This window comes from Papio anubis, chromosome 12 (assembly GCF_008728515.1).
Source record: "Papio anubis isolate 15944 chromosome 12, Panubis1.0, whole genome shotgun sequence".
Classification (NCBI taxonomy): domain Eukaryota; kingdom Metazoa; phylum Chordata; class Mammalia; order Primates; family Cercopithecidae; genus Papio; species Papio anubis.
In genome coordinates this window covers 14,807,086-14,948,733 of record NC_044987.1, presented here as the reverse complement: position 1 = coordinate 14,948,733, position 141,648 = coordinate 14,807,086, and the positions used below count along the sequence as shown (strand labels likewise).

The 141,648-nt window shown below is 53.0% G+C and overlaps 1 protein-coding gene and 1 non-coding gene across 2 annotated transcripts; one reads left to right on the top strand and one right to left on the bottom strand.

Moving 5' to 3' along the window:
• The first annotated feature begins 57,067 nt into the window (after positions 1 to 57,067).
• On the top strand, positions 57,068 to 57,169 carry LOC116269852. Its single transcript, XR_004177670.1, has one exon. It is a non-coding gene; the product is annotated as a U6 spliceosomal RNA (small nuclear RNA).
• Positions 57,170 to 61,761: 4,592 nt separating this feature from the next.
• On the bottom strand, positions 61,762 to 130,217 carry NECTIN1 (nectin cell adhesion molecule 1). The gene is made up of 6 exons (XM_003910837.5): positions 129,256 to 130,217; positions 79,234 to 79,593; positions 78,382 to 78,684; positions 77,929 to 78,046; positions 75,943 to 76,094; positions 61,762 to 66,110 (listed from the first exon to the last, which is right to left on the bottom strand). The coding sequence occupies exons 1-6, from the start codon at positions 129,332 to 129,334 to the stop codon at positions 65,563 to 65,565; spliced, it is 1,560 nt and encodes a 519-aa protein (XP_003910886.1). The 5' UTR covers positions 129,335 to 130,217; the 3' UTR covers positions 61,762 to 65,562.
• Positions 130,218 to 141,648: the final 11,431 nt, after the last annotated feature.

Below are 141,648 nucleotides of genomic sequence, written 5' to 3'. Positions count from 1 at the left end.
ATAGTGAATAAACTGGGTAATACAGAAGTAAATTATATGGCACATTACAAGTGGACACATTGTAGTTGTATGACTTTATACAAGTTACTTAACCCAGCACTGCTGAACCTTTTTCACATAGTGACCCATGCCATCATCATCGCAGTGACAACGCAACCTACTAACAATCCATGTGATTATCATAGTGTTAATAGTAAGAACAATCGCTTATATGGCATCGACTGTGTGCCAGACACTGTTCTAAGGACCTGCCATATAAGTGATTGATGATGATGGCATGGGCAAGGCTATCTTTCTTGAACCTTCATGCTGTGCCATTAACCCTCACAAGGAATCTATGAGGCAAGGACGTGATCATATACTGTAGGGCTGGTGGGGTAGACCCATGGAGCTGCCTTTCTACAGCTGAGAAGAATGAATTTCCATATCAGAGAAATGGGAACAATAACAGTGCTCAACTCCCAAGGGTTGAGAAAATGCCTGGGAAGTGCCCAGCACAGTGCATGGCACGGCATGAAAGTTCAAGAAAGACAAGCTTGTTTTTGTTACTAACCAGTAAGCCCTGAGACAGGGGAGAGTCGGGAAGCTGGTTAGGGGCATAGAGGGGAGTTCATTAACCCAGCAGTGAACCTGGTTACCTGCAGAGCTGATACGTCACCTAAGGGACTTGTTCTTGAAGTCCTCCACCAGCCCCTGCATGTTGCCAAGCTCCGCCTCCAGCTTCAGCTTCTCCTGGCCCAGAGTCTCCAGCAGCGGCCTAAGGTTGTCGATGTAGCTCTCCAACATGTTGTTAGTGTTGCTCCGAGCCATCTTCTGCTGCTGCTGGAGGCTTCACTTGGTCTCTAGCATCTTGTTCTGCTGCTCCAGGAACTGTACCTTGTCTATGAAGGAGGCAAACTTGTTGTTGAGGGTCTTGATCTGCTCCTTCTCCTGGGTGCGCACGGCCTGGATGTTGGGGTCCACCTCCAGGTTAAGGGGGCTCAGCAGGCTCTGGTTGACCGTGACAGTGGTGATGCCTCCCGTGCCACTGGCCCCACCACAGGCTCCGCCCAGGCCACCCCGGAAGCTGCTGCTGCCCACGCGGGAGAAGCTTGAGGAGCTGAGGCAGGCACTGGGCCCACTCGTGTAGGAGCGGCTGCTGAAGGCCTGGGGGCCAGAGGTGGGTACCTTGTAGGACTTCTGAGTCACCCTGATGGACATGGTGGAGGCAGGTGGGCTGAACCACGCAGAGATTCCAGAAGGAGCAGAGAAGCTGCTTCTTGGTCTATTATTTTTAATAAATAAGGCTAAAAGGAGCCAGGTGTGGGGAGGGGGGCCAGCAGGTGGCCTGGCTGGCAGCTGATGCAGGCGTGTTTGCCCCTGCATCCTGGGAGGGGGCGTTGAGAAGGGCGTCCTGAGTTCCCGTGCTGGCTCAGGCTGAGGGTGGGGTAAAGTTCAGGGCAGAGACGCCTGACTCAAGTGTAGTCGGGTCAAGCTGGCGGCATTTTGTCTGGATTGGCTGCTGGTTTGGCTAATCAGTTATGAGACAAAGGATGGGACTTAGGAGTGTCTGTGCCTGGCCTTCTCACACCTAAGCAAGGAATCTTGGGGAAGGGGACTTCTTGGCAGTGGGCCTTTTCCTAGAACACAAAAGGATGGGGAGTTTCTTGACCATCGGGCACAGGGCTCAGGAGCACTTAGCATTGCCACTGGCCACTGCAGGCTGGGGTGGAATGGAACAGCAATTCAGTCCCACCTTGGACATGGGAGGGCAGGGATGGCGGGTGCTTTAGAAGCTGGTCCTGGCTAGCAAGAGGTGGCATGTGGTAAGAGGAGGCACTCCCCACCTGTGGCCCAGGGAGACAGTGGGGGCTGGGCCACCACCTGGTCTACGCCCTGGACCAGGAGAGGCAGAGTCCCATCCCTCTGGGTGGGAGCAGAGGCTGGAGGTGGGAGCCCAGGAGACTGGGCCCTGCTCTCTCCCACCAAGTTTACAAGCTGCCCCATGTCTGACCTCTGCCCAGCAGAGACAAGGATTTTCTTTAGCCTCTTCCCTCCCAAGCCTTCTTTCCAACCATCCTGTGGTTAGAAGTGCAGGAGCTGGCCGTGTTACAGAGTGCCCTGAAGCTGGCGGGGGCCTGGAGGCTGGACCGAGAGGCATCCACTTTGTCTGGATCCTCTCACTCTCACCCTCCCACTGTTCTTGCTGTGCCAGCCATGGGCTGTGTGGAGCGACGGATGCCTCCCCACAGGGAGAGGGCAAGAGAGGAGCTCCGCTGCTGCGCTTTCTCCAGGCTCTGCTCTCCAGCCCGAGCCAGTCCTGCGGCACTCCCAGCCACCTCCAGCCTCCCGGGCTGCCGATGTACCACTCGCTTGTCTCCCCGTCGCTCAGGGTGACTCCCTAATGACTATAATCAGAGTGTGCACGGAGAGGTGAGGGAGGGACGGCGAGTGCTTCCCTAGACAGCCCGTCCATTAGTGGGGCAGTGGCTGTCACAGCTGTCCAGAGGTAGATGAGCCCGGACCAGGCCAGAGAGGCCTGGGGAGGGAGACCAAGAACCCCTGTCTTCTCCATCCCTTCTTCTCCTCCCCTCTTCCTTGGCCTTTTGCTTAGGAACTCTGCTCTAATTATAAACGGTTTGACAAATTTAGGCCAGGCTTTGTAATTAAAAATAAAGACGACAGGCAGCATTGTCTCCTAACGATGCCTTTAATTGGTGGAGTTAATTTTAACGGGGCCTAGTTCAGTGCCTTGGAGGAGGGAATTCCAGAATTGGGACTCTTACTGGCATCCCCTGAAAGGCTCCCCCAGCCCATTTACCTCATCAGCCAGGGGCTCCTCAGGCAGGGCGGGGGGCAGGCTATTTATATATTTATTTTTGTCTCCAGTGCCTTGCACACAGTAAGCAGAAGAAGGGGCCTGTGGTGAGGAAGACCCAAAGCATCTGGAGCTTCTGACCAGTCAGGAGGATTGCCTGAGGCCAGAAGTTCAAGACCAGCCTGTGCAACATAGTGAGCTCCCCGTCTCTAAAAAATAAGTACAAAATTTAGCCAGGGGTGGTGGTGCACACTTGTAGTCTCAGCCACTCAGGAGGCTGGAGAGGGAGGATCGCTTGAGCTCAGGAGCTCCAGGCTGGAGTGAGCTGTGATGGTGCCACTGCACTCCAGCCTGGGCAAGAGAGCAAGACCCTGCCCTCCACTCCAAAATAAATTAATTTAGAAAATAAAAAGAAACACATTGGGATGGTGACTTGCAAGGAATAGAAAGAAAGCCTCCCAGACTGACTCAAGGGACAAGGGAGACATTGCAAGGGCAAGGGGGGGCTCTTGTGGATACCCCAAGGAAGGAAGGGAACAACAGCTGATCCACGCAGTAGCCAGTGTCGGGGAGGGAAGCCCCTCCCTCTGCCTCTGAGACTTCCATAATTGAGTCTATGAAATAAACTGACAGCAGGCGGATTAACAGAAGAAAAGGTAGACACATTTTTTGTGTGCATAGGAGCGTCACGTGAAGGAAAAGTGCATACCCCAAAGCCAGTGAGATCTAGAAGCTGAGTTGCATTCTTCATGGAGGAGAGAGAAGGGGGGATGCAGGCAAGTGAGGGGCGAGTATATGAGGTTTGGAAAGATGAATGGGCCTTTGGGAGAATAAGTGACAGTCTGACGAAGTCTGCCTGGGTGGGTGCCCCCTAGACCTCAGTTTCCTCTCTCTCCTGTGATAGGAGCCAGTCTTCACTGGTTGATGGATTCCTGGGGAGGGATTCATGACAGTTGGCTTATTTTTGGAGGACCTGTCTTTAGGCAGATGCAGGGAGTTCAGAGAGAGAACCCCTGACCGCATTTACTGTACCCCAAGTGCTCTCAGTTTGAGGTAATCAGCATACCAGAGCTGAATATTTTGGGGTGACATTTCCTGAACTTTTTTTTTTTTTTAGAAACCAGGAAAGCCAGAAACCCAACCTACTTTCTCCATCTCTCAAGGCCTCCCCAGTAGCCAAGACTTCTCTCTCTCAGGGGTCTCACATCCCTTTGGGGACCAGCATCTCCAGAGGTAAGCGACGGTTTTTCCCGTTTAACTTCAGCTCATGCTGAAATTAAATCCTTTCTTTAGTTCTTTTAGCACTGCCAAAGACAGGCTGGTATTTTCAAATATAACTGTATCTGTTAAAAGCTAGAAAATAGAAATAGAAAATACAAATAGCAGAATCAGTTTTCCAAAGGGCAGATTCTGAGTGCTAGGAATCCTGGAAGAAGTAGAAACTCAGTTTTCTAAAATTCCGAGCTACGCAATAACCTTTCTCTAATCTTCCAGGAGCTGGGACAATCCTACCCCTGACCCCATGAGATAGATGCCTCAGGTGGAATCTAGAGAAGTAGAATCATCCCAGTCTTTTCGAGGAACCCCTTTGAGAAGAGAGCCTGGCACATAGTAGGTGCTCAGTAAATATACGGCATCCTATTTCCATCAAGTGGAACAGTTTAGCAGGATATTTTATTCCCGCTTGGGAGGAACAAGAAAGACCCCCGCAAAGACAAACTCTTCTGTAAATTAAACCTCTTGGATCTAAGCCTTCCCTCATCCCCATTACTTAAGCTTCATCCCTAAATCTTGCCAGTTTCATAAGAGGCTGGATAATGTTTTTGAAATAGTGAACCTACGTGTTCCTATCGCCTGGTAGCCCCGCACCCACTGAGTCAATGACATCGATGCCTCTGGGGAGGGCGGCTACAGCCTAGAACGAAGAAGTCAATTGAGTTGCTGAATGGATTTTTTTTTTTTTTTTAACTTGAGGCAGATGCAGATACAATAGTTTATGGGCAAAGCGATTTTGATTTGCAAGAGCTAGAGCTTAAGAGAGAAACAGTTTAGCTTTAAATTCCAAGAAGGCTTAGTTTAAACTCAGGACTGATCATTGAATTTCTGAAAGTTAACTATAGAAGGTCTGGGGATGTCGTAGATGTTTGTTGATGGAATCAACCTTTCCCTATGTGCAAAAATCCATCTATGTGACTAAACTTTTATTCACATGCAATGCTTTAATGAGTAGTAGTAGTCAACATTGTGATTACCTTGTGCTAGGTACTGTGCTAAGGGTTAGATAACTGATTTAATATTCTCAACAACCTCATAGAAATGGTAGCACAATTACCCCTATGCTCAGATAAGCTCATGTCAATTGCCTACTACCCAGCTATGACAATGCCTCTCTGTCTTTCAATTAGTTCTCTCACTTCTGTTTCCATTGCTCCTTCTCCATCCAGATTCTTGTGTGTGCTCTTCTCTCTGCTGGGAAGATCCATTGACACCTTGTCTCTTTGGAGAAATCGGGCCCCCCTTGTTCTGAGGCTCCCAGAGACAAGTAATCATACCCTTTTCCATGCTCCAGCTAAACCTGTGCATGCACAGGTTTTCTTTTTGCACTTTATACACAGAACATTACTGTAATTATTTGTGTATGTTGGTCTCTCTTACTGTGTGCTCTGAGAGTAGTGGGGCTTTCTCTGTATCTTTAGAATCTAGCAAATGCTTGGCACATAGTAGGGACCAATGATTGTTAAATAAGTGACTAAATGATGGATGAATGGGGGAAAAAAGTTAAGCACAGAGCAGAGACCTGAGGGTAGTTGCCCTTCCACGCAGGAAAGGCTTCCTGGGAAATTGGGAAGCCCAAGGAGAGAGGCAGAACCACCGTTTGGAAGGAGCTGTTGGGTCTGGTCTCCACCTCTGCCTCCTCTACTTTTTACTTAGAGGTCAGAACCCCAGGGGGTGACAGAAACCACAGGTGGTTCTGCTCAGCCCCAGGCAGTTTATGCCCTGCTTCCCTCTGGAACTCTCAGAATATCCTGCACTAGCAGGGAACAGACAAGCCGAGCAGAAGGTGCCTTCAGGCAGTGCGAGGGCCTGAGATTCTTGCAGCTGATTCTTCCCCGTAACCCCCTTCAGGCTCCTGGCCTGTGGCTGGTACCAAGGAAATCCAGAGTGGCCTCCAATCTGAGAGATGAGGACTAGGGGGACAAGTCAGGGCTAGCAGGAGCGGGGCAGCCCAGCAATCAAGATAAATAATATTTGAATGCAATACTTAAAAAAAAATTGGCAAAGTATGGTTCATGGGATTTCTGCCTAGTTTTATTTTTAATTCCTTTGTCTGTCTATCTATCTATCTATCTATCTATCTATCTATCTATCTATCTATCTATCTATTTTTTGGGACAAGGTCTCAGTGTTGCCTAGGCTGGTCTTGAATTCCAGGACTTTGGCAATCCTCCGGCCTCAGCCTTCTGAGTAGTTGAGACTACAGGCGTGTGCCACCGCCCAGCTGTTGCCTGTTTTGTTTTTGTTTTGTTTTGTTTTTGTTTTTGTTTTTGAGATGGAGTCTCGCTTGGTTGCCCAAGCTGGAGTGTAGTGGTGCGATCTCAGCTCACTGCATACAACCTCTGCCTCCCAGATTCAAATGATTCTCCTGCCTCAGCCTCTCCAGTAGCTGGGACTACAGGCACCTGCCATCACACCCGGCTAATTTTTGTATTTTCAGTAGAGACAGGGTTTCACCATATTGGCCAGGCTGGTCTTGAACTCCTGACTGTGTGTTGTGATCCACCCAGCTTGGCCTCCCAAAGTGCTGGGATTACAGGCATAAGCCACTATGCCCGGCCTGCCTGGTTTTATGAATAAAATTTTATTGGAACTAGGGCCAAGATTAGAGTGAGGTGAGTGAGACAGGATCATCCATGTGCAGGGTTGGAACCTGCCTCTAAAATTTGCTATATTGTTCTGATTTAAAAAAATTTTTTAAATTAATTAATTTATTTAGAGACAGGGTTTTGCTCTGTTGCTGGGGCTGGAGTGCAGTGGTGTGATTATGGCTTACTGCAGCCTTGAACTCCTGGGCTCAAGGGATCTTCTTGCCTCAGCCTCCCAAGTAGCCGGAACTATAGGCACGTGCCACCATGTGTGGCTAATTTTTAAAAATTTTTGTAGAGATGGAGTCTTGCTATGTTGCCCAAGCTGGTCTTGAACTTCTGGGCTCAAGCAGTCTCACTGCCTCAACCTCCCAAAGTGCTGGGATTACAGGTGTAAGCCACCACACCCAGCCCAATTGCTGAGTTCTGGGGCTATACCTCACATTCTGTGCCTGCGGTGGGTGCCTTGGTTTCCTTGCTCCAGTCTTGGCCTAGGAAGTGGGACCTGTGTCAGAGGGGCTAGGGGAGTGGTAAGGGCTGCTGCCTCTACAAGATGCCTTTGCTTTTTGATGAGAGCACAGGCGGATTTCAGTTCCTTTCACCACCTCAGCAGCCCCATCTGTACAGAGTACAATCTGCACAACTGTACGGGGTGGCCGTGTCTGGAGAACAGACTACAGATTAGTCCACCCACAGGTAGTCTACTGCAGAGGCAGATGCACCACGAACAGAAACCAACACCCAGGACCACTGAGGACAAGCTACCCTTCAGCCTCCCTTCTGGGAAGGTAGGGGAAGCCCCTTGGCTGGGTATGGTGCAATCTCAGCTCACTGCAACCTCCACCTTCCAGGTTCAAGTGATTCTCCTGCCTCAGCCTCCCAAGTAGCTGGGATTACAGGTGTGCACCATGCCTGGCTGATTTTTGTACTTTTAGTAGAGACAGGGTTACATCATGTTTGGCCAGGCTAGTTTCGAACTCCTGGCCTCAAGCAATCCAGCCGTGTAGGCCTCCTAAAGTGCTGGGATTACAGGTGTGAGCCACTGTGCCTGGCCGGTGATTGGTCTTTTATTTGCTGAGTTATTAGAGTTCTTTATATATTTTGTATATGAGAATGTTATCAATGGCTTCCTTTTGTGTAGAGGATGAGTTTCAGTCCCTTCAGCTGGCCTGCAAGGTTCTTCCAGATCTAGCCTGATTTCCTTTATGGCTGCCTCTATCTCCTGCTACTCCCTTCCTTTTACTGATAACGCTTTTTCACTCCCTGTCCAGAAAATGCTTTCTCTCACAACTGGCCTTTTGTAGATGCCATTCCAAAAACATTATTGTCCCTTCTTGCCTGGCTAAAATCCACTCACTCTCCACTTAAGGTTCTTCTCTGTGGGCTAAAAAGATGGTGCAGGCCGGGCATGGTGGCTCATGCCTAGAATCTCAGCACTTTGGGAGGCTGAGGCGGGAGGATGGCTTGATCCCATGAGTTTGAGACCAGCCTGGGCAACATAGTGAGATACTCTCCCAAAAAAGTAAAATAAATAAATAAATAAATAAATAAATATTAAATTAAAAAATAAAAAGATGATGCAGCAGGCAAGCTCCATGTCTGAGAGCTGGTCTACGTTCAGGGCCAGCTGCTGAGGGCACGTGTGGATTCTGGCCCTGTGATGCTGACAGGGAGGTGTTGGAAAGTGATTGCAGCATCGTCCCTGTGATCCAAGGTGACCAGTGAATCCCTCGGACTTACAGGAGATTTTAAAGGTTATTTAGCCCACCCTCCTTCCCAGAAGTTGGAGCATTTCTGGATCACCTTCATCTAGCCTGTCCTGACTCTGGATTCCACCACGGACAGCTGGGGATACTCAACATGGCCTTTGGGGAACGGGGGTGGTGTGTTTACCTGCAGGCAGGCAGCCCTGGGCTTGGATCCTGGCTCCACCCTCAGCCATGGAATCTAGGGCAGGTCTCTTTAGTTTTCCCATCTGCGGATTGGGCCTAGGGAGTAACACCTGCCTCGCGGGGCTGTTATTTGGCATTGGGCAGGCACTCAACAGTGTTGGTTTCCTTTCCCTCCTATTAGAAAACTCATCCTCAGATTGAGCCTAAATCTGTTTTCCTGGGAATTCTAAACATTGGCCTTGGAACCACAGGGGACACGTCTCTCTCATTCCACTGTCTGTTCCATGTTTGGAGTTTGTCCCTTTAAAAGCCTCTCTTCTGCAAACTCAAATCTTCCCCTCCGTCAGCAGCTCTGCCCCATCACCCATGCTGAGGTGAGCCTCGCCCAGGCCTCCGTGAGAGGCAATGCATTCCACAGACAATGGCTGCATTATTGATATGGTTAGGCTTTGTACCCCCACCCGGATATCATCTTGAATTACAATCCCTATAATCCCTGTAATCTCTTACACGTCAAGGGAGAGACAAGGTGGAGGTGATTGGATCATGAGGGTGGTTCCCCCCATGCTGTTTTCACAATGGTGAGTTCTCATAAGATCTGATGATTTTATAAGTGTTTGGTAGTTCCTCCTGTGTTCATTCTCCTTCCTGCTGCCTTGTGAAGAAGGTGCCTTGCTTCCCTTTCTCCTTCCGCCATGATTGCAAGTTTCCTGAGGCCTCTCCAGCCACTCTGAACTGTGAGTCAATTAAGCCTCTTTTCTCTATAAATTACCCAGTCTCAGGTAGTTCTATAGCGTGTGAAAACGGACTAATACTATTATCCATGGCGTTAGGTCATTTTTGTTAGGATGAGAGTCGTTTCTGATTCACTGCATGGGTATAGCTGTTTGCACTTGCTAAGTATGCAATAAATATGTGTTGACTGAGCCTGTCTCCCTTGGTCAGAGGGAGTCCTCTGGTCCCGAGTCTTCTCTCCCTTCCTCAGCTACAACTTGAGGCCAGGGAGTGAGGCAGGCAGTGTATTGTAAGACCTTCCATTAATTCACCCTTTCAACATTTACCAAGCACCGGGCTAGGGGCTCTGATAAGAACTCTATGAATTTCCTAGGGCTGCAGTAACGAATTACCACAAACAGCATGGCTTAAAGCAACAGACATTTCTTCTCTCGCAGCTCTGAAGGCTGGAAGCCCAGAATCAAGGTGATGGCAGAGTCATGCTCCCTCTGAGGTTCGAGAAAATAATCTGTCCCACACCTCTCTCTTAGCTTCTGATGGCTTCTGGCAGTCCCTGGCATGCCTTGGCTTGTAGAGCCTCACTCCAATCTGTCTCTGTCTTCACAAGGCATTCTCCCCTGTGTGCCGCTGGGTCCACATTTCCCTCTTCTTAAAGGGATGCCAATTGTATTGGAGTGAGGGTCCACTCTAATCCAGTGTGAACTCATGTTAACCCTGATCGTATCTGCAAAGACCCTATTTCCAAATTAAAGTCACATTCCCAGGTTCTAGATGGACATGCATTTTGCGAGGACAGCAGTCAATGGTACGGGAAATGATGCTTGCTCTCAAGGAGCCCGTCCTCTGGTGGAAGGGAAGCAGACCTGTCAACAGAGAGGAGTGATGTGGTGATTGATAGAGGTATGCTGGAGCAGAGAGAGAGCACTGGGAGGACACCTGAACCAATCTCTGAGGGGATAGGAGGTGGTCAGAAGAAGGGTGTGAGTAAAGGTGGGAGAAATGGTCTGGGGCATGCAGAGAACTCCCAGAAACTGGTGAGGGTGGAGCCCAAAGAAGGGATCAGGGAGTGATGAGACAAGGCTGGGAGGTGAGCAGGGGGCAGTTGTGGAACACCTTGGACACCACAGGCCTTTATCTTACAGGCAGCCAATCAGAAGCCAACGAAGTACTTTACGCAGGAAAATGATAAGGCCAAATGTATCTGGAAAACTGACTCTGGCATCCTTGTGCGTTGGGTTAAAGGGTGAGACTGGAGGCCAGCGAACTAGTTAGATGCTGTTGCTAGTGCAGGCTAGAGATGTGAGGCTGTCAGCGGCTGATTGGGGTCTTGGCCAGTTTGTGCCCACTGATATTCCAGAGATAAACACTGTGGACCTGCATCACAAACACCATTCTGCAGGTAGAACTTGACCTTCATAAAAGGAAGACAGATAAAGACATCAGAAATTGTTTTTTAAGAGCAAATGTTGGATTTTCAAGGGATCTGAAATCAAGGTTGAATTTTCCAATGAGCCACCTGGACTCTTCTTGGCATTTAGACATCCCAGGGTTTGCTTTCCATTGATTTTCCAGTGGGAGCCTCCTTCTCATGCGTGATCTTCCTCTTATACCCTCGGCCCCTTGTCAGCTGCAGTTTCTGACAAGGTCTTAAATTTTTCAATGGTGCCCAGCTAGCTGGTGAAAGAGCCCTTAGGTCTGGGCAGCCTGGGGATGCCCCTTTCCTGCAAGACTGTGTCAGGCACCCTCTTTCCTGGGCTAAGATCTTCCACGGGCCAATGCCAATGTGAGTGGCAAGGGAGTACATGCAGTGTAGGGCCCTCCTTCCTAGGTCACCTGTGCCCTTGCGTGGCTGTTCTGAGTCAGAGGCCCCCTCCATTTAGGACATTGTAATGCGGCCTTCTTTCTCCACTCCAGACAAAGGAGATACTGCACAGGCAGTTGTAAGTGCGAGTCTGGGGTGTCAACATCACTCTGGGTGGGGTTGGTTGGCAGTTGAAAGGCTTCAGGGCCAAGCTGTGGGACCACCCACTGTCTGATGGAAGTGGGTGATGAAAGAAGCTTGACAAAGCGCAACCGGAGAGAGATGGGACTGGGGGTGGATGGGGGAGTGGACACTCCCAGCGGCATCCCAGACAACTGTTTTCATTGATGCGTTCTATAGGGAAAAATTGTGAAAGACTTTGAAATGGACCAAAAAGATGATTGGGTGTCTTGTCTAGCATACTCTTCTGGTTTTTTTTTTTTCAGGCTTTCATGGTCTTTGAGCTATTTTACAACCCTGGAAGTTACAGAAAGCTGGTAATAACACAATGAGGAAAGGGCGTGTGAGGCCACAGCAAGAGGACACACAAGCCAGGAAGTGAGCCCCCATCAGACACCGGAACCTTGATCTTGGACTTCCAGCCTCCAGAACTGTGAGAAATAGATTTCCCTTGTGTAAGCCACCAGCCTATGGTGTTTTCTTACGGCAGGTGGAGCAGACTATGATCGGAGCAGACTATGAGAGCTATATTTCAGGTTCTTTGAGATTTTCTTTTAACCAATTGTAATATCTTACTGGTTCCCCCATGAATTAATGAACTAAATACAATTTTTGACATAGTTGGATTATTTGCATGAGAGTCACAATTTTACCCTTAAGCAAAAGTTATTCTTTGACCATCCAATCATTCGGCAGAATGTTCGTTGATGCTATCTCTGGCCCCGGCACTGTGCTGATGGCTGGAAATACAAAGATGAGTTCAACAGAGTCTTTGTCCTCCAAGAGCTCCTTGTGTGGTGCAAAGGTGGGCAGGAGGCGCACCAGTGAGCATCAGAGTGGCGGTGCTGAGGCTGCAGTTGGAGGAGGTCGCTTTTGTCAGAGATTTGGGGCAGGGCTGGGTTTTTCTTCCTGGGAAAAGCATGAGTTTTGGAGTCAGACAGGCCTAGCTCTAAGTCCTAAATTCACCACTTCAAAGCTTTGTGGCTTCAGATACATTCATTTTCTTATCTGTGAAGTAAGGATAGCATTTTCATCTTAAGGGTTTATGAGAAATAAATGAGGTATTGTGTGCAAAGAGCTTAGCCCAGTGCCTGGCATATACTAAATGCTCAACAAATGCTAGTCTCAGCCCTCTGGGCTATGATTTCAGAGGTGCAAGGAAGGCCCCTGATTCCTTCCTCTCCCTGCTAGGAGACACCTGAAATTCCTTTAGGAGAGGAAAACCCTTTCATTACACAGCTGGCGAAGCACTCCCAGTATAAACAGCTTGGGACAGGAAGTGTAGTGACTCAACACACGTTAATATGTAATTTGCTGATGCCAGGGCTTCCGCTTAGAGAAAGTTTTCATAAGCAGAACCCCTTGCCTGTGGGTGCCTCTGAAAGCACTTTCACATCTCTGACCTCATGTAATCCCCCCAGCGCCTATCTGGGGAGGGCAGGCCCTGGAGGATCATCCTCACTCATTTTACCAAGGAGGGGACTTGGGCTTTGAGCCATGAAATTTATAGTCCATTCCAGGTTACCCAGCCACGATCCAGGAGCCGGGCCTCAGACCTCGGTCTCCAGGCTCAAACAATGCACCCTCTCCTCCAGTGGAGAGAAGAGGGGAGAGGAATCACTCTAGAAGAGAACTTGGGGAACCTGAGCTTAGAGAAGCTGAGTCAACCCTGGGTGCAGGAAGCAGAGCCTCCCGGGATGGTGGGTTAAGGATCTGCTCTCTATAAACTGTGGAATTCTTATCACGTTGGGCCTTGATTTCTTCTTTTCTAAAGTAGAGGTGGTGATGCTTGTCTCACTGGGCTGCTGCAGGAATAAAGGGGATAACACAAGCAGTGTCTAGCACAATTGTAGATGGAAGGCTTCAAGCCACACAACAGCAGGAACAAACCTGACTTGCTCCCCATTGCATCCCAGCAATCGGTAGAGCACCAGGCACGTGGTAGCTGCTCCAGTAGTATTCAACAAAGGAATGATCAGTGAGTGGCACGGGCTCAGTGCACGGCCACCGTTGTAGTCATGGTGTAGGAACAGGATTGCTGGTGGAACTCACTGAGCTTGGGGATGTGGAAGAGAGGCTGGAGGAGCCGGGTCTGCAGACACCTTTCAGTGGCTGTGGGGAGGGCAGGCTCAAGGAAGAATTCGGTTTCTTTGGGTGTGAGGACTTTGGGACACCTTCTGCTCCAAATCAAGGAGCCAGGAGCTGGGATACTGCACACCCAGGCCAGGGGACAGGGTGACTTCAGGTAGAAGTTGTAGGCATGCAGGTAAGCCCCAGAGAGCATAAGGAGAGAGAAACCCAGGTCCATGCTAAACCAGCAGGGGCAGCCCATGTGGATGGTGCAAGGACCAGACAAGCAGCCTCCAGGAGGTGGGCAGAGAGCTTCGCTGTGGCCCCTGTGCTGGGGGGCATGGGTGGCCCAGAGGGACGCAGGCTGCCACTGTATTTCCTGAGAACTGCTTTCCCAGCCCCTGGCCATTCCTTCCACTAGGAGCCATTTTCATTCCTACTCTGACCCTCCTGAGACCATGGCTCCTGGTCAGGCCCTGATCTCCTAGTGGATTTCTGCTGATTTGGATGTTTTTGACAGAGCGTGTTTTTAGGAGAGTTCTGCTCCTAAGCCGCGAACTCTGCCTCCATCTGAATCTTCACCTCTGCTTTCTACCTCCCCTCTTCACTCACAGCTGCTGGCTCAACTCTCCCACTTAAAACAAAACAAACAAAACCCTCTCTCCCTTGGCCCCAGCTGTCTCTTCAGATCACGGCTTATCTTTTCTCCCCCAACTCCTATCTTGAGAGGATTAGCGCTCCTTGCTGTCTGATGCTCTCCTCTCTCATTCACTTTTTTTTTTTTTACAAATAGACTTCCAGGTGTTTTTCCTCTGAGTGGCATCCCCAGTGGTCTACAAAGTCACCAAGTCCCCTCTCCAGTCACCCCCTTACCACTTCTAAATCCAACTGCTGTTCTCAGGACGTTTCTGCCTCCCATGGCATTCGGCCATGTGGGCAAGTCCAGCCTCAGGTCCCAGGCGGAGCCCCGCTGGTGCCTGCGGCCTTGGCCTTGGCTTTGACCTTGGCTGGCTTCTTGCTTTCCTTCGATGGTCACCCTCCCCCTTTGCTGTGAGTGCTCCTCGAGTGGATCCCAGTCCTCACCTCCTCCCTCCACGCGTTCTCCCTGCGTGAGCTCATCCTCCCTGTGGCTTTAATTACCATCTGTAGGCTGCTGGCCGCTCCAGTGTGGGCTTGTCTCAGGAGCAACAGCCCAGCAGCTTAAGAGCATCTCCATCCCCACATGTGTGAACTTGAGCACGTTCTGAACACCCTTCCCCGCCTTCCTGCATGGCCACCATCTCAGTGCGCATCTCTCTAGTTGCCGGTCAGAAACCTGGACAGGATTCCTGATTCCTCCTTCTCTGCCAGCCCCCATACTCAGTCCTTCTGTTTGATTTGACCCAACTGTCCCTTAGGTTTTCCTCCTAATTTGCTTTCCAGTCCACCTGCTTATCTCCTGCCCGCCTCGGTGATGGCTTCCTCCCAGGCTCCCTGCCTCAGTTGCCCCGGTTCACTCCCATGGGCTCAGCAGGTCTTGGACTCTGCCTCACGTCTTGGGCTTCTCTGTCCGTCTGTTCCCTCCCTCCAAGCTTTCTTCAAGCCTCACCTCTGAAAGTTCATGTCACAGTTAAGAGGGATAGTCTGGAGCCCACAGACCTATTTCAAATCCAGATGTCACCATTTAGCAGCTTTGAGACCTCAGCCTCAGCAAACTTCTTACCTGCTCTATGCCTCAGTCTCCTCTTATGTAAATGGCAGTCCCTGCTTCTCATCATTGCTGTGAGTCAAGTGTGTGTCTCTAGCTGCTTTTGTATTCTAGAGAAAGGCATGCATTGCTGCCAGGGAGACAGGGATCTTTGTTCCGGAAAATGACCCACTGATTGTGTCAGATAAAGCTCTCTACCCACCAGAGTGAAACTGGGAAGAGAAGGCCAAAGAGTGGGGCTGAACTGCTCCAAAGACAAAAGCCATTTCAGCAGGAAGCGGTGAGAACCAGGAAATGGGGGAGTGCGGTAGGGGTGAGGGGAGTCAACCACGGGATTGGAGGGCAGAGGCTGAAGACAGAACGCGGAAGATGTGACTGGTTCAGCAGGAACTGGCAAGAGCAAGAGGTCTGAGTTTTAAATTTCGAGTTGCTCGTTTGGCTATAAGAAGGTCCCTCCTACTCCCCAGTTACTCCCAACTTCTAGGAAAATTATCTTACAAGTTCTGCCATAGGTTAGTAACATTTTGGGGGAAAATTCAGGATGAGACAGATCCCATCTGCCACTTCCTCCAGGAAGCCTTCCTGGACTCTCCCTGTCTCCCAAGTCTGGTTTTGGTATCTCTTCTTCTGTAGGTCAACAAGAAGACAACAAACAATCAAACAAAAACAAAAATAAAAAACCCAAAAAATTGCATGAACTCAGAAACTGAGTCAGAACAGGATTGAGAGAGAAGAGGAAATCAGAATGAGAGGGAATCATGACAATGCCAGGTCCTGGCCATTCTTAGGAATCTTGGAGACTGTACGTCATAGAACCATTTTTATCTGAATACTAAAAGTGACCCCCGAAGCTTTCAAGGGACATCAAGAGATCATTTGTGTTACTAAGAATTAAATTAGATGATGTACATAGAGTTCTTAGCCCCAGCCCCAACACATAGGAAACTCAGAAATTTGGGAGTTACTTTTTTTTTAAACAAACATTATAATGTCCTATTTTATAGATAGCAAGGATATAACAGTCTCATCAGAGGTGAGGTGGGCAGAGATGTACAGGAACAGAGGGAGCTTATCTCCTCTTAACTTCCCTGGGCACCCAGGCCCCATAATGGGGACCCAGCTGCTGCTGACACTGGCCAAACAAGGACAATATGATCATATCTGGAAATGTCCACTTTTGTGTTATTGTCAGCTCCTATTATTATTTTTAATAGGATAGGGTCTCACTGTATTGCCCAGGCTGGTCTTGAACTCCTGGACTTAAGCAATCCTCCCACCTCAGTCTCCCAAAGTGCTGGGATTACAGTCTCAACTGCAGCACCCAGTTCTATTATTTTTAACAACACTGTCCTTCCTCAGTGTCCCCAGAGTGCCTCTGCCTGTCCCCACTCATCTGTTGTTGAGTGTGGATCTTGGATTACTACTTTTTCTACTTATATGTAAGAAATCTGGCTGATTTTCACATGTGGTTTATGGAAATAGAATGATTTTTTGGTTCCATCATGTATCCTGTCTTCCTCCCTCCAATTTCACTGCAAGCTCTGAGTTGGAAATCAAATGGCCAGTTCTCCCTGGGTCCCTTGTGCCTCACGCACAGCAACGGCTCCACCGATGTCTATTGCTGTGGGTGTTAATTTCATCCCTGGATGGGTCCAGAGAGCCCACACCTGGGCAGGAGGCTGGGCTCAGCCTGGAAGCCCCTGCGCTGTCTTTGCCTGTGTCTTCACTCAAGTCTCTTGGGACAGCCTGAGCTGCTGAGATGTGGTGGTGGAGAGGAGACCAAGATGGGGTCTTTGAGAAGGACAAGCAGTGTGAAAGTAAGGGGCAGTCACAGGGTGTGGGCGTTGTATTTAATTAGTCACAAAGCCCTTTCGTGAGCTCTTGAGCCATAGTCCCTTGTTGAGGAAATGTGTATACCTGTGAACTACATGGAAAAGGACCTCAGGGTTGTCACATCCAACTCTGACCCATTGCAAGAATCTCCTTTTATACCTCTGACAGGTTTTGTTCAGTCCTTACTTGAATGCTTGTAATGACGGAGAGTTCATTACCTTTAGAGCAGGAACTTTTGGTTACCTGATCATTTGTATTTTTATTTATTTTTCCTTTTTAGAAACAGGGTCTCACTCTCACCCAGGCATGAGTGCAGTGGTATGGTCATAGCTCACTGCAGCCTCGAATTCCCAGGCTCAAGCGATCTTCCTGCCTCAGCCTTCTGTGTAGTTGGGATTACAGACAGGTGCCACCACACCTGGCTAATTATTTTATTTATTTATTTATTTTGTAGAGACAGGGTCTCAGTATGTTGCTCAGGCTAGAGAACTTGATTTTAATTAAGTGCTCACCCTCCTTCATAACTGGTCCAAGGAGTTGTAGTGAGCCCATTTCTCTTCCCAGTGGATAATTTAGGCAAGTGTATGAGCGTGTGACACAATTCTAGCTAACAAGGTAGAGAAGAAGCCCAGTAGGGGCTTCTGGGAAAGGTTTCCTCTCTTTTAAAGAGATACAAAAAGGGCTGGCCTGTTCTTCTATTAGAAATGTGTGCAGAGATGTGATGGCTGGAACTGCGGCAGCTATCTTATGGCCATGAGGGGAACTAACCTGAAAGCCAAGAGGACAAATTAAGGCTAACAGAACAGAAATGTGTTAAAAACAAAACAAAACAAAATAAACATGCAAGCAAGCAGGCAAACAAACTGGGGTCATTGATGTAATCACTGAACAGCTAAGTTAACCAGTGCTGGGGGTGCACCTAATATTTAAAGCAAACCGGAAAAGCTGTTCACTCATTTTTAGCATGAGGTCAATGAAATAGTTTATATGAACTGGAACCAAACAGGGAATCTCTAATTCTAAATGTCAGTGGCTGAGTTTTGAGCCTAAATAATGGACTTTACATCCATCTCTGTTACACTTTATGTTTTGGTTTTGAGCTAACCTTCCATCTTTTACAGACTTTTTTGGATTTCTGTTTTAACTCTACAGAACATTCCTAGTCCCTCACAATTCTTTTTTTTTTTTTTTTTTGGAGACAGGGTCTCACTCTGTTGCCCAGGCTGGAGTGCAGTGGCGTGATCTTGGCTCTCAGCTCACTGCAACCTCCGCCTCCCGGGTTCAAGGGATTCTCCTGCTTCAGCCTCCCTAGTAGCTGGGATTACAGGCACCTACCACCATGCCCAGCTAATTTTTGTATTTTTAGTAGAGACGGGGGTTTCACCATGTTGGTCAGGTTGGTCTCAAACTCCTGACCTCCGGTGATCCTCCCGCTTTGGACTCCCAAAGTGCTGAGATTACAGGCATGAGCCACCACGCCCGGCTTCAACTCTCTCTGTCTCTCACTTTTAGAGCTTCCCTGAGCATAATTTCTTCATCCAAGGAAATGATAAGTTGAAAAGAGCCCGGCCAAAGAGACAGCCTGGCAACACCACACACGGCACTGGGGGCCAGACACTTCGGGGTCACCTAGATGTATCACACAGCCCACATTTCTCTGTCTTGTCTGCATTTGAACAAACGCCTTGCTGAAATCAGGATTTAGTGACTGTGATACACGGACCCATTCTTCCTTATAAAAAATGGAACCACCGTTAGCAGAACTATGCCGGGTCTGCCTGTGCCAGGGCTGTGACCTTCTCTGTACAAGTCTGTTTGCATGTGGGGAGGGATGGTGAGTTTGTGGCCTTTTCTACACGTTTCATATCTGGACCCATAGTTCAGTTTTGGGGGTTAGGACTGAGCTCTGGTTGGCACTGGCCAGGGCTAGACACTGGGAAGATGGCTGGAAATACTGATGACAGATGAGCCTTTTTTGTCCAAGGCCAGACAGGTTATGTCAGCCCAGACTAAGAGCCTTCTGAGTCCCCTCCCCTCCCCTCCACACTTACTTCTGTTGCCCGGGTTTTGCCTTGGGCCTTCCTCCAGCCGAGTTTTCTGGCTCTCTGCTAGGGTAGGGCTCCGTCTCCCATTGATCCTGAAAATAGATCTTGAGGGGACTCTTGAGAAGAGAAGTTTGTATGAGAGGAGTGGAGGCCCCCAAATCCTCCTCAGCCTCTGGGGGCCCAGATGAAACTCAGAATGTGGGACAGGACATTTTTTTCTTTTTTCTTTTTTGAGACGGAGTCTCGCTCTGTTGCCCAGGCTGGAGTGCAATGGCACAATCTCGGCTCACTGCAACCTCCGCCTCCCGGGTTCAAGCAATTCTCATGGCTCAGCCTCCCAAGTAGCTGGGACTCCAGGCACCTGCCACCACACCCAGCTAATTTTTGTATTTTTAGTGGAGATTGGGTTTCACCACATTGCCCAGGTTGGTCTCGATCTCCTGACCTCAGGTGATTCACCTGTCTCAGTCTCCCAAAGTGCTGGGACTATAGGCATGAGCCACCGCACCTGGCCTGACAGGAGATTTATTTTACCTGGGACTGGAGTTTTCCTGAGCTGCCCTGAGGATGCCGGCTCCTGTCCCCACCATTGCAGATCTGGTCTCTTCCCTGCATCCTTTGGCCCCTTGTTGGCACAGGAGAAAGGGGATGCCTGCACTCCTAGTCCAGTGCTCTGGCCACTCCCTCCCGGCTTGCACAGGGGCTGCTAGCCTGTGAGCCAGGGTGAGGTAGTGAGGGCAATGGCAGCCTCATAGGACCATAGAATGCACTGGGCTCACTCTGGAAATTCACCTGTGCCAGGCCTGAGGGTTGGAAGATGGGAGTCTCTCTCTATGGCTTCCTGGGTTGGCTCTCCCCCAGCTGGAGGAGAGTTAGGCTAGAACAGCAACGGCCTGGAAGCTTCATAACCCCCAGCAGGAGGAGCCCCCTCACAACCCAGGAGCCTCTAAGCCTCCTGGACTTCCTCGGCCCTGATGGTGGGTGAAGGGACTCAACCCAGCAGAGACATCCCAAGCTCTGAGTGCCCAGAAGAGGCAGCGTTCTGGTCTGAGTTCCTTGGCCCCTTTAGATGATCAGCCTCTAAAGGCATGATCCTGAGATAACAGGAAGACGGATGTTGGTTTAGAGTTTGGAGGTGATTTGGGGGTGGCTGGAAGGCTGAGGGAGCTGCCTCTTGGGATCTACTGCTTCTTGCTAATGGCTCAGCTTCCCAGCAGGAGAGGAAAGGCAGGAGACTCAGGCCTGGCAGCCTGGGCTGGTGCTGAGCCTGGGAGACCAACAGGGAGTCTGGAAGCTTCTGTGAGAGGATGAGAATGTATGGCAGTGGCGGGGTGCCCACCTGTGCACCCTCAGGCACACCTGCCCTTTCCCATTCAGAATTCATGTTCACCCGCGGGAGTCATGCTCAGGTGTTCACCCACAGGTTTATCCCCACGATCGGGGTGGAGGGAAGTGGAGCCTGGGGGCTCTGGAGGTCTGGGAGGAGGGAACTGGGACGTAGGATGGGGCTTCTGTCCCGGGCTGTCCTGGATGCAGAGGTAAGGGCAGGGTGTGTGTGTGAAAGAGACAGAGTCTTGTCCACAAATGCCCTTAGAGGAAGGGGCAGAGCCCAGGGAGGCCAGTGAAAAGAGGATGGAGGAAATGGTTCTGGGGTAGCAGGTGGGCAGCTGGCCCAGGTCGTTGTCTTCCCAGATGTCAGGGTAGCTCTGGAGGTCCTGGGGCATGGCCAATCTCATCCTGGGGTTCTAGGGAAAGAGAGAGGAAGAGGGGAGAGCAGGGAAGAGAGCTGGGATTATGGTTGCCCACCACCCGCCACGCATGCAAGCAGTGCATCCCTGAAACCCTCTCATCCTGTCCATCCCACCCTCCCAGCGGGTCCAGGAAGCTCCACCCCTTTGCCCAAGGTCACACACAAGTAAGTGGCGGAGCAGGGTTTGAACTCAGGTCTGCCTGACTCTTAAGCCCATGACCGATCCCTCCCCTGCACCAGGAGCCAGGGAGAGAGGAAGGCAGGGAGGGAAAAGAAGGGTACTCTGTCTGGGCAGGGCGTGGGTGGCATGAGGTGGTGTGTTCACCTAGGGTCCTATACTGACCTCCACTTGGCTTCCCACCACCTTAGGCCCTGGAGGGGATGTCTTGGGTCTTGGTCACTCCATCCTATCTCCCATCCCAGACCTGAAGTCCCAGGCAGCTTCCCTGCGGGAGCTTAGCTTAGGGAGGGGCTCCCAGCTCTGCCTATAGCACGGGGGCACGTTTCCCAGGCTGTCCAGCAGGGGGAGCCCCACCCTCTGCCTCGGTTATCCCGGGTCCGACAGGACGGGAGGACCCAGGCAGCCCACCTCTGCTCTGCCCTCTAAACACAGCTGGGGTCAGGGGTCTAAGGCCTAATGACTGGACAGGAGTAGCTGGCTCCGGGGAGGGCCTCTGGCCCTGTCTGACCCTGGCCTGCCTGGCCTTCCATGAGGATGACAGAAGACTCTGGCCACCAGGCTCCCAAGCCCCCTTCATGGGTAAGCCTGGGCCCTCCCGCCTCCTCATCAAAGGCCTTGGGAGGGTGCTCAGGCTTCCAGGGCTCCTGGGCTGCACACCCAGACTCAGGAGCCTACTGGGCGCTGTGGCACCTCTCTTCTCAGGGTGTGCTCCCCCTCCACTCGCTCAGCCAAGGACACTGTCCTGTGCTGGGGAATTCAGGAGCCAGGAATTTTTCTTGCCCACCCGATATATTCCACTGCTGCAGGTGTCTGCAGAGGAGAAGGGCAGAGACCAGACATTCCGGCGGTGCCTCTATCTGCACTGTGCAGTATGGCAGCCTGTAGCCACGTTTAAATGAAATGAAAATTAAAGAACATTAGCATTAACATAACGACAATACCGGTTACTTGGTGGTGCTGGCTACATTTCCAGCGCTCCATAGCCTCCTGCGGCTAGTGGCAATGTATGGGGGAGCATAGAGGTGGAACATTCCATCAGGCTGTTCTCCTGGTCCAGCCCCTAAGCTGGGGGAGGGGGAGGCCCTGGTGTGGGGGATTGGGGTTGAGGAGCTGGAAGCTGGGTGGGAACCAGTGTATGTGTGGAGTGCTACCATGGGGTGCCCTGGGACGCGGGAGGAGGGAGGGGTGTCAGAGGAAGAGGGCAGACATCCGTGGAGCCCAGGAAGGGCCTGGGGACACGAGGGGGGTGCAGGTTGGAGCCTTGTCTGCGTATCTTGGCTCTGAGCTTCCATGTGCGCATTTGCAACCTGGGAGGACTGTCCTGGTCAGGTGGCAGGGCGGGGAGAGCCTGAGAGAGGCTTAGGTTCACTTCGTTGTGCTGCTGCTGTGACTTGGGGCAGGCTCCTTCCCCTCCCAAGCCTCAGTCCCTTGCTCGGTGACACAGGACCCACAAGGTCTGTGTCTCAGGGCTGCGTGGGGCTCAGGGAGATGCAGGGTGTGTCTGCACCAGCCGCCTGTGGGAAGCAGTGCAGACTGGAGATCGGCACCTCCTCGTCTCCCCCTGTCCTGAGGGAGCTCAGAGATCTTTGAGTTCTATCTCCTCGGTTCTTTAAAATTACCATGTAGACAGAGTCTGCTTCCTAAGGAGGATTTGAGGCAGCTAACCCCTTATTTTACAAATGAGAAAACAAGCTTTGGGAGGTTTAGGGACTTACTCAAGTCACGTCGTCTCTGAAGTTCCCTGATGTTCAGAGCCAAGAAAAGTTTCATAAATGCAGCCTCGGCCTCTCAGCCCCACCTCCCACCCCATCCAGACGCCTTCATCCCCTTAAGGGATGTGGGGCTGGGCTGAGGGCGAGGAGGAGGACTGGGGCCAGAGATTGAGGATGAGGCGGCGGCCTGAGCAGAGGAATCCAGTCTGGGGAGAGAGCCCAGTGCTTGGCGGGGGAGGGTAATGGGGATAATGGGGACTTTGAAGTGTCCACTACATCCTGCAAAGCCCAGTCCTAGAGAATGGGGTTTATGTGGAGCCTCTGTGTGAACAGGGGCCCAGACTGGGGATGTCGGGGTCCCCCTGCCCTTCAGGGCAGCAGCAAGCCTTCCTCCCAGCACCTCTGCTCTCATCTCCACAGGCGCTCATGCAGAGGGCTTTGTAATGGCAGCAGTGTTAACAGCAGCAATTCATTGGGCACCTGCTGTAAAACAGGCTCAGCACTAGATCTTTTACCTGCTTGCTCTCCTTTAATTCACTCAACAACCCAATCAACTCCATAATAGCCCTATTTAAAACCTAATGTAACTCCCAGTCAGAGAGGGTCAATGACTTGCCCAAGGTCACACAGCCAAAAAGGGGCTGGCTGTGTCAGTTTCCCAGCTGGTTCCCTGCATCACTCATGCCAGGAGCTTTCCCCCATGCACAGTGGTCGGTCCAGCACCGGGTGCTGGCTGAGGATGTGCTTCCCAGGGGGCTGGAATGCAGGACTCTGGCCTGTCAGGGAGAGTTACAGCCTGATGGGAGGGGTCTGCTCCTGGCAGAGCCCGGTCTTTGATGCGGGAGCCCAGCTTTGATTTCCTTTTGAAGTCCCGGCCTCTGGAACCAGCAGCTTCAGTGGGGAGAGCGCAGGAGAAGGGGGAGATGAAAGGGCAGGGGAAGCCAGAGTGGGAGAAAGAGGGGGGCAGCCACAAGGAGAGAAACAGATGTGTGAATGAGGACCCGGGAGACAGGGAGCTGGAGAGGGAGTGGGAGCCGCTGGTGGGTTGAACTGGGGGAGAGGAAATGCCATGGGCAGACAGGGAGGGCCAGGAGGGGGAAGGGCTGAGTGTGCCACTGGGGGGCAGGGGAGACATGAGAGAGAGGCCATCCCCAGCCTCAAATCCCCCTTCTCTTCCCAGGGAGGCCCTTCTGGCTCTGCCACGGGCTGACTGTCAGTGTCTAACGATCCAGAGGTTCCAGCGAGGTCCTAGCTGAGGCCTTATCCAGTGACCTGGGGATGAGGTGAGGGGGAGGTGAGGGGCTCACATCCAGGACTTTTCTGGATCTACCGCCCAGTCTTGCGCCCCAGGTAAGGGGGCCGGGATGAGGGATGGGGGAGGGCGTCTGCCTCATGGCGGTGCACCTGTTCCTGTCTGACATCCTGGTTCCTCCTGTGGGGCTGCCAAGCAGGCAAGTGAGCGTGTGTGGTGGGGCGGGCTGCTCGACAGGAGGGGCTAATTCCCAGCTAATCCTCCAAGCCTACCCCACCCAGTGCCTTTCATTGCCTTCCCATCCCCCACACTCTCAGGTCCCCTTCAGCTCCCCGCAGCGCCTGTCCTGGCACCCTGGTCCAGCGCCCTTCAGGCCCTGAACCCAAATAGAGGGCCTTTCTGGGGCTCAAGCAGCCAATGAGGGGGCAGCAGCAGACCCCCCCCTTTTCTGGGTTTCCTTCAGGGGCATCTGGGATTACACCCACCCCAACTCCACATACTTCAGAGAGGCCGGGAGGAGGTCCACATTAGGATTTATGGGATTAATGACTTTTCTTCTGGCCCCCAGACTGTCTCCCCGACTCCAAGCCTCACGCCTTCCTCCCATTGGCCTCTCCCGGGACCCAGACCTCACAAGGAGCTGCAGTAGCCAAGCATGCCTCCCTTGGCTCATAGGGGCTGGAGAGGGGAGGAACCGCACCTGGCACCCAGCCCCTTCCTCATGCCCACAGCACCCCTTCCTTGGCAAGGCAGAGGACAGGCTGGAGCAGGGACACATCCTGGTTCCCATGCCAGGTTCTCCAAGGATGCTGTGCAGATGGCCTCGGGCCCCTGGCTCTTCACTCCTCCATACCTAAGTGGGGGACTGAGGCTAAGCACTTTTCTGTTGAGGTTGCAGAGGATGGCATGTCACAGGAGGATAGGAAGTTGTTGAGAGGTAGTAGGGGTGGGGAACACTGGGAAGTGGGGAGCAGAGTTCTGCTGTCTGTGGGTCCTGGGACCCAGCAGGCTCTCCTGGTGTGTGGGAAAGGTTCTGTGGGGCCACCAGAGAAGCCCCTCCTGGGTCCATCCACTTGGGCCAGCCCTCTCGGGACCTGCCGGCTCCTGGACCCATGGGACCCCTCTCACACTCAGCACCATCATGTCCCTCCCAGCAGTCCTGTCTCCTCCACCTGTCCTTGTCTCTGTCCCCTCCCACCCTGCTTATCCCAAACCACTCAGCACAAGGGCTGAGGCCAGGCTTCCTCATGGTATGTGGCCCCTTGGCCTGAGTCCCCAGCCCTCAGATTCCAGTTTCTCAGTCTGAGACACCTTCACCTTCCTTTGGCTTTCAGGGAGGTCGCATGTTTGCTGAAACTCCTCTGATCTTGCCATGTCCCCCAGGCAGTGTCTGGGTTCTTTGCACTGTGGCCTCTGTGTACCTCGCAGTATCTTCCAGGGCCCAGGGTGGAGACAGCCCTGCTCACCACCCATCCCTGCAGAGCCTGTGGGCTCCCCTTCAGCCCAGGGCTTAGAAGTCCCAAGCTGGCCACTCTACTGAGAGTGCCTCAAGGCTAGGAACTGCCCTGGACCCCGGGCCCTCTGTGCAGGGCCTGGAATGAGCAGGCACTCAGTAAAGGTTGGTTGAATTCAACTGTCCAGCTGGGCTGGGGAGTCAAGAGGAAATGTGGGTGTGCAGCCTTGACCTTGGGGGCTCCTTGGTAAGAAAATGAAGTGGAGGCCAGGCGCGGTAGTTCACGCCTATAATCCCAGCACATTGGGAGGCCAAGGTGGGCGGATCACCTGAGGTCAGGTGTTCGACACCAGCTTGACCAACATGGAGAAACCCCGTCTCTACTAAAAACACAAAATTAGCCGGGCATGGTGGCTCATGCCTGTAGTCCCAGCTACTCAGGAGGCTGAAGAGGGAGAATCACTTGAACCCAGAGGCAGAGGTTGTGGCGAGCCAAGATTGTGCCATTGCACTCCAGCTGGACAACAAGAGCGAAACTCCGTCTCGAGAAAGCAAAACAAACAAACCAAAAAAAAGGAAAGAAAATGAAGTGGAGCACTTTGCTGGTAAGTGCTAAAGGGCCAGCTGGGATGCAGGGAGTGAAGCCACTTCTGGGGGCCACAGAGGGATAAGGAGGACTGTTGGAACAGGAAGGGGCCCTAGACTTGATTTGGGTTTCACAGGTGGGGAAACTGAGGCTCAGAGAGGGGAAACAGTGCGTGGCAGAAATGGAACAACATTCCTGCCCTCTGGGCTCCTGGTCCACATTCCTTCTCCTGTGCTCACCAGGCCCCTGCCCACCTCCCCCACCCTTTCATTGCTAAGCCCAGCAGGTGGGGTGCAGGCCCTTCCAGGAAGGGCAGGAGGGAGGTGGGTGGGTTTACCTGTGGTCCAGAAGCAGGGGTGGGTGGCTAGGGGTTATGTGTTAGGGTGGGCTCAACTGGATGGTGGCATACTCCACAGCCTCTGCCGGCCCTGGCACGGAGTTCCGTGGCCCTGGCACGAGTTCCAGGGCAGAGGTGTCCAGCTCTGCATAGTGGATGTCAGTGTCCTTTAGGCCAGAGCCCTAGGAATGAGGCAGAAGGGACAGGTGGCAGGAGGAGTTGGTGGGGGAGTGGTCAGGACCGGACGACGTACCCCAGGGCCAAGCGTCGGGGGAGATGGGAGGTGTGGGTGTGTAAGGAAGCATATGAGAGAGAACGGAACCATGGAGGGTCAGGGTGATGGGGTGAGAGAGAGAGACGCAGAACACCAATTACTCAGTGACAACAGAGGAAACAAAGGTTTAGAAAAGGTGTTTACAAAGATTGGTCACAAAACATTTACCTGCTGTGCTAAGCTGTGTCCCCTTAGGCCCTGGGCATGGGTGGACAGAAGCAGGGTGGGTCCCACTCCTGACCCCACTGTATTTGCCTCCGAGACATTATTTGTGCTAACTCTTTAATTTTGCAGAGGGAAGAGAGATGCCTGGAGAGGCGACATGCTGTGCAGGGGGTCACGGGGAGGTTCCTGGGGCATAAAATGGAACTTGGAGTCAAAGGGCCTGGCTTTAAATTTTCGCTGGACCCCCTGCTGTGGCTTGACAGGTAGATGGCTCAACCCATCTGTGCTGAGTTTTTCTTTTGTGAAATGGGAAAATAGAACTTATAAGCAATATCACTATGGTTAGAACCCAGGGCTCCAACTCGCACCCCTAGCTATTCAGCGGCACTGCAGTTCTTTGACTCTTAGTGTGATTTGCAAATTATTGGAATAAGAGTGCTCCAAGGACAGGGGCTGCCAAGAAGTTGAGAAGCAGAGGCTCTCCCTCCGCTGGGAGTTGCAGATGTGTGAATGGGGACCCAGAAGACAGGCAGCTGGGAGAGGGAGTGGGAGTGGCTGGTGGGAAGAACTGGGCTAGAGAAAATGCTGTGGTCCGGAAGCAAGGGTGGGTGGCTACTGACAACTCACCCTGTGGTTGTGCCAAGCTCCTCTCCCTCCCAGGGCCTCCGTTTCCCCTTCAGCAAAATAGGAGGGTGACTTGATGATCCCTGAGGTCCTTCCAGCTCTTCTTTCTAGATCTATCCTCAAAAGCTCCTCCTCCTCAGCTCAATGCTCAATGCTAGGGTGCAGGCAGATAGACAGATCGTCTGTCCACAGAGCAGGGGTGGAGGGAGAGGAGGGCTCTCTCACCCCAGGAAGCTGGTACAGGCAGAAGGTTGTGTGCTATTGCAGGGATCTCTGTGACCTGGGCTGCTGCTCACTCTCTTGTCCTTGGCTGGGCCGCCTGGGCAGCAGGGAAAGCCAAGTGTGCTGATTTCAGTTGCCCTCTAGCAACACCCATCTTGTGTCCATGAATGACCCATGGCATGGGCAGGGACACATGGCAGAGCTAAGATGAATGCAATGAGCTCCTGATTCCTCACAAGGGAAAGTCACACTCTGACACCTGCTCCTCCCTTTGGCCCTCTGTGCTTCCACAGCCTGCCTGGAGTTGGAGGTGGGGAGTTGGGGGTTGGGAGGAGACACCTCTTTTCCAGACAGAAGAAGCCTGGGTTGGAGGTTGGGGGTACAGGAGACCAGGGGCAGAAGGAAGGGGAAGGAGGCTAGACAGACAAGAAGTCTGGATCCCAACCCCCAAGTCGGGGGGCCTACAGGGGTGGCTGAGGGGCGGGAAGGTGGGGTCTGGGCAAGCAGCACAGTGCGAGTAGGAGATACTGGAAGCAAAAGTCTTTTTTTTTTTGACGGAGTTTTGCTCTTGTTGCCCAGGCTAGAGTGCCATGGCATGATCTTGGCTCACCACAACCTCTGCCTCCTGGGTTCAAGTGATTGTCGTGCCTCAGCCTCCCGAGTAGCTGGGATTACAGGTGTGAGCCACAGCGCCCGGCTGCAAAAGTTCTTATCCCCAGGGGCTGCCGAGACTTTGGTTCCACTGGAGGGAGTCCCATAAAGATGGGAAGAGTGGCTGCTGCTCTGGGATGATGTGAAGGCCATCCTGTGGAGGCAGGGGGATACGCTGATGGTGTCCCCATGACTAAATGGATCCCACCTCTTGTTCCTCCCGTCATCCTGAGGATGCCTGGGAACTGGCGCTTCAGGTGAATGCGAGGCCAGGTATGTCCTGGGGTTGTGCAGACTCTACAGATTTCCACTGGGGAGGTCTTCCAGACAGCTTCTTTATGTGACCTTTCCCAGCTGCGTGCCACTGGACAGAAGCAACCTGACTCTGAGCCCCAGGGAAGCCTGGGAGTTTAGAGGGTGATGGCTAAATGTGGTTTGGGACTATCTCACCCAGGTAAGTGGAGAGGAGCTCAACTACATGCTTTGGGGCCATCTTATCCAAGATGTGGGGCTGCCCAGGGAGCGCTGGGCACTTGGCCTTTAGCCTTCATAGAATCTGTCTCAAAGATGACAGAAAGCAATGACCTGTGACTCGTGCTTGGATAATACCAAGAGGGGCCCAAGAAAACAGGTGGCAAAAGGTAAAATAGAGAATTGGGCCTGGCTTTCTCAGCACCTGCTGGCAAGGAGGACCTCACCAAAAGTGGAACGCAGGCCCTGGAGAGTTCCCGGCACAAAGTGGTAGCCCAGTTGCCAAATCTTTCACCAGCGGTGACCTGGGAGAACATCCTGGTGGAGGGGAGTTTCAGGTCCAGTGCTTCAGCCATTTGAAAGATGTGTAGGGAGCAGGGCTGCAAGGGCAGCAGAGCTGGCTGGTTATTTTTAAGTCATGTTGGAGAAGGAGAAACTGAGGGCCATCAGCAGTTAGAGGCTCAACCTCAGAGTCAGAGATCCTATTTGGTCGCTTCCAAAGAGACCCATATCCTGCAGTAGAGGAATGGACACAGCCGAGGAACAGACCCAGGATGTGACAGTAGGAATCAGAGGGCTCCAGGGCAGCTCAGCCAAGGCAGTCCTATTGTGCTTGGTAAGGGTCCTGCTGGAGAAAACCTGGGTCCCTGAAACTGACGGGAGGATGAGTGAGTGGGGACCCTTGAGTGGGTGGCCCACTCTTCTCTAATTAAAGAAGTAACAGCACTGCATGCTAGAAGATGCTGTGGAGGCCTTTCCCCTGCGAGGCAACAGATGCCCCCTCCTCTGTTCCTGGCTGCAGGCTGATGCTAGGGTTAAAGCCCAGCACAACCCAGCTGGGGACATGCTGGGCCTGATCAAGAAGGAAGATGACAGGCCTGCAGAGCCAGGAGAGCAACAGCAAGCTAGCGTGGACCAGCAGAAGCCTGGGGAGCACTCCTGGGTTGGATTTTGAGGGTTCTTAACCAAGTGAGCTAGAACATAGACTGAATAAGCAAGAATTCATTGATTTGGGAGCACTTTCTCAGGACATGGAATTCAACACCCTACAAGGCCCCCAGAGGATTGGGCAAATTTGCTGCTGGGACATGGTGTTTGCACGGTGCGCAAGTGCAGAATTGGGATTGACATACTAAACCCACGTGAGGTCTGTGGGGGTGAAAGCCAAGGGGAAACTCTGAAACTACCTTCCAGCCAAGAGAGTAAATCAGAAAGGATATTGTACTCAGGGTGGAGAAGATGGCAGAGATCATTGTCATCACTAAAGACCTAAAGGATGCAAGGGTGCAGGGCCCTCTCTAATCTTCATTTAACTCATTAGTCCAGCCCCTATGGAAACCAGACAGATCCTAGAGAATTACGGCCAGTGCTATGGTCTTAATGTTGGTGTTCCCCCAAATTCATATTCTGAAATCCTGACCTCCGAGGGGATGACATTAGGAGGTGAGGCCTTTGGGAGGTGAATGGGATTAGTGCCCTTATAAAAGAGGCCCAGAGAGCTTCTATGCTCTTCCACCATTTGAGAATGCAAAGTGAAGTCACCATCTATGAACCAGAAAGCACTGCGCTCACCAGACACTGAACAGCTCTATGCCTTGGACTTCCCAGCCTCCAGAACTGTGAGAAATACATTTCTGTTGTTTATAAGTCACCTGGTTTATGATATTTTGTTATAGCAGCCTGCATGGGCAAAGACAGCTAGCATATCCTCAATCAAGTGGTCACCCCGATGGCAGCTGCTGGAATGGTCTTCTAAATGACAGCTGCAGTGCCAGCTTGGTGGCAATACTCCAAAAGGCCTCTATAGGATGCTATGTCCCCTGTAGGAAGAGTACATGGGCCTGGGAACCAAGGGATGAAAGCAGGAGTGGATTTAAAAAAATAAGTAAAAAGAAAAGGATAGGCCAGGCATGGTGGCTCATGCCTGTAATCCCAGCACTTTGGGAGGCCAAGGTGGGTAGGTCACTTGAGGTCAGGAGTTTCTGAGACCAGCCTGGTCAACACGGTGAAACCCGCCGTCTACTAAAAATACAAAAAAAATTAGCCAGGTGTGGTGGCACACGCCTGTGGTCCCAGCTACTCAGGATGCTGAGGCACGAGAGTCGTTTGGACCCGGGAGGTAGAGGCTGTGGTGAGCCATGATTGCACCACTGCACTCCAGCCTGGGCAACAGAGTGAGACTCCATCTCAAAACAAAAACAAAAACAGAAACAAAAATAAAAACAAAACCAACAAAATGAAAAAGATAAAAACAAAAAACAAAAAAAAAGAAAGCAGGAGTGGCTCACGGTTACCATCACACCCAATGACCCAGTGGGGGAATTTTGTGCTTTTATTCCCACAACTCTGACCTCTGTGGAGGGAGCGGCCCACAGACTGTATGCTAGGACCGCTGCCCGGGCCCTTGGACTGCATGTGCTTGGGGCCAGCACGGAAGAAAAGGAGTTGTGTGGTGGCAGGGGTAACTGACACATCAGCAGGCGGAGGCCAGGCTGCTTCTGTGCAATGGGGCTAGGGAGGAACATGTGTGGAACCCACATTTGGCCTACTTGGGGGCCTCTTCTGTTTTAACGAAATGGACACTTGCAACAACACTGGCCTGAGGAAGGTGTGCTTATTAAGGCCTCAGCGTCCTCAGGAATAAAATTTTTCCAGGTTAGCCACCAGGACCTGCTGTGGAGACAGCTGAGCGAGGGGAATTGAGATGGGATATGGACAGGAGAGGATGGGTACCAGTGTGGCCCTAAGATCTGCGGTAGCAACAGGGGCCACATCCCCAGGAAGACACACTGAATCGTGGAGGAGCTGCTCCCTGCCCCTGGATGGAAGATCAGATCTCAGCACCCAGCAGACCGTGGCAGTGTAGACCTGGACAGCTGCGGAGCATGGCTGGCTGCAGCCCCAGTTGCCACCCCTCTGGATCCACCCAGCATTTGTGCTGAGACCACAATTCCCCTAGACTGCTCTCAACCGACTAGACAGGCTGGGAATCCAGCACAGGCCCTTTCCTGTGGGACGCAGGAGTCCTCTGATAGCAACGATGGCCAAGGATGGCACAGTGCTTGGCGACGCTGTGCTGCCATCCTGAGACTTTTTACTCAGCCCTCCTTTGACCATCCCCTTTCATGGGAGGCGGACCAGCAGCATGCTCTGAGGGCTCCCTTGCCACCTCCTGCTCCCACCTGTGTACTTTGCAGGTGTCCCCCAGTGACTCTGGCATGTCTAGTCTCAGCTTGGTGTCTGCTCCTTGGGGGACCTGAACTAACATAAGAGCTTCAGACTCCATCCCTCCAAAGTTCATTGGGTCCAGTCTTCTGCTTCTAGCCTGGGCTGTCTGTGCTCACAAGACCGAGGAGATGGAAGCCCCTCTCCTGAAAGGACAGAGGATGTCTCCTCCTTCCTCCTTGTCGAGACATTGGCTTTGAGTCCTCTGGAAGTCCTTCCTCAGACCTAGTTTAGAGCCTCCCAGCTCTCTAAATGGTTCCTGCCACCTCAGTGGTCCCTAGCCCAGACACCATGGCAGACGTTGAGTGGAGTGCCACGGCCTTAGCACCCTTGGGTGTGTGTGTAGCATGGACCTGGCCCACAAAGGGGGCCTGGGCCCACCCGGGCTGGGGCCGCCGAGCTTGACCCCCAGGCTCCCTGCAGTCTTCTCACCTCCCTTGGAGCCCCCGTGGTGAACAGCGCATGCTCTCTACCTGGCTCCTTCTCACGACTTTTTGGGAAGGAGAATTGATGACAACATCAATAATGTGACTTGTATACAAGCTGCACTGCCAACAAACCTGAGTTCTGGGGATACATCCTTTTCTCGCCCGGTAATTGCTCTGTAAGCCAAAAGGAATTACACTTTTCTTGGCAACCACAACAGGGCCTCCCCAGGACGCCAGAGCGTCCCTTCTGCTGGTGACTTCCGCCCCACCCCACAGGCTGTTCACAAGCCTCTGTCCACCCAGATGCCCTAACCACGGCCCCTGGGCTCAGGACATAGGGTGTAGGTGCTCTCCTGGGCCCCTCAACCCACCCCTCCTGCCCGTGGCTGGTGGTTGGAGATGGGTTCACTGTGTTCTTTGTCCCAAGTGGCTCTTGAATGGACACACTCATCAGGGGATTCTACTAACCCAACATAAGCAGAGCCCAGGGAGGGAAGGCGGTGAGGGAGGAGGAAGAGTCAGGGCCATGAGCTAGGGTCTGGGCTTGGATGAGAGAGGAGGGGAGCAAAAGGAGGACTGTGCAGAGGGATGAGCGAAGGCAGTGGGCACTGTCCTGAATCTGCTCCTTGTGCCCCCAGGGAGGGCTGTGCATGCCAGGCATGGGGGCAGCAGTCAGAGAACAAGACCGAGAAGTCGTCAGTGGGGATTAGGGCCAGCTGCAGCTGTTCCATTCCGTCACAGAGATTTTTATGCCGAGCCTGGGCCCACTGTACGGGGGATCCCACTGGAGTCTTCCAAGATTTTTCAAATTGCTCCCTTCCATCATCTTCCTTCTCCCTCCAGCCCCAGGCCCTGACTGCTCCCTCTTTCTCCTCCTCTTCTTTCACCATATCTCTGACAAGTGAGGTTAGTGACTCTTGACTGGAGGCTGAAGGAAAAGGCCCATTTGGAGAACCCCGAATGGGGCATGGCTTTCTCTTTTCTGGAGATAGTGGTCTCCCCGCTCCCCTACCTCCCTTGCTTTCAGGCCTGGGATGATGTGCTCTCTCTGTCCTGAGGCAGGCATGAGCTGGTGTCTGCAGGTAGGAGATTCTTACCCTGCTTGGTGCTTGCAATGCCCTGGCCCCCACGCAGGACGCTGAACCTAAGCTCTCTGGGCTGTGTGTCCACTCTCTGGGCCCTTGGAGCTGAGGGGCCGCCAGGCAGCAGAGCTGGGCCCTCCTGCTGACAGTAAGCCCGGGGCTGCAGCAGCCTTGGCATTAGCGGTGCCAGGCGGCCCTGGGGCTCTCAAGTCCTGCCCAGGCTCTCCTGTGTTCAGGTGAACTGCCCAGCATCTGCTCATCATTCTGACTGCTGCCTGCTTAGGGCCTGGACTTGAGAGCCAGGGTCCCGGGTGGGAAACCCTCCCCAGTGTCCCTGGGTGATCTTGAGTAAGGCTTTTGTTACGGTTTGAATGTGTCCCCCCAAATTCACGTATTGGAAAGTTTATCTTCAGTGTAAGGGTGCGGGAGGTGGGGCCTAATGAAAGGTGATTAGGTCACGGGGGCACCACCCTCATGGATGGATTGTCTCTATCAAGGGAGCAGGTTAGTTATGGAGAGAGTGGGCATGTTATGAAAGTGAGGCTGGCCCCTTCCTGCTCTCTTGCTTTCAGGGCATGCTCTCTTGCCGGCCGGCCTTCCACCATGGGATGACGCAGCAAGAAGGCTCTTGCCACAGGCAGGCCACTCGACCTTGGACTTTCCAGCCTCCAGAACTGTAAGAAATAAATCTTTTTTATATATTGCCCAGTCTCAGGTATTTTGTTATAGCATCACAAAACAGACTAAGACACTTCAAGTTCACTGAGCCTCCGTTTCCTTATCTATAAAATGGGGCAACGGAAGGACTTATCATATTGCTTGTTGAACAATCTATGTGATAAGAACAATGTTTGAAAAGTGACTAGCCAGGTGCCTGGCATGTAGCAAGTGCTCCACATGTCATTATGATCCCTTCTGTTGGAACCAGCAGGCCCATGCAGTGCAGACTGGGATGTGGGGGTGCACCTCAGATGGGAAGGAGGGTGGCACAAGAGCTGCCCAGCTGCTGTTTGAGGAAGGATGTTGTGTCCACAGTGAGTTCTGGCTCAGTTCCATGTCTCTAGGTTGGTTAAGGAATAGCAAATAGCTGGCGGTCCTTTGCGCCCTGGGTAGTATCAGAAGGTGGAGGCTGGGCTGGCTCTCTGGGCTCAGTACCCTGGGAAGGGAACGCTACCTCCCTGGGGGCAGGATTTGGCACCTCCAGATGGGTTCATGTTGGTACTTCCTGCCAAGAGCAAGGATGGCTGTACCATGGAGACAAAGGCCTGGCTCTCCTGCCAGTGCCAGGAGGGCGTGTGTTATCTTTGGGTCCAGGCGGTCTGGCCTGGGTCTCTGGGCTGCACTGTATGGGTAACACCCAGAGCCCCCAAGTCTGCTGAAAGGAGCCAGATATGGGCAAAGGGGGCAGGCATTCAAGTGGATGCTGGCCCTCTGAGTGGCTGGGAGTGGGGCCAGGAGGAGGGGCCGCTGGCAGCACCAGGAACTAAGGTGCAGGGTACAGAACTGGAGGTGGGGCTTGGGGGAGGAAGAGCTGGGCACCAGGCTGGGGCCAGACTCATTGGAAATGCCAGTCTCCCAGAATGGTCTGTCCAGCATCCAGTCCCCCTTTGCCCAGGGTGCCTGCAGTGCTTGGGTGGGCCTCCCTGTGCTGCCCTGCCCTCACCTCCTCCACCTCCTCTGTCTGGTTTCCCTCTAAGGCAGCTGGGCTCATGGCCAGGCTGCATGGGGCTAGGCTGGGGGCACTCTCCTCAAGGTTCAGTTGTCCTTACCGAGGGGTGGTAGGAGGGGGACACCCCCAGATCATAGTAGGGGGGCTGCAGGGACAGCTTCTGCAGCTCCTCCTCTTCTTGCTGCTGCTGCCTCCCTGGGTCCAGGTGGACAACCTGGAAGAGAAGGCGGTGAGTGCTGCACAGACCTTTCCATGCCCCTGCTCCACGTGGCCCTCATGGACCCCCAGTTTGACTGGGACTCCTCTTCTCAGTTCCCATGCACCCCCATCCTGGCATCCCCCACACTGGTGGCTGTCTTGGAGGGCACAGGCGCACCCTGAGCCTTCAACTTTGCTGGCTCTAGCAGGAACCCAGCTTGGGGCCAGGCACCTGAGAGGCGCTCAATGCATTTTTTAAATGAATGAAAGGACTGTGAGGTAGAGGAAGAGGTCCTGTGGGGGCCCGGGGTAGGGAGGGTCCCAGGTGGTAGGTCTCTCAGGGTGTGGCACATGGACCCCTCTAGCTGGACCCGGCCTTGTGGGAACTGGACCATGGAGGTGTGGCAGCTCTGTCTTCAGCTTGGGCTCTCTCCCTGGGGCCATCTCCCATTTTTCTCCCTCCCCGCAGTCTAGGGACCTTGTCCTCTACTGCCTCAGGCCCACCTGGATATCCTCAGGTGCAAGGGAGCTCTGCCTGCTGGGAGAAGGCTCCGGCTTCTGGGAGAGGGGCAGGTCGGTCCTGGAGACAGAATGAGGGTAAGCTCAGCACAGGAGCACACACGGGGGCTCTCCCCATCAGGCCACCAGACAGCTACCGGTCCCTCAGCCCCACTCATAACAGCAGGCCCGGGCGGTCTACTTCCCAGGCAGCCTCCTGAGAGGCCAGAGCTTGGGCCGGGGCTCCTCAGGGTCACGGGTTAGAGGCTGAGAGTGCCTGGCCACCTTTCCCAGGTGTCTCTGCCCCTGACCCCAGCCCAGCTTGGGACGGGAACCATGTGAATCTCAGGTTTCCTAGCTCAAAGGACAGGGGGGACCCAGCAGCAGTGCTGTGGGCCCTCACCCAGGGCGGGCAGGAGGCCTCTGGTGCACGATATGCAGCACTGTCAGCCTTAGCCAGCACGAGAAAACACGTGATGCAAGATTTTAAAGATGAAAATCAACATAAAAATCCATGATGAACAAAACGTCCACACTGTAAGTAAAGACAGGATCCGTCACAGTGGTGTGCTGGGTGCCTGAGGCGAAAGGAAAAGTCAGTTGTTCTAATCCTGTCTTTATTTACAACGTGGACATGTTGTTCATCATGGATTTTTGCTTTCATTTTGATTTTTTAAAATATAGCCTTAAAATATGATTTATCATTATGGTTGAGGGTTTTGGCTTCCCCCATATACTTTGTGCCTCTCTCTCCTCTCTGGCCTGGGTCTGCCCTCACTCCTTGTCAGCCTGGGTCTGCCCTCACTCCTTGTCAACGGCTGGGAGCATGTAAACTGTTGCAAATTATTTAACCTCTCTGTGCCTTAATTTCCTCACTACACATCGTGGATTGTAATCGTGCACCTGCTCCTCTGAGCTGCTGTGAGGATAAAATGCATCTTTATGAAGCCCCTCTGAGCTGGGGCGGTGCCTGGCACACAGCAATCGTCACTCAGGAGGGTCACCTCTTCCTGCCAAAGGGTTAGTTCCTCGTCCCCCAGGGTGGGGAGGCCCTAGAAAGGGCCTGAGCTTTCACAAGTTTAGGTGCTTTAAGTCTGGGGCTCCCAGGGTGGTGGGGAGCAGACCAGCGAGAGTTTAGTGGGCAGAGTCCTGCCTGGCTCACCCAGCCCCGTCCGTCTCTGGTGGGCTCTTCTGCTGCCGGTTGTACAGGAAGAAGACAGTGAGCACCACACCTAGGATGAGGAACACAGCCACGGTGCCCCCCAGGAGCCTGGCTGTACTTCCCAGACCCCTCTGGGGGCGGGGCTTTTCTGGAAACAAAAGACAGGGAAGAGAATTAGAGAGAGAAACTCAAGTGAGCCGAGAAGAGTCAGAGATGTGAGAGAGTCAGACCCTGAGGCAGTACTCTGCCTTGACACTCCACCCCCAGCTCCCCCGACCCATGGTGCTCCAGTTCTAGGAGGGGCTCCCAGTGAGTGTGGGGCGGAGCCTCCTCCTCTAGTTCCCTATGACCCTGTGAACCCAGACCCTGCAGACCCTGCGACCCCAGACCCTGTTCTGATCCTGAGATCTGATCCTGAGATCCTGGAGGTAGAGTGAGGGTGGGGGTACCTCCTGGGCAGGCAGGGATGCTGAGATGGGGTCCCCACCCCATCATTCCATTTCTGGCCCTGCAGGGAAGATTCCTGTTGAGGAGTTTAATTTCTTTCCCCTCCCTATGCAATTAAACAAGCAAATGAACTAATTGGTGCCTCGCCCTCCCAGCTCAGGAGAGAGAGTGAAGATCAGGAGGGAAAGGCAGGAGCTGGGAGGGTTGATGAAGAAGGGGCACTTGGGGGTGCCTCCCAGGAAACCAAACCTCTTCAATACAGATAGGTGAAAAGCCCAGAGGGCTGTGGTCTAAGGTGAGGGACTGAGCCCACCTTCTGGACCCACCTGGCCATGGACCCAGAGGATTGCTGGGCTTGTTGAGGTATTTCGCAGTCTGAGCTGGAGTCACTGGTCTGTCCCTGAAGCCCAGAAGGCTGCAGAGACTGACCCTGTGGCCAGGGGCACATGCGGCTTCTCAGCGGTCCAGGCTTGGCTGTGCAGCCACAGCTGGCCCTTCCAGTTCCTCCTTCTGCTGAGCTTGATTTCTCACCTCTGACCTTTACAACCCCAGCGTGGAGTGGGGGGTAGGGACTAAGGAGAAAATCACATACTTATGTACTTCTTTCTCTCCTTCCTCCCCACAACCATATTACATATAATTAAATACGGGGAGCACCTGAATAGAAATGCCAAATTGCAGTTTGCAATAAACATCATGCAGCCAATTTTCCTAAAGTGGAATTGACAAGTCCCCTTTTTTTTTTTCTCTCTCTCTCTCTCTGTCTCTCTCCTCTTCTCTCTGCTCCATTCCAGTGCCCTGAAGGAGGGGATATCTTGCTCCCAGTAAATTTGCAACCCCTCTCTGGCTTCTCTGCAAAGGCTCTGGCCCCAGCATCCATCCTTCCACAGCTGGTGGCTGTGGCCACCTTGGGAAGGCAGTTTCCTGTGTTGCCCAGGCTGGTCTCAAGCTCCTGAGCTCAAGTGATCCTTCCACCTCAGCCTCCTAAAGTGCTAGGATTACAAGCAGGAGCCACCGTGCTTGGCTCCAGAGTGATCATTCTAAACTACAAATCAGATCAGGCCACCTCCCTACTTAAAATCCTCCAAGGGTTTGTGGCCTTTATCAAAGCATCTTAGGGCTGAGGCCTTTCACGACCTGGTCCCTGGAGGAAACGCCATGCCGCCCCCAGCCTGGACCTCTTGCAGCTCCTGGACAGGGTGCCCCTGCTTCCTCTCATGCTCAGGTGCTAGTAGGAGCCACTCTGTCTACCAGGGTCTCTCTTTCCTCCCCCTTCTTTGCCAGGCCAATCCGTCCTGCAGGTTTAAGCTGGATATGCTTCCTCTAGACAGCCCTCCCTGCTTCCTCCACTGGAATGGGGGTCCTCCTCTGGACTTCCCCTGAACTCTCTTTCAGTCTCTTTTCTTTTCTTTCTTTCTTTCTTTTTTTTTTTTTGAGACAGAGTCTCGCTCAGTCACCCAGGCTGGAGTACAGTGGCGCCATCTCGGCTCACTGCAAGCTCTGCCTCCCGGGTTCATGCCATTCTCCTGCCTCAGCCTCCCCAGTAGCTGGGACTACAGGCACCCCCCCACCGCACCCGGCTAATTTTGTTTTTGTATTTTTAATAGAGACGGGGTTTCACTGTGTTAGCCAGGATGGTCTCGATCTCCTGACCTTGTGATCTACCTGCCTCGGCCTCCCAAAGTGCTGCGATTACAGGCGTGAGCCCGGCCTCTTTCAGTCTCTTTTCTACAGACTGTGACTGCACGTCTGACTTGTCTCCCCAGCCCTGCACAGTGCCTGGTATGCAGAAGTGCTCAGTAAGTGCGGTGAATGAATGAAGGCCTGACGGAATGAATATGTAGTGGGCAGTTCTGGGAGAGGGTCCACTGGGCCTCTGGAATCTCACCTTCCACTAGGGGGAGCTCTCACCTTGAGTCTGGTCACCTCCATGCTGGATGCTACCAATTCGGTTTCCCTGGACACAACCCAGACCTAGATCCCCTTTTCTTCTCAGCACAGCTGAGGCAGGCTGGCATTTCCAGAGGGCTAGGGTGGGAGGGGGAGCAGTAGGGAAATGAACACATACCCTGTCTGGCGCACAGAGTTCAGATTTCTCTTCTATCATGGTTGGCCCCATGGTTGACAGCTTGACATGGGATCCAAGCGGGAGGGAGGGACAGGTTCAGGACAAAAGGCTGGGATTTCAGCCCCTACGCCCTGCCTCCAGGGAACTTCTCTCAGAGGCTTTCACCCATCACCCCCTCATGGACTCTGCAGCCACTTTGCCAAGAGAGGGAGGCAGCTGTCTCTATGAGAGCCCTTCATCATCCTTACGGTGAATACAAAAACACAGCCATCCCTTGGTATCTCTGGGGGGCTGGATCCCGGACCCCTGGCGAACACCAAAATCCAAGCATGGTCAAGTCCCTTATATAAAATGGTGTATGTAGTATTTGCCTATAACTTATACACATCCTCCCATATACTTTAAATCAACTCTAGATTACCTGGTACAATGTAAATGCTGTGTAAATGGTTGTAATACTGTATTATTTAGGAATAACAACAAGAAAAAGGTATACATATTCAGTACAGACGCTACTATCCATTTTCTTTTTTTCTGAGTATTTTTGATCTGTAGTTGGTTGACTCCATGGATGCAGAACCCGTGGATACAGAAGACTGACTATGTAACGAGTGAGTCTGTGAATGCGCTCGTGTGGGCATTAGGAAAACCAAAGGCTAAACGGGGCGGGATGCAGTGGGCAAGGCCTCACACATGCCAGGGCCACAGTGGATAACTCTGATTTCTTTCCCTCCAAATTGCCCTCTCTCCCTGTCCCACCCTCTCAACATATGAGTGCAACTTCCATTGTCACCGTGGGCCTTGCCTGATCCACCTGGAGGGTCCTGCCCTGGTGGAAGAAATACTAGTGAAGAGAAAATGAGACATGGGGATAAGAAAAGGGAAATCCAAGGAGGAGAAATTGGCCTAAAGTCTCTGGCATGCAAGGCACTGTGCCAGGTGCCTTTGCTGATTTGGGGCATATTTGATCCTACATATTGAGCCGCAAAATGAGATAATGTTGTCCCTGATGAGCAAGATAAAGCTCAGAGAGGTTAAGTAATTTGTTCAGGATCATCCAGGTAGTCAGTGGCTGAGGGTACTGGGATCCGCACCTGTGTGCTGCTCTCCCTGCCTCAGGTTGTAGGGTCTTAGTATTCCTCATCCCTCACTTGGCATGGGCCTGCCATCCCCCCCTTTCATCCCTTATCAGACACAGCCCTGCCTACCCCCTCCCTGAATAGGGGGGCCCTGGTTGCTTTGTCTCTGAGCCTCCCCTTGACAGCTGTGAGGAAGGGGCCGGGTGCTGGCCCCAGCTGGAACCCTGGCATTGAGCCCCCAGACATTCTCTGGTTACACCGTGACAAATCGGTTCCCTGGCTCCCAGCTCTGCAGGCTTGAGGGCAGGCCCAATAACCTGCAGGCAGCCGGGTCTGGCTGTGAGAAGGGCCTGGGCCAGGGCTGGAGTGTGAGGCCCGGGAGAGCTGGAATCAGTATGGGAGGGGGCGCCTCCAGGGAGCACTTACTGCGCGCCAGGCTCCGGTCTGGACCCTGTCCTTGCAATGATCCTGGGAGGTTGACTATGTGCCTCTTGCTGTACTGCAAAAGGGCAGAGCGGTCAAGTCAGCTGTCCAGGTCCCACAGCTAGGGCCACAGCTGGACTTGGGTCCCGTTGACCAGTGAAGTCTCTCTTTGTCCTGTTAGTCATCAGGGCCAGGGCTCCTCTCAATGGCTTCTCTGGGAGAGCCTGAGCTCAGTCCTGGCTCAGGCCGCAAGGATGGCCTCTGGGGGTCACACCAGTGACACTCCCTGGGCCTCAGTTCTCTCACCTGTCACATGGTGACAGCGCATGTGGTTTACCTGTCCCTCAGACTGAGACAGTGAAATCCACGGTTAGGAGGAAACACAGACGGGTTCATTCTGGGGGCTGCAGGCCGTGTGCTCTCGGGGCTTCTTTGCTCTTCCAGGAACAGCTCTACCCATTCACTGACGCCTCGTGGTCGGGAAGCCCGAGGAGCTTCGGGTCACACCCAAGTAGCCAGCAATCTTCACCTGCTTCTCCCGACCGCCCACCTCTCAGCCAGATGTCAGTGTTCCTGCACCCCAGGCTTCCCTCAGGGCGGGAAGCGAGCCCAGGCATCTAGCTTCACAGCATGCTCCCTTGCCCTACCCGTTGTTCCTCCTTCGGTTAGACAAGCGTGTGCCTCACACCTCTATGTGCCAGTCATTGTGCCGGGTGTGAGGGGCTTGCCCCCTGACTAATGGAGGAGGCATACATGTACACAAATAAGTACGCTATTTTGTGATTCATGCTGCAAGAGAGGTCTCTTCCCACAGAGAAGAGGGCCTTCTGAGCAGGGTTTTGATAGCATAGTAGGAGTTCACCGCAAGAAGAACATTGCAGGCAGAGTGAGGAGTGCTACTGGGGGATGTGTGTGAAATGTGGGGTATATGAGGGACATTCCAAGTATTAGATATGGCTGGGAAATGGGTTGCACAGGGAGAAAGACAAGGAATTGGTAGGCTGAGAGGAGCGGGCAGAGCATGCTCAGAGGTTTAGATTTCTAATAGGTGACATTAGATAGTATTAGGTAATGCCACCTCTTCCTGCAGACAGAGACACTACCTTTCTCATGAACTGGACTGACCAGGGCTGTCCTGGACTCACCTCCCCCAGAGCTCCCCAGGGCAGCCACTTGGCACTTCTGCCCCTGAAGCTGTCCTGGGTTGGTCTGCCCTCTGCTTGTCTCCTCTGATGCAAGCCACGCAGGTGTTTGTGGGGAGCCAGGAACTCAGAGCAGGCTGGGTGTTTGGACTTGGTGCCTGGAGGTCATATTGACTGGAGGAAGGGCTGATTTTACCACCCAGGGCCCATCCAGTGGCTGAGTCTGCCTGGCCATGTCTCCAGCCCACGTGTGCCGGACTGACCTTCCCCCAGTGACCAGAGAGGCAAGGGCTGGAGGCAAGGCATTATGGACAACCCTCCTGTTCTCAGAGGGTCTGGGGCAGACTCCAGCAGTCTCCCTGCTGGGAGGGCTCCAGGTCTTATCTGAAGGTCATTGTTACGTTGAAACCCAACTGTGAGAACCCAGGACCCCATCCACAGGGACAGGAAGCTTCTGACTTCACAGGCTGGAGCCAGGGGACCTTGCAGACCATCAGGACTTCTGGCACACCCTTCATGCTCAGGGAACAACAGTGGCTATCCCTGTACTCCTGTAACCTTAGCATCCAGGCTAACCTCCTCAGCCTGTCCCCCAAGGCCAGCCGGGCCCACGTTTTGTCCCACACGTGCCTTGCTGGGTGTTTCCAGCTTTCTCTGTCTCCGTCTCAACATCTCATTTCCATTGCATCTTCCCAGAACTGCAAGCTGGGCTGGCTGCTGCACCGCCACACGTGGATGTTGTGGGAATCTCCCCTCCCCTTGCTCAGGAGGGGACATACCCGTCTCCTCCTCAGTTAAACTCATACAGGAGGGGGAGCTTTCAAGTGCTTTCCTCTGATCCAGGGTGGTGAGGGAACCCACCTAGAGACTCAAAACCGAAGAAGTCACAGAGTTCTTTCCTTGGCTCAGACTCAGCCAGGCCTCTGTCCTCTCCTCCTCTTAGGCTATAGGGCTGGAAGGCTTAACCCTCTTGTCTACAGCCTGAGGTGGCTCTGGGCTGGCTCTGCACTGGAGCTGCTGGGAGTCCCCTGCATCCAGGCCTTTTCCTTGGGTTGGGCTCTTGGTCACTCCCTCTAGCCTGGACTGGGTTGTATTTCAGCCTTGTGTCTGTTCTGTTGGGCCCCTCAGTGCAAAAAGCCTTTTGTCCTTGGCCACAGAGGATTTGCTCTGGTTCTGAACTCGGGGGGAGGTCATCTTGAAGTCCCCTTCTTCAGACCTCCTGGATGGAGCCTGGAGGCCCTGGGGCTCTGCAGTCCTGCCCTCTTTCCTCCCTTGCTCGACTTCCAGCCCACCTCCCTGGAGCAGACATAAAGTGCTTAGTTCAGTGCCTGGCACATAGTCAATATGTAATACATGGTTGCTATTTTTGCTATTAGCTATTCAATAAATGGAAATGGATGAAGTTGCTGCTGATGGTGATGGTGATGATGTCGGTATACCCCCCCCACTCCGTGGAATTGTCGCTGCTTCACCTGTGCTGGCTCTCTGGGCTGAGTTAAACCTGTGGTCACATGATCATAATATCAATTATAGGTTTCATGTGCTTTTACTTACATTATTTTATTTGATGCCCCCACCCCTTTGCCTCTGTTGACAGATGGTAACTGGAGCTCAGAGTAGGTTGGTGAAATGCTCAGGGTCACACAGCTCACTGATGAGGGAGGTAAGGGGGGTACCCAGGCATCCTGGTTCTCAGTGCAGTGCCTGGGACCATTTTTATGCCCCAGACTGCCTCCATCTCTCAGTTTATCTGCAGAGGAAGATAGCTCAAGGTTGAGCTGGCCACCTTCTTAGCTGTCTAATATTGAGCAAGTCACTCAAACCCTTTGAGCCTCAACGTTTTCATCTGTGAAATGAAATAACAGCAGGACTGTTGTTGGCCATGAGTGAGGTAATACTGCATGTTAAAGCGTGGTGTCTGTGGACAGTTGGTGCCTAGTGAGCATTGGTTCCTGAGAGCAGGGACACGCCTGCTCCTGAGGCAGACCTGCCAAGCAGCCGGGACTCGCACCGCTGCTCTCATCCTGCCTCTTGGCCTCTCTCGTCCCTGCTCTCAGCTTTCCTTAGTCCCTTCACCATCACGATCCATGGGCCACACACCCCCAACTGGTCTAGGCCTGTGCAGGCCTCAGGATTAGGGACCAGAGCTTGCGCGTGCATGCGTGTGTGTGTGTGTGTGTGTCCGTGACCCCCTTTGGGAAGGGTTGAGGACTGTCACTTCCCACTTCACCTATGATGTTCCCTCTATCTGGAATGCTATCTCCAATGTCACCAGCACCCCGCCCCACCACTCCCTGCCCTCCACACCTTGAGTTGTCATTAGGAGGAAGAAGGAACCTGAGCAAGGCCGACTCTGAACCCCCTCCAAGCTCAGGCCCAGCTGGAGAGAGTTACTGGGATTTCACGCACATTCCTGAGGGGAGAGGGACTATCTCCCTGTTAGGGACCCTGCCATGCAGGGACCTGACCCCCAGTCCTCTTGGAGGGGGTGACTGATATGTCACACACCCAGCCCTCCCATCCCCTCTGGGTTCCCTCTTCCCTCTCTGCCAGTTTCTAACTCTTTCCTCCCTATCTGCTTCTCACAAAGACCTTCCTTAATGGGGAAAAAAAAAGCACCAAATCTGCAAAAGCACAAAGTGCAGTGGGAAAGTCATGACTGGATTCTCCCCTCTCTAGCAGTGTGACCTTAACTGTGCTGAACCTTAGTTTTCTGTAAAAGGGAGAAAGGCGGCTGGGCGCGGTGGCTCACGCCTGTAATCCCAGCACTTCGGGAAGATGAGGTAGGTGGATCACCTGAGGTTGGTAGTCTGAGACCTGTCTGGCCAACATGGAGAAACCCCATCTCTGCTAAAAATACAAAAAATTAACCAAGCGTGGTGGTGGGCGCCTGTAATCCCAGCTACTCAGAGGCCGAGACAGGAGAATCACTAGAACCCAGGAGGTGGAGGCTGCAGTGAGCTGAGATTGTGCCACTGCAGTCCAGCCTGGGTGACAGAGTGAGACATCGTCTCAAAGGAAAAAAGATAAAAAAGCATTAAAATACTTATAAGGCTCTCCCTGGCAACCACTCTCGTCATTAAATGTCGTAAAATGGCTCCTAAATAAATAAATGTAATGTCGTAAATAAAATGAAAAATAATAAATAAATATGTCTAAAGACAAATAAAATATAAATAAATAAAATGTCATGCATGCATAAAATAAGTAAATAATAATAATAAGTAATAAATAAAATATAAATAATAAATGCATAAATAATAAAATAGTAAAATAAAAGTAAAATATCATGTAAAAGTAATAAGTAAGTAAAATATAAATAATAAATAAAAATAAGTAAATAATGTCGTAATGTCGTAAAATATTAAAATAAGTAGTCATCATCATCATGTCGTATATCATCATGCATATCGTAAAATAAATAAATAAATAAAAATGTCGTAAATATCTCATCATTATAATCGTAAATTAATATAAGTAAATATCGTAAATAAATAAATATCATGTCATCGTCATAAATAAATAAAATATGTCGTAAAATATGTCATCATCGTAATCGTAAATAATAAATGTCGTAAATGCGTATAATTAATGCATCGTAAATAAAATGAATATCGTATTAAATAAAAATGTCGTAAATAAAATAAATAATAAAATAAATAATAATAAATGTCATCTCGTAAAATATCGTAAATAATAATAATAAATATCATCATAGTAAAATGCGTAAATGTCGTAAAGTAAATATAAATGTCAAGTAAATATAATAATGTCATGTCGTAAATGAAATGTAAGTGTCGTAAATAAATAAATGCGTAATAAATGCGTAAATGTCGTAAATAAATAAATGTCGTAAATAAATATGTCGTAAATATAAATAAATAAAATATCGTAAATAAAATATGTCATGCATATAATAAATAATAAATAAATAAAATATAGTATCATAAATAAAATGTAAATAAAATTAATAATAAAGTAAATAAATAATAAATATAAATAAATATCGTAAATAAATGTCTAAATAAATAATAATATTAATAAATAAAATAAGTAAATAAATGTCAAATAAATAAATATAATAAAATATATAATAATAAGTAATAAATAGTAAAATATAATTAATAAATAAATAAAATGTAAAATAAATAATAATAAGTAAAAGTAAACATCATCATCATCATCATCTCGTAAATGTCATCATCATCATCATCATCGTAATATCATCATCATGTCATCATCATCATCATCATCATCATCATCATCATGTCATCATCTCGTAAATGTCATCATCATCATCATGTCATCATCATATCGTCATCATCGTCATCATCAATAAATAAAATAAGTAAATGTAAAAAAAAATATCATCTCATCATCATCATCATCATGTCATTAAATAAATACTTAATCGTAAATAAATGCAGTAATAAAGTAAAATATGTCTGTAAATGGTAGTGTAATTAATCATGTCGTAAAGTAAATAATGTCGTAAATAAAATATCTCGTAAATAAAATGAAAAATAAATAGTAAATGAAATACTAATAAATAATGTCGTAATAATTATGTCATAGTAAATAATGTCGTAAATATCGTAAATGCGTAAATGCGTAATATCATCATAAAAATATGCAAGTAAGTAAAATATTATAATAATAATGAAGTAAAGTAGTATAATAAGTAGTAAATATGATGTCGTAAATGTCGTCTCGTAAATATCGTAAGTAAAATGTCGTAAATAAAATAAATATCATAGTAAATAATATCATCATATCGTAAATAATAAATAGTAAATAAAGGTGATGATGGTGATCACAGTGGTGGTGGTGATGATGGTGGTGGTGATGGTGGTGGTGGTGATGGTGGTGTGATGATAATGGTGGTGTGATGATAATGGTGGTGATGGTGATGATGGTGGTGGTGTGATTGATGGTAGTGGTGTGGTGGTGTGGTGATGTGATGGTGGTGGTGGTGGCGGTGGTGCTGGGCCAGCTGTATGAAGATGAGCACCAGACTCTTCCAGCACCAGCAGGATCCTCCTTCATCACCCACCATGGCTGAGACTTCCTGGAGCCACTGTCCAGCACCCAGCGGGACAGCTGGGCAGAGCACAGGGCCTGAGACTGTTTCTGCAGAAACCAAACATCACTGGTTTGGGGTCATTGTCCCCCGAAGAGCTTTAAAAACAGCCATGTTCCAGGGTCCCAGCCAATGAAACCCCTGGGGTGGAGCCCAGGAAGCTGCCTGTGTAGGGAGGGCCGTGGGAGTATCTGGGGTCTTTGTCAGGTCTCTCCAGCCACCTTCCCTCCCTCAGCTGCTGGCCACTGCACAGGGACTCCCCACACCCAGGAGGCTTCCATTTTCCCCGAGGGTGGGAATTCCAGTGGGTCTAGGTGGCGCTGAGGGAGCCTCCTCTCATCTAGGCTGGCAGGACTCCGACACTCCTGGCCTCCCTTCCTGGGGCTTGGGTCTGAGACTGGGGCAGGAGGGCGTGGGTGGCAACAGCACTAGAATAGTTAAGTTGGACCCCTGCCTCACTGGCACTGTGTGCAGAGTCAGAAAGATGCGAGTTCAGCGCCCATGGAGACAATCCCTGGGCACCTGGGAGCTGGGCTGCAGTGCTGGATTCAAAAGCAGGCTCCAGGCCGGGCATGGTGGCTCATGCCTGTAATCCTAGCACTTTGGGAGACCACGACAAGTGGATCACTTGAGGTCAGGAGTTTGAGACCAGCCTGGCCAACATGGTGAAGCCCCATCTCTACTAAAAATACAAAAATTAGCTGGACACGGTGGGGTGGGCCTGTAATCCCAGCTGCTTGGGAGGCTGAGACAAGAGAATCCTTGAACCTGGGAGGCAGAGGTTGTGGTGAGCCGAGATCGTGCCACTGTACTCCTGCCTGGGTGACAAGAGTGAAACTCTGTCTCAAAAAAACAAAAAAACAAAAGCAGGCTCCACCCATAAGGCATGGTCTGGAGCTGGGTGGAGAGGAAGAGGGAACCTGTATTTGGGCTGGTGAGAGGAGGGAATAGCAGCCTAACTGCCCCTCTTCCCACCCCAACATACATACTGCCCCAGGTCTCAGAAACAGCCTGTCCCCCAACCCCCCTGCTCCCTGTTTTGGGGACTCATCACTCTCTCCCAGTCTTGGGTGCTCAAGGAGACCCTCACCCACCCACTTGCCCCACCAAGACAGGACCTCCCTGGATGGTTTGAGGGGTGGCCTGGGGAGGGGCCACACATCCAGCTCTTTCAGGCTCTTCCCTTGCTCTCCATCTCAACAGGATTTGGCTCTTGGGGGTCCTCAACAATCCCCAAACCCCCCCCAACTGGCCACCCTATCCTGCCAGCTTGAGCTTCTTGCTACGACAGTCACTGCCAACGGGGACAAGGTGTTCTTCCACCTTATTTCACCTGGGACAAGATGAGTATTTGTTTAAGAGGAATGTTGCCAGGCATGGTGGCTCATGCCTGCAATCCCAGTACTTTGGGAGGCAGAGGCGGGTGGATCACGAGGGCAAGAGATCGAGACCATCCCGGCCAACATGGTGAAACCCCGTCTCGACTAAAAATACAAAAAAATTAGCTAGGCATGGTGGTGTGTGCCTGTAGTCCCAGCTACTCAGGACGCTGAGGCAGGAGAATCGCTTGAACCCAGGAGGCGGAGGTTGCAGTGAGCCAAGATTGTGCCACTGCACTCTAGCCTGGCGACAGAGTAAGACTCCATCTCAAAAATGAGAAAGAAAAAGAGAAAAAAGAAAAAAAGGCCAGGTGCGGTGGCTCATGCCTGTAATTCTAGCACTTTGGGAGGCTGAGGTGGGTGGATTGCCTGAGCTCAGGAGTTCAAAACACACCTGGGCAACACAGTGAAACCCCGTCTCTACTAAAAATACAAAAAAAAAAATAGTCAGGTGTGGCAAAGTGGGCCTGTAGTCCCAGCTACTTGGGAGGCTGAGACAGGCTAATTGCTTGAACCCGGGAGGTGGAGGTTGCAGTGAGCCAGGACTGTGCCACTGCAGTCCAGCCTGGGTGACAGGGTGAGACTCCATCTCCAAAAATAAAAAAAAAATTTCAAAAAGAGGAATGTTATCAGGAAAATAAGGAAAACAGGAATGGCAGTTTCTGGAGCACCTATTTCTTCTCTTGATATAATTGATCATCCAGCCGCAGACTCGCTAGAAATCTGTCAAGGTCAGCCCCGCCGGCAGAGTTTGGGCTACTCAGGAGGAAGTGAAGTTCTGGCCACTGAGGGTATTCTAGCTGGGCCTTGGGGTCCCTTTGGTGGGAAATGACCTTGAAAGGTCATTGCATAGTGATAATCCTTTACGCTGGCACAGAAGTTCATGGTTTATAAAGGGTTTTCACCTGCATTCTCATGTATTTGCTTATCCTAGAAAACATGCGGAACATGGGTTGATAGAACCATTTTACAGATGAGAAAACTGAGGCACAAGAGCAAAGTGGCTTTTCCAAAGTCACATAAGGGGAGTGTAAGCTTGCTGGGCTTTTCACTTGGATTCTGAGCCTTGCTGGGGCAGTGGTGCTCCAACTTCAGGGAAACCCACGTTTCTTTTCTTACTCAGTCTGGCATGGAGAGTTCACCCCCATCAACTTGCCTCTTGCTCGTCTGTTTACCCTCTTCTTCCAGGTAGGTCCACCTTTGCTGGGCACTTAGAAGGTAGGCAGAGGTGATTCTGGAGTTAATGAGCCATCAGCAGGGGGAGTGGAAGCATCACCCTCCCATGATCACATTAGCAAGACAGACCCCCACACCCAGGAGGGAATGGATGGAGGAGGGGACCTGAAAAGCTTAGAATTCCCAAAGCAAAAGGCCAGAAGCTGAGGGGCCTCCTGTCTTCCTGGAGTGATGGAGGTTGATGGTTGAGCTGTCTGCCCATCTAAGCAGGTGGCCCTCTGTCCTCCCAGGACCCCATGCTGTGGCCTCAGGTCCTTGTGGAAAATCCCTCAAATCGAGTATATATTGAGATAACTTCAGCATGGTCTGAAGTAATTAAAATGAGAGGGGATTTAGATATGTAAATGCTTCTGTTAAAATAAAGTTGAACCCCGTGGAGTTTCTCCTGGCCTGGCCAAGGTGGAAGGCACAAATCCACCCTCCTCAGGCGGAGTTCTGGTTCGAAGAGTGCGTGTGTATTTTGACGCGTTCGGGGAGAGGATGAGCTCCAATACGCTGGGGTGACTGAAGACTCAAGGAATCTGGGGAACTTCAAGACCGGAACATATTTATGGATGTGGTGGGGAGTGGGGCAGTTTAGTTCTGGCAAGATCCATGAGCAGCACCATGGGAAGCTTCACGTCAGGGCAAAACAACCTCAAGAAAAGAAATGGGGACAGCAGCCCTCCAGGTCCTTCTTGGGGAATAGTTGGATCTGACTGGGATTGGGGGTGGCTGTGGGCTGGGTAGGGTGGTGTGGACACCGTAATTCTGTGCACAGGCAGTGGGCATCGCATCTCGCTTGCCCCTCACTGCAGCCCTGGGAGTCTCAGGCATTGTGGTCTCCATCTTATACTATTTTCCCCAAATCACTAAGAGACAGACTTGATTGAACCCAGGCCTGCATGACTCCAAGACTGGGCCCACCGACCAGCATTTGTGTGTGTCTAGGCTGTGCTTTGAGATCCCAGAGCACTAACTCAAGCAGGACTGTGGATGCTCAATGCATTTAGTAAGATACAAGCCAAAGGAAAACTGTGAGCCATGGTGGCACTTTGTTTCTTTCTAAGGGGCAGTTCGGGACAGTGTAAAGAGCATTTGGCTTGGAGTCAGAAGGCCTGGGTCCAAGTTCTGAGTCTACTGCTCACCCCGCCGTGTCGCCTTGGGCAAGGCACTGAACCTCCCTGGGCCTCGGGTGAATCATCAGCTAAATAGGCTTGGGCAGACCTGCCCCTTGGTCACCTCCCCTGGGTGATGAGGATCATGGCGCCGAGGTCCCTTTCCTGCAGGTTGAGGGGCCTGGTCTATTCTAGTTACTCTTGGCGACACCTGCATGGAGGTCTGTACTCCTTCCCAGTGCTGTGTATTCTACAACTTCTCCAGATCACTTCTGTTCTACGAAATCCTCTTCCATAGCATCTTTTCCAGGAACTCTTTCCTCACGAGCCCGGCCTGCCTCTGATGATGCCATTTGATACCAAACACGGTTCCCACGAGCTCAGGTTTCACCCCACCTGGGGCATTTGCTGATTCATGGGTGTACAAAAACTTGTATGGGGCCCGGGATCCCCTGTGGAGTTAGGCTGGTGCAGTCTCCCTCTCCTGGGCATCCTCCTGCCCTGATGCCAGGGCATGTATGGCTCTGCCTGTCACAGTTTCTATGGCAGTGGGCAGAGGGTAGAGTCACAGAGTGGTTAGAGACACGGCTTCTGGGGCCACACTGCCTAGGTGTAAAGCCCAGCTCCTCAATGGCTTTGGGGACTTTGGGAAACTGTCCACGTCTTCATGTCCCTGTTGGGGGTGATAGTAATAGTGATAATACCTACCTCTGGGGATGGAGGTGAGGATTCAGTGTTACAAAGTGTGTTGAACAGTGCCTGGCACTTAGGGAGTGATATTGTAAGTCTTATTTGTGTTTAAAATATCTTGAGTCACTTTGTAATTTCCAAACATCATGTAAATGTAAAGAATTCTTACTGTTGTTAGGCTCTTGGGACTCAATTTCCCCATTTGAGAGTTGGGGAGAATGATCTTTGAGGTTCCATCTGATTCCAATGGTCTGTAATTGTTGGATAGGTAGTTAGACCTCTTGCTTGGGGTTTGCATGAGTTGAATTACAGGGACAAAAGAATAGGGCATGGAATAGGACACCCATGAGCCCAGGCTTTGGAAAGGAGAATTTGACCTCTGGGAGGTGACAGCAGAAAACGAGAGGAGGTAGAGGGTTTCAGAGGGAGAAGCTTCCCAATCAGGGGACTTTGGGTACTATCCTTATCCCAGAGCCTGCAGGAAGGCCAGCACCAGCCAGCTGGGGGCTCTAATTCCCACTGGGGCTTGGGTGTGTCTTCAGAAAAAGTATCATGTGAGAGACCTACAGTTTTCATTGGTCAAGCCCGCAGATCTTCCTAGGGTGAACAGATACTTCTGTGGAGGAAATCCTGGAGACAGACAGCCGCAATCTTTCTTAGGGGGGGGTCTGTCCTTACCACCCCACACTCCTTAAGTGGGCTGTCGGAGGAGACAGGGGGAGCCTGCTCCTACCATGGTTTTCCCTGGAGCCCCTTCTCTGTTCCCCTCTCATGGGGGCTTGGATTGTTTATTTTGTTAGAAGGGCAGCTCCTTCTCTTTTCTGCAGGGAAGGCAGAGTGGGTCACTCTCACAGTAAGGGATGAGACTATGCCCACCCCAATCCCCCCACTCCCACTGCAGCTGCTGCCCACCAGACTTCTCTGGAAGCTGCCCTTGGCCACTATCACCCCAGGCACCTGGGCTCAGGATCAATTGCAGTAGATCAGGGAGATGGAGTGGGGTGTGGTGATTCATCACTGTCAGGGCTGTCTAAGAGCTCTGGGGCGGACCTGCTACCGAGCCCTGCTGCTTTGTCTTCAGGAGCAACTTGGGAGAGGCCGCCAGGCTCCCATCTTCCATTGCCCAGGCTCTTTGTTCCATATGCAGAGAGGGGTCATGGAATCAGAGAGGCAAGGCCTTGCTCAAGGTCACCTGGTGAGAAGTGGCAGAGCTGGTTGCAGAGCCCAGTCCCCTGTCTCCTAGTCCAGGCCTCTAGCCAGCATATTACCTCCCTCCCGTCAGCTGCCATCCAGCCCTGACCACCTGCCCTTTTCTTCCAACCCATTATAGTCAACAAGGAAAATCTCATTTGGTGTGACTTACTGTCCCCTGTCCTTCTTGTCATGAACCCCCCAGGAAGTTTCCATTGCTTAGGATCAATTGTGGGGACCAGAGGAAGGTTTTCCAGTGAACCCCACCCGGTGTGGTCACATGACACCTCGAGGCCTCATGCCAGTCACTCTGTTGTGCCTCAGGACTCCTGTTTCCTGATGGCTGGCTTGTCCTTCCTGTTCCTCTGGGATTCCCCCAGAGCACATCTCCTCCCCCTCCTTCTCTGGCTCTACCCATCCTGTCCCAGCCTCTCCAGTGCCTCCTAAGCCACCAGAACAGGGATCTCTCCTAGAAGGCCCCAGCCTGGCTGAGTAGATACACACCAACCCTTCCTGTTGAGCTCCAGGGGCCTTCAAACACTCTGTTTTAAAAGCCTTGGAACCTTTCAAAATCCTACATCTCTGATAGTCATATGAAAAAGTGCTCAACATCCTTAGTCATAGGGAAATGCAAATTAAATCATAATGACATACCACTATGCCCTTGCCAGAAAGACTAAAAACTAAAAGGATGGATGGCACCAAGAGTGGGCGAGAAGCAGAGCCATGGGAACTCTCATACGCTGTTGGTGGGAGCGACATTGGCACAGTCACTCTGGAACACTGACTGTGTCTACTAACCCTAGTTCCAGTCCCAGCAGAAATGAGGATGATGGGCCCCAAAGTTACGTACAAGAATGTTTGTAACAACTTTATTCATAATTGTCCCAAACTGGAGACCGCTCACATCCCCACTGATGGTAGAAGAGAGAGGCACACTGTGGCCTTTTCACACTTTGGGATAATAATACACAGCAATGGACAACAGACCTCATGGGTGAGGCTTACAGACATCATGTTGAGTGAAAGCTGCAAAAATAGTATACTCGATTCTATTCTATGTATAGAATAGACTAGATATGACTCCATTTCTGTGAAGTTCCAGAATGGGGGTCATGCCTGGGAGGGAGCATGAATGACTCACAGTCTTGATCCGGGGGTGGTGACATGGGTGTGTACAAATGGAGCTGAACCCCTAAGATCTGCGTGCTTTACTGTTGTTACCGCGTGCTTTACTATTGTTACTGTATTCCTCAATAAAAAAGCTTGAAAATGAAAAATAACAAAGTACCAAAACCTTACACAGGATCCTGGTAAGTAAAAATGATCACTGTTGAGACCTATCCTCTCGCTTCCCATGTCAGGCGGCTCCTGGGGCATTTCTGTGGATGAAACTGTAGAAGGCACTGGAAGCCTTTGCTCTGGGGTGAATGTGCCCTCACGTTCCTGCAGCTGGCCTCATGCCCCCTGCAGGAGGGTGGCCCAGTGCGGGGATCCCAACCCAACCCTGCCCTGAGGGGCACATCCCGGTTCCTCCAGACCCGTGCTGCCCCTCCACAGGCTGGTGGGTCATGGTGCGAAATGATGTAAATCAGAGAGAAAATAAGGGAGTGGTGCTCATGACGTAGCCAGGAAGGCACAGAGCTGGGATCCCACCTGGAACTTGGCAAGTGTCTTACTACTTGATGTTGTTTCCATGACAAGTTCTGTTTCCCCACTTAGGGCAGATACACAGTAGTGAAAATAACAGTAAGCAAGGATACTATGCTAGTTCAGTGCAGCTGAGCACTCAGTCTGTTCTAGGGGTTCTGCTGAGTGCTTTTACAAGGAGTCAATTCTCCTTTCATCCTTACAGCCATCGGTGGCAAGTATCCCTATTACCTGCTTTACAAATACCTTACTCCATATATGAACTATCTTTATACAACCCAGTAGTCTACTCACATAGATTGAGAAATAAAATTCAGGGAAGGCAGGCACCTTGCCAAAGTTTTGCAGAGCTGATAGGTGGTGGAACCAGGGATTAATCAAGGTCAGTTTGACTCTAAGGCCCTGTCTCTTTCCTTTCACTAGGTTTTCTATAAATGTCTGCTGTGGACCGAACTGATGGAATCAGCATCCAAAAGGAATGCCACAGGCTGAAATGCTGTCCCTCATCACCAAGATAAAACATTGCAGAGATGCATGAAAATTACATTTGGGGAGTAAATAGGCAGCCCAAGTACAGAGTTAAGAAGATCTGCTTAGAGGTGGCACACATGAAAACAACGCAAAGGTTTACTTGCCCATCCAAATATCCATCCATCCATCCATCCATCCATCCATCCATCCATCCATCCACCCACCCACCCAACCCCCTCCTGCCCCAGAAGTTTAACCACCAGGATTGAGCCCCTCTGTATCCCATGCCAACCTCTTAAGGTTAGATGGGTTGGCTGTGCCCAGCATGTAAGAGGGGGTAGGCCAGGTTCAGGGAGGACACACAGACAATTCCTCACCCCTCCACCCCCATCCCCTGCTGGTCAGACCAGTTCCAGGGACCAGTATTTAATACCTGGCCCTCAGAATGGGAAGGAGATGGCAATGTGTGTGTGTGTTTGTGTGTGTGTGTGTGTGTGTGTGTTTGTGTGTGTATGTTTCTTCAGGAACACCTTTTTAATTTTTTTTGAGACAGAATCTCGCTCAGTCACCCAGCCTGGAGTGCAGTGGCATAATCTTGGCTCACTGCAACCTCTGCCTCCCCAGTTCAAGCAATTCTCCTGCCTCAGCCTCCTGAGTAGCTGGGACTACAGGCGCCCGCCACCACGCACGGCTAATTTTTTTGTATTTTTAGTAGAGACCGGGTTTTACCATGTTGGCCAGGCTGGTCTCAAACTCCTGACCTTGTGATCTGCCCACCTTGGCCTAGCAAAGTGCTGGGATTACAGGTGTGAGCCACTGCGCCCAGCCCAGGGACTTTTTAAAAAAATATACTTAATTTTTTTTTTTTAATTTTATTTTTGAGATTAAGTTTCACTCTTGTTGCCAAGGCTGGAGTGCAATGGTGCAACCTCGATCCACTGCAACCTCTGCCTCCCAGGATCAAGTGATTCTCCTGCCTCAGCTTCCTGAGTAACTGGGATTACAGGCACCCACCACCACACTCAGCTAATTTTTTGTATTTTTAGTAGAGATGGGGTTTCACCATGTTGGCCAGGCTGGTCTAGAACTCCTGACTGCAGGTGATCCACCCACCTCGGCCTCCCAAAGTGCTGGGATTACAGGCGTGAGCCACCATGCCTGGGTAACAGACTTTTTTTTTTAAAGAGCAATTTTAGGCTCACAGTAAGATTGAGTAGAAGGTACAGACAGTCTATGGGAAATAGACTCCCTAACTCCACATAGGTATGGCCTCTCCCACTATCAAAAATCCCACACTAAAAATAAAAGAAAAAACATTTTACACCAGAGGGGTCCATTTGTGGTAGTCAGTGAACACACACGGACACACTGTGACGGGTCCGTAGGTAACTGGGGTTGTTTGATGTTGGTGTGAGGGCTTGCTCTGAGCTGGCCATTGTGACAATGCTTTCCCACAGCTACTGATCAGTGGAGTCAAGACTTGAACCCAGGTTTGCCTGACTCTGAAGCCCAGGCTCCTAACAGCTGTGTTGCTAAGTGGCCTGATGATGATAGCATAGGTTTAAATATCTGAAAAAGTGGTTTGGTGAGGAGTAGCCATCTTCCGGTATTTGAAGGACTATCCCAAGAAGGCTAGATGGAGTTATTCTGTGTAGCTTCCCAGGGAAATATCTAGATGACTAACAGGTGAAGCTTAGGGGAGGGAAATTTTGTCCGCATAGAAGGGTAGCCCTGTGGCATCAGGGCTTACTTTGAGAGGCAATGACTTGCCCAGCACCAGAGGCTGGGCACATTTGGAGGGAAACCCCTGTCTTGGGGAAGGTTGGGCTTCACCACCTGAAAGGTCTCTTTTATTTTGATTTATTTATTTTAAGCACAAGATCTCACTCTGTCGCTTATCCTGGGGTGCAATGGTACAATTAGAGCTCACTGCAGCCTCCAACTTCTGGGCTCAAGCGATCATCCCACCTCAGCCTCCTAAGCAGCTGGGACCACAGGTGTGCGCCACACCTGGCTAATTTTTAAATTCTTTGTAGAGATGCAAGTCTTGCTGTGTCACTCAGGCTAGTTTCAAACTCCCGGCCTTAAGCGATCCTCCCACCTCAGGTCCCCAAAGGGTTGGGATTACAGGTAGGAGCCACCATGCCCAGCTAAAAGGCCTCTTTTGACTCTCATTTTGATCAGTTCAATTTGGTTCAGCCTCTGTTGAGCACCCACTCTGTGCTCGCTCTGGGCTGGGTACTGGGGATGAGTAAGCCATGATCCCAATGCTTGCTTTGGCAGCACATGTATTAAAATTGGAACGATACAGAGACAATTAGCATGGCCTTGTGCAAAGATGACATGCAAATTTGTGAAGCATCACATTAAAAAAGAAAAAGACAAGATTCCAGCCCTCAAGGGGCTGCCAGCCTATGTTGGAAGGCAGCTTGTGCCATTCTGTTACTTGCTGTCCCTTTTTGCCCTGGAAGCCATAGGGGCTCTCAGGGATGAGGGTCCCAGGAGTGTTGCAAAATGAAAAGGAGCTGGCTACTGAGGGGATGGTGGGCATGAGCAGGATATCAGGCTGGGGAACCCTGGCCAGCTGGTCTCTGGTTCAGTCATCCCCAAGGAGGTCTTTACTCACTGTGGAATAGAAGAGGCCTTTGTTAGGGACCTTCGGGCCCGTCCTCAGGCAGAGAGCGGAGGACTCTTAAGAGCACAGGCCCTGCCACCCTCCCCTTCCGCCTCTCTCAGAGGGTCCTCCCTCATCTGCCTAAAAGGGATATAGGGGAACCGTCACCTTCCTTCATGAAGCACATTCACTTCTCCTAGGTTGACAGCATCATGGAGCAAGGAGCTCCATTCAGAGAGGGCCTATGGGACCTCCTGCCTGGGCTCTTTCATAATCCCTCTTCCCCTTCTGGAAGATGCCCAGGGACCAAGCGCCCATAGGTGATCTAAATCCCAAAAACCTGCTTCATGAGGATTATGGGTGTGGCTCCACCCTGCCCCCTACTTGCCTCAGGTGGTGACCTCCATTACAGTCATCTGGGATCCCAAGTCTCACAGGTGACGATAATGATGAACATGAAAGTGATGGATGACAACTAATGATGACAACAGTAAATAGCATTATTCAGCACTCAAACCCTATGTGTGCTAATTCACGGAATCACCCAACTCCCCACCCCTTCAGTCCCATTTTCCTATCTCAAGACCCACCTCTTCCTCAGGACTGACACCTGGGGCGGCCTCTGCCTCCATGCTGGCTATCCATTCGAATCTCCTGGGTAGCTTATTAAAAATATGCCTGTTAGGGCTGGGCGCAGTGGATCACGCCTGTAATCCCAGCACTTTGGGAGGCCGAAGCGGGTGGATCACAAGGTCAGGAGATGGAGACCATCCTGGCCAACATGGTGAAACCCTGTCTCTACTAAAAATACAAAAATTAGCTGGGTGTGGTGGCGCATGCTTGTAGTCCCAGCTACTGGGGAGTCTGAGGCAGGAGAATCGCTTGAACCAGGGAGTCGGAGGTTGCAGTGAGATGAGATCCCACCACTGCACTCCAGCCTGGTGATAGAGCAAGACTCTGTCTAAAAAAAAAAAAAAGCCTGTTACCAGGCACAGTGGCTCACACCTATAATCCCAGCACTTTGGGAGGATTGCTTGAGGCCAGGAGTTTGAGACTAGCCTGGGTAACATAGGGAGACCCCTGTCTCTACATAATAACAATAATTATAATAATAAAAATAAGACTAGCTGGGCATGGTGGCAAGTGCCTGTAGCCTACTTGGGAGGCTGAGGCAAGAGGATTGCTTGAGCCCAGGAGGTTGAGGCTGCAGTGAGCCGTAATTGTGCCACTGTACTCCAGCCTGGGTGACAAACCAAGACCCCATTTCAAAAAAAAAAAAAAAAAAAAGTCTGTCTAGGCCCCAATCCCAATCCCAGAGGCTCTGACCCTATTGGCGTGGGGCGAGGCCTGATTTTTAAAAATCCCCAGATGATTCTGGAGTGTAGCCTGAGTCAAGTTCTCTGCGCTCAATGGGGCCTGTGATGTATGTTGATGATTGATGCCCTACAGCTGGTTCTCAAGCCAGGCAGCCAGCCCTGTGCTTTTCTCCATGGAGCTCAAGATGAGCTTGGATGCCAAGTTGCCAGAAGGGCCAGATTAGATGAGGCCCCAGCTCCTGGAGTGTCTGTGTGTGCTATGTGTGTGCTGTGGGAGGCATGGTTGGGAGAGAGGAGGCTGGGGTGAGAACATTGCCTGCAGCGCCTCATCTGGGAGTTGTTCTGGGGATGCGGAGTGGAAACGCAGTCCCCCATAGAGAGAGACTTGGTCTGGCTCTGCCATCAAGCCTGTAAACCAGGGGAGAAAATAGGATCTGGGGTCCAAGAAGCCAACATCTGGGTAGAACCCAAGGACTGCTCTGCATAGTGCTGCTCTGCATGGTGTCTGGAGGATGTGGGGGCAGAGCCTCCAGCTGTGGGCACTGGTACAGAGTGCCGGTTTCAGAAGCAGGTGTAGCTGGAGCTCCCCTAGAGCGTTCAGAGGGCTTTCCTCCTCCAACTTTCTCACCCAATCCATGTCCTTCTCATTCTTCAAACCATGTCAGATAGAACCTTTTCCAGGAAGTCTTCCCTGATGAGCCCATCTGACTCTGACAGCTCCACTTAACACCAATAGGGATCCTGCAAACTCAGTTTATATCCCACTGGGGGTTCTTGCTGCTTTGTGAGGGAACAGAAGCTTGTACTAGATCTAGCATCCTCCCAGGAGTCAGGCTGGTGCCATCCTTTCCCCTGGGTTCCTCCCCTCCTGCTGCTCTTGGGATGTGGCTGTGCCCTTGAGCATGTTTGGCGCACACTTGGGCCAAATCATAGTTTCCTCTCTAGATTTTAGTTCTCCATGTGCAGAATGAGTGTGTTGGAGTAGATGATCTCTTTTAGAACAACTAATGTAAGATGGTAAATTCTCAAGGCTGCCGGAAATACTCTTAACAGATCTCTGTCTGGAGAACTCCTACACATCCTTCAAGGTCCAGGTGAAATGTCACTCCAGACCCTCCCAAACACAATGACCCACTCCTGTCCTGTGCTACCCCAGCACTTTACACACAAGTCTGCGACAGCCTGTGGCAAGGATGGCACTGGCCATTTTGGAATCGGGGATACCCAGGGTTCTGAATTCTTTAGAGCCGGGATGCTGGGTGTGGCTGTCACAGGATTGCAGTCCCAGAGTGGCCAAAAACGTGTTGTAAATGAATAAATGAATTCCTGAATTCATCAAGTTTATCTCCTTAACCGTCTGCAACCAGGAGTGGGTAGGATAGGGGAATGGAGAGAAAGGCCTCTATGGTCTCCAGAGAGGAGCTTAGTCCTGGGCCCACCAGCCAAGATAGGGATATGGTGGACACATCCCAGGGGGACCTTAGACACTCAGACAGGTGCTGCTTCCGGGCCTTTGGTCCTCTGCTCTGCTGAGGGTGGTGTTGGAGGGATGGAGGCAAAGGTTGTGGTTTGGGCAGAAGGAGCCACAGCCTAGCAGAAAGTTCTTCCAAGGCCCAACTGGACTAGAAGACTAAGAGTATGGCCCTGGACTCCCAGTATCCTTTGGGCTGGGATGTCTGTAAGGGGACATCCTGGCACCGAGGCCTGGGGAAGGGACTGAGTCTGGCTTCTCCAGCCCAAAGCTCTGTCCAGAGGGGTTGTGCCTGAGACTAATCGACTTGCCCTCCTTCCGCTGCTGGAGAGTCTTGGCTAATTTGCCAGAACACTCTAGTTAAATGCCAATTAGGACGTTCTGTCCACTGCTGTCTTCCAATATATTAATAATGTAATTAAGCATTTATTGCCTGCACAAATTAAAAATTAACTTAAACGGACAGCCTGGAAAACTGAGGAAGTGACCGCTTAAACAACCAATTTGCATCTCATTCGAATATCAACATCTAAACACAGCCCCTTCTAGGATGCTGGGTTTGGCCTTCCAGAGGAGGCTCAGCCAGCTGCCAACAGCTGCTGGCTTCTCCTTCTGCACGCCTACTTCTGCCTGTCCAGCCCCAGTCCTGGGTGTGGAGGATGTGACCTTGCCCACAACGGGCAGGAGGGTTTTCTGCTAAGCAGCCATCTTGGCTCTATCATTCCTACCCCCTCCCTTTCCCAGGAGTCGTTGGTATGGATTTCAGTGAAAGGAGATGCTACTGGGTGCGGGGGGTGACGGAGGGATGGCTGGGAGGGGGCAGTCTCTGAAGCCCCTGCCACTTCCACCCCCAGGATCAATTTGTCCTGCATTCCAGCCCAGGAGATGGGAAGCAGATGGTGCTGGTGGGGAGAGTGGGGAGGTAACCAAGGAGCAAGAAGACCTTCTCTCCAAACAACCAGCCCCCTGGAGAGAAATGGGGGACACAGGAGGGTTGGGTCACAGGGAGAGCTTGCAGGGGCTGGGGCTGGGCAGTATCTTCGAAATAGAAGATGAAAGGATAAAGCTCTCAGCTCTTCTCCATCCACAGGGAGCTAACACAGCAGGTGTGACACTGCTGGTTTTCGTCTCCAATCGGCCACAGGAGGGGACATGGCAGGAACAGGACAGCAGGAGTGGGTGACAGGGGAACTGGAGTCTGGGGCAGGAGGCACCCATACCCCCAGGAAGGCGCCAGCCGGTGCAGGGCTCTCCCTCTCTGCTGTGTGCACCCCCAGCCCTCTTAGGCCTTACTTTCTTAAAGGCCTTCCTCTGTCTGTGGACGCCCACCCCTCCGTCTACGATGCTGCCGTCAAAGTCCACAGTCTTCTCGCTTGCATGGAAGATGGTTCTGGGGCAGCCTGTGAGCAGTCTCCCTCAGGGCCCCTGCTCCTCTGGAACCCTGGAACCTGGGCACGGGGTGGGGGTCCCTTCCCCTCACCATCCGTCTGCACCACCCCGTCCAGCTCCACCCCTTCCCCGTCCCCACTGCCATGGAACAGGGCAGTGATGGGATGCAAACCAGTTTGTTTTAAACACTTTATTTATAAAAAAGTACATTTTTTTTCCTCAATACATTTTCAACCCATCATTTTTTTTAATACAAGTAAAAGGGGGTGATGCAAACACCCCCAGGTCAGAACCAGGAGGATCTGCTGGGCTGTCCCCGGACCAAAGGCGGAAAGGGCGACAAGACGCCGAAGCGAAGCAAGGTAGCGCATCACGCTTGGAGGGGAGGGTGGCAGCTTCTCCTGGATTCTTTTCATTTATACAAAAAAGGAAAACCAATTTTTTTCGACCAAGAATCCCATTCCTCACAGCAGGGGTCAGAAGAGCAGCAGCACCAAGTGGGACAGGGGCTCCTCCTGGCCTTGCAAGCTGGGCAGTGTTGGCAGCGGTGGCAGCAGCAGAGGCCTGGGCACCCTTACCACCTGGGCCGCAGCAGAGGGGCCTGCCTCCTGGCATCCCCGGCACTAGGTGGTGTGTGAAGCCTCCCTGTGGGTGTGGGGACCTGGGGTGCCCCCATCTGCCCCTCACTAGGAGAGGGTTTCTGTTGGCAGTCAGGCTTTGGCGGTCTCTGTCTGGACCCGAGGCCTGGGAGCACTCCCCTCCTCCCAGAGGAGGGGACACCCGTGTCTGCTTGGCTCAGCAGAGCTGCCTACACCCACCTAACACAATTCCCAATTTCTCTGCTCTGACGAAGGCAGTAAAGTTATTGCACCAGTGACTTGGGCACGTGGGGGTTGGCTGGCAGAGGGGGCACATGCCCAGGAAACAGGGCCCCTATGAGGCTCTCTTATAGCCCGGGCACTGGGAAATCTTTTTTTCTCCTTAAGGGCTTTCAGCAGGATCAGACCATTCCCTCTGCCACATCTGTGCTGAGTGGCCATCTGGCTATGCACGCATGCGTGTGTATGTGTGTGTACACACACCTGTGCGTGGGTATGTTGGAGGTGTGAGTGTGTCCTCTGTGGGCACATGTGCTAGGTCCGAGGTGGTCGCACTTGCAGGCCTGTGTTCACCTACTCTATGCTGCTGCTTTTCAGACCCTTCTGATAAAAGGGGACTTGGATGGTTGTTACACATTAGAACAATATCAAAATCTGTAAGGAAACAGGGGCGTGGGTGTGGGGCGGGGGCAAGGACAGGGAGGGCAACAAGAGGCAGGATGACAACTGGGGAGGCCTTGGCACAATTAATACCAAGTTATTTCATTTCCAGCAAAGCAGAAGCTCAGCTCATGCTGTGGGCATGAAGGAGAAGCCAAACGTCCTCATCTCTCTGCTGGGGTAGACCTCCCTTTTGCCAGCTGACTGTGTCTGTGGGTCCAGCAGCAGTGCCCACCTTCCCACAAACTTGGTGCACAGAAAACCTCACATCCCTAGGCCCAAGTGCTGACCCCTGCCTCATGCCCACGCTCAGCCCAGGCTGGCAGCTGCTCGGTGGGTATGCTGAGGCTGGGCCCCTGGCAAGTCAGGAGCCTCCTACGTGGCCCATGCTACATGGACCCCAAAATTTGTGCTTTGCTTGTAGGGAGGGTGTGGAGGTGTCTTAAGGGGGAACTCAGTGCTTTGGCTGGGCTTGGGGCCTTCAAAGTCCATCACAGAATGGGGAATAGGGTGTGGCAGTGCAGGATAAAGGAGATGCAGGAGGAGACAGGGACAGGAAATGCCTCTATCAGGCAGGCCCCTGGGATTGCCTCTTGCCTGGGGGAAAAGGGGACCAAGCAGAGGGGCCAGAGTGGTGTAAGGTGGGATGGGGCAGTGATGTAATGTGGAAAAGGTCCCCTGCCCTGGGGGACACTAATACTGCAGGGAGAAGCAGCCCAGCTCCTCCACCTCCCTCTGCCCTGTGGCTGGAAAGACCCCATAATTTTCTCCCCTAACTTCGCCCCATCCAGTACCCCAAATGTGAAGAGGGGAGAGCCGCACCAGGGCTGGCATGGCTTCAGACTTCTGCTACGTGGCTACTGGGCAGCCTGGGCTGGGGCCAGGGCAGTGAGGGCCAGACAACGATGGCCCACCTGCTGGGCCCAGGGTTGCCAGGGCAGAAATGGAGCTGGCTGGGGGTTCAATAGCAGCACCAGGGAGGGGAGGGGAGGGACTGGGGGGCTCCCTTAGGAAGCCTATGGCAGGGTGGGTCAGTGCCCGTGGGGCACAGAGTGGTCTGCCTCCCTCCTCCCCAACACTTGCCATCCTGCAGAGCCCCTGACACCCTGGGGTGAGTTAACGTGGATCCCAGTGGGCAGGCATGAAGGGCCGCGAAGCCTGCCTCTCCATCCCAGGGTCCTTCCCATGGGCATGCCTGTCTAAAGTCTAGAGTGCCGGGGAATCTGGGAGCAGATGGAGGAACTGAGGCACTTCGAGCTGGGGGACTGAGAGAGGGCTGGGAGGGGTCTTCCTCCATTACATACATGGGAAGACCCAATCTGGGGTGGCTGATACGAACTCAATGTCCCATTCAAAAAGGGAATCTGCACTCAAAGGGAGGGCTTTTCCCAGGCCCTCCCCTCATCCCAGAATGGGGACCAGGGTATGGCTGCGCAGGAGGTGGCCTAGCGGCCCCACCCCCCTCACTTTCTGCCAGGCCCCAGGCTTTGACAATGGCCTTTGTGTGTGAGGCATCCTATGGACTCCTCAGTCCCTCAGACTTTTTGCAGAGCTTCTGCCATGTGGGCTTCCTTCTCCACTGCCCTCCGTGTGGACGTTGCTTCACTTCTGACTCCTGCAGGTGGTTCCCCCTGGGATCCCAGCCCTGACTAGCCAACAGAACCAAGTGTTGCTAGATAAGGGAGAAATCAGAGAAACCTCCATGCTGTAAGAAGCAGTTTGGGGTGGGCCTGAGATCCTAGGGTGGAGGCACTGAGGGCCCAGTCTCAGCCGTCTCTGGAAGCTTCTATAGGCTGCCCCCATTCTCAGCTTAAAGGGGGAACCAGGTGGAAATAGATGGGTGGGCCTTGGGCAGTGTCAGGATGGGGCAGGGCATGGGACCCCAGGGGAGAGCAGGCAGAGAGGAGCAGTGTGTGCGTGTGTGCGTGTGTGTGTGCATGTGTCAGCAGAGGCAGGAGCAAGTGTGGGCCAGAGCCCATCTGGAGCCCCTAATGGAGGGGGCACATTGGGGATAAAGACGGAACGCATCAGAGCTAGGCCAACTCCACTCTCTGTGGGCCAATGAGGAAAAAAAATGCAAAACCACCCTCAGCAGGAAAACACTGCCCAAGGCCCCGCTTCACAAACAAGACTCCCTGGGAACTGGGGAGAAGCCGCACCCCTCCCCCTACCTTTTGGGTACACCGGCTGTCCAGACCCAAGGTCCAAACTCCCGGATGCATCGGCTTTCACTGCTGGGTGTTGGGTTCCCTCTCCCCGGGAGGAGGAGCAGCATCTGGGGGTGTGGGGGGCTTTTCCCTCTTAGAGCCCCCTGAGCCCTCCACCCCCAGTGAAGAAACAAACAAATTCCAGTGTTGGGGGGCGGGGGAGGCTGGTTCCCCAAACCCTGGAGGGATGCCCAGGTACACAAGACGAGAACAGGGCTCCCTACACAGAGGGCAGGCGGGTGGGGCCCGTGGGTGGGGCCCGTAAAGGGAAGATACAGTAACACTAAAGCCACAGTCGAACACAACACCATGGGGAAGGGCGGAGGAGAGGGAGGAAATAAAACACAAAGCCAAGTCGTGGCTGCCCTGGGCTCCCCTGGCCCCCCAGGAGTTCGGGGCTGGTTTTGGGCAGCTGGGCAAGTCTCTGTTTAGCTCCTGGAGTGGGAGGTGGGGGGCGTGCGGGGAGGGCCTGGGGAGGAGCGGGCACAGACAGAGGCTCTGGAAGGGGGGCTACACGTACCACTCCTTCTTGGAAATGAAAGACCCGTCATTCTGAGAAACCATGTTCTCAGCCAAGTCCAGCTGCTCAGGGTCGTACTGGTAGCCCAGAGTCCGGTCCCCGTAGCCGTCCTGACGGGCCTCGGCCTCATCCACGGTGAAATAGGGCCGCTTGGCGTCCTCGTCATATTTGGGGTGGGGGCCGCCCACCTTGCGCTCGCCCCCTCCACCGCCCTCCTCCTCTTCCTCCTCCTCATAGCTGCTTCCACCCAGCGGGCCGGCCTTCTTCTCGTCGTCCGAGTCGTCGGGGTACTGCAGGTTCTGCGCCATCGGCGGGTGGTGCTGAGGGATGCCTGCCTTGCTGTAGCCGTTGCCATACACGTGCTTCTTGGTGCTGTAGTCACCCTTGAAGGTGTGCCGGCGCCGCCGCAGGGCGACCACGATCCCGCCGACCACAATCAACACCAGCAGGACGCTCCCCGCCACGCCCCCAATGATGGCCGTGGGCACCGGCCCGGCGCGCCGCCCATGTTCGGGAGGAGACGGGGTGTAGGGGAATTCTGGGTGAGGAAAAGAGATGGAGGGGACAGCATCAGCGTGTGCTCCTGGGGTGTCGAAGGGGTGGGAGGGAGGCGGGGGACAGGGAAAGGAGAGGCCAGGAAGGACAGGCTGTCTGCACCCCAGGTTTGAGCAGCTCCAGTTTGAGGCCCCGCAGCACCCCACCCTTCCTAGAGCCCTAACATGCCGCAGCGTTGGTAGCTGGAGTGAGACAGGCAAGAGGAGAGGCAGAAGGCAGTACCCACAGCACCAGGGCCTTCCATCCCCACTGTCCTTGGTGTGGTGCTGGCCCAGCTGAATCCCCATTCATGGTGCAGTGAGACACATGTGCCACTGCCAGCTTCAGCACACTGTCCACTCGATGCCATTCACTGCCACAACCCTGAGGAGGTATGCCATTCATTCTCATTGGATATCCGAGGAGCAGAGGCTTGCAGAGGTTAAATAACTTGCCTGAGGTCACCCAGCAATAATGCAACGTTGCTTTTCCTGCACATAGAACGTGTGCAAATGTCACCGATACCCCTCTGCCAGACACCTGGCAGTCACTGTGTCCCAACCCCATCGCCTTGGCTTCCAAGACCCAGAACCAGGAGCCACCTAGGTGTTCTGCACCTGATTTTGTCTGCCTGCAGGGCACAGGGAAAACAGGTTCCCAGGCACTGGCTCAGGAGATGCCCCGTGAGTGCCAATCAGCTGCCAAGGTGCCAGAAACCAGGGCTGTGGTTCTTGGCTGTGGTCTGGGCCTGCAGGGCAAGGTGGGGGCCTGGTAGTGCTGCCAGCCTGGGTTATAAGTGTAAGACACCAGTATGGCAGGGCACGAGCACAGCGCAAGGACGGCAGAAATGGGGGTGAAAGCACGTGCGTGTGTGCGTGTGTGGCAATGTCGAGTACACGCAAGTGGGCACATGCACAGGCACACACCCTTGCCATCATAGCAAGCCTGTCACTCAGGGAGCACATGCCGGGAGGGCCCGCACGCCTGTGCTGACATGATGAAGGTGAATGGGCAAATCTGTATGCTCAGTGGACACAGCCGAAACAAGGAGGCAGGAAAGGTGAAAAGAAGAGAAAGGAAGCAGGTGGGACGGGAGAGAAGGCTGGATGGGTGGCTTTCTGTGCCAGTGGGGCCGGGCCACAGTACTGTTATTTGGGCAACGCTGCCCTTTCCCTTGCCTTACAGGGCCTGGGAAGGTGGTTGAAACCAGGGCCATGCCACAGGCCAAAGAGGCCCTGAGGTGAGGCTAAGGGAAACGGTTCCTGGCACCACCACAGGGTGGCACCGGAGACCATAGCTGGCCTCAGTCAGAGGCACTAGGCTGCGGGTCTAGGGCAAGCCCAGAAGGCTGACCTCAGCCGCTCAGGCCCTCCTCGCTCCAGGCCCACGTAAAGGGCCAGTTTGCCGGTATACTGCTGCCTGCTCACTCTCTGATTCAGTATCTCTCACTCTATGGGAATCATGCTCCTCCCGGGGCATGTGTGGGGTGCTGTCCCACTCGGCAGGCTGCAGCAGGGTGGAGATTCTAGGAAAGAGGAAAGGCCTTCCAGGAATTTGGGCTGGAAGGGCTGACGAAAACACAGGGCCCAAGGAAGGGAGGCCACTCACTCATCCAAGGTCACGCGGCTGAGCTGGGACCGCCCAGGGGCTCCTGTACATGTGAGCGCTGGCAAAGGAACACCGCCATGGAGGACCCCACTCCCCACCTGCCACCACCATCCTTGGTGCAGGTAAGCCAGCAGCTACCCAGTACATATTAATGGGATCTTTGTCCTGACCGCCTGTCTCTGCAGCAGCCTCCCTGGAACCTCAAGCGTCTCCCTGCTCACCAGGTCCCATCTGTTTACCGCTCTCAAAAGGGTCCCACAACTGCTCCCCACGAGGTGGGAGCAGCCTCCACCAGGGGTACCCCAGAGGCAGCTGGGAAGAACCTAGCCTCCTCCGTACTCAGCCTGCCTGCCCCTCCTCAGTTCTCACTCAGATCTGAATGATCTCTCCTGTCTACACCTGTCTTCCTCTCTTCAACCATCCCTCTAATCAGCAAACATATTGAGCATCTATCCTGCTAGTCATGGGAGACGAGAAACTCACAGCCTTGCCGGGGAAGCAAAGGACACTCAGAGACAGCACGTGCAGATGTTAAGGGAAGTGGCAGGGAAGTGCAGGGTGCAGGGGAACGAGGTGGCGTGTCTTGGCATTAGAGAAGGCTTCTTGGAGGAGGCCGGACTTGGAGAGGCCAGGAGGCTAAGGAAGCATCCAGATGGAGGGAGCTGCCATTTTTCTGAAACATGTCCCTTTCCTTCCAATACAAGATTCCGTGGTCCTCGGCTTTCCTCTCTGAGTGCTATCTCCGGCTGTGTTGCTCCTTCTCTCTGCTCCAGCTGTCTCGCTGGATGCTTTGTCCTGGGACCCTCAGCCCTGACTCTCTGCTTTCTTTCCTAGTGACAGACTAGTATCAGCTTCTGGAGTCACCCTTATCCTGCTGGCTCTCCAAATTATTTAGGGTACATAGTTCTCGCCCAATTCTGGGACTGTATCTCCATAGCATCTCCCAAACTGTGGCCCATGGAACCTCAAACCATTGGCTCAAAGGGTCAGCAAAAATACAGGGGTCGAAATGTTGGCTTAGACAAAGCATCAGAGCCTGTTACCTTCTCATGCACACTGTGAACTATTAGAGGGACACGTCAAATGCCATGTTTCCCAACATACTGGAGCATGAACCCCATACCTCCTGCCTCCAAGACAGTCTCACATCACTGACATCTGGGCAGACACATTAGAAAACTGACCTCTAGCACATTCTCGTTTGCAATTCTCAGCACCACTTCAAAACCCATCTGTACCAACCCGGTTTGCCGTCTTCCTTCCAAACCCTCTCCATTCGACACAACTCCCCGTCTCCACTGCCACCACCATGCAACTTATGCCAGGTTTTACTGCCGTGGTCAATTCCTAAATCTCCCACTTTTGTTTTGCCTCTGCCTGCCTTGAGTCACCCCACCCACAGTCACCAGGTTAATCTTCACTGTGTAGACACAACCACTCCCTTTCTCAAAGATCAGCAATGGCTCCCCAGCTGCCTGTTGGGCTGTGCAGTCTGGCCTTCAAAGCTTCCATCATGGAACCTTACCTTGGGTTTGGTCAACTCACCTTCCTTGCTGTCCTTGTTATCCAAGTTGATTCCTTACTACAAGCCTTTATACATGCAGTCTGCCCCGCCAGGAATGCCTTTCCTCATCCTTGCTCCCTGCCTATTGCACTTCTCCAGCCCCTTCTTCAGAAGCCTTCTCTTCTCCAGTTTACCATGATCTTTTTCTCTTTCGAATTTGTATGTAGTAATGGTCTGCACCTCTCATTCTGGTTGCAACAATTGCTAAGGTCATTCCATTAATCACATACTGACATAGCATAGTAAAGCCTGTATAAATTGCAAATAAATGCAAATTAGAATTTACCATGCCTGCCTGTGGTCCTTCTGCCAGTTTTCAAATGGTTAAAGTTCTTCTCTTCTGCAGGAATGAGGACAGGGTTTGAGGAAGTGGCAGCCTCATGATCATTTGGGATTGACTCATTTCAGTGTGTTGCAGTAGTTTATAAGTTCACTATTGTTACTTTTGTGCTTTCTTCAACAGCAGAGACCCAATAAAAAATAAAGCTCTCCTACATTTTCCTCAACTAGTTTGAATTTTCTGGACCTCTCAAGTCACATCATTGCAGTATGGTAGAGTGTACGGTCTTATCTGTTTCACAAGAATGACTGGTATCCCAAGTAGTTTGTAAGTTATAATTGAAAATGCAGGCTGGGCACAGTGGCTCATGCCTGTAATTCCAGCACTTTGGGAGGCCTAGGTGGATGGATCACCTAAGGTCAGGAGTTCAAGACTAGCCTGACCAACATGGTGAAACCTCGTCTCTACAAAAATACAAAAATTAGCCGGGTGTAGTGATGGGTGCCTGTAATCCCAGCTACTTGGGAGGCTGAGGCAGGAGAATTGCTTGAGCCTGGGAGGTGGAGGTTGCAGTAAGCCCAGTTTGTGCCATTGCACTCCCGCCTGGGCAACAGTGCAAGACTCCATCTCAAAAAAAAAAAAAAAAATGCACCTTGCACCTGACCTCTTTTCACCATCTCTATCACTACCACCCTGATCCAAGATACCCTCATCTCTCATCTGGATTATTGACTGCAATGGCTGCCTAACTGCTTTCCTGATTCCACCCTTTCCCTCTGTGGACTGTTTTCCACACAGCAGCCAGACAAATCCTGTTAAAGCGTAAGTCACATCTGCTCAGAGCCCTCCCATGAGTCTCCCTAGAGCCTTAACATGCTCTGCGTGCCCTACGCCCCGCCCCACCTCTGAAGTCATCTGTTCCTGCTTTCCTGCAGGCTTGCCCCACTCCTGGCACACACTGCACAGGCTGCTCTGCCCCCGGGAAGCCACTTCCCCAGGGGCCCCAGGTTCTCTCCTTTACCTCCTTTGGGACCCAGCTCAAACAGCCCCTTCTCATCAAGACCTTCCCCAACTACCCTATTTAAAACTGCAGCTCATAAGCCCATTCCACCTGTGTGGTCCACAGCACTTGGGATCCCCTTATCCTGCTCTTTTTTTTTCCTCCTCAATTTCACCTTCAAAATTACTACTTTTTTTTTTTTTTTTTTTTTTTGAGACGGAGTCTCACTCTGTCGCCCAGGCTGGAGTGCAGTGGCGCCATCTTGGCTCACTGCAACCTCCGCCTCCCGGGTTCAAGCGATTCTCCTGCCTCAGCCTCCTGAGTAGCTGGGATGACAGGCACGTGCCACACACCTGGCTAATGTTTGTATTTTTAGTAGAGATGGGGTTTCACCATGTTGGCCAGGCTGCTCTCAAACTCCTGACCTCAGATGATCTACCCGCCTCAGCCTCCCAAAGTGCTGGGATTACAGGCGTGAGCCACCGCGCCCAGGCTACATATTTTTTAAAAATGTATTTTATCTATTGTCTTTCCTCCTATGCAAAAACATAAGCTCCATCAGGATAGGGACTTCTTGTCTGTTTTGCTCATGGATTTATACCAAGCACCTAGATTGCCTGTCACGTGGCCGGTGTTCAAGAAATATTTGTTGAACGACAGAATGAATTCTACAATGGCAAGATTATGTCTTAGAGATGAGCCTTGTTCTAGGTGGAGCAAGTATTCAGGAGAGACTCAGATAAACCTGCACAGGGCACACTAGGACCTTGTTTCTCTGGAGTGGGTGACAGGGGGAGTGGTGTGGTGGCTTGGGACCAGATTATACTAGGTTTTTTTCTCGTCCAGGACTTCTGCTTAATTTTGTTTCCTAAGTCCTTTTCTTCTTTTTTTTTTTTTTTTTTGAGACAGAGTCTCGTTCCATCGCCTGGGCTGGAGTGCAGTAGAGCGATCTCGGCTCACTTCAACCTCTGCCTCCCAGACTCAAGCAATTCTTGTGCCTCAGTCTCCTGAGTAGCTGGGACTACAGGAATGCACTGCCACACCCGGCTAATATTTTGTAGAGACGGGGCTTCACAATGTTGGCCAAGCTGGTCTCGAACTCCTGATCTCAAGTGATCTGCCCACCGCGGCCTCCCGAAGTGCTGGGATTACAGGTGTGAGCCACCGCACCTGGCCAACTTTTTTCCCCAAGTTCTAAGGAGGTTTACTCTTTCCTGGGGATCTTTTGGGATCAAATAGAACCCTAGTTATTTTGGCTACTTTAGGGCTGGGCCTGTGTAGCAGCAGCAGAATGGCTGGGATGACCTTCCAGCATCAAAGACTTTTGAGTGAGGATACTGAGCGAGGGAGAGAAGAGAAGCGTGGGGACCTAACTCATTTGCAAGCAGAAGGGGCTGTCTGGGGTGGAGTGGCGCGTCCTCCCCTCCCCCTCCACCTCTCCAGCTGTTACACTCAGCCAGTAGCTCCTGTCTCTGTGCCAGGAGCAGAGCTGCAAGGGCCGCAGCTGGGAGAAGAGAGAAGAGCCAGGCCGCGGGGTCATTTATGTTTGCTGGCAGGGGCCCAGCCAGCCTCCCTCACATCCTCTTACAAAGGGAGCAGCTTGTCCCTATTCCCGAAGGGTTGTAGCTTCTCTTCTGGGGTCCCTCGCTGGTCAGGACAGTGGGGAAGTGGGGGCTCTGCATGCCTTTGGGGTCCTGGTTCTCTGAGGTGGGTAGGCTGGTGCTGGGGGCTTTGGATAGATCTGAGGTACAGTGACGTGTTAGGGCTTACAGTCTGGATCTAGGATCTGGAGGTTTGAGGTCAAAGAGAATGTTTGAGTTTGCCTCCAAAACCAATGCCTGGTGCTTCCTCAGGCAGGAAATGCTCTGGCATCAGATTAGGCCCGGAAGCTGCAAGAACTACACTCCCAGCATGCAGTGCAGCCAGCCACAGGGAGAGTGGGGAGGCCTGGGGTCCACCTCTGGGAAGCCCTTTTGTCCATCTGCAGCTGCAGCAGCTGTGCCTCGTGTCAGACCATCAGGCAGAGCCTCAGCAAGCTGGGGGAGAACCGAATCCTCCCAGAGGCACGGATGCAGCTGCCTTCTCAGACCTCCCAACACACTGCCATTCGCCGGCTCAGAGAATGGCACGTTGCCACGGCACAGCCACAGGCTCCCACGTGCACACTCAGCATGCAGACGGAGCCTGCTCACACTGGTTCACATTTACACGCCCAGAGACACATGTCCATACCATGGCTGGACAAGCACACTTGCAGGCTCATACCTGCCTCCCTTCCAGGACACTGGCCTTCAAGGCCCACAACTCTGGGTCTGAAGAACTCCAGGCCTGACGGGCAGACTGTGATCCTCACCCACAAGGGCTGAGCCCGGGGTTTCACTGGAAATGTGAGTTGGGACAGACGCCCCGCACCCTGGGATGGGAGTGGGGACGGACATCCTACACCCTGGCAGCCTCCCTGCCCTGCTCTTGGGAGTGGCGAGAGGCTGGGTCCCAGCTGGAGAGGCCTGGCCCGTCTCCTCCTGACACCCAAAGGGATAGAGCCTGCCTCATTTGCTTTTTTCAGTCTGGTCGAGGCTGCACCCTGGGCCTCTCCCCACCTTGTCATTACCCCAGAGGGAGAAGGGAGGGAGCTTCATTTTGTCACCACTGGGCCCACCCTATGAAACTGCTCCTCTGTGTAAGAGCCGCTAAAAGGGGCTTCTCTGGGGCCTGAGCCCACAGAAGCACACACAGATTCTGTTGGGTCCATCTCCTCAGTGCCCCCATCACCACAGCCACAGCCTGGGCCTGTTGTTTCCCACTAGGGACTCACTCATGGTGGCAGCTCCTAACGGGTGTCCTGGTGCCATCCACGCAACCCCCTGAATGCTCAGTCTAACCCACACACCTCACCATGGTGCTTCCTGGCTGAGAGCCCTTCAGAGACTCTCTGTGGCCAACAGAGAGAAGGCCTTGCTTCTTCCTCCCTGCCCATTCTGCTCCAGCCATTTTCCTTCCCATGCTTCCCTGGCCCGGGCGCCCCGCCCTCCAGCCCAGCCTACTCACTCATCTCCCAGCAACCACTCAGTGCTCCCTCCTTAGGGGCCCAGGGCCCCAAGAAGCTGTGCCAAAGCGAGCCTGCGCAGGTGTGCAGTGGCCCAGCACACACATGTTCTACACACGCATGTCCCTTCAGCACACCCCCTGCTGCCCACCTTCTGCCCTGCCCCAGTCACTCCTCATTTCCCTTTCCAGATGCGCCCAGGGCAAAGTTATTACCCGAACGAATGGCCAGAATGAAAAATTAAATTTCCACTTATCCCTCTCGCTCATGCATCCCCTCTGGACCAGTGGGGCTTAGAGCAAGGGCATGGCTGTGCCCTGCAGGGTGGGCTCCCCAGAGAATGTGGCAGGCACTGGCCGACGTGGGATGGAGGGTGGTGAGGTCAGCTGCTGCTTGGAAATTGCCTGAGAGCACAAGAACCCACAGCCCTGAGAAGGCTCAGGCCACCTCCCTGAGTCCTCCGGAGGGGGCTGAGAGTCCCGTCCGAGGGAGGCCAGCCGTTCAGCTCCTGGGCCTATCAATGATTCAGTGAGTGCCATGCATTCCTCGCTCCTGCCTAACAGGGCTGTCAGCAAGAGCCATGTTGTGTCCCTCTTCCAGCTGGGACCCTAGGTGGCCCGGCCCCCCTGCCCCCAGCCCACACCCCTCACATGTTGATAGCCCACCATCAGGGGAAGGTATCGCCGCGCAGTGAGTACTGCATGATCGTAAGAGGCCTGAGACAAGTGTGAGTATCTCCACATTAGAGGTTAGGAAGCCGAGGCTCAGAGAGGTGAAGAACTTGCTCAAGGCCACACAGCCAGGAAGAGCCAGTGTGTGAACACTCAGGCCAGGTCTGTGCTGTCCCCCGTGTGACAGTGCCTCCCTGAGGGGTGGTCATGTTCTCTATGGCCACTCCACATGGAACACAGGCCCTGCCCTTCCCACCTCCCCCTTGACTCCCCCAGTATTTCAGGGCTGGAGCTTGGGTAACCCTGAGGCTCCTCTACTCGTACTTTCCCCGCTGGGGAGAAGTGTGTGACACCAGCCCCTTCTGCCTGCCAACCCATGGGAACCCCCCAGCTTTCCCCAGCCTTTCTCCAACCCTGATGCTCCTCCTCATATGACCAGTCTCAGGGCCGAGGCCAGGGATTGCAGACAACAGCAAGTGGCTCCACACTGCCGCCCCTGGGTGAGAGGTGACAGAACGGCTCTGAGGACAGGTAGGCGCAGACCCTGGACAACTTCACATGGCTCTTTCTGCAACTGTGCCCTAAATGTACCCACAAATGAGGTCTCCCACTCCAGAGACACTGGCTCAGAGCTCACGAATTGTCATGGCTTGCCCAAGCTTTGTGGCCGGAGCCCAGGAACTGCCGACCAGTCTTGTGTGTCCCTGAGCACGTTACTTCCTATATCTCAGTCACAGTGGGACACCACTTACTCTTTTAAGACCCTCTGTCCCTTTGTCACCCTGCAGCTAGCTCAGGTCCACTGTAAAAGACACTCCCCATGTGAAGTTGTGCTGGCAGTTTACCCCTGTGTGGACCTGTTTTGATGCTTCCATTAATAATAATGATAATGATGGAGGTCAGGGTAATAATCATGGAGCATTGGCCATTTATTGACAGACTGATCTGTGCTAGGTACTTGACCTACATCACGTAGAATTCTGACAACAGCCCTTCGAGGCACATCATACTGTCCCCGTTTTACAGATGAGGGTCTGTCCAGGGTCACAGCTGTCTGACATCAAGACCATGCTCCTTTCATGTCCCAGGTGAAGTCTCTCCTCAGAACATCCTAGCCCTTGTCCTCCCTTTGCCCGGATGGGTAAGTTGACAGAAAGCTGCAGGGAGAGCTCAGTTGCAGGGCACACAAAGCACTATGGCTTTGGGCTACATCTTCGCTTTCTCTCCAGTCTCCCTGCTTGAGGTAAGCCTCACTTTCTGGCTCACGAAGAGGTCCTCGACCACAGGTGCAGACCTTGGAGGAGATGAGCTCCACCTGCAAACCTATCCCCACCACGCCAGCATCCCACCGTGTGTGGTGCTGGCAGATCCACGGGCAGGCTCTGTTGGCCCCCAAAACAGCATTGCTGTAAACAGCACTTCCTTCTTCCCTCCCTGAGCCTTCCTCCTGCCCCTCTCTGACTGGGGGTCACCGTGACTGTCTCATTTACGCCCTTGAATGAAAGAAAGAGAAAAGCAAAGCAAAACCAATGGCCAGAGCTCAAGGGAGAACTAGAGAAGCCGGAAAAGGAGATAATCTTCCTACAGTGGCACTGCCCAAAGTTGAGGGATGCAGGTGGCGAAGGAACCGTGGGTGCAGAGAGGCTGGGGAGGATGCAGCTTCCTACCTGTGATATTGACCTCCACCTGGCCTGAGCGTGTGCCGATGGGGTTGGTGGCCTCACAGATGTAGGTCCCTGCCAGGCTATAGCTGATGGGTCCCTTGAAGAAGAGGGTTCTGTTCTGGGCCTCCACACCCTTGGGGAGAGAGCCATTCAGCCTGTGGGAATTGGGAGACACGCGTAGGGTTATGACTCTCCAGCCTCAAGAAGAAGCTGTTCCTGGGTCACCCACTTGGCTCCAGGCCGTCTAGACCTTTTGCTGAGCTTGTGTGGTAGGATCTGTCTTGGAAGGAAGAAAAATAATACTAATAATCTCTTTCACTTAGTAGTTTTATATTATTCAGCTTTTTCATATTTGATCATAATATGGGAATATAGGCAGGCTAGGTAGGTGCTGGTCCCACTTAACAGATGAAACCTGAGGTTCAAGGCCAGGCAACCACAGCTGGCAGGCAGCAGCATGGGAGCTGCAGGCAGCAGCATGGGAGCTCCAGCTAAATCTCGGGACTCCTGGTAAAGTGCTCTTTCTAGCTTCCTATTCACATCTCATGGTTGTTGGTCCTTGGTTTCCTGGGCAGCTGGTTAATAATACAGATGCCAGCCCGGCGTGGTGGTTCACGTCTGTAATCCCAGCACTTTGGGAGGCCGAGATGGTGGGTGGATCATGCGGTCAGGAGTTCGAGACCAGCCTGGCCAATATGGTGAAACCCCGTCTCTACTAAAAGTACAAAAATTAGCTGGGTGTGGTGGTGCACACCTGTAGTCCCAGCTACTTGGGAGGGTGAGGCAGAAGAATTGCTTGAACCTGGGAGGTGGAGGTTGCAGTGAGCCAAGATTGTGCCACCATATTCCAGCCTGGGTGGCAGAGTGAAACTCCGTCTCAAAATAATAATAATGATAATAATAATAATAATAATAACAATAATAATAATAATACAGATGCTTTGGTTCTAACCCCAGATCTCCTAAAGTAGAACCACTGGGGCAAAAGGCCTGGGCAAGCCACTCGGGTAATGAGATAGGAAGTATGTTCCATTCCACTACTTTGTGTTTTTGTTGGGAATGTCACAGGACTTTTTCATGGGGGAAGTGACTTGCAAATTTGCCAAAGACAAGGGATCTTCTTCCTTCCTCCTGACCCCCGCGGCCACAAAGCTATTCTGTTGAACCTACCAGTTCCTGGGTCCTCAGAGCTGAACCCGGCCAGCAGGCTCTGTCCACTCACACCTTCAGAAGCACTATTTACTCCAGGAAGTGGAGGATCACAGGTGGGGCATACCAGTGCCCTCTGCTCCCCAGAAAAAGGGGACAGACTCCTTCTGGGCAGCTGTCTCTTGGCCACCCATATCAACCTTCTCCTTGGTTCCCCACGTTCCTGTCTTTGTGTGTGTTCCATCCAGCTCTTCTCTGGGAAGAGCCTTGGCCCCAGCTGTCTGAGCTGGCTGGAGGGGAGACAGGACCCTTCAAGGTCAAGGCGAAGACCGTGAGGCCAAGAAGGGGATGGCGGGCTGCAGGGCACGTGCTCCATGAGCACAGGCGTTCTGGGCTGGCTGCTGCCTCCTCCCCAAGAATCTGGGGGTGCCAAAGAGAAGGCATAGGAACAAAGAAACAGCTGAGATGCTCCAGAACACCGGCCTCCCGGGGGATACCTCGATAAAAATAAATACTGGGGGGTTGGGGTTGGAGTGACTCAGGCTGAATCACCAAAGGAAAATGACAGAACTCTTTATTAGGAAGAGGGAGGGAAGCAGATCACAAGGGAAACCCCTCTGGCAGAATGGCTTGTTCCACTGACCCTGACACTGTCACACACGACGTAATGTATATGTGTGTGTTGGCGGTGGGGGTTTCTCTCATGGCCCCGCTTCTCACTGAGCCCAGACCCTAATTTCTTCCCTGTCTAAGGCTCCTGGAGGTAGGGTGGTTGCCCCCCATCACCCGTGGTCCAGCCAGCCGTCTTCCAAGGTGACTGGCCAGCCCTGCAGCACTTACGTGGTCCAGTGGTACTCAGTGGCTGGGGGGTTAGCGTCAGCTTTGCAGGTGAGCTTCACATCCATCCGCTGCAGGTACCAGTTGCCATCAAACCCCTCAATGGTTACCTCGGGCTCATCTGTGGGGCAAGGGATGTTTGAAGAGGGTGAGGTCAGGAGAGGGGGACTTACAACAAGGGAGCTTCAGCCAGGAAGGGATGGAAGGAGCAGTGGCATGGAAACAGCCAGGAGAGAGGGAAGTGTGGGAGGGAGGGTGGCGATCACAGAGCCCTGGAGTGGAAACAGGAGGGGGACACGGAAGGAGGAGAGAAAATGAACAAAGGGAGGAGATGGGGGAGACAGGAGGGGAGAAGAAAGTACCCCCAGAAAGAGAAAGGGAGGAGAAAGGAGAGGAAGAGGGAGGAGGGACAGTGGCGCCCACCCCAGGAGGCCCCTGGCAGCCAGCCCTGCTCACACTGCACATTGAGAGTGAGGCTTTCCTTGAAGCGGTCCATGTGGTAGTTGACGATGCAGGCCAAGGACTGCTGGTGGGCTTCCCTGCTGGGCACCAGGCGGTAGCGGCTAATGACCGTCACCGTGCCATTGGGGTTCCGGATCTCTTGATACTCTGCCTCGCCTTTTAGCCGAGTTTCCCAAGATACCACACTGGGAGGCTTCCCATTGGCTGAGGTGCAGGTGGCCACCAGGACCTTGTCATCCTGCCCCTTCTTGGCTCGAAGCACTGCCTGGGTACCCTCTATCCAGTTGGTGGGTTTGGCTGTGAGGAAGCAGAAAGAGTGATGGGACTAGCTCTGTTGACTCGTCCAAGATGCACTGGCCAAAAGTGTGTGGTGTCCATCAGGCCTTGTCTTCAGGTCCCCTTGGCCATCCCTGCCTCTCAGCTGTGCTGCATCAAAGCCTGTCCCAGAACCTCTTGCAGGAAGTTCATCATGTCTAATGTTATGTCCTCTCTGTCCTACTAGTCATATCCTTGTCATCGAGCTTAGGTCTCCTGGAGTCCCGGCATGTCTAAGGCAAGCAGTGCAGGTGGCTTACTGTGGTGTCTGATGCTGCTGCCTGCACAGTGCCTCGTGGGCTTCAACCTGAAGAACGACGTTCCCCACTGTCTAGAGCTAAGCCCCTGCCCCTAATCCCTAGTGAATCATGGGGTGGCCTGGCTAGAAGGGACTGGAAGCCTCATGCCTGGAATGATGGGAGCATGCCCACCCAAGGGGGATGTCTGGGGTCACTGAGGCATCCTGAGGATGGCCATGCCCCAAGGTAACAGGCCTCTGGATGAACAGCGAGGGGGCCCAGGGCAGCTTACCCATCACCGTGAGATTGAGCTGGCTTTCCCGATTGCCCGTAGGGAAGGTAGCAAACTCGCAGATGTAGACACCCTCATCCTCCAGCTCCAGGCGGGAGAGGCGGATGGTGCCATCGGTGAAGGAGGGCCGCAGGAATTCCACGCGCTCGCGGTAGGGAGCCAGCACGGACACGCCCATGGATGGGTTGTAGATGGCCACGTTCTGCTTGGAGCCATTGGTGGCTTGGGTGATCTTCTGCCACGTGACCTGGGTGATCTTCACGCTGGGCAGCGGGTTGGCAAAGCTGCAGTGCAGAACCACGTCTGTGCCGATGAAGCCATACATGGAGTCGTTCACCTGGACCACCTGGGAGTGGGCGCCTGGCCAGGAGGACGGCAGAAAGTGGTCAGTGTCAGGCGTAGCCTCCCCCCACCCACACAGTTCCCTGTGCTCTGGTCTTGTCTTTTATAGCAGTCATTATTGTTTTTATTCTGATTGTAAAAATATTAATTACTTGTTATAAAAACACTCTAGGCAACACTGAAAAATCATGAGAAGAAAGTGACAACATCCCATGATCCTTCTGCTCAGGATAATCTTGAAGGATCTATCTTCTTTTACTTTATATCTGTGTATATCCACATAACCATCTATCTATTTTAAAAAGTCAGAATCATGCTGTACATATTATCCCATAAGCTGCTTTTTCCCTTAGTGATAGATTATAAACATCACTCTGTGTTAGTAAACATATGTCTGCACCTTCATTTTTGGTTGCTTTTCGAGCAGAGCTCCAGCCTGGGAGCCATGCACCAACTGCTTTGCCTTCCTGGGCCTTGGTCTCCTCCTCTGTTAAGTGGGGCAGAGAATCCAGTCCTCTCTACCTCACAAGGTTACTGGGGGAACCAAATGGCGTGATGGATGAGAAGGTGCGTCAGAGGCAGGAGGCTCTGGGTGAGCTTGAAGGCCCACGGTGACTGTCATCATGGCCACCCTGCTGTCTTCTCCCACACAGCTGAATCCTCATGCCCTGGTGCACTGGCTGGGCCCCCTTACCCAGCTCGGCAGAGGGAAGTGAGCACTGCATAAGGCCGGGCCTCCACTAGCTCCCCATGGCCTTCACAGTGAAGTCTAAATGCCTTCTCCTGGCAAGACCTCCTTGCACATGCCTCTTGTCCACCTCTCTCCATCAGCCACACTTTCCCACTGTATCAGACTGGGCCCATCCTCAGAACATGCCACATTCCTGGTTTCCTTCCCTCTTCCTCCCATTTATTCAGCCGCGATTTGCCGAGTGACATATTCCAGGATCTAGTGTGAGCATTTGGGTCATATCAAGGAGCAATTCAGTCCCAGCCTCCGTGGAGCACAGAGCCTATCCACCCAATACTCCTAGACTTTTACCCAGGCAGCTCCCTCCACCTAGACGGCCCTTCCCCTTCTCCACCTGTGGACCGCCCCCTGAGGCCACCTCAGGAGCTTCCCTGATCTTCCCCGCCAGAGCTAACCTGGCCACCTCTAGCTCGGCTCTTTCCTGCCTTGGAAGGTGGTGGTTACACATCTGACTTCTCTACCAGACTGTGAACTCCTCCAAGGGCAGCGTCTGTCCTTTCCATCTCTGTATCCCCAGTGCCCAGCGCAGCATCTGGCACATAGTAGATGCTAGTAAATATTTGTTACTACACAAATCGCAATGGAAGTCAAAAGAGCAGACATTTGCAAGAAGGAGGGAGTGAAATTCCCTCCACTCTCCACATGGGTTGTGTTATCCCCTTTAGAATGTCCTTTGTTTGGGCTTCCTTACCCCTGAACTTGGCTCAGCTCCATTAACGTGGGGCAGCTGTCCCCAGCACTAGGCTGTACCCTCCAGCTCTCTCCTGAGTCCTGCCAACTCCCCACAAGCCGTGTCCTTGCTGTCATTTGTATCCCTCATGTTTTTGTATCCTTACTTCACTCACTTTATTGAGCGTCATCAATAGCATCAATAACACCAGGCCCTGTACTAACCCAAGGCAGGGGGAGGGCCTAAATGACCAAAGGAGTCTGGGATCCAAGAGTGGAAATTTGGGGCTTATGCTCACTTGCCTCCTCGGCATGACGGGGACATTGTTGCAGCACAGGCTCCTCTGAGGGCCCCAAAACCCATGGTCAGTGCAGTAAGTTGCTCCCCTCTCTTCTGCTCGAGAGGCCACGGGCCAGGTCTCTAGGTCACTGCAATATCCCTGGTGCTCAGCATAGAGTAGCTACTCAAGAAATACTTGCTGAATAAGTCTATCTTTGGCTTCACCAAGACAGGCCCTGCCATGTTCTGAAAGTTTCCCTGAGGTTCCCCCTTCTCTGTGCTGATGCACATCCACGCAGCCCTTCAAGGTCCATCAGGCCTATCCCCAGCCTCGCCCCTCCAGCTGTCCCCTCTGCCAGCCTGTGGGGTGCTTCAGAGCTGATGTTCCCTGGGCAGAGGCCCCATGGGCTGGCAATACAATGGGAGAAGCATCCAGCCACGAGTTGGGAGGGCTAGGCTGTAGCCTGCCTCTGCCTTTAGCAGGCAGTGGGACCGTGGCCAGTCACTTCCCCTTTCTGAGCCCTATCTTCCTCCTCTGTAAGGCAGTAGGCTGGCCTCCCAAGTCCCAGTGGTCCTCTTGGCCCTAACTGTCTGATGGCAGCCGAGTGCAGCTGTGGCCCCACTCCAGAAACAGTCCCATGGTGAGGTCAGTGGGCCAGACGGCCCAGTACTCTTGCTGAGCAAGCAGCTAAGCCCTAGGCCGTCTCCAGCAGGATAATTGGGTGCTCCCCACCCCTCCCCCAGCCTGCTGGAGGCTGCCCAGCGGCTGAGATAATGTGGGCATAATTGGGGAACTTGCGCCACACAAAGCCAGGAACAGGAAAAGCCAGTTGGGAGGGCTTGGGCCCCAGGTGAGAGCACAGGGAAGGGGTGTGGGTTCCAGGAGCCATTTCGGGGTTGGTGCCATGCATGGTGGACCCGCAAGGGGAAACGGCCCTCTGAGCCCCTGCAATCCTGTCTCCTCTCGTCCCCTGAAGGTGTGGAGGCAGGCAGGGCGCAGTCCCTGGGGCACAGCCTGACATTCATTGGCTACATCTTCAGTGGTGACCTCACCCTCAGAGCTGTGTCAATGCCAGGAGGGGAGATGGCTGATAGCGGCCAGGCATGGGGTGGGGAGGGTGCTGAGAGGTGGCCGGGCACCCCAGAGGCCCCCTTACATCTACCAATCCCTCACCAGGCAGGGGCGGCCCTCCCCAAGCCCATGTCTATGTTGGGGTGGAGGTTGCTTTTTTCCCTCCACTGTGGCACTCCCAGAAGCAACCACATGGTGGGGAAGTAAAGGATGTCCCTAGCCTCTCTCTTACTGGGCACCAAGTAGGTGCCCCTAGCCCTGACCCTTTATGCCCTGGTGATGGGCAGGGTGGGGTGGAGAGGGGAGGATCTTTAAGGAGCAGGTACAGACTCACTTTGGCGTTTGCCTCTTTGCCACATCTGACTGTTAACAAGGCCAGGGGAGCGGGGGTGGTGAGCATAAGGCAGCTCTTGGAGTAAGGGGCTTGGGGTCATTAAGGGTGGGGATTGGATCCCAGAGTTCTGGAATTGGGAGGTGCTGGAAGATTTGAAAGGCCTAAAAACTCCACTTCCCCGCTCCAGACTTAGGGTCCGGGAACCTAAGCCTCTTATTAGGGGCTGCCTGCCATGGTCCAAGGACTCAGGGTTGGGGAGAAGGACTCTCGTTCTTTAGATTGGGAGGTTTTCAGAGGGGAGCAGAGTCCAGGTGTCTCTAACCGGCGGGGTTAGAATGTCAGAGTCAACAGAGGAGCAGGGATCACCACCAGAAAGAAAGAGAAAGAGCTGGATGGGAGCAAGAATCCCGGAACAGGTGGGCCATGAGAAGGCAGGATTGATTAAAGGCAGCCTGCTCCAGGGACAGGCAGAAGAAACAGGGGCTTAAAGACTGCACAGCCCCTCTTCTTGCCTGTCCAAGCTTCTCCAGACACTGCAGCCCTGACAATCTGAAAGCTGAGCTGACGTCTCCCACCTTCTGAAGGCTGTTCCGTCACCACCCTTTCAGGCAGCATGGCGGGGCTGTTAAGAGCCAGGCAGTAGGGGTTTGCATCCACCTCTGCCATTGATGAACTGTGCAACCTTGGCCAAATGACTTAACCTCTCTGTAGCTCAGTTTGTACCAAGGTTGCACATCTGCAAAATGGGGATTATAATAGTTAATACCTGCCCTATAAAACGGCTGTAAGGATTAAAAGAGGGAGTCCATGGGAAACTCAGAAAGCAGCACTTAGGACAAATGAAAGGCTCATTAGATGCTAGCTTCCATCATCATCATCACCATCATCTTTCATCTATGAAGCAATAGGCCTCCCTCCCTGGAATTTCATTCAACAAATATTTGCTGAGCGCCTACTCCATACTGGACACTGTAGGGAGTGCTACTAGGCACCCCTCTTCCAGGATGCCCTTGTGACTGTCATCTCTTCCTACTCAGCTGACAGCTCTATTAATACCCCAATAACATGTAACACTGACCTGTACCCCTTTATCTTCTACTTCCTGGCATATATGTCTAGCCTGTCTACTGTCTCCCAACCAATTGTAAGCCCCCTGCAGGAGATGAAAGGACCAGGCCCGGCCTTGGGTTGAGCTGACCATGTCATGCCTGACACTGGCCGGGTCAAGGGCTTGGGGAGTTCCCTGCTGACTTTCTCTGATTCCCTAAGCAGTCAGGACTGGTCCACAGAACACATCCTCTTTTCTTCCTTGCAGGTTCCCTCTTACATGAGAAGCAGAGGCTGGCCCAGATGTGGGAACTGGGACCACTAAAATGGTAGCATATTGGAGCTTAATGGACCATGCAATCCATCATTTACAACGATTGGAGGGATTAGGTCACCTGCCCAGGGACACAGAACAGCAGCACCCAGCCCAGTGCTTTCCCACCCTGCCACAAAAACAGACTCTGGCTCAATCTAACTCCCTGGGGCCTCTTTCTGGGTGGTGTCCCTCCTAGAATATAACCTCAGTGACTCCTTTGCCCCTTGTGAGAAATGGCACAAACACCAGCTACAGTACTGGTATGGCCACTGCATCTGCAGGTCACCTGACTGGGTGTCAGGTGATAGGTCAGAAACAGGGGCTTTGGGGATCCCAGGTGCGTGTGTGTGTGTGGTGGGGGGCACCTGCAGGAGGCTACAATGTGCTGAGCAATAAGAGCCAGAGAGGTGGGGAGTGAAGGGCAGAGGCATCCATAGAACCTGTGCCCTCAGCAGAGGGGCTCTTGTATCCCACAGATATCAAAAGAATCAGTCTTGTTTTTTTTTTTTTTTTTTTTTTTTTTTTCTGACTTCAAGCACTGCCTATATTCTCCCTGACCACCCTATGAGCTCCAGGATCTGGGACCCATGCCCCTGGGGCTTGTTCTCAAGTGCCTCAGTTTCCCCACTAGAGCTCAGGTTGGGCAGTTCAGGCTGCCTCGCTTCCCAGAAGTGCTGAGCCAGCATGACAGGCCTCAGGCCGGCCCCCTGAGACGTCACAGACCTGCAAACGCCTGAGCTCAGCAACAAAACACAAAGGCTCCTCAGTTGTGGTGGACAAACCTGCTCCCCAAGGCCCTGCCTGCCGTGGAGCTCATCCGCAGGCCAGGGCCACAGGTTCCCACGCAGTGGGGTGTGGCGCACTCCGCTCCCCACATACCCGCTTCCAGCAGTTTCTCTTCCTGCCCTTTTAAATCCCAGACCCCTCTCTTCCTAGCAAAGCAGGCTGGAACTGGGCTCAGGGGTAGGTGAAAGTGGGTACCGAGGTGAGGCGAGGGGGATTCGGGGCTTCCTGGCATGAACCGCTTCTTTTGTACTGGCTGTGCCAGCCCACCCCAGCCCCTCCTTTCCTGAGACTCTGCCTGGGGGCCTTGAAGTGGCTGGGCAGAGGCGGCCGACCTGACCTGGAGTAAAGTGGCGGCACATTGCAGAGAGGGACTGGGTCTGTGTGCACGTGTGTGTCTAAGGTGGGTGCTGAGCTCCCCCATAAGGGCCTCTATGAAATCGATATTCTTCGGGATGCATTTCTAGGGCTTTCCAGGGATGCTCCCACCCCAGCCCAGGAACTAGCAGAAGGGGACAGGATGTCCGGTGAGAAACCGGCTAAGTGGTAAGTGGGAGTGACTCACCCACTGGGAGGGGCAGGGCCTCCATCTGAAACCCTGCTGAGGCAGCACAGTGACCTAAAGGGTATAGGCCCCCTCCTCCCCATGCAGCCGCTTCCCCGAATGTCAACTCCCAGGGCTGGCCAGCTCCATACCTTCTGAAGTCAAGGCCAGCTCCACCTCGGAGAGAGGCCGACGTGGAGGAGCGTGCGATCAGGACACCCACCCCCTTTCTGGGGTCCCCTCCTTTCACAGGTTTGCCAATCAGTGTCACCTAGACCCCGATCATTCTGTCAGCAAAACCCAGAAGGCAGGGCTCTCACTGAGCTTGTCCTGTCTCATTTCCCCATTAGTCCAGGAGATTCACGGGTGCCCAGTCCTGCCTCCAGACTCCCCTCTACGCTCAGGATGGGGAGGAGGGCTCAGCAAGGAAGCAGAAGCAGACCCAGCAGACCCAGTTCTTGTCCTGGTGCTCTAGCCACCTTTCTCTGGGGCTGGGCACAGTCTGGACTTGAGTCCGGCCTGGCCTTGCACTGCTGTTAGTCTAGCATCTCTGTGTCCCCTGCCGCCTGCAGTGCAGAGACTTTGGCTGGTGGGAGGTGCTGATAACATCCCATGAGCCCACAGTCAGGGGCTAACTGCTACCATCCAAGTCAGTGCCTCCGCCTCTCCTTTGGGGTCACAAAAACTGCTGATGTTTTCCTCTTGCCTGATGATCCCCCAACTCCCCACATTGAGCTGTTTAATGATGGGCTGTGGGGCTGGAGCCCGGCACCTTGGGCGGGAGAGCACAGTGTGTGGGAGAGGAGGGGGCGCGGCAGCCTGGGAAAAGCCCTGAGAGAAGGAGCCAGCGCAGGAGCCCAGGATCTTCCAGACAGGCCAGGCTGGCCAGGCTCTGCTTCCCTGGCAGTACAGAAGCCCGGGATGGCAGCAGTGATGGCGGTGCTCTGGCAAGTCCCGCCTCCCTCCAGCAGGACAGGCTGGGGGACAGAGATGAGTCAGGGAGCTGAGTTTTGCCTTCTCCCACCAGGTGGCTGAGGACACTTGGACTCTGTCCTGCAGGCCTGTTTCATGCTGGCTGCCCCATCCCCACCGCCCATCGTGGGGCTGGTCCTGAGCCAGCCTCTGACTCCATTGTGGCACCCCAGGAACACAGAGCCTCTCTCGGCCCTGCCCGCCTCTAGTCTTCAAGGCGTCCTCTTGGACCATTCTCCTGTACCTGCCACCTTTGCTCTGCTCACCTGGACGTTGGGAGAGGCGGGCTCTGGTCCCCACTACTTGGTCACTGTTTTTCTATATGGCCTTGCATAGGGTAGTTTCCTTTGCTGTAAAATGGGAGTATTGGCTCTGATTACCTCGGGGGACTGCACTTTGGACATGACCTGTCCAGCTCTCTCTGACCCAGCTGTGCCTTTGCCTTGGATCAACTTCTGGAGACCTATCTACCAAGTGGCTGCTCTGCCTCTGTACACTGCCCAGCTCTTTCAGGAAGACCTCCCAGGTTAAGTGGAATGCCAGGAAAATCCAGGCCACAGCGTGGCAAAGCTGGAGCACACAGGAGCTCTCCAACAGTCAAGTAATCACCAAGTCTTACTGATGCCAGCTCCTCAACAGCTTTTGAATTCTTCTTGATTTTCCAGCCCCACTGGTCTCGATTCAGACTTCCTAAGCCCCCTCCCGCTAGTGCATACCTCCCTCCACCTCACCTCCGGCAGTCTCCCTTTCTTATTTTCTCAATATTCCTGGGCTGAGTCTTTGCACTAGCCCTTCCCTTTGAACCTTAGCATCTGCCATCTCATGCCTCCCTCCATTTCCCCAAGGCTTGCCCCTTGTCCAGGCCAACATCATCCCTTCCCTAGTCCACTCTGCATCACGCTAAGTCTACAGTCTCCTGCCTCCAGCTGTGCCCTGTAAGTCCTTCACTCAGCTGCCAGAGGGATCTCTGTAAAATGCAAATCAGTTACTACTTCAGACCCTCCCATGGTATCCTGCAGCCCTCAGGATGAAGGTTTTCCGGGCTCTAGACCCTATCTGGGCATCCCCATCCTCCAGCCACTTCCTCTCCCAACTTTCTCTCTCTTCCTTGCCACACTGAACAATCCTGTTGGTTTAGGTTGCTGCCTCGGCTAAAACTGCACCACTCCCCCGTTACCTGCGCAAGTCCTTTTCATTCCTCCCTGAATCACCTTAGAGTTGACTTTCAAGGGGGGGGCTTCCCAGAGCCCTCCTCTTCCTACCATCATGGATTGAGTGTTCCTGCACCCCCAGGGTCCCAGTATCTCGGCGTGCACCTGTCACAGCGTTTCTCCTACTGAGTTTGGAAAAGGCCAGGACTTCAATCAACCCAGTGCCTGGCACATGGGAAATGCAGGGGGCTCAAGTGGCAGGTGGAAAAGGCTGTGAGCAGCTGGGGGCCCGAGCCAGGGTTAGCCATTTCTCAGGTCTGACTGCAGCTTCCTGGAAACTGTACATTATGCAAAAGGCAGGAATGGAGAGTGAAGCCTCACACCTGCATGGAAGGGAAGCAGGTCAGGGTCTGAATCTTCTCCTTCCTTGACTGAAAGCAGGAAGCCATGTCCCAACAGGGGGAAGGTTGGCCCGATCCCTTGCCCACCTCCAATCCCATGTCTTCTGCTTGCTTCCCTGAGACATTTCTCAATTCCTTTCCTCGCTCCTCTGCCCCAGTTCCCAGCACCTAGGCCCTCTTCCTTCCTCATGCCAGACCATAAGGTGACAAACATTTTTCTCACCCAAGCAAACTGCATCCCTGAAGCCCTGCTCTGGAGATCTTAGCCTTGTTTGTGTCTGCACTCCCCGGTTCATCGCCCCTCCCACCACTGCTGGGGCTTCTGCTGTCCCAGCCTTTCATGGTCTGGCCAACCTGGAACCCCCTGGCTCTGAGGCCAAGATTCAGGCAGGTTCCATTGTCTGTCGCTGATGCCAACCCTCTCCACCCCAGCTGCAGCAAACGACACTGTCTTGTAGCAGACACGGCAGCCTGGATTTCCCTCGGCAAGTGTGCATTTTTAATGACACATTTTGGGGAGTGTAGGCAGCAGCCTCTTTGGAAGGCTAGTGTGGGGGTGGGAGAGGCGGGGGGCTGCCGAGAAAGCAGAGGGAGAATTCCCCAGGCTTCCCCGGAGAATCTTTTAAAAGCTCAGTATTGACATCTGCATTGTCTCAGCCCTGCAGGCTTCATGCTGATGTTCAACACCTGTTTGGAAGCAGAGGGTTCTCGATCTGCCTCATCCCAGGAGGGGCCTGTGGAGCCACCCCAGTGCCCAACCCTCCCGATGCCCTGTCCAGCTATGGGCAGCTGCCTGCTCGGATGTCTGTGGGGGTGAGTGGAAGGCAGTGGGGGAAGGTATACAATGCCTACCTGCAGGGAACGTTCATTCTAATAGGGATGGGGTGGGAGCTCTAGGGCTTGTGTAGAAGGCCCAACAGAGGAGAGATTAAGAGGAACATGGGTGGGGGTGTAGAAAGTAATCTGTGAGCTCTGACTTTGAATTCAGATAGACCTGGGTTTGTGTCTGCTGCATTTTAGCTGGTTGACTTCGAGAAAGGTGCATTAATCTCTCCATGCCTCAGTTTCCTCATGTATAAAATGGGGCCAATAATAGCACTATCTCCTAGGGCTGATTTGAGGATCCAATGAAATAATTCAGTTATGCTCTTGGCATAGTGCTTGGCCCATGCTACACAAGCAGTTGTATTATTCGCTAGGAGAAAGAACCTACCTAGAAATCACATGCGCTGGTTCCCTGATTCCCATCCCAGCTCTAAGCCCACCCTGTGATCCTGAGCAGGCCCCTGCAGTGATGAGGCTACTCCCCCAGGGCACGAATGACGTCTGCACTAATGACATTTTGCAGGGGAGACTGTCCTGTTGTGGAGGCTGTCCTGTGTGTTGCAGAAGCTTAGCAAGATCCCTGGCCTCTACCCAAGTGCACCCCCTCCACTTGTGATGACAAAATAACCACAGACGCTGCATCTCCCATGGCAGGCAAAATCATCCCCAGGTAAGACCACTGGCCTAGAGGAAGGGAGTAAAGCTCAGGCAGGGATGGTGGAGCTCACGATGGACATGCAGGGCTGGCTGTGGCAAGCTGGTGCAGAGAGGAGTGGGAAACATAGTTGGGGGGCACTCTGGTGGGGAATTGCCCTTGTTTGTCCAGGGACAGAGGGTCCAGAGGTGGCTGGGAACAGGGGTGTAGGTCTTCCTGTCTGGAGAGCCTGGACTGTGTAGGAGGGGCAGCAAGTTGTGTTTGGGGGAGACAGGTAGAGAGAACAGGGCCCTCTGGGGAGCTGGCTGTCAGAATATGGGTTATAGAGTGGAATGCGTGTCCTCAGAGGATGCAAGAGGGTAGACAGGGGCAGCGAGGGGAGGGACACAGGGGACACGCAGTGGGTGTTGTGAGCACCTTTAGATGGGGAGGGGAGGGAGGCTACCAAGGTAGGGGCTGAGCTGGGTTTCTAAGAGCTGAAACAAAGTCAGGCAGCGTCTTCCTTCGGCTGGTAAAATGCTATCATTTTGGAAGGATTTTCACCTCATTTCGTTCCTGCTTAAGTGAAATCCACAACATGTGTTCTGTGCATTAGTGGAGTGTTTGTGCTTAATTAGTGGCAAATTCTTTCATATTAAAGTCATTAAGTTTTGCCGTTTGCGCTCCTCACCCTGGGCCTGGTTCTCCTGGCTTTTCTTTGAACACAGGAGGGCCTGATTGCAGACTTGCATGTGGTTCCAGCCTCGCAGCCTCAGGAGCAGCACACACATGTGCACGCACACCTTCCCTGTGGCATTCGGACCCTACAGCACCAGCCCTTGAGCCCGTCCCACCCAGGGCTGGCATCTGGCACTCCCAGCACTTCCATCCATGCCCCAGGCACCTCCTGCTCCCAGGCCAGGCTTTGGAGTCAGAATTCTGCCTGCCCAGAGGCACTCTGCTGTGGGAGGGAGCTGCAAAGTGAGGGACTATTGGTTCAGGCTTCAGGGTGTGGGGGGGCCCTGCTGTTGAAGGGGCAATGAGAAGGCAACCTGACTGTTCAGAAGGTTGGCCCCGCACATTCCAACCAGGCAGCAGGACTAGGAGCTCTGTGCACACTGCCAGAGCAGCAGGTGGGGGGCCACTGGAGTGACATTGGGACGGAGGGCTCTCGACCCCATCCCCTCAAGAAGGCCTTGGTCTCACCAATCCCCACTGCAGTGACCCCTGAGATAATACTTTGTAGCCACAGCACAGTGGTGACCTTGAACTCTTGGACAGTGAGTGGGGAATCAGTGACCAGAACCCCAGAGCAATCTCTTCCCTCCGCCTGCTTCCAAAGCAGCTTGAGAAGAAGGAAGGATCTGCATAGGCACCAAACCTGCTGTTTCATTTCTGGGCAGAACTCACCGGTCTGGACCCAATGAGGGATACTGTGCTCAGATAGCACACGAGGTCTGGGTTAGACGTAACATTCCCAGGTGGGGCTGGGCCTTCTGCTGAACCTTCCCTGTACGGATGATCCGAGAACTGCACCAGGCCTTGGCACAAGGTGCTCAGGGCCTCTTCTGTACCTGGACTTAGGCGGTGCCAGGAAAGGGAGCTGTGATGCTGGAGGAGACAGCGGGAGCTCCTCTCCTCACAGCCCCTCCTTGGTGAAACTTCACCCTGTAGGGTCTCAGGTGGCACAACCATGGACTGAGACCCCAGCAGGCCAGCCTCTCTTTCCATGTCTCCCAGCTCAGGGCTGTCTCCATCCAAAAAAAACCCAAAAAACCCCAACAAACCCTTCCTTGCTTCCTTGCCGCCCCACGAGCTCTGCTCCTGGATCAGGGATCTCAGAGCTAGGGGGTAGCAGTCTTTATCTGATGCACTTCAGTGACCAGGGTCTGGGGCCAGAAAAAAAGGGGGGATGGGAAACGGAACTGAAAGGCTTAAAGTCGAGTTTTCTCTTGACTTCTTCAGTTAGTGTGGCCCCAGGAACCCCCACCAAAGGGTCTCCGGCAGGACTACTGGAGGTGGGCCAGAGGGCGGGTCCCCCAGGCACCAGCAGATCAGGGCCTCAGGACTGCTGGGGTAAGAGGAGGTAAAACCGCTGGCCCTGTGTTCCCTCGGCGGATGAGAGGACCCAAACCCCACAGAGGGGAGACCAGCCCACGCCCAGATGTTCAGGCTTATGTCTGAGTAGCATCTGGGTGGGGCCTGGGGTGGGGAGGGTCCACATCACAGGATGCAACAGAGGTGGGGGAACTCGGGGACCGGGGCAGGGACTCTGAGTGGCCCTTGATCATTGCAGAAGCCACTCACTTTTCATGCCACTCCCCACCTCAACCTACGTTCCGGCTCAGCTACCACCCCAACCCCGATTCTCTCTCCTGGCCAAGGGTCCTGTGAAAATGAGCAGTTATCCTCCAAACATAAGCAATGACCTTTTGTTCAACTAGCGCTGGGCCTCCCAAACTCATCCACCCTCTCTGAGGACACCAGCCTGAGCTGGAATACCCCAACTCAACGTACTTGCCCCAGTGTTAACCACTGAAAGCATTCCCCCCAACCACCCACAGAAATCCCAAGAGTAGCCCCCGCCCAGGTCTCAACATCAGTGCCAACCTAGACCACAACACAAACCTGGGTCATGACCCCAACCCGAGTGTTAACCTCTTCCCGGTTTAACCACGGAACGAAGCAAACTCCAAGCATGGCCCGCAGTGCAGCAGCCGGCCTGAGCGCAGCTCCTCTGGAGCTCCAGGTCTAAACCCAGCCCCAGCTTGGGGTCACCCCGGAGGGCAGGCAGCCACAGCCCATAGTTTTCTTTCCACCTGAGAGTCCCCCATCTTGGGTGGGCAGAGAAAGTGGGGTCTTCAAAAAGTCATGACATGGGGTTTTTGGGAGAGGCCAGCCGAGCTGAAGGCTGCCCTGTGGGTGGTCTGCCTGCAGGGGGCACGGTGCTGTCTGCTCTCTGCCTTGCTCTCACCCCGCCACAGCAGGGCCTGTGGGCACGTCCAGGTCCCTGGGCTGTCCCTTTTCCCAGTGCCCAGAAGGCTGAATGGGCGGTGGGAAGGCAGAGGCTTCCTCGTTTTTCTTGGTGCTAATGTCAGCCTTGGCACTTAACTAGCAGTAGAAGCTATGAACAAACCTCCTAACTTTCCCGAAACCCAGCCTTTGCACCTGTAAATGGCCCGAAGCACATCCACCCCATTTGGTTGGAGGGAGAACTCCTGTATAAAATGACCTCCCCAGTCCCAGGAGTCTTCTGGGAGCCCTCCTGCCTGGCCTGCCCCGCTCCCAGCTCCCGGCTGTCATCCTCCCTTCCTCCCTCTTTCTCGGCAGCACTGAAATCATCACTTGGCAAAATGCTGAGGGGAGCACATCCCTCTGCCGCCGCGGCCTGTCTTCTTCCTGCCCTGCCAGGCAGGGGCATGTGGGGTGAGGGGCCTGAGAGGCAGAAGGTAGAAGCCCTGAGCTTGGCCACATGTCCCCAGCTCCACCTGCTCCCTCCCAGCATCCCCCGTGGTGTCAGAGTTTCGAGAGTGGGGTCTTTCCCATCCTTCCCCCGCCCGACCATCCCTCTGCCCAACACGAATCTATCAGGAGCCTCGCCCAGCCCCGCTTCCAGCTCAGACTTGTCGGGGTTTCAGGAGTCACTGGGTAAGGGCTGGCGTGCCAGGGCCTGCTCCACATCCTGCCTCACGGAGGAGCCAGCACGTAGGCTTGGGTCTCGCGCCCAGCTGCGGATGCAGCTCAGCCTCGGTGGCCACCTGCTTCCCTTCCCTTCCCTCCTTCCATTCCCATGCCCTCTTGGCTCTGCGCAGAGAGGCCCCTGAAAGCCCAGGAGTGGCTTGTGGCAGTGGTGTGTGTGTGTGTGTGTGGGTGGGTGGCAGGGGTGGGAAGTGGACTCCATGTTTGCCACATCTGGGAAGAGTGCTGCCTGCCTCCTCCGGCCACCCCAAGGTTGGGCCCATCCCCCTTAGCAGCAGCAGAAGCTGGGGCTCAAGTGCTCCCCTCCTTCCCTCCCTGGGAGAAAAAGTATGAAAGGGTCAGGTTCCCTGCCAGGACCCTCCCAAAGGATGGCAAAAACAGTTAACACGTGCACTGCTGATCTGTGCCAGGCTGGGGGCTGGGTATTTACATACATTAATTCACTTACTCCTTACAACACCCCAGGAGCGAGATTGTCCCCGTCTTAGAGATGAGGAAACTCAGGGAGGTCAAGTCATCTGCCCACGGTCACGCATTCTGCAAGGCTGATTCTGATCGGGGCAGTCTGTCTCCACAGGTGATGTTCTTCACCACACTCGTGGCTCCATGGCCTCCCTTTCTCCCCTTCCTGGGGAAAAGAGTGGCCAGCACCCTCTGAACCAGACCTGGGTGAGCAGCCCCTGTCTGCTGGCAGTGCTGGCCTGAGGCTGACGATGGGGCTGCTGGGAGCTCCTTGTAGAGAGGGCAGGCACCATCCCCCCGCCCCTGCCTGTCCTCCTTCGCTCTGGGGGAGGCTGAGCTGACACCTCCACCTCCCCCAGGACTACAGGGGCTAGCAATCCCGGCAGCCCAGCACAAGGATATGACTGAAGACTCCAGACATGAAAAGCCCCCATTCTCCCCCTGTTCCCCTTCCCTCCTCGTCCCAGAGCTCAGACACTTGACTTCCAGTCCAAACCCTGCCACTCTCGGGGTGTGTGTCTCTCTCTCTGCCCCTCAGCTCCTCCACCTGTGAAACCTGGAGGTGGCACCTGTACCCATTGCCTCCTGGGGCTGTGGGGTGGTGAGGGCCAAGTGAAAAAGGAATGCTGAGCGCCTCTGAAAACTAAAGGGTGAATGACAGTCTGCAGGTATCAAGTACCTGTGATGTCATCCATTTACATGTAAAATCTCATTTAATCTTCACAACTACCCCAGGTGGGGAGTCCCCTCAACCTCGGGCCAAGAGAGGAGAGTGACTGCCAAGCTCTGTCCTTTCCCAAGGCCCAGGAATGGAAGGTGCTGTTATTCTTTTCCTCGTTTTTTCACTCAGCCCCTCCCACTCTGGGCCATGATCACCATGAAGCCCAGGAAGTGGCAGCAGGTGCTTGTGAAGAGTCAGCAGAGGCTCCTCACACCCCTCCCTGAGTTGGGGCACTGGGGTCCTGGGAGGCCCAGCTCAGCCTCCAAGACAAGTGGGGGGCTCTGACACACCTCTAATGTTGGATGGTGAAGCCGGGTTTCCTCAGCCGAGGCTGCTGGGATAGCACACCAAATTAGCTTAATGAGTGAGGCCCAGCTTTAATAGGGGCCCTCCGTGTTGCAGCGCCGACTCCTGCTTTCATTTTTAATGCTGGGAAAGGGTGGGTTTTCTTTTTCTCTCTGCCCCGTGCATTTTCACCCTGGCTAATGACTCCTCACTCAGAAAGGCCCCTACCACTGCTAATTAGATTTAATTACTGGGGTAATTAATGATCTGATTGGAAAACTAAAACATTGTGGGTGAATTTTGTGTATAAATAGGAAAGTCAAAGGGACAGGGAACTCAGGCTGAGACCAGTCTGGGGCGGGAGGAAAGACCAGGCTGAGCATTGGTCAGCTGGCAGCTCTGAGACAGGGACCGTCTGCTCTCGGCTCCCCATTCACAGAGGGGAAAATGGAGGGGCAGAAGGGGAACTCTTCCAAGGCTGCCAAGAAGTTGGTGGGAATCAGGGGAAGCAGGAGCTGGCAGGGTCAGACCCAGGGAGAAGAGGGGCGGGAAGGGGTGACTTGAGCCTGGATGGCTTGGCGCCATGGCTCGGCTGGCTCAGTAGTGTGATCATGGCCCAGGAGCACCTGGGCAAGAGTTATCAACCGAACACTAGCCCATAGAAATGTACTGTGGTGGCCTCTCTTGTTGTGGTTACAAAGACCCAGTCTCTGGGTCACCAGATAAGCAAATAGGTCAAGCCAGGAGGCAGCCAGGTTTGGCGAGAAAGAGCAGTTGGGAGGCCTGGGTCCCCTGGAAGGTCACTACCTCTCACTGCAGAAGGTTCTGTCTATTTCCTGCTTGGGTCACAGCCGCCTGCCTTGGCCTGAAGGGATGTGGGCTGGGGAGGGCAGGGTGGGCAAACACATTTGCTCTTTGAATCTGATGGTGACACACCAGTTTTGTATTACTCTGGGGAGGAGAACCCTGGAGGAAGAAATAGCGGGGAGAAGGGGATGGGGATGCTGGTTTGGTTCACGGTCCACTCCAGGGCAGGCCCACAATGATACCTCTGTGCTGAGGGCCTGAACCCCGGTGTCCTGCTACCCCCCAGGCATCTTGCCCTCCATGTGCACTGAACTCCTCTCTCCAGCTGCTCCTTCAGCCCTCCCCCTCCCAGGGCCCAACCATAGTCGCATCAATATAGCCCCTTGACTCTCCTTCTGAAGGTCCAGAATACAGCCCTTCAGCTCCCTCGGCTTCCTGCAACTCCACAGGGAGGTGAGGCTCCTACTGTTTCTTATCTGGAATCACAGTACTGAAAATATCACACCTTTACTGAGCACTCACTGTCTAATGGGTATTACGTTAGGTAATCCGTCTCCCTAGCATGCTGAGAAACTGAGGCTCAGGCTCCTGAAGGGATCTGTCCAAGCCACACTGCTAATAAGTGGATTTAAATACAAATCAGATCTTGTTACACAAGTCCCCAGTCGCTCTCCACTGCCTTGGGGTAAATCTAAACTACTTATCAGGCCTTCACAATCTGTCCCTGCCCATATTCCCATCTCCCTCTCCCACCCCTCCCAGTTCCCTACCCTCCCTACCAGTCCCCGCTGCCAGTGGAAACCTCCTACCCACCCTTCAACACTCAGGTCCCACGCTGCCACCAGCTCTGACCTCAGGTTCCCACAGCACCTGGCTCCTTGCTCAAACAGCTCTCCCTGGCATACAGTGTTGGCTGTGCCATGAAGACAGATGTGCTCACCCCCGACGTCCCAGCACGCAGCCTGACGCCCTGGATCCAGGTCTGCTCGATGAACTGCGAGTCAGAGTCAAATCCCAGAGAACATACTCAGGGATGGGGGTGCCTGGTGGCTTCTCAGGTCACTGCAATCTTTTAATCAAGACTTCTTAGGAAGCTGAGTGATCAAAGAAGGACCAGAATCCCTGGTGAGGGCCATGCTTATTTACCAAAATGAGATTCTCTGTAAGAGAAAGGCTGATGGGCTGCATATGTGGGGGCTGCATTCAATTCATGCCTCCAGTGGGAAGTGGGAGAACCCTCCTTTACTTCCCAGGTCGGTTTGTAAGTGCTGATCCCATCACTCTCCTCCAGCCCCCTTTACCAGGAGGCTCCTGGATCCTGGAATAATCAAGAGGGAAGGCGCTACCCATTTTGTAGATGTTGAAATTAAGACCCAGAAAAGTGGGTGTCTTACATGAGGTTATATAATAAACTAATTGAAAAGCCAAAAAGAATCCAAGTCTCTTGACCCTTCTTCTACATTCTTGGTGCCAAAGGGGTGAGGAAGAGGCAACAAAGCAAAGGCAGCCTCACAGCCCTGGTGGGTGAAGGCATCTGAGTAAGTCTAGATATAGATTTTATTTTTTTAATTTTTGGTAGAGTTGGGGTCTTGCCTAGGCTGGTCTTGAACTCCTGGCCTCAAGTGATAACCACCTGCTTCAGTTTCCCAAAGTTGTTAGGATTACAGGCATGAGCCACTGCACCCAGCCCAAAGGTAAGAGTCTGTCTTTGGAGGGCAGGTTGGTGCCCCCTGCACAGTGCTCAGCGACCCAGGCTGCCTAGAGTAAGGTGAAGATGGGCAGCACCCCCCAGCTAGACTTCAGCATAACAGAGAGGAGCGAGCCTCTTGTCAGTGCAATCAGAAGGTGTTCTGGAGTTCAACCCGCCCCTCTCCGCCCCGGGGTGGGGTTGGAGGAGGGAGGGAAGCTGAAGAAGCAGGTCAAAGCAAATCCTCCCCATCTGCCCCACCCCCACTGAGAGCGGGCAGAGCCTGAGCCTGTAGGACCAGAACCAGGTGCCCTGTCCTGACATGTCCCAGAGACACAGCTTGAGTGGGAAGTGAGGGAGGTGAGTCAGGGCTGGGTGTTGGGGGCGAGAGAGAGGGGCATGAGGTCTGTCCCATTTCTGAGGACACAGGGACCAGGGCTGGCAGGGACCAGGCAAGGGTGGGTTCCCCAGGATGGGAGTTGCACAGGGTTGGCTCAGTGGGTCTTTGGTCCAAGGCCTCCGCCTCTCCTGGGTTACAGGCTCAGGCAGGCCCCGGAAAGCAGGACTGCTGGCGGCATAGGGGCGGATAGGGGCGAGGCTGGAAGGCATCTTGCCACATTGTCTAGGGAAGAACCTAGCCTGAGAATAGTGAGATAGCCATGCCATGTCACCCGCACAATGCACTAAGATCAACAGGAGGCCTGGCAGGGGAGGAAGGAGGGCATCCTGTCTCTCCAGCCCCCTCCCCACCTATCAGGCCTGCCTACTCTGTGTGCTGCCCACTGCAGCGGGCAGAAGCCAGGCCTGGGAGGGGCAGCGCTCCAGCAGTTCAGGGAAAGGCCCTCTCACCCACAATAGATGTGGGGGGCGGGGAGGTCGGGGTGAGGATTAGGGCGGGGAGACGCTTTGAACCCCAGAAAGACTGGTGGGAACTGGTTCTTGACTCACAGCCGAGAGAGGGGGGTAGGGAATGGCAAGGGCTTGCACTTTATTATTTTTTCTTTTATGAGATGTAAACTCAAGCAATTAAAAAATATGCATTTTATGTTTACACAATTGGCCCTGCTGTGTCTCTTCATCTTTCCTTCAGCCCTGGTCCCATCAGCACGGTTGGCATTTCACAGCAACTTTTCATCTTCAAAGTGATTAGAGAGATTATATGCCCAAGCTTTTATAAGTCTCAGCCCCTCTCCTTCATAGGCTCCCTCAACCCTAAAAATAAATACTGGTGGTCAGTATCTGTGCTTCCTGCTTCCCAGAATTCCTGCAGCAAGTTATTTCATTTCCACCACTATTGGCTGAATACCTTCTATCTACAGGCACTCGGAAGTGCTTCCCTTTTAGGATCTCCTATTTTCACTTCCACCTTCAGGAGCAAGGACTGATAGTCCCATTTTACAGAGGGAGAAACTGAGGCCTAGTGGTTGAGACATTTGCCAAGTTGTATAGCTAAAGGGTGGTGGATCCAGAACCTGAGTCTTCTGGTTGTGGTCCACCGTGCTTCCTTTCAGACTGACACTGCCCTTTGGTTTTCTGCCTCGTCAATGAGAACCCTCTCTTAAGACCAGATTCCAGCTTTCTAGGCAGGCAGCGCCTAATCACTGGTGTGCACATTATAAGTTCTCAACAAATTTGCTGAAGAGTGATTTCCCCAGAGGACAGGCAGGGTGGGCTGCAGAGGCTGAAGCCCTCAGTGTCCTGCCCAACCTGGGTCTTCTCCCAGCTCCATACCAGGGACAGGGAAGAGGAAAAGAAAGAGCAAAAACTGGGATTTTGGCATGGTAGAGCTCTCGGTGTGGATCCAACTGGTGCCCAGACAGGTAGCTGGGGACCACACCTGCCCAGGCCCAGGCCCTGCCCTGCCTGACATGCCGCCCTAGGCACTAGTTGGCAAAGGCTCCCAAGTGGACTTGGACAGGAAAGTTCTTGGAAAAGCAATTCCCATGCCTGACCCTTTCGGCAAGGTGGCAGCAGATAGAGGTCATACCCCGCCAGAGTTGGGGGCCTGAGCCGCTAGACTGTCCCACCTGAAGGGTACTGTCATACACCACCCCCGACGCTGGCAAGGATTTACTCCAAAAACCCCCACCCAGGTGATCAAATCATCTCGTCCCCTTCTTTCACGGTCTTCAGCATATGAGATTCTACCATTTCCCCCTGGGAAACTGCTAAAATGTTCTATACCCTTGAGAAGTAGAGAAGTTCTTCCTAATATCTACCCTCAATTCCTCTTATTATAAGCGAAGCACACTCTGTCCCGTGGTGTGCTTGGGCCTGTGGGATCAGGAACCAGGGCTGGGGATCAGGTAGCTCCTCCCCGTGAGGAGAGAGCAATGGGGAGTAGAGAGGGAGTTCACACGGTGCAGAGACCTGGGGCTGGGCTCTTCCACTCACTGGCAAGCTGCCTTACCCTGTGAGCCTCAGTTTCCTCATCTGTAACAGGAAACCGCAGTTATTAATATTTTATCACAAAATGGCTATAAGGATTCAGTAAAATAATGTATGTACGTGGTTAGCCAAGTGCCTGACACAGAATAATTGCTCTAGAGGTGGCGAACTGATATGTGGGTACCCTAGGATCATGGACAGGGCTGCAAGCTGAGACTATGCCTCAGGGTCAGAGCAAGACCCTTTCTAGCATCCCAAAGTGGGCTCCAGGCCCTCCCCAAAGGCCATGGCTACTCCCATTTGTGTGGATTCTCTAAGCTGCCCTGTGCCAGCCTGCAGAAAAATGGGCAGCCTCAAAGTTCCACAACGGGTGTCAGACAGCTCGACTGTTTCCTCGCAAGTCAGCATCTTCACGCTGGCCTGTGGTGCCTGCCCTGGTCCTGGAGTCCTACGGTTTTTGGGTAGGGGCCCAGGAGAGCTCTGCAAAGAGCTAGGATCATCCTCTCTGCAGAAGATAAGGGGAAATGCCATGTGTCTCTGCCAGCCGGCCCCCTGGTAGGTACCAGCACAGGCCTGTGATTATACTGTGGCATGTGATGAGCCCTAAGGATGCAGGAAAGCAAGGACCAGTGCTGGAGCTTTGACCTGAGCTGAGGGGACTTTTTCCAATCTCTTTCCTGAGTTCCTGGAGTCTAAGAGTTCCGACTGTCCTCAAGGGAACTCTGGGACTCTTTCCCACGGCCGGCCAGCAGACGCCAACTAGCCCAGCTCCTCCCTCTCCCTGAGTTCCTTCTCCCCAGACCGGCCACACCCAGCTCTGTCAATGCCCAGCCCCGAGTCCTGGAGAGCAGAGGCCCCCGTTCCAGCGGCCCACCCCACCCCTGCACTCTGGGCCCTCTGGCGGGCAGGCGCGGCTGGGCCTTGAGGCCTGGCTGGAGTCACAGGATGACTGGAGGTTCCATCCCTGCCTGCTCCCTCATCACCCACAAACATGCAAGGGAGAGTGGCAGAAGCCTGGGGTAGGGCCTTTTGAAAGACGCTCGGATGCATTCCCTGGAGCGCTCATGAAGTCCTTAGCCTTCCAAGGCAGGTGTTAGGAGACAGCTGAAGACATCGAGATTAAGTGGCATTTGGGGTTGCCAAGGTCACGGTTAGTGGCAGAGCCAGGATTCAAACCCAGGTCTCCTGACTCCAAGTGTAGTGTGTACCCCACCAGCTCACCCTTTCTCTCCCAGGCCTGCCTCAGAGGACGGGGTTGCTTTCCAGGCCTAGCTCTGCCGAAAAATCACAACCTCTCTGGTCTCTGTTCCCCCTCTTAAAGTGGAAACCACCACCACCCCAGCCCCTGAAGTCTGGGGAGACCATCAAATGAAACAAACTCTGGAGAGGGAACTGTGTTACCGGAGAAGAGGCACTGTAGCTACACTGTGTTACCGGAGAAGGGGCACTGTAGCTACACTGTGTTCATGATTCGAGACCCTGGAACAGGACCCTACATCTCCTGCTGGAATGAGGGCCCGCCTGAGGGTTTCGCCAGGAGGCCTGGGGGAGAATCTGCCCTTGTGGTCACTGAGGCAGGGAGGGGATGTGGTGTGACCTAGCCTTGGACACTGACCTTTGGTCCGACATCATTGGCATACACCCCACCTTCCCTGGAAGGTTGCCCGTTCTTGGCTCTGAGAGTCCCTAATGGGATAAATTCATTTAGTTACAATGTCATTTGTCAAGTGCAGACACCTAGTTCATGAAAGGGGCCTGGCTTGGGAGTCAGGAGACCCAGGTACTAATACAGATGCCGCCAAGAGCCAGTGAACTGTGTGGCTTTCTCTTTCCAGGCCTCAGTTTGCTCATTTAAAACACAGGAAGGCCGCTCGGTTGATCCTTCCTTCAGGTTCCGTCTGGCTTGGCCAGCCTGGGGGTCTCTGCTCTGCAGCTACCCTCCAACAGGCTGCCGGTGTGGAAGGCAACAAGCTCTCAGGCCTGGGGGTGGGATGGTGGGTGAGGAGTGTTCACTTCCACGTTCCCAGGGTCCTGTAGCTCAGCGGAAATGAAACCTCTGGGACGTAATCACAGCACGGCGGGATATGAAACAGAACGGATTTTGCAACCCTTCAAGGCGTTGTATGCAAGGTGTGGCTCTGTCAAGGGCTTCTTGTGCCTGTTGAGAGGCGCTTCTTATTACTGGTGACTCTCTGAAACCAGGGCTGGGCCCCTTTCTGGGATAGGGGGTATATGAGAAAACGCACCAACTCTGCGAAACAAATCCAAGCTCTTGCCCAAGTCAAAGAGCAGCCCACAGTAGCACTGGAGCTTCTGTGGCTTAGGGTGGCTCCTGGGCTGAGACCTTGAACTTACACCCAGGAAGTGAGGTGTCTGTTAGTAAGTGAGACTCCCAGCCGTGAGTCAGGTCTCTGCAGTGGGGCAGATGTGGGGGTACGGGTGTGTGCTCAGGAGGGGAGGTGGGGGAGCAGGGCGCTTGCTCAGCTGAGCACTGATCCTGCCACTGCCAGCCATTCGCTGTGTGGCCTTGTAATATATGCAACTGCTCTGTGCCTCAGCTGTGTCATCTGTGAAATGGGAACACAAATTATTGCTTCTTATAGCTCTTGGGATTATTGCTAGGGTCAAACCAAAGTGACCTCATGAGTATGAAAGAACTCTGAGAACCTTCCAGAGCTTTACTGGAGTTCTGTCTCTCAAAATAATGAGAGCTGCCTTTTCTCTGAGCAGTGCTTGGCGCAGGCCACCCTCCCACCAACTCTGAATGAGGTGGGCACTGACTCTGTTGCATTGAAGTGACACAAGCACAGAGAGGCAAAATGCCAAGGGGTGTCTGGGGCTCAGAATCCTAGGCAAGCGGACAAGGTGCATTGTGGGGGCCCTCTCAGCTTGCAGTCCCTAGAACGGGACCACAGGCCCGCCTTTGAGTGACACCTCTTCTGTCCTTCTCTGCTCTGGGGTTGGTGTTGCAGGGAGAGGCCAGGGCTGGGATTCCGAAGCCCAAACCTGGCCTCTCCCAGACTCTTCCCTTCCTCCTGGCTCTGGGGGGCATCTGGAGAGGAGACAAACCTAGGGGAGATGTTAATTAGTTCTGACAAATTAATAAAGAAAGACTAATTTATTCTCCAGAACTCATTTCCTTCCCGTTGCTTTATTTTCCTGCGCAACAAGCTGCCGTTAGGGAAATGGAGGGGAAAGGTGGTGGGGGGGTGGTCAATCTGAAGACAGGGGCAGCCCAAATCCACCTGCCTCCTCCTCACTGGCTCCCGCCCCATCCCTAGCCCTCCACTGCTCCAGGAAGCCAGCCCCAGACATTAAGCTGTCAAACCACTCCCAATTATCTCCCTCTATGCCCGCCGGCTCCAGGGGCGACAGTTGTAGCAAGCTGGCGTTGACTCATTCTGTCACCGGCCTGCCCTGCTCTGGGAAAATGCAGTTTAATGAAGTCCGATGGCAGGGCTGGGGCAGACAGGGTCCCAGGAAGAGGGTGGCACCAGCCTGGGGACAGCTGACAGTGCTCTCTTCCTGTGGGACAGTGTTTTTGATCTGTGTGATGCGATCTCATCTCTAGACCCTGGAGGGGTCATCCTGGACCTCCCCCTGCCTCACTCACCTCTCCAGCAGCTCTGAGCAACCAAGGCATTAACCTTTCCCACCAGGGCCTCCACCTCCCTCGGCTGCCTGTTTTAATAGCGTATGGTCGTGACAGCTGGGAAATTCGTCCTGCGGTTTCATCTCCATCCCTTCTGCTGAAGAGCAAGTCCATTTCCCCAAGTCTTTTGATACAGAGCCTGGGAGTGGGTCAGCCATCACCAGATGCCATCAAGGCCAGTCCAGGGCTGTGGCCGAGGCCATCTGTGTACCGCCAGGCTAACTCTGCTGCTGGGAAGAAGTGCATTGTTCATTCTGCTTCTGGTTGGGCCTAGCCTGGCCCTGCCACTTGCCCCGCTCGAGTCCTACCTCTCCAGGGGCATTTGCTGAAGATCCCCACTGTCTCTAGTTATACAGCAGAGAGGCCTCTGACTCCAGGCTCCTGGGTTCAAATCCCAGCTCTGCCACTTGCAAGCTCTGTGACATTTTTTCCTCATCTATAAAAATGGAGAGAGAATAATCACTCCCTCAAAGGCTGTAGGGAAGGTTAAATAAAGCTCTGTAAGCAAAGCCCTGAAAGCTGACCCTGGCACAGGACTGCTCAGTAGATGGTGGCTTTTGGCGCTGTGGCCCCCACACCTTTGGCAGATGCAGGACCTTCCCACGGTCTCTTCCCTTTTTTTTTCCCCTCTTTCTCCATGGCCCATTCATTCTTCATGCCTTTAGTAACATCCCTTACCCTGGGAGGCATCCCTGTCCCCCAGAATGGGTTAAGCCCCACTTGCTCTATGTTTCCACCAGGCTCAGGCCTTTGCCACACTCAGAAAGCATATTCAGTGTCTGGCCCCCACCAGCCTGTGAGCTCCATGAGAACATGCATGGCACCTGTTTTGCTCCAACCTGATGCCCAGCACCTCCCAGGGTCTGCACATGGGAGGTGATCAATAATTAAGAGGTGACTGACACACGGCATGACCAGGAGGCCAAGGTGCCTCAAAGCTTCCCCAGCTCCAGTGGGAAGGGTTGCGAACCACGTGGGTTTGAGAAATGCTCCTGGCAGAGGATCTGACCATGAGTTTCTTCTGCCTGGCCCCACTCTGTGTCCCACGTGCTGGAGGCCCAGTAGTCAGGAAGCGCCTTCATGCTGGCACCAAAGGGACAGAAAAATCTTTCAGCAAGGGGCAGTGAGACATCTCCAGAGCTCACAGGCTGGCTGGCCCTCAGAAGTCATAACACCACACTCTTGTACCCTTCTTGGTGTTTGCCTTGGACTTGTCCAAGTGGTAGGAGTACAGCAACTGGTCACACAGGTCCCCTGCGCACCCAGGATGGGCCAGGAGACTCCAAGAGCTCCCCAGGAGCAACTAGCCCAAACTACTTGCTGTACAGATAAGGAAATTGAGGCCAGGGAGTGCCTGAGGTGACCTGACCTGCAAGTGGCTGAGGCAGGACTCCCCATGCCGAGGCTGACGCTCTTTCGTGAAAGCACACCTGGCCCACAATGGCAAAGAGCCTCCTGTCTGCCTCATGCCCTGGATTTCCATCGCCCTGGATTATTGGTAAAGTCCCCCATCACCCACACTCTACAGGAGATCCCAAAAGGACTGACCATGGAAAATGCAAGGTAGCTTATTGCTAGGGTAATGAGATGCGTGGCTCAGCCCGTTCAGCCTGTCAACTCCACTGCATCCAGGGTGCTGGGCTCAGAGCTGGCGCACAGGTGCTCAGGAACAGTGCTCGCAGGGAGGGGGTGGCCTTTATCATGCCCGTCCTGTCACACTCGGAGTACGCCTTAGTGTGCCTTCTTGCCACCTCTTCTCCAAGACAATGGTTCCTCCTGGCAAATCTCCCCAGCTTAGCACCCAGGAACACGGTTCTCCGGGCAAGGAGCTGCCTCAGAAGGCTCACCCAAGGTCACAGAGCTGGGTGCACCCCTCACACCCCACCATCATTTTCCTGCACATGAACCTGCGGGCAGGGGCTGTCTCCTTCCTCCTTTTGGGTCTATATCCAGGACCACCCCAGTGTTTCTTTTTTTTCTTTTTGAGATGGAGTCTCACTCTGTCGCCCAGACTAGAGTGCAGTGATGCAATCTCGGCTCACTGCAACCTCCACCTCCCAGGCGGGCAATTCTCCTGCCTCAGCCTCCCAAGTAGCTGAGATTACAGGCACCTACCACCACACCCAGCTAATTTTTGTATTTTTAGTAGAAATAGGTTCATGTTGGCCAGGCTGGTCTAGAACTCCTGATCTCAAGTGATCCACCCACCTCGGCCTCTCAAAGTGCTGGGATTACAGGTGTGACCCACTGTGCCTGGCCCATCCCCGTGTTTCTTGAGATGGAGAGCCCAGAGCTGGAGGAAAGGGCTTCCGGGTAAGAGGGCGTGGATTTCAGCCCCTCGCCTGAGGGTAGGAAGAGGTCCATTGGGTGCTCCCAGCTTCTGCCGCCCCATCTGTAACTTGGTTTACTAAGTGTTGGGAGGGCTCAGAATGAGTCTCCCTCTCCTCCGTGGGGTATGAGGCAGGCCTTGGTGGCGGTGAGAATGCCCCACTCCACCCCAGGAGGCTCTTCCAGGCAGGTGAGCAGATGCAGAAAAAGGGCTGAGAGCTCAGCCATGACTGCGCACGCCAGGGAGGGGAGCCAGGTGTGCTGGGACCTTGGACAGCAAGGGGACAGCTCTGGCTAAGATCCGGTTTGAGTCCTGGCCCTGTCATTTACATGTGGTGTTATTTTCAAGCAAATTAGTCATTAACCTCTGAACTTTCTTTTCTCAAGTGTAAACCAGGGTGATAGTCCTGACCCCAGAGAGTGCTAGGAAGATAAGGTGAGAGAACTGTGTAGATGCCATAAAGCTCTGCAGGATGATAAGGCTCTGTGGGAGGCCAGCCCACATCACAGGCCAGGGTGGAACCATGAGGGAGCCGCAGTGTGTGCTGGCCAGGCAGGGCCCGAGATTAGGCCTTCATGAGCAGAAATTTCAGGGAGACTTCACGTGATTGCATGCAGAAACAGGGTGTGCAGGTGCAGGAGGCAGCAGCTCTCCATTAGGGTATTCATTTATTAAAATACTCCTGCTGTCACTCAGTACCTATTAGGTCCCAGACATACAGCATTGGACAAAGCGGAAAACATTCTCCATCTTTATGGAACTTATGTTCTAGCAATGGCAACCAGACAATAAAGAAGATAAAATGTGTGTAGGATTAATTAATTTTAGATCAAAGATGCCCAGAGAAGATCTCACTGAGAAAGGAGACATTTGAGCAAAGAACAAAACAAGGTGAGCAAGCCAACCACGTGGCCACCTAGGAGGAGAACATTCCCGGCAGAGGCAGCAGACAGCAGGTGCAAAGGCCCTGCGGCGGGAGTGCATCTGGTAAGTGTGGCCGGTGTAGCTAGATGGAGGAGATTGATGCAAGGGCCAGGCCTCTCCCCTGAGCTGGACTGTGCCATTGGAGGCCATGAGCGGAGGGATGAGATCTGTGACCCGGCTTTGTTTGAACAGGACCACTCACAACTGCTGAGAATGAACAGGAGGGATCGCACGCCAGGAGACTGGTGGAGGCGACTGCAATCATCTGGGGCATCTTGGCGGCCTCTGCAGAGCTGGGGAGGGAGCACCAAGGCCAGAGGCGGGGCAGGGGCTGCATCAAGGTCTACAGAGCCCTCCTCTCCCACCCCTCCAGGTGAGACAGCTGGCAGCCCACTCCCTCTCCCTGCAGACAAGCTGTCTTCCCATCCTGGGCCCAAGAGGGAGGTGGGGAGGGGCAGGGGTGAAGAGGAAGCCCTGCACAAAACAATGGCCTTGAGCCAAGACAAGAGAGATGCTTGTTCCCCTTTATTTATGATTGTTATTGGGAGAAATAAAGCCCTCAGCTGCAGCCTCTCCTCGGCCGCCAGCCAGGCTCTCGCTTCTCTCTTCTTCCACCTTCCCCTTCCGTCCCCACCTCTTCCCTGGGCACAGGCTTTCCTCTGACACACAGAGATCAAATAACTTTTCACTCAAAGGGAAAGATACGATCTCCTCTTACTATTCAGCACCAACACCAGCGGACCGACAGCCCAAGATTAAAGGCAATTAGACAGGTTTGTTTTTGTAGGGGCAGAAGGTCTATTTGGCACCCTCCTTGGGAACTGGATCCCACCGTGGGGAGGGCCAGTTGCTCCTGTAACTCCCAGTGGAGAAAGCTTTGGGCCCGCCCCAACTCACCCCCGAGCACCAAGAAGGACCCATTTTCCTTTGCTCTGAGAACTGCTGGTTGCCTAGGAAGAGGGAGGGACCTGCTAGCCAGGCGCCACTGTATCTTCTCTCTGCACACATTGCACCCTTGGAGTAAGGGTGGAAGCTAAATTTGTGTTTTCCCCCAGAAAATATAGTATTGATTGCTTTCAAGTCGACTTCAAATAAACAGCATGATATTGCCCCCACCAGGGCTTCTAAACCCTTGGAAATGTCATCAAAGACAACGACAAAAAAGAGGGCAGAGGCCTTGGTGATTCCTTCAAACCGGAGACCCTGGGCCTCTGCTTCCTTCCCTGTCACCTTGTCCTAACAGCACACAGGAGAATAAATGCTGGCACAGCCCTTTCAGAGCATTTGTATGCACTATCTTATTTAATCCTCATGAACTCCCTCTAGGTTTATAGCATTATCCCACTTTTGTCCTCAGTGGGTCAGTATTCATGGAAACTGAAGACCAGAGTGTTGCTGTAGGGCGTCCAAGGGCACAAAGCTAGTACGTGGCAGGGAACCCAAATCTGCCCCTGTCCCTCAATTCTCCCCCTGGAGCTGGGTGAGGAAGGAGAGGGGTTAGAATCTATCACTTGCCTTCCGGTAGTTTCCATCTGGCAAGGGAAGTAGGCCCACTACTGCCCCTGCTGGCCGGGGTGGACAGCGAAAGGTCATTCATCCTTAAGTGACCCTTGGAGGACAGGGAAGTTTTCATCAGACACATGTGTAAGGGCCACCACCCTCGCCTTGTCCTAAAGCTCTCTGAGGGACCAGGCTGCTGCTCACTCCACCAGCCCAACCTCACCGCTGCCCTCTCTCCCCATCGCACGTTGGGCTCCACTCCTGGGTCTTTTAGGCACTGGCTCTCGCTTGCCTTGGGGCCTTTGCACAAGCGGTTCTGCCTGCTGGGATCACCCTCCCCTGTACCCACCACTCCCCTTTTCTTGCTAAAGGTCACCCCCATCTTCTCTTTTATAGCTGTTTCTCATTCTCCTCCCACCCCTGCCAAACCTTCCACCCCATCTCTCATGCTAGTGACCACCATGACACTCCACAAGGCTGTCGAACAGGGGAAATGACCCCTCCCCACCATCTCCCCACTCCAACTGCCCACGTAGGCAGTTCCCAGGTCCAGTCAGACCCCACTTTGTCCCTGCTACGCCAAGCTGCAGAATCTTCTCCTTCCTCCAGGTTCCTCTATAGGGTTGCCTCTCTCAGATTAAATCTACTGTCTCTGGTTCTTCCCCTTGCTTTTATTTTTTTGGATTTTTAATTAATATATCATAGTTGTACATATTTTGGGGGTACACGAGATCCCAGCCCTGATTTGATAATTACACATTGTAGGCAGGTATCAAAATATCAAATCAGGGCTGGGATATCCATCACCTCAACACTCTTCTCCCCCTGCTTTAATCCACGAAGCATTACCACACCCATACAATGTGCCAAGCATGGTGCTGGCATCTTTTGGGTGAAAGTGATAGTGGTAGTGGCAAGAGGTAGGAGCGTGGAGGAATAAGAAAGACAAAGACATTTTCTTTTGCTTTAAAAGCTCTGTCTAGCAGGGGCCCCAGACATGAAAACAAACAATGACTGAGTGATAAACGCAGTTTTTGTTTGTTTCTTAAAAATACAAACCCAAAGCAATGGGAGCTCAAAAGGAGGAGTGATTCTGTCTGAAGGTGATGGAGGCACCACAGAAGATGTGAGATTTTTTAGCTGAGTCCTGCAGGATAAGCAGGAGTCCTTGAGACAGACAGAGACAGAGACAGAGACAGAGACAGAGAGACAGAGAGAGAAAGAGAGAGAGAGAGAGGAACAGGAGGGGAAGAGGAAAAGAGGAAAGAGTGTTTTTAAAAGCTTGGATGTGGCTAAAGCACTGGATATTTGCGGCAGAGGAGAGGGGAATATAGGGTGAATGGAAAGCAAGGTAGGAGCCAATTGTAAAAGGGCTTTGTATTAGATGAAGGTCTGAACTTCACCTTGTAGGCAACTGGGAGCCACTGACGCCTTTTAAGCAAAGTGGTGACATGGTCACATCTGTGCTTTGGAAAGAGGCACGTGGAATGCTAAGTAGAAGATGTCAGTCACAAAAGGCCACATACTGTATGATTCCATTTATATGAAATGTCCAGGATAGGCAGATCCATAGACACAGAAAGTAGATGAGTGGTTGCCAGGGGCTGGGGGAGGGAACATGGGGAGTGACTGCTAATGAATACCGAGGTTCTTTTCGAGGTGATGAAAATGCTGTGGATTAGGAGGTGGTGATGGCTGCACAACCCTGTGAATATACTAAAGCCACTGATTCATAGACTTTAGGAGGGCAAATTTTGTGGTTTGTGAATTATATCTCAACAAAGACAAAAGAAGAAAAGAGGCACATGAAGAAGGATGGATGATGGCGGGGCCAGGCTGGAAACAGGCAGGCTACCAGAAGACCTCTGCACGCCTGCAGCACCCCCAGGCGTGGGGGCCCTGGGCTCCCGCGGCTCAGCGCGGCTGCTAAGAGCACCGGCCTTCTGAAGTTCCAGACTCAGCTTCCCTCCTCAGGACTGCCCAGGACTGAGTCTGCCCAGGACTGATTTTGCTGTCAGAGGGGGCAAAGAGAGATCCCGAGACACCCCACCCCCCAGGCCCGCCTGCGTAGCCAATGTATCACACATATCCTGCACGAGATGCCTGGGACCAGAGCGACAGACGGTCACCTGACAAGCCACACCACCTATTTTTGAAGACAGGCGGGTCCCTTGGTAATAGAACAGGCACGAAGAGGCTTTGCCATAGATGGGGAAATTAGGGCAGAAAATAACACCATGAAAACAGAACTGTCTGTTCAGAAATAAGAGACTCCCTCACTCATACCCCCAGTGGACCAGGGCCTGTCTCAGCCCCTGAGAATCTGGGATCACCAGCTCTATGCCGGGTCCAGGGCGCCTCTGTCTGCCATGCACTGGCCTGGGCCACTCTGCTACCTGGGGCCGGGGGAGAACCTGCAGGGGCAGGGGCGCAGAGGAAGCCGAAACTACCCTCTGAAGAGTCTTTTCTGTTGGGCCCTGAGTGTCTGTAACCAGGCTGTGAGGAAGCACTCACTTTCAGGGGTGGAGGGTCGGGGTTGGGGGAGAAGGGAAGGGCTAGCTCCTTAGTCTGCAAGGGCAGAAGGTGCTCTTCAATGGAAGTGGGAAGGGAGGGGAACCCTGTGTGGGAAGCCTGAAAGGAGCCTGGGAAAGACTGGGGCTGGGGGCTGGGGGCTGGGGGCGGAGAGTGATGCTCGGGGACTCCCCAACTCTCAGGCAGGGAACAGCTTTATTTTCACTCTGGGTTTATGGAGAGAGGGCAGGGCGAGGCGGAGCGGGTTTGAGGGGGAGGACCTAGCTGGTTTTTCCCAGCATCCCCCAGGCCACTTCTCTCACCACAAACCTCAGTCTCAAGCCACTTGGTTGTCATGGAAACAGGCCGGAATAGAACAGATGGTCTCCACTAGCCAAATTCCAATTAAACAGGGCAGAGATGGATAGGGAAGGGAGTGTGATGTGATGAGGCCGCAGAGAGCTCAGCCCCCAGGATGGACGGGAAGCCCTGGGTCACCGTTCTGGGAGGGGGACATCAGGTGGGTAGAGAAATCTGCCTGGGGGAGGTCACCACCCAGTCACCCCTTCAATCCTCAAAGGTGGGGGTGTGGTGCTGAGGGAATGTCAGCTTGGGGAGGGGCAGCCACAGCTTTCCATTTACAGAAGTGCTGAACCAGAGCCACATGCACGCACACACGCACACCCAAGCACACGTGTGCAGCTGCATGCTGCAGTATGCACACAGGTCGACATGCTCAGGAACACGTGGGAGCAGCGCGGGAAGGTCAGGCAGAGCCATTGCACAGAGACACTCCTCTAACATAGTACAAAGAAAATGCTTTGGAAAACCAAGTAAGCAATTTACTCTCATTTATTTAATAAACATGTATTAAGAATCTACCAAGTGCCTGCCAGTAGGGCTATAAACACACACACACACACACACACACACACACACACTGCATACGTGTGTATATGCATGTGAAGGATATCAAGGACACAGAATAAATTCACTCACATGATCACTTCTGCGGTAGGACTGGTCACAAAGTGCCTTGATGATACAGGGAAGAAATGATGAATGTGGGGAGGAGAATTAGAGAAACAAGAGGTGTCCCCCAGGAGGTAAGATTTCACTGGGCTTTGAAGGATGAGTAGGAGTTTGCCAGCTGGTAAAGTAGGCGTCCTCCAGGCAGAGGCAATAGGAACAGCAAAGGCATGGTGGACTGAAAGGTCAGAGCTTACAGAGGGCATAAGCCCAGTGTGAGAGGAGTTTGAAGTGTAGAGGAGTTCGTGGAAGAGAATACCCCATACAAGCCCTGGTGTGAAGAGTATAATTTCTGACTCAAACACGAACACCCCACACAAAGAACCATGCCATCTCACAGCACCCGCCTGTCAAATCCACGCACAACTTCATACACACATAACCGCAGTTTCCTGGTGCTCATAAATGTTGAGCAAATGGAAAAAAGATGATTTTGTTTACTGCAAACAAAATAAGATGGGAGGGGAGGTGTCAAGTAAAAGGGAAGCATCAGAAGTTTTCCTTTCTTGGCATGGGGGTTAAATAGGGTTGCCAAAAACAAACAAACAAACAAAAAAACAGAAAGAAAGGGGCACGGGAGGCCAGGCACAGTGGATCACGCCTGTAATCCCAGCACTTTGGGAGGCCGAGGCAGGTGGATCACCTGAGGTCAGGAGTTCAAGACCAGCCTGACTAACACGGTGAAACCCCATCTCTACTAAAACTACAAAAATTAGCCAGGCGTGGTGGCACATGCCCGTAATCCCAGCTACTTGGGAGGCTGAGGCAGGAGAATCGCTTGAACCCAGGAGGCAGAGGTTGCAGTGAGCTGAGATTGCACCACTGCACTCCAGCCTGGGCAACAGAGTGAGACTCTGTCTCAAAAAAAAAAAAAAGAACGGGGCATGGGAGAAGGAAACCTCATAGCTTATCGGGGTTGTGAAGCTAGCCAGCTCCCATCGGTTTACTGTACATTTATGGGACACCTACTGTGTGCAAGGCGCTGAGCTAGGGTCTGCAGAGATTTTAAGGCTGGGTCCTATCCTTCAAAGAGCTCAGGTACAGAGTGAGGGGAGGACAGAAAGTAAATACTAAACAATACAGAAGGGGTAGAGGGGCTGGTGTCTTCGAGCCTTGCATTTCACAGGTGGGTGTGTTGGGGCTCAGCCATCATCAGGAGCCAAGGCCGAGGAGTGCACTGGAGAAGCTGGGAGCAGTTTATTTTGACTGGAACTTAAAATAGGTCCGTGTAAAGTTGTGGGAGTGTAGAGCAGTCAGTGAAAAAGCAGTTTTAGGAGAGGAGGCTGGTTGCAGTGAAGGCCTAGACCAGTGTTTTCTCAACTGGGGTGCTCTTGTCCTCCAGGGAACATTCAATAAAGTCCGAGGACACTTTTTATTGTCACACTGCATAGGAATGGCGGGATGGGGGTGGTGGTGCTAGGATTGGGGAGGGGTCCTGCAGAAATGGGATAAGAACTCACAGCAAATCAGAGGCAGGGGTGAAGGAGGGAGCCACGGCTCCGGTGCACAGCAGATCTGGGCTTTCATCACAGAAATGGGAAGAGCCCAGGGAGGGCTGTGTCTTGGGAAAAAGAGGGAAAGGGTGGCTCTGGACGAGCTGGGCTTGGACTGCGCACAGGTCAGGCTGAAATCAGAGAGGACAGATTGGGGGGTTGTTCTTTTCAAGTCCCAGTCCACAGGCCTCGGAGGCACTAGTTTTCTTCCAGGCATGCTCGTGGCTGGGTCTCCCTTGGCTGTCCTGGTCACGTCCCAGCCCACTCCTTCTCAGCCTCCAGGTTTCAGAATCAAGGTCACGGTCCCAGAGAAGCCTCCCCTCCCCTCCCCTCTCCCAGTTCAGGCCCCCATGTCTCCACCATAGCCCCGGGCATAGTTTCATCACCTAAGTAAATCTCTGGGGGCTTTGTGCGAAGATTACTTGGGAGACAGGGCCTCACCTGTTTTGAGGCCAGTTAATCCGTCACTACTATACTCTCAGCCCCAGCACGTGCAAGGTTTAGGACGGGAGAGGGACCTCTCATTCTTTTGCCTCAACCCTTCAAAAAGAGGGAAACGTCAAAACCTTCAACGAAGGGGAAGCAGGCAACTTCTTTCCCCCTTTCCCCTTTCCTTCCTCCCTCCCTCTCCCTGACCACCACGAGCCTTACAAAAGCAGATCTCTGCCCTTGGTGCAATCTTGCAAAAGGGACAGAAATCCAGAAACCTGCCTGATTGTTGACGGAAGCATCCCAGAGTTAGAGATGCAAAACGCCCAGTGTCTGCTTTTCTCCTCACCCTAACTGCCAGTCCTGGAGTCACCTGGTCTTCAGGTCCCCGCTCACGTGCATCAGGCTTTAACCTCAATTCCAGTTGCTTAAAGTATCTTTTTCTTGACACATAGTGCCTGGCACATAGTAGATGCCCAAGGAACATCTGCTGACTGACCTCACCTGAGGCGTTTGGGCAGTGTTACCCACAGGGTGCCCCATGACACCTTCTGGCCAGCAGAAAGGGCCTGTAGCCAAGTTGGTCAATGGGTGGGGTGGGTGGCACTGTCAAGGAGGGCACCTGGAGACGCTCTCTGGGTGGCCATGGGGACTTGCCCTTCCAGCAGGGAATATTTAGGGGCATCCAAGCAGCCTGTGGGGGAGGGCGGCGAAAGCAGGTCACTAATCTCTCTTGGAGATTAAACACCACACTGGCTTTGGAGGCCAGAAACCAGCTGGGAGAGGGGGCAGAGACCTAGGGAGGGCTGTGGAGGGACAGAGGGCGAATCTTGCCTGGGAGGTGACAGCCCAGGGCAGGGATGGGGGTGGGGGCTTCTTTTCTGAGGCCTGGGCAGAGCCCAGAAAGATCTCTAGGGTTGTGGGGTGGAAGCAGAAGCTGAAATTAGGGAAAAAAAAGTCCATGATTTATTAACCAGAGTCACTAATTATTAACCAGTTTGACTCCTGGACTTGAGGCCCTAATTCCTGGCCTCCCTCAGCTTCCTGAGTGTTAAGCTCCCCAATGTGCCACGCCTCCCCCTTCCCTCCCCACTCCCTACCCTTACCCCCGACTGGGACTGTCTTTGCCCAGCCTTGCCCCTATCTCCTCTTATCTCCAGGTGCCCTGGTGGCTGCTGCTACTGAACACTAACCCCTACTCCCAGCCTTGGGGGTGTCAGAAAAGAATGGGACTGCAGTGATTGAAACTTATTTGGGGCAGGCGAAGGTTGGCCTGGATGACCTGAGGGGCAGTCATGTCCTCTGGCCCACCTTGTCTTCATTTCTAACCTCCTCACCCCCCACCCTCCGGAGGGCAGTTCCCATCTCTCCCGGGTTAGCCTCAGAGTTTGGCGAGGGGAGGCACCTTTCGGGGCCGCAGTCCTGGGCCCGGTGTTGCTTGCCAGTGAGACATCTGATGCCGGGGGGTGCCAAGGAGCAGCAAGCCTGGGGACTTGGGGAGAAACTCTAACCAGAGTCTTCTCGGCTTCGGGGGCAAGGGATGCTGCAGACCCTGAGTGGCCTCCGTTGGTATTCAGGATAGAGGCTTCTGAGTTGCTCTGAGGATACATCGAAGCTCAGACTCTCCAGGGGTGAGAGATTCCTTCAGCCATTGCTATAGGAACCCAAACTCAGTCCCACCAAAGAAGCAAAGAGGCAGGAGCAGCAGCCTCTGGGGTGGGCCCCTTTTGAGGGACAGCCAGGACCTGCCGGGGGTTGCGTTAGTGCCTGGATGGCACTCATGAGCCACCTGTGGGTTGGTGGCCCCTGGACTTCCAACTGCAGAATGTACCTCTGTATCCTAATGCCAAAAGCGGGGCGCCCCACCCTGCCACATGCCGTGGCTCGCCCTCCCAGGACCATGACATGTCACAGAGCCACTGCACCATGGCATGAAGCACCAACAGGTGACACAGGAGGCTGCCAGATCACCCCACCTGCAGGATCCCTGTGATGCACCTCCTTCCATGAGTCACCACACCCATCCCCAAGCAGCCCCACATCCATCCCCCACGACGGTGCAGGCAGGTGGGGAGCACAGCCCAGCCCACCCCAGGGTGAACTGATGCAGGCAAAGGGGACTGCTCCACAGCCCCGCCGTCTCTGCCCTGTCCTGCCCTGCCCACGGTCCCTCTGTACCCTGACCCTCTGCATATGCTCCCTCTCCCTGTCCTCTCTCTCCCCATCGCCAACTTAATTCCTTAATTCCTACTGGAGATAAGCGGATCTTTCGCTGAAATTTATCATTAATCCAAAGGAAAACAGGGGTGGGAAGGGGTGGGGGTTGGGAAAGGGATAGAGGGAGGTAGGGAAGCTTGGAGGGCCCACCCACACTGCCTCCTCCTAGATGTGGGACAGCTGTGGCGGCTGGGAATCCTAGGCTGACATCCCTGGGCGGGGCAGCCCCCATCTGGAGCTGTTACTGGGGATCCGAGGGGAGCACCTGAGATGGTGAGGTGTGTGAGACTCAGGAGAGGAGAGATGGGGGCCGGGGCTGTCTGTAAATGCCTGCAGGATCACATGTGCTCCATGCGATTCCAACACTAATGGGAGGGAGCTGCAGGGGGAAGGGGGAGCTGGGGGCAGTCAGAGCTGTCCTGGCTTCCATGGAGGGTGGTAAGTACCCTGTCAGTGGAGGGATTCAGCTGCAGCTGGAGGATGACCAACAGGCCGGAATGTGGTTAGGGGTTTTAGGAAGTGAATGGGGTGCTACAGCATTTGATTTCCCTTCCAATGCTGAGGCTCCAGGATTCTCTGATACCCTCTCCACCTTCCCCTGCAGGGCAGGGAGGTACTTTCAGCTGCAGGCCAGTTGGGAGGCTCTTTCCAGACCTGGGTCTGGGAGAAGAACAAGTTATTTTTGTTCTTTGTAGAACAAAAAGGCTCAGGTTATTTTTTTATTTTTATTTTTATTGAGACGAAGTTTCACTCTTGTTGCCCAGGCTGGGGTGCAATGGCGTGATCTCGACTCAGTGCAACCTCCGCCTCCTGGGTTCAAGTGATTCTCCTGCCTCAGCCTCCTGAGGAGCTGGGATTATAGGCACCCACAACCACACCTAGCTAATTTTTGTATTTTCAGTAGAGACAGGGTTTCACCATATTGGCCAGGCTGGTCTCGAACTGCTGACCTCAGGTTATCTACCCACCTCGGCCTCCCAAAGTGCTAGGACTATAGGTGTGAGTCACTGTGCCTGGTGGGCTCAGGTGTTTAACACATCTTTGCAGAATGAAGGAGAATGCAGGCCCCTGCCTAGTGTCACTGTCCCTTCATGTCCAAGCAGGTTGGCTTAAGGAGAGTGAGGGGCTTATGCTGGCGTGACCCACAAGATCCCAGCTCCATCTCTCCACCATCCACCCAGGCCTCAACCCAACTTGCATTCCTGCCTGAAAGAGATGACACCCTCAGGGGGCACCTGCTGTGTGTGAGGTCTGAGGTCAGAGCGTGGATGCCATTCAGTGCTGGACTGGATATTATGTTTGTTGCTGTCTACGGCTCCCACCTCTGTGCCTGGCACATATTGAGTGAAAGCCGGGATGAACCTGTCTGCCTCTCCCACAACACTTCCAGGGCGGTGGGATTCATACAGGGACTGGCACTGGGCACTTGGGGCAACCAGAATTCTGCACCTTGAGTGAAACCCTTGCTTCCCTTTCAGAAGGGAGCACAGGAGGCACCTTCCTAGGTGATCATCTGGGGATGGGGGCGGATCTCCAGTAGCCCAGGGGCCTGAGACTAAGACATACCTGCTCACATTGACCACCCTGGAGAAGTCACGGGAGCCCAGCAGAGGGGCTCCCCACAGCGTTCTGGGGCACACACAGCCAGGACGGCTCCTAGGCCTGGCTTCCCCAGCCCCAGGGAACGAACCCTCCTTCTCCAGACTGGGAGTCTCTCTGAGTGGTAGCTCACAACAGCCAAGTGGTGCGAAGACTTTCTCTGGATCAAGCAAATTATTGCTTGTGCTAAGCACACCACATGTGTTATTCACTCCTTCTAGCCCCTTATCATCTCATCCCATTGTACAGCTAAGGGAACTTGTTTAGAGAAGACACAGATATACCCACCGACACAGGTAAGTCATAACAGGCTGAGATCATTTGACTCCAAAATAACCACTGGGTTCAGTCAATTTCTTGGGGAAAATAGTCAAACCAGTTGTTTGTAACCCTGTAGACAAAACAATGATCTAAGACTGACCTTCGCCGGTTCTCTAACTGGCAGCTGGGGGGCAGCGCAGACCCTGCCCGGACAGTCATCATCTTTGATTGGCTCCCCCTCCTGCTCTGCCCACCCTTAGTAGCCAGGGTGTGCCCCCAACCCCAGAAGTGGAGTGAGAGCCCCCCACCTGTGTGTGGGAGAAGATGGCGATCACAGTCTAATCAGAAGCAGGCGCGTGCACACGCGCACGCATGCACACACACGCACACAGCACGTGACCTCATACACGCACACACACCATAAACCTTCCTCATACACACACAGAGGACATAAAAACACTTGTAAAGAAACACATAAACCAGCACAGATTATCATTACAGCGCAAACTGTGTACACAAGTGCCGAGGGGCTAGCAGTAACAGAGTGATGGGAGATGAGAGAGGGTAATGGGGATATTTCCTGGGAAGGGTGTTTGTGAGCAGAGCTTGGGGAGGAGGCCAGAAAGACCCTGCAGCAGTACTGAGAGGTGGGCGCCGAGGACTGACGCTGTCTCCCTCTTCCATTATTACCACCCCTTCAGGATTGGCCACGAGGCCCATCATCTGACCTCTGGGAGGGTGGGGAACGGAGCTGTGGTCAGGGCAGAGGCAGGCCAGGAGCAGGGGGCTGTCACATACGTTTCCCCAAAGGTCCATCCATCATGCCAGTGGAGATCATCAGAGTGCTCTGCCGGCCCAGGACACTGATGACTCTCCAGGCACCATAAAGACATGGAATAAATCTGGGGAGTTGCTGGGTAGGAGGGTGCCTCAATAGCAGGGCTGGCCACCCTGCCTGGGAAGGGAGAGGCACCCCTCCATCATTCTGAGAGATGCAGCAATCTAGGCCAATGAGATCAGAACAGTTCGGGGGCCGGGGAGGTGGGCAATCATGATAAAATAATACAGTGCAGTGTGGCTGTTATTTACACTCAGGGAGATGCCTGTCCCTGCCTCTGCTCCAATTTATGCCTAGGAGTTGCTGTAGAAAGCCTCTCCTACTGATCCAAAACCCTCAAAGGGGCCCGGTCCCAGCAGGCAGAGGAGAGGGACATAAAAGTAGCTAAGCTCGGGGGCCTGGCAGGCACCTGCAGGCCCCGGGGCAGGGGCCTCTGGGCAATGCTGGTCCCCTCGTGCTGGCTGGGCAATGCTCGGGCTTGGATGGGAGTCAGGCAGGTGCTACGCCCTCCTAACTCCTGTTGCTTCCAAGCACTTCCTAGGTGCAGGGCAGATTCAGCCCCAGGAGCTGATCGCATAGCTCTGGCTTGTGTCTGGGCCACAGAGGCCGCGTGGTAATTCAAGCTAACGGAGCATGGATAATCTAGAACAGCGGAGGGTCTAGGAGGAATTTCGCTTTGGCGTCGGCACAGATCAGATGACTGTTCTGCAGCCGAATTACCTTCCTAATTAAGCAAGGGAGTCTGTGAGGCCTGAGCCTGCATGGTGACCTGCAGGGTCAGCATGTGCTGGGAGGAGCATCGCCCTGGGTGACCCTCGAGAGGACAATCTGCACAGGGACTATCTGGAGTCAACTCCTAGTCCTCAGCCACAACCCTGGGGAAGGGCTTTGATTTTTCTGCCCCCGTGATCTTCTTCCCTGGGATAGTTCTCTGCCCTTGCCTGTGAAGCTGAGGACGCCTGGACCCAGGATCAATGCCTCTCTCTCCAGCTTGCTGTCCTGATCCTGCCTGAGGCAGAGGAAGCACCAACCCTTTTATCCCAGGAGATCAAAGCAGGCGGCACAGGTGAACACCCTAAATCCTTTTCCCCATCCACACTCCCTGGTAGGGGCCCCTCCCTTGCCATCTTTTGGGATCTCTGGGTGAGGGCAAGAGGGCCTGAAACCTTCCAGAAGTTTAGGACAGGCTCTGGCATAGGATCAGCTTGCTGAGCCCTGGATCCACCCAGGATCTAGGGCTGGCCTGGGAACACCCACTGGGGGACCAGGCAGATTATCTCAGAGGAGCTACTATACCTGCCTCTGGTCTCACCATGAGAGTGTGTGGGGGTGCCCAAATGGTATCAGTGATGCCCAAAGACTCAGGAGATGCAACAGTGATAACATCAAGACATTCCACTCTGGCACAGCCACATGAATACTCCGAAGACACAACAGTATCTGTGGCAGGATATACCAGTAATACAGGTTGAATATCCCTTATCCCTAATGCTTGAGACCCAAAGTGTTTCAGACTTCAAATTTCTTCAGATTTTATAATATTTGTATACGTAAAATGTTATCTTGGGGATGGGACCCAAGTCTAAACACGAAATTTCATTTCTATTTCATATACACCTTATACACATAGCCTGAAGGTAATTTTATACAGTGGCTTTAATACTTTTGTGCATTAAATAATGTTTTGACTGCCTTTGGATTGCGCCCCTTCAGGAGGATAAGTGTGGAATTTTCCACTTGTGGCGTCATGTTGGCGCTCCAAAAGTTTTGGATTTTGGATTAGGGATGTTCAACCCGTGCCAAGACTCTCTGAAGATTCAGCACTAATAACTCCCCAAATGCATTAGGCATGTACAACTACAACACCAGGTTCTCGCTGCACCATGGAAGGACAGGAACGTGAATAAGAAGGTGCTATGTGGGGGTGGGAAGAGATTCTGGAAGCAAGGTCTTGTGAGGACTCAAGGCTTAGGAAACTGTCTTCCTCCGTCACCTGTCTGCCACCCCCCAGGAAGAGAGGCAGCTTAGCCACATGGTACAATCACGGACATGGGGCCTGATTTCTGGAATCAGAATCCTGACTCTGCCACTTACTAGCTGCGTGACCCTGGACAAGTTACCTAAGCTCTATCTGGGCCTCATTTTTCCACATATAAAACTGGGGAAAACAGAAGTACCTTCCATATGAGCTGTTATGAAGATTAAATAAGTAATTATATGTAAGATGTTTACAACAGTGCCTGGCATCCAGGAATTCTCAATATAAGTGTGTTATTATTATCCTCATCAATGGTTCAAACAAGCAACTGTCTATCCACCCAGAATGGACTACTGGTCCCCTATGCCAGGCCCTGGAGAAACCAAGCCTCATCAGCAATGGAGCTCTCAGTCTTGTGATGAAGATAAATCCCAGGCCCAAGTGACTGGATAGCAGGATGGAGAGTAATTGGTGGCAGGGGTGGCATGGATGAGGCACTGGGGGATTTGAGATGACAGAAGTTATCCTTAGCTTGGGGGGCAGGGTCATGAAAGCTTCATGATAGAAGTGGCTCTTGACCTCAGTATTTAGATTTCGTATTTATGGGAAATAAGGGGGAATGTGGGGAACAGCATGTGCAAAGGCACTGAGGCGGGAAAATGCTGGGCATGAAAAGCATGGTGTGCAGGGAGGGCAGTGGGGGACCAGTTAGGGAGGCGCTGTGCCCCTCAGGTGTGCTTTAGGTGGATTCACCCAAGGAGCAGTGTGGGCAGACTGGAGCAGCAGACTGAGGACGTGCCACTGTCCTCCTCCGCAGTGGAACCCACGTGATGTGGTGGCAGAGCTGGCTAGGACCAGAGGCACCTCCTCCACTGCCCTTGTCCTAGCAGCTGACAGTATTTGTCCACAAGACACTGGGACAGAGGGAGAGGGTGCCTGGGGCACAGAGAACAGTCACAGCAGCTGCCTCCCCAGTCCCACCCGGGGCATGTACCCCAGACCAGCTGCCGGCAGGGGCTGCCTCACAAAGGCGCTCCACGAGCCCACACAGCCCCTTCTTCCACAGCAGGGCAGACTCACATCTGCCCTAGCAGATTGGCGCTCCCATCTCCACTGACTCATTTGGCGGGTACCTGTGAAAGCGTGGGCTGACCCGTGTGACCCCCCACCATGGGAGCACCCCGAGTAAGCCTGTGTGTGCTAAAAGCCAGTTATTTGGGCGTGGTGCTCATTTTCCTTCACAAGCCTGAGGCATCGAGAAGGGACACGCTTGCCTTGGCTCCTGTCTTGTTTTTCATGGCCACATCCTTCAAGCCATGGTGGTTCTGATGACCAGCAGGTATGTGGGCTTGCAGGGGAGGAATGCAACGCACAGGGGAAGGTACAGGCAGAGAGGAGGCTGCCGGCCAGCAGGCATCAGAATCTGCTAAGAAACAAATCCTCCTGTCTTTGGTGGGAAGAACCACAAGATGGAATCCAAGGCCCTAGCACAATGACTGAGGATAAGATACTCAAGCCAGGGAGGGGTGGGACTAGGAAGCCCCTGCCAAGGCTACCTGCTGGCTCTCCGCAGTGGCTGGCTCTTTTAGCCATGGATGAAACTCCATCTATAGGTGAGGGGAAATGCTTCCTCTCTAGGGTCCCCAACTCCCTACATTCACTTTTCAGACAGAAAGGCCAAGATTCAGGCCAAGACTGTTGCGAGGACTCCAGAGTCCATCTCTGGTGCCAGGGTGTATATCTCAGAGCACATCCAGATGTACTCAGTGTGGGAGGCTGTGCTGTCCCCTGTCCCCAAGGGCCCTCCTCCATGGAATGATGATTTGCTGAGCTTCCACCCAGCTCCTCCCAGAAAAGGCCAGCTCCTTAGCCCTGAAGGGAGCCGTGTCCTTCTCCTCTTCAGGCAGGGGGCAGAACTGAGCATCCAAGTGGGCAGGCAGGACACGCGTTTCTAGCTTTGAGAAGCAAGCGTTCCAGGACTTTGTGGGGAGGGACTCCATTTAAGCCCACAGCTTGAACTCAGACTCCCAATGGGACATTCTGGTGCCCATGGCCACTGGCCTGTTTTGCTGCCTGGGCCATGCCCGCAGCTGTGTCCCAACTCCCACAGCTGTGTCCCAGTGGAGCCACCAGCCAGTGGAACTAATGTCCTCTAATGAGATCCGGGCCAGAGTGGCCTAGCGGGTTTTATTGTCTATGGCTTGGTAATGAGACTCCTCATAAACTGAGAATGAAATTGGGGTTTGTGCTGACCAGAGTGGGTGGGGGATTGTCCAGGAGAGCGCCAGCCCCCGTGCCTCTCTGCTGCTCTGTCTAGTCCACAACGCTGTCTAGTCCACACCTGCTCTCTGCTCCGGGCCAGGCCCACACCCTGGCACTGTACCTGCCTGTGCCCTGGGGCTCTATGCTCACACCTCAGGGGCCCTGCCCATGTCTCAGCCCAGATACCCAGAGAGAGATGCTCCAGGACATTGCTTCCCCTGCCCCCAGGAATGTTTCACTGTTAGGCATCCTCTGTTCTACACCAACCTGGGCTCTGTGGTCAGCTCCGGCTGGGCCACCCTCCAACCTATATCCTCAACTTATTCCTCACTTCCCCAGGGAGCTGCCAGGCTCTGCCCTGCTGTTGGGGGAGTGTGAGCTGGTCATGGCTGGTAAAGTAGAGGACCATCCCATGGACATTTTCGAACATCCTACTGGCCCGGTTCATCCTCTTCCGTCTGTCCATCCCCGATCTTTTCATCCTTCTGGTTTACTGGATTTGCAGTCAGAAGACCCAGTGTCTAATCTGGCCACAACAGCATAAGATGGTCAGCAAGTTACTAAACCTAGGTCTCACTTTCCTTGTCTCTAAAATGGAACTAATACAACACTAATGCCATTCACATGGGGCTCCTGAGAGGCTCAGATGAAACTGTGGCTATAGAGTGCCACAGACAGTATTATGACAGTTTGCAAAAGGAATCAGTCTGTAACAGGAGGCTGAAAGGACTTTCTGTCGGTGAGAAGGAGGTGACCCCAGCAGGGATTCTCTACCCATCTGGCTGATACCATCTCACGGGGCAAATGGAGTCCTGGAGGGAGGGTGCTGTTGCCCAACTTCCCCTCAAAAGTGGAAGTGAAGGAAGGCAGGGGCTGAGTCCCAGTTCCTCTCTACGGCCGTGGCTGGCCTCCAGATAGGCAATGGTGCCCCAGCTGGGCCACAGCCAGGGAGCGAGGCAGGTGCCGGGAGAGCCCTCAGTGACATGTGGCAGAACAAAGGCCGCACAGCACCTGCTGCCTAAGTAGCCCTCAATCACCTCAGCTGGACCTGTGCAGGTACCCACAGACAGCCAGGCTCCCGAGTGGGGGCAGGGACTCGCTTCCCAAGTAGCACCTGGCTGGGGACACGGGAAGTGAGGTCAGCAGTGTGCAGCAGCTGAGTGGCTCTCTCTCAAGGGAACATGAGTAGCAGATTCAGAGGGGCCAGGACCATTGAGAGGGAAGGCATAGGGGATAGAAGTTCACTTCACTGCATGTGCCCACATGCCTGGCAATGTGCTAAGCACTTTTCATACAACATTCTCAATCTCATCTTCACAAACCTCTTTGGGAATCTGTATTAACAAAAACCTATTTTAAAGATAGGAAAACTTTGGGAGGCCGAGGTGGGTGGATCATGAGATCAGGAGATTGAGACCATCCTGGCTAACACGGTGAAACCCTGTCTCTACTGAAAATACAAAAAAATTAGCCGGGTGTGGTGGCACATGCCTGTAGTCCCAGCTACTCGAGAGGATGAGGCAGAAGAATCTCTTGAATCCAGGAGGTGGAGGTTGCAGTGAGCCGAGATCTCACCACTGCACTCCAGCCTGGGGGACAGAGGGAGACTCTGTCTCAAAAAAAAAAAAAAAAAAGTGGGAACACAGGCCTATAAAGTGACTTGACCAAGGTCACTCAGCTAGTAATTGGTAGAGCTGGGATTCCAACCCAGGCCAGTGGGCACCACTTTGCTATCTCATTATGCTGGGCTGCCAAGATAGGGTGATCACCAGGTTGTAGGGAGAGGAATTGAGCTGTGAAAGGCAGACCTCCCATGAGCCTCCCACCTCCTGAGAATACATACCTATTGCCTCCCCGTCCCCCACCCAGGGCAAACCTGGGATAATCTAGTGCCCTGAAGATTCTACAATCTGCTGTCAGAAAGTCTTTCTTTGTGTCCGTCTCGGGTCTCTGCTGTTACACCGAGTTCATCTCTCCTTGTGGAATGGGCTGGGGTACAGATATTATGTTCCGTATGTTTTCTCGTATCTCTTCCCTTTCCGCATCTCCTAGCCCCCAACAGCATGAGAGAATCCAGAGCTTAAAGGGTTAACTGGACTAAAGGGTGTTATCTCCAGCTCAGGGCATTCCCTCTGCAAGGTGATCCCTGCTCAGATCTTAAGTTACCTCCTGCCCCAGCCAGCACATCTGCTGCTGGCTCTGCAGACCTGGTCTCTATGGACAGGGATGGGCATCATGGGGAAACATTTTCCAGTTGGGCTTGGACACAGGGTGCTGGGTTCCCAGGACCACCCTCTTCCCCACTCCTTGTCCCTTATTCCCACTTCTTTTTCCAATAAGGGGGCTCCTGCTTTCTGCTTCACGAACCCAAGATGCTTCCAGGCACATGCATGTTGCCCACTTGGGCACACACAGCTCTGCAGGGCCCTCATGGAGGACCAAAGCTCATGCTCACACCCTTTTTCAATGCCCAGAGTATGCTACCTCCCCTCCCCACACACACCATGATTCTTTTTCTTAAGTACCCATGTAGGAAGCAAAGATGCCAAATTAGGAGCTGAAAAACTGTCTCCCTTTGCCCCTCCCAGCCGTTCATGGATCACGAGAACTCGTCGGGCAGGCCAGGCCCCAGGTAATGCCAGGTTCCAGTGCTGCTCTGCCTGCCAGGGAAACAACAGAAGGCTGACAAGAGAGGAATCTCTCTCCCGGTGTGGTCAAGGTCTTCAGCATCTCCCTGTGAGGAGGCAGAGGCCCAGTCTAAAGCCAAGGGCAGAACAGAAAAAGGAAGCGGCATAGAGGCTTCCCACCTGCCCAAGGGGCCGGTAGTGTGTCCTAGAAGAGCAAACCAAGGGCAAATCTTGGGTGCCCTCCCAAAGTCACCCTCACTGACACTCTGACACATAAGAGACGCATTCTCAAGTCCGGACCACTCACAAAGTCCTAGTCAGAAAGTTCTAAGCAGTCAGTTACATGTGAATATACATTCGATGTTATATATTTATGGCCCTAGTCCCATAGCGACCCACAGACACAAGTACATACACCTCCTACTCCTAGTCCCCACAGATGCGCACATGCACAGTGAATGGCAGATCACCAACACAAACACACAAAGCCCTGGGTACGTGTGTGCACGTACACTCTATACTAAAGGTGAGACCCTATGCAGACTGTCAGAAATGTCACAGCTTAAGTTCCACAACTGGCTCATGACCATTCTAGCCTGGCACACTGGCTAATGTTTAAAGTTGTTTTTTTTTTTTTAAATCAGCAAAACAGGTGAATATGCTGACACCTCTCTATCTGCCCCTCTCTGAGGTAGGAGGCATTCAATTCACCAGGTTAGCCAGGAAAAGATACAATCGGAAAAATCGAAGATACATTCACACCTCCCTTGGGTGTTTTCTGTTTGTGCTGAACAATGAACATTAGTCAGCTGCTAAACAATGGCAGTATCATAGACACAGCAACTGGAACTGACCCTCTGCCCCCCGCCCAAGCCGGGCTCACTTGCTCAGACATCAGCACTAGGGTTCTGGCCAGCTCAACCATCCTGGCAACATACAACAGAGTCTGGTGGTGAAGCAGTAGCCAAGGTGGATTCATTGTACAAATGTGAGTGGCTGAGAAGGGAACTGATAACACTCTTAACCTCAGCCAGCCTCAGGCAACGAGGGCTACCTGCCCCATATGCTCACAAGTTCAGGTTAAAGAGATGCCTTCTGGGTCACTCAGCCAGGGCAACTGGGCCCAAGTTCTGCAGTATCTCCTCTTCCCCTCCAGTCTTGACTACGGAGTCCTAGAATCCAATTCCAAGGCACTCCACAGTGCTGCCTTATAAATGGGTAAGGAGATTCCCACTTATACATGCTGCAAACCCCAGGCCAGCAGAACTGGTCTTGCCTTAATGCCTTGCCCAGCAAGCTGAAGCACACCACTGTATGTGAGAAATAGAGAGAGAGGAAGGAAAATAACCCAATAGCCCCAACACTTGGAATTTCAAAGACCACATGGCAGCAAGCTCTGCACAAGCTGCAGAGAGAGGCTGCAGAGAGGGGTGTGCTGTGACCCGACAGGTCTTCCGAGGGTGTGCATGACACCTGGGGTGTGTGTTCTCTTTCCAGACAAAAGGTGTAGGGAAGCCAATTAGGGAGGGTGTGGTGTAGGTGGGACACCAGCTCAACGCACCTGCTTCTCAGGCAGGTTCTCTGCCTCCTCCTCGGGCTCCCCCATCTCTTTTTGGGATGTAACCCACCTGCCCCACTGACCCTCTCCTCTAAGTTAACAGGAAGAAACCGTGGATTGTCATCTCAGGAAACAGAGGCCTGTGGGGCTTTACCACACTGCTTAGTGAAGTCTGTGTTGTTGAAAACATACTTCTGTGTTTACACTTCAATAGCCAAATTGGGAGTGTTTTGAAGTTGGGGGCAATTGCATACACTCCAGGCCCCTCCCTCTTCCTCTCCTCAAACCCCTAGACCCAGGTTCCCTGTCACAGCCCAGGAAAACCCTGAAAAGAGCATCAGACTGGCAAGTCCCTAGAGAGATGCTATAGCGGGCAATGGGGAGGAAGCTGGCAGGTGATGCAAAGTAGGATGTGGACTTGCAACTTCTGGGCCAACCAGCCTCCATCCAAGTGTCAGACTGGGCACAACCGTATCCACCTGCCTCTCTGCACTCATGGACCCTAGAGCAAGCAAGCAGAGAAGGCCCCAGGAGCCCAGGCACTGGGCAGAGGAGCTGGGCGGTTTGGGAACTTGGGTGCATGGATGCTATCCATCAGTCAATTATAGTAGATAGAAGAGCATTTATTAAGTACCTCTCTCAACCCTGGTTCCTTTCTCTGCATCCTACCCTTTCATGTGGATTTTTGGCAGGGGTTGTATCCACCTTGAGCCAGGTGAGTTCACCTCCCTGCTCCCACATCCTGAGTGGGTGGAGCACAGCAGGCCTCTAGTCCCCAATGAAGGAATTAACCATGAAGGGATCACAAAGCTGGGGAAAGAGAATAACAAAAGGAGGGGAGAATGGGGTGGGTTCCTTCCCCTTCTCCCAACCCTTCCCACCACCCTTTGTCCATCCCAGGATTACATTAACCCCTAGTGTGCTGGACCAACCAGAGCTCTGGGAAGCTCTCCTTTCTCTGGGTTCTGGATAAGGACATATGTAACTGAAGGGTTCCTGGAAGCTCAAATCCCAGTGGCCAGGCAAGTCCTAGAGCCGGAACTTCTGTATCTCAGGCTGGCTTCCTAGGCCATCCAGTGTGAGAAGACCTCTGGCTCTCACCAAGACCACCCTCTGGGGGCAGGGTGAGCAGTGACACCTGTGAGCCCTGGATTTTCCCTACCCCCCCAAAATCCAGCAGGGCAGCATCCCAGGCTTCAGGGGTGGAGGCACCCCAGTACCCGCTTTCACAAACTGCTTCCCAGACATCCACCACTCAGGGAGATTGGCGGGGGGCCTCCTAGTGAGCTGGCTGGCAGCAGAAGAGGCATAGAAGGGAATGAGGCCAGGCTTCTGCTTTCCAGGAGTGCACCCTAGCCCCGGAACTAGGCAGCCAGACTGGTCTCTCGATAACAAACTGCCTGGCCATTCTGCGGCATCGCACATTGTAGGAACTCGGGATCTAATATTCCTGCCCCACGAGGAGAGAGTCTCTGTACACTGACCCCCTAATCTGCCACCCCAAGGCGGGGACCACGTGCTCCAGTCAAGATCCTCCCCGCTCCTCAAAATCCCATCTTGCTAGAGCTGCAGGTCGTCTCTGGTTTCTACCCAGGGAGCTGGAGGAACTCCCCACACCCCTTGACCCGCGCTTGGTGTCCAGCCAGCCAGCGAGCTCGGCAGCTTCTCCAGGGACACAAAGGGTTAAATCCAGGCGAGGGGACTCGGTCGGATTTGCCTCCTAAACGCATTTTCCAGTTCATTCCCCAGCACAATATGCCTGGGCCGGTCCCAGCCTCCGAGCCCACCCCACCCGTCAGAATGGGCCACCAGGGCCACCCCGGGGTCGGGCACGAGGTTAACCCCTCGGCTGCCGGCAGCCCGCACCTCGAGGAAGGACACGCGGGGCACCCTCGGGAAAGTGGGTCATGCAGCTACCTGGTTGGCACGAAGCCCGCGGCGTCTCCTCCAGGGAGAGCCCCCAGAGCTGGGAGCAGAGTTCCAAGGGGGAGCCCGGTCCCGCGCCAGGCCCGGAGGTTGCAATCCCAGGCTGCCCCGGCCTCACCCTCCAGGAAAGGAACCGCAGGTGAGCGAGGAGCTGCCTCTGCTGCAGCAGCCGGCTCTCCGCGCCCGCTGTGGGGCGGTGTGGGGCGGGAGGGGGCCCGAGCGTCCTGAGCCGTCTGGCAAAGGGGCCGCCGAAAGAAACGAAGCCCCCCCGCCCCCGCCATACTCCAAACCCGCAACCCATCAGCTCCGAGCCTGACGCCCTCTCCCTGGGGCTGTTGTCTCCCACCCCGAGACGGTGATTACGGTGATTATTTTGCATTTATGTAACACGCAGTGTTTCCAAACTGCTTTCCGAGCAGAGAGCTGGTTATTAAATAAATAGAACGCTATTACATATTATTATTTTTGTGAAGAACTGAGCGGAGAAAGTGCTTTCATGCTACATAGAGACGTGCATCCGACTGCTTCCCTGCAGGGCAGGCTATTCGGCTTCTCAACCTCTTTCTCCGCCGTGCCACCTCCCACCCCCTTTACCCAAGCCGTGACCCAACTTTTTTGGCTCCTTTCACTCCCCACAATCCAGTCGTGCCCGCCATCCGGCTCCCAGCCCTGGGGAGGCACTGGATGGGGGTGGGGACAGCAGAGGTGAGCGCGCTTACCTGGGAGGAAGAATGCGGTCAAGCCGAGAGCGAGTCCCCACCAGCGTCCAGCGGCGCCCGCAAGCCCCATCCGAGCCATCGGGGGCCGGGGGTCCGGCGAGAGGGACGGCGAGGGCAGCGCTCCTCGCGCTGCAGAAACCAGCCCGGAAGACGAAGGAAGATCGCTGGCGGCCGGCGGGCGCTCGGAGGATCCAGGTCAGCCGCAGCCGTCGGCCGGGGCGGGGTGGGCTGGGTGGGATCCGCGCGGCCGCAGTCCGGGCCCCGGGCCGTCGCCGGCTCAGAGGCTCGGCAGATACCCGCCGCAAGTTGCACGAGTCATGCCCCTTCTCCTCCTCCGTTCTCCTCCCGGCGCCGGTCCCCGCCCTCTTCTTCCACGCAGAGCGGGGCTGGGGAGAGGGACCCACCCCCGGCGCGCCCGGCTGCCCGGCTGCGCGGCGCGGGCTCCTGGCCCCGGCGCGCTCACACCCTCCCGCTCGGCTCCAACTTGCAAGCGTCCATGGCCGTCCGTCCTACGAGGGTGGCTGGACGCGCCCGGGCGGCGTGGAAGGCTCGGGGCCCAGGCGGCGGGCGCTGGGTTCGGCGGCCGGCGGCCCGGGTGGCTCTGGCTGCGCGGCTGGGCGCGAGGAGAACGGGTTCGAGGCGCCGTGCGTCCCAGCCGCCGCCGCTCTGCCGGGTGCCGGCGATCCGCAACAATGTGGAGCCGCGCTCGCTGCTCTCGCTCTCTTTCTCTCACTCGTCGAGCTCCAGCCTCTCACCCGCTCGCCCGTGATGTCAGCCAGAGGGGAGGGGTTAGCGTTAACCCCCTCCTGGCCTCGATGCGCGCCCACCGGGGCCCGGTCGGAGCCCGAGCGCACGCGCCTTCCCGACCGAAGCAGAGGCGGATCGCGAGCGCGGGCCGCGGGGTCCGCTTCAGGACCCTCGCTCGGGAGCTGCCCCTCGGCCGCCTTCCAGCTGGGGAGCCGGCTGGAGCGCGGGCTGCCCTCCTCCTCCGCTGACAAAGGCAGGCAGTGACCCCTAGCGGCCGGCGAAGCCGAGGCGCGGGGGGTGGGGGTGGAGTTAGGACCGGTCTGGGGACGGCTATGGAGGAGAGGGCGGGATGGAGAATCCCGGCTAGCAGCGTCGGAGCTGGCAGGGCTTCTGTAAGTCCTCTGCTCCCACCCTGCTCCCATTTCACAGGCGAGGAAACAAAGGCCCAAAGAAGAGTTCCGCCCGGGGCGGAACGTGGCAGGGCTCGCAACAGAACCGTCTCCGGAGATCCCTCTCCTCTGCACCACTTGGAGGCTCCACGGAGAGGCAGCGGTGCGCGGGGCGACGGGGAGCTGCCAGAGAAGTCGGTGGTGGGCTTGAGTGGGTGAGACGGGCCCACTGAGGTTTCTGGTAGAGTTTCTTTTCTAATCCCTGCTCCCTTCGGGGGTTCCTTTCCCAAAAATTGAAGCACCCCGCGCCCCGCAGTTGCCCAAACAGAGCCTGAAACCGAGCTCTCCTCCAGTTTCCAGGACCTTAGTTTTGAGAGATTTGTGGGGTTCCCGCTAAAGTGGATCGTCCAGTCAGTGTCCCTGGCAGGGCAGGGACTCTCCGCCCCATCCCGTTCACCACCCACCACATCCGGGTGTGGTAGGATTTCTGCCAAGGCGACTGCGCCCTCCAGGCCTGCCCTGTTCCCCTTGCTCTGGTCCTTCTATCCCCATCCCCTCCCCCTGGGGGAGGAAGACAGACAGAGTTTGCCACTAAGGAGAGCTGAATTCTCCCCAGACCGTGGCGGGACCCTGCTCCCTCTACCCTTTGCCCAGCCCTCTAGGCAGGCAGGAGCAGAGGGGAAGTGGCTGTTTCTGATAACATGTAAATTCTGGTTCTTCACTGTAGAAGGGGCAAAGACAGCACCATATTCCCACTGTCTGGGTTCCGGCCCTGGAGTGTCTCGGTTTCTCGCTGAAGTAGTCAGATCTGGCATTCTCATGAACACTCACCCACTCACTGTATGGTCTTTTACATGTAACAAATGTAACCTGGGCTTTCTTTGTATCAAAACACAGTGCCTGGCTTGGGGATACAGAGACATTATCATTGCCCTAAAGGAACTCAATCTAGTTGAGGGGGAGGGGGAAGACAGACATAGAAACGGATGTTGTAAACAAATATTTGATATGGAATTGTGTGGGTTTGGTGGGTCACAGAAAAAGTACCCAGTTTAGCCCGGGGTGCGGTTGGTGTAAAGGCTTCAGAGAAGGGAACACAGGGTCTCTGTGAGTCATCTATCAGACCAAGGTAAGTGCTGGAGGGCAGAGACATAAAAGACACTGGATTTAAGGTAGAGGGTCAGCATGAGGAAAGGAATGAAGGTAAGCAATAGTTAGGGGAGTAGGGGGCCCACAACAGGGGCCCACAAAGGGTTGACTGGTGGTAGGCTGAGCCTAAGACTTGAGGAAGGGAGAGGCCTGCAGATTGGTGAATCATGCCCGGAGGGTTTTAAACTGGGGAACACGCTATGAAATTTAGTTTGTGGCAGCCAGGAATCTCCCATCTGGCTGCTGAGTGCTTTAAGGGCCAGGGTTGAATTGAATTCACTGTGGTGGCCTTCAGCTCTGTGCCAGGCACATTGAGGAGCTGAAGGCATGGGTTTGAAGGGGCAATCCCAGATGTACCAATGTCTTCTTGTTCCCTGCTCTTACCCTCCCATCCTCTCCATCTTTATTTTACTTTATTTGAGACAGTCTTGCTCTGTTGCCCAGGCTGAAGTGTAGTGGCGTGATCTCAGCTCACTGCAACCTCTGTCTCCCAGGTTCAAGCGTTTCTCCTGTCTTAGCCTCCCGAGTAGCTGGAATTACAGGTGTGTACCACCATGCCCGGCTAATTTTTGTATTTTTAGTAGAGACAAGGTTTCGCCATGTTGGCCAGGCTGGTCTTGAACTCCTGACCTCAGGTGATCTGCCCTCCTTGGCCTCCCAAAGTGCTGGGATTATAGGCGTGAGCCACTGTGCCCGGCTGCACCCTCTCCATCTTTAGGTCAGGCTTCTTTGATCCTCTGATCTTAAATGAGCTTCCAAAGAGGGTGCGGCCAGCGGGGAAGATGTGGCTGCCCGGGGATTGGTTGGGTGGAGAAGATGGAAGCAAGTAAGTGATATAGTATGGTTGTTCACTCATCATCTTTAAACAAGCAGGGAATGTTGCTGGGGGAGGGGACATTTAACTGAGACCCTGAAAGGCAGATCAGATTTGGACCAAAGGAGGCAGGAGAGAGAATCTTAGGTGGAAGGAACAGCTTGTACAAAAACATGGAGGTACGCGGAGGTGGAAGAGGTGTCACCTGTGTTAGGACAGCAGGCAGTCCAGTTTGTTTTGTGTTTTAGGGATGTCTAAGAGAAAGGGACAGGTAGGCACAAACAGAATGCAAAAGGACCAGAAGGTTTCCTTTAGTGACAAGAAGAAACACAGGACCAAGCAGCAGGAAAGCAGGCTTTGGTTCCTGCTCTTAAGCTATGAGCCCAGGAGTCACTCTTGCTTCTTACCTCTTCCTAAACCACCATATTCCAATTCTGTTGATTCTTCCTCTTCTGCACTCATGGTCTTTACAATACTGACAGTATAGCCAGTCTGCACTGAGGTGGGGAGTAAAATGTAATGGTCCAGCACATGGAACTCTGGAGAGCTAATCTGCCTGGAATTCTTAAACTTCAGCTCTGACACCCAATAGCTGTGTGTCCTTGGGCAAGTGACTTAACTTCTCTGTGCTCAGGTTCTTTCTCTGTAAAACAGGGAGAAATAACAGCACCTACCTCTTGAAGTTGTGAGGATTAAATGAGCCAAACATGTGAAGTGCATGGAACACTGCCTGGTGTACAGGAAAAACTGTTTAAGTGTTAGTCATCATTATGATTGTCATCTGTCTCCCCACATCCAGTTTTCCCCTTTCTGAAAATGGTTTACATATATTTTACAAGCTTTGTTTTGAAATAATTTTGGATTTGCAATAGAGTTGCAAAAATGGTACAGAGTTCCATATGCCCGTCAATCATCTTCCCTGAATGTTAACATCTTATAGAACCATGGTACATCTATGAAAACCAAGAAATTAGTGTTAGTATAATACTATTAACTGAACTACAGAATTTATTCAGATTTCCCCAGGTTTTTTCCCCACTAATGTCTATTTTTTGTTCCACAATTTAATCCAGGATACATTACATTTAGCAGTGGATTATTTTCAAATGCCGATGGTCAAGTCGCAATGCCAGGAATGACTTCTCGGCCTGCCAGACTCTGAGACCAGTGTCAAGTCCTCAACAAGGCCTAAGGGCCCATGTCTGCTTCTGCAGCCTCATCTCACCCTGCTCCGAGGCTTCGATGAGGAGCCACTGGGATTTCCAATCGTCCCCTGCTATAGGCTTTGAATACTTGGGACCACTTTAGTGATGGTTTATAGTGCCTGATTCACTCCCCATTAGACTGTCAGCTCCTCCAGGGCAGGGATCATGTTGCTCTTGTTCTCTGCTATATCTCTAGCACCTAGGACATGCCTGGTACCTGATAGGCTGTAATGAAAATGTGTTGATTAACTCACATCCTGTGGCCACTTTCTGCCAATCACTTCCCCTCTCTGGACCTCAGTTATCTCATCTGCAGACTGAGGAGTTTAATTTGTTCACTGGTTTTCCAATTGTGTTTTGGAAACCCTAGAATTTCCTGGGCTCAATAGGAGTCACATTTAGAGAGCATGTGTTTTCATGTGCTTGAAAATTGGGCTTCTGAGAAAGGTATCTCTTAATGGATTCTGAAGATTCTGCTGCTTAAAAAGATTTGAAAACCTGACAGATTATTGTATATTATGAATTACATATAGTTGCATGATTTTACAACTCCATTATTATTAATTAATTAATTTATTTGTTTATTTATTTTTGCAGGCAGTGGTGAGCCATGGAAGGTTTCTGAACAGAGCACTTATTGGGAGCTGTCAGAGCTGTGCTTCAGGAGATGAATCTGGCAACAACGTGGGTAGGATGGACAGATGATGATTGGTCAGTGAAGGAGGAGGGGACTGAGGAGAGAGGGTTGTCATGGAAGCCAAGTGAGAAGAGGATTTAATAGAGGAGGAGGAGGAGGTTGCTAACAGTATCTGATGCCGCAGAAAGCAGGTGGGGATCAGAAGGGGACTTTGGAAGCAGTGGCAAAACCACCAGTGACCTTTGAGAGAGTGATGTTGGTGACCAGGCAGGGGCTGAACCCAGATCAAAGTGGGAGGAGGAGCAACTGGAAGGTGAAAAATCAGAGGCAGCAGGTGTCCTCTCTGCTTTTGAGAAGTTTGGTGGTGGATGGAATGAGCAAGGTAGATGAGAAGCTTGGAGAGGCTTAGCAAGACAGACCAAGAGGCTTATTTTCTCTTTTTTCATCAGAAACTACTGAGCATTTTGTAGTCAGAAGGAAAAGAGCTAGTGGACAGTGAGAGAGTGGAGAAGCAAGTGTAAGAAGTGAAATAGGTTGTCGTTTATGGAGCAAGCCCTGGGTTGGGGGGCACTGAGGGTGGGAAGGGGTCAGCCTTGGAAAGGAGAAGACCCATCTTTCTCTGAGCCTGGAGGGAAGGTGAAGAGAATAGTGAAGGTAGAAGTTTTGGTGGGGAGTAGTGAAGGTGGAAGTTTATAATAAGGTCATTACAGTACAGTGGGAGCTGAAGTTATCTGCAGAGAGAGGTTGGAAGCTGGCTTCAGATTTCACAATTGAGAAAGCCAAAGGGCGTGTTAAGGGGAGTATGACTACGAAGCTTCCAAAATCTACAGGGAGAAAGGAGCAAGCATCATCTATGTGTCTTCATAGGGAAAAGTCAGGACCAATAGTCATATTTTTGGAGGAGGTAGATTTCAGTTTGGTCTAGGCAAGACTGTTGAGGGATCTTAGTTGATTGACAATGGATTGACCTCCCAGTCACTTTTCAGACTCAGGCTGCAGGCCCATTCATCAGGCATGCTGTGCATGGGCTTCTTGCCCTGGCATGGAGCATGGATGCGGTGAGTCCACAGTCCCTCCTGGCCCTGAGACTTGATAACTGCAGGAATGACAGCCCACTTGAAGAGCAGGCCGTTGGGCTCACCTTTCTCACTGACCTCAGGGCTGGAGGCATGAGGGGGCAACTAGACAAAAGATCAGCCCTGGGGAAGGTGCCATCCCTAGGAAACTCTCCTCTGAGCCCTCCCTTGACTTCCACAGGTTCTTTCAGAGAGGCAGCTGTTGGGCTTGGAAAAGGCCCAAAGTCAATACAATAATGACTTCCCCTCCCAGCCATGTCCCAGGCCCCTCTGTGTCATTCATAAATTGGCTAATAAAGTTCACTTTGATGTGAGAGGAGCCCCATTAAGAATTCCCCAAGATTCCCTGATCCCCTGAAATCTGTCAATAGGAGAAGATATATTGGAGTGGTATGCTGGATGGGGGTCACCCCCTTTTGTGTCCCCAGTACTCACCCTGGTGTCAGTTGAGGCTGAGGGCAAGGGGAGAGGAAAGGAAGAGGAATCCCATGAAGAAAGTATGGCTAAAGCCTTAGCCAACCCCAAAGAGGACCCACCTGGCATGGCTACCCTCTTGCCCTAACCTGAGGCCAACCTCACCTCAGGCAGTGCTCCCAGGGTGGATGGGAAGCCACAGCACCTAATTACTATGATTATCACACTGGTGGCTGTGGTGATTATGATGGTGCCTCTGTATCCCACAGCGCTTAGCAACATTTAATTACTGTTATTCCTACGGAGATCACTGCAGAGCCTTGGCTGCCATTGCTCTTGGGGATGGAGCAACTACACACAGCTGCACCCACTCCGCAGTCCAATGATCCACTGTGTTGAAGTGCTGCCAAGACGGTTAGCAGACACCAGCCTCTCCCTTGTGGGCCATGGTGTCCCAGTGATCTGCATGGCATTTGGGGCTGAGCTCTGAGCGGTGGTAGGAAGGCCCCAGTTCCATCTTGAACCATCCAACTCTCTAGAAAGAAGGGAAATTGGTCTCTGCCCTGTGTCTGGTCAGAAGGCCCTCAATATACTCCTGTGAATCACGACATCCCAAATCCTAAAGAATTCTGGATGTGAGTAGAGGCAGCATTCCTGATTAGGGATGGGAGCACTAAAAACTCAACAGTGATACTGAGAAGTGGGTTTCATCCAGGGTCCGCATAGACCAGAGAGCTTAGGTCATGAAGATGGGAAGGGACGGAGTGGAGCTTCTGTGTGGAGCATACCTTATGTAGAAAGACAAAAGGGAAAAGGGCTTTGAGAAAGGAAGATACTCAACCTCCCACCCACACTGTCCTCCCTTTGATGATGCTCTTATATCCAGGGATGGGTGTTATAGTCAGGATAATTATCAGGGTGGACTACTTGTCTAGAGGAACCAGATTTTTCTTGCAAGTTATGTGGAAACCAAGAAATAGAAGGTATTGTTAGGGAAGAGCAGAGTTCCTGGATCAGCCCAAGCCCAGCAAAAAAAGCTCATGGTGGACGCCTGCCTGGGAGTGGGGACGTGAGGCTGGGGCTGTGGAGCTGTGGGTCTTGACTCTTTGGGTCTCAGACCTTTTCGGGATCCGATGAGCGCTGTGTCTCTCCCTGAAAACTGCACATACGCACATGGACAGTGTTTGCATGGCAACCTGCTGAAGCCCAGCTGGGGCCTTGAGTTAGGAATCCCTGCTGAAGAAGAAGTGCTTTGGGAAGGAGGCAGTCCTGAGCCCAGGCTCCCTGTGATCTGGGCTAATGACTGATGCTAATGACATGGAGAATCCCAAATGAGGAAAATCCAACCCGGACTTCTATAATGTGACGTGAAAAGAACAAGCATTATCCCTAGACTGCATTATAACTCTGTAAAAATACACACTTATAAAGAGAAAATGTGAAGGCGACATGGAGAAATGAAAATAATTTGTGGGTAAAGAGTTTTTATCTTATTTAAAATTTACTTAAATATCATTATGGGGCTACTTTAATAATAGATTTAATTTTTTTTCTATATTATGTAAAGTGCTTTTCCTGAAGAAATGAGCTTTTGAATTATATTTGATTTAGGTTAATATTAATGCCCTGTATGTCCTGAGTACATGTTTCTAGAAAGAAGTGATCCAGGAGGCTGCCAAGTGGCCTGCAGGTGACATCCTGAGGGTAGAAAATGCCCATGCAGGTAACTGAATTCTGAGGAACATGAGACCACATGCTGCCCAGGAGTTCTGGAGTTAGGTTTGAGTCCTGGACCTGCCATTTACTAACCATGAAACCTGGAGTTTACCTGGGGCCAAAGAGGGGGTGTTTCCCAGGACACGGGACTTTCAGTGCTAAAACTGGGAAGGTCCTAGGCAAAGTGGGACAAGTTGGTCACCCTGTTAATGAGCTATTAATACCTCTCTGAGCCTCAGTGTCCTCACTTGTAAGATGACACTGGCGACTCCCAGGATCTTTGTAAAAGCATTGTGTGTGCCATCTTCACACCTGTTGGGGATGATGGTTATCACTGGTGGGGTGGGATGGAGGAGGGGAGTGGGGAAAGGGGTGTTTCTCCCCAGCCTTGAGATCTGAGAGACCAAGAGCCTGTCTGGATGGATACCATGATTTGTATATGGAGAGCTTAAGACAACTGGTCTCTCACAACTGGCTTTTAACAATAATTCATTCAAGAAATATGTATGGGCCACCTACAATCAGATCTGTGCCACGCATTTGGATATTCTGTGAACGGCTGCAACACGCTGCCTTCCTTCCTGGAACCCAAGTCTAATGGGGGAGGCAAGGATCCATAAGGAAGTGGACAGCAGGGAAAGCTAGGGACTTCGGGAATGTCAGGTGGGCAGGGACCCTTCCCTAGTCTAGGGGTCAGGAAGGGTCAGGACGTGTTCCTGCAGAGATGAGTAGAGCCCCCTTGAGGGGTGAGGACTGGCTGGCCAGGGATGTGATGTTGTAGAGAAATCGGGCACAGGAGAAGGCAGCAAGAAGGCCCAGAGGCTGGGTGCTCCGAAGGACTGAGAGTAGTTCGTTCAGTCTGGCTGGTGCGGTGCAAAAGGAGAGTGTGAGAGAGGGCCTGGGGAGTCACGTGCCCATGTCATGTGGGCTTTTGTGCTGCATTATGGAGTTTGGACTTTATCCTGAGGGTGGCAGGGAGCCGTGCATGGTAGGGCTGTAGCAGAGTGAGCGTGTTTTATACCTGGCCACTCAGCAGCCCCAACCTGTGTTGTGCTCAGATGGCATTCCTGGTCCAGGCACTGGTTTGCCTGTTAGGCCCAGGTCCTCTGGGCTCTGTCTGTCTTGCTATAAGGCTCTGAGCCTAGCCCATCTGTGGAATGCTTCTGCAGCTCCAAACCTGGTGTAGTCAATCTGGACATTCCCCTGGCAGGGGTCTGCTGCCTGGTACAGACTGTGACTCCAGAGAGCAGAGTGGCACTCCCTCCCAAACATGCTGCTGTCACCACAGTGTGTCTGTGTGGGTTTGATGGCTGCGTGGCAATGGCGCTCAGGGCATGCCGGGGGCTCACGCAACCCAGGCAGCTAATGATTAGCAAACAATTATACTAATCGGCCTAGAAACAGGGAGGCCGGTGTGCGCCCCTATGCATGTGAATGCACACACATGCATGCGCACACACATTCAGATTCGCTGACATTTATGCCCATCCTTTCATTGAAACTCAGGTGAGCACATGGAGAGATTCCCTGCTACCTAGATTAGATGAATAGGCATTGCATTACTTTACATGCCATTACCTTCATCAGAGACATGCCCCTCCACCACTGGCACATGGATGTCACAAGTGCTCTATACACAGCCTCACACAGATGCCAGCACACCTATACTGGCCCAGACCCCTTCTCATGTCTTTACAAACACATTACAAGAGTTAAAAAGGAGCATCCTTATCAAGTGTCTGGCACAATGCCTGGCACATAGAACTATTATATTCTATTTTAACATGCTATTATTATATTAAGACACTTTAATATGTGCACATATACTGACACACTCACAAGACACACACACATTGCCCCATACAGTCTTTAAAACCAGGTGCACACACAAGAGCTCCACCTTTCCACAAACTGACACATACACTTCCGTGTACACAAACAAGCTCACTCACAAAGACATGCAGGTTGCCATAATGTGCTTTCCCATTTGCACCTACACACAATCACCACCACAATAATAATAATAGCAAAACCAAGGTGGATGATTGCTTCATATTTTTCAAAGGGTTTTCAGGCCTGTAATCTCATTTGATCCTCGCAGCAGCCCTGTGAGACAGGTGGGTGGAGCAGGCATTATTACTCCAGGTTTACGGTTGAAGCAACAGAAGCCAGAGGGGTGAAGTTCGCCATCTGGGAGGTGGCCTGAAACTCAGATCTGACTTCTCGGTAGTGAGCTTTCCATGCCTATTTGACAACTTCCAGCCCTCACTACAGAAAGCAGCAGCCAGGGCAGGGGCCTGCTAGATTCTTGATTCCTGGTCAAAACATTTCCCCGAGTCAACCCCAGCTGAGAAGTGGGAATTGGAGGCTGATAAAGGGAAACCGCCATCATTAGAAATCCCATAAAGTCTCATTTACAACTCCCTGTCAGACGAAAGGAGCAATTGACTGCGTTGGAGGGAAAAGCAAATACCGATTTCCTTTAGGACTGCCCAGCCTCAGACAGCTGGTCCTAGAAGGTCCTGAGGGTGGGGGGATCCTGTTCCATCAGGGCTGTCCTCAACTCTGTGCACTTTCTCTCCCCTCTGTCTAGGTCCATGTGTGGGTCCTTAAGCTCTAATTTGAGAAAAAGGGAGGAGAAAAAGACAAAGAAGGCTCTCCCCTTCCCTTGGATCCCCTTCTGCTCCCACATGCCTAGTGGGAGCCTCCCGCTTCTACTTGAGCCTTCAGGACCCTGTCTCCTACCTGTCTGGGCCAGACATGAGGAACAGGTTGCAAGCCCTCCACCACCTGACCTGCCAAGTCCATACAGGCCTTAGATCCAACAACTTAGAAAGGTAATGAGGGCAGCTTCCTTCGAAGGGCCATGTTCAGTGGGGAGGTGGCCTGATGATGAATGGAGAGGTGGAGTGATGGCCCCTTAATCTGCTTCTGATGCTGCTACTTCTTCACTCTGGTTTCATCATTATTGTGTGCCTTAGTTTCTCTATCTGCAAAATGGGAATAGTAACACCAAACTTACAGTGCTATTGTGAGGTGTGCAAAGTCCACGGCACAGTGCCTGGCACAATGCTGGGCCCCACAGGGTCAGGCCCTGTCGCCTGCCTGGGCAGCTTCTGGAGGAATGCCTCCACTGCCAGGGCTGGAGGGGTGGCATGGCAAGAGATGCCTCCCCAGCCTCCTGGGTGTGCCAGCTCTGGCTGGGAGGGAGGGGCAGGGAAGGGACATCTGTTTGACACTCTTATCAGCATCCATTACCTGGTGTGTATTTTCCCAGGAGCTGATTACATTAGAGCATGTGTTGATAAACATTTGGAGTCGGAGTACAGAGGAAACTGAGCAGAATGTTAAGCGGGTGGTGCTTGGGTCAGGAGATGCTGAGAAAGGGCTGGCTGTGATGAGCTGGGAGTGGTGACGAGGACCCCAATCTGGAGGCTTCTTCATTTGCCCAGCCCCTTTCTCTTTCTGATCTCCCTCCACCCTACTGCTCTGGCCCTAGCAGGGCATCCAGACATGGTCCCAGAGGCAGGCTGTTATAACAGAAGAGGTATGGGACTTGGGCCTGAGGCAGTTATAGGGTCCAGTTCCAGCTCTGTCATAAACTAGCTCTTGGCACTCTGGGCCAGTCTCTTACCTCCCTGGGCCTCAGTCTCCTCCTCTGTAAAGTAGGCTTAACATCCACTCCACAGAGTGGACCAAAGGTTAAAGAAGTAACCATGCACCATGCCCTGCACATAGAATTAAGTGCTTGGTCTCAAGGCTCTTTTCCTGTGGTCCCCAGTTTACCCCCGAAAAATGGTCACTCTTGCCTTGACTGTGCCTCAGATGTTGGACCGCTGCTCTTATTTCTATTTTGAACTAAGAGGAAGTGATTTGTGTTCTTCATAAGGCAAAGACCCCTACTTCCAACCCTAGTTAGGGCTGGAGCAGGCAACCCAGGGCGAGGGTTGACTCTTCCTCCCTTTTTCTATACCTGTGCATGTGCAAGACAGCTGTAGCTAGGAAATTATTTGTGTAGTTATCTGCCTGATTTCTTTCTCCCCCACTAGTCCATAAACTCCCCGAGGACAGGTCACAATTTAGTGTCCGAAGTCCAGCCCAGGGCCTGGCACTGGCGGGAATGAATGGCTCTCCCCCATCTGATTGGTCTGGCACAGAATGGTCAAGATAACCCATCTCAGGGTTCTGTGCTGTCGAATTCCACGGTTGTTTCTGAACTTAGTGCACTGGATATACCTCTTGCTTG

What these genes read in the sequence shown, in the direction of transcription:
- NECTIN1 (XM_003910837.5), bottom strand. Translation starts at nt 129,334, where the DNA reads ATGGCTCGGATGGGGCTTGCGGGCGCCGCTGGACGCTGGTGGGGACTC. An exon ending in GACCGCATTCTTCCTCCCAG is followed by an intron (nt 79,594 to 129,255) that starts GTAAGCGCGCTC and finishes CCTCCTGGCCAG; the next exon opens with GCGCCCACTCCCAGGTGGTC. An exon ending in CCTCACTCTCAATGTGCAGT is followed by an intron (nt 78,047 to 78,381) that starts GTGAGCAGGGCT and finishes CTTGCCCCACAG; the next exon opens with ATGAGCCCGAGGTAACCATT.